The 144,179-nt window shown below is 40.5% G+C and overlaps 5 protein-coding genes and 2 pseudogenes across 7 annotated transcripts in view; 6 read left to right on the top strand and 1 right to left on the bottom strand.

Annotated features, from left to right (window-relative positions):
- Positions 1-22,149: 22,149 nt before the first annotated feature.
- LOC308518905 (disintegrin and metalloproteinase domain-containing protein 20-like) lies at positions 22,150-24,384 on the top strand (the record flags this gene model as incomplete). Its single annotated transcript, XM_081090699.1, has 1 exon — positions 22,150-24,384. The coding sequence occupies one exon, from the start codon at positions 22,150-22,152 to the stop codon at positions 24,382-24,384; it is 2,235 nt and encodes a 744-aa protein (XP_080946825.1).
- Positions 24,385-31,697: 7,313 nt separating this feature from the next.
- Positions 31,698-39,528, bottom strand: LOC308520223 (small ribosomal subunit protein eS7-like; annotated as a pseudogene). The gene is made up of 2 exons: positions 39,478-39,528; positions 31,698-32,254 (listed from the first exon to the last, which is right to left on the bottom strand). The product of its transcript is annotated as a small ribosomal subunit protein eS7-like (transcript).
- An 8,020-nt stretch (positions 39,529-47,548) lies between these two features.
- On the top strand, positions 47,549-49,756 carry LOC308520222 (disintegrin and metalloproteinase domain-containing protein 20-like; the record flags this gene model as incomplete). Its single annotated transcript, XM_081092748.1, has 1 exon — positions 47,549-49,756. The coding sequence occupies one exon, from the start codon at positions 47,549-47,551 to the stop codon at positions 49,754-49,756; it is 2,208 nt and encodes a 735-aa protein (XP_080948874.1).
- Positions 49,757-60,651: 10,895 nt separating this feature from the next.
- Positions 60,652-67,984, top strand: LOC308520221 (poly(rC)-binding protein 2-like; annotated as a pseudogene). The gene is made up of 2 exons: positions 60,652-60,661; positions 67,402-67,984. The product of its transcript is annotated as a poly(rC)-binding protein 2-like (transcript).
- Positions 67,985-88,917: 20,933 nt separating this feature from the next.
- Positions 88,918-91,161, top strand: LOC308520480 (disintegrin and metalloproteinase domain-containing protein 20-like; the record flags this gene model as incomplete). The annotated part of the gene is made up of 1 exon (XM_081093041.1): positions 88,918-91,161. The coding sequence occupies one exon, from the start codon at positions 88,918-88,920 to the stop codon at positions 91,159-91,161; it is 2,244 nt and encodes a 747-aa protein (XP_080949167.1).
- Positions 91,162-118,400: 27,239 nt separating this feature from the next.
- On the top strand, positions 118,401-120,644 carry LOC308519127 (disintegrin and metalloproteinase domain-containing protein 20-like; the record flags this gene model as incomplete). Its single annotated transcript, XM_081091093.1, has 1 exon — positions 118,401-120,644. The coding sequence occupies one exon, from the start codon at positions 118,401-118,403 to the stop codon at positions 120,642-120,644; it is 2,244 nt and encodes a 747-aa protein (XP_080947219.1).
- A 22,672-nt stretch (positions 120,645-143,316) lies between these two features.
- The window catches only part of LOC308518903 (disintegrin and metalloproteinase domain-containing protein 25-like), a gene marked incomplete at both ends in the record, with an annotated part of 2,184 nt that continues 1,321 nt past the window's right edge, over positions 143,317-144,179 (top strand). Inside the window, one exon of the mRNA XM_081090697.1 lies at positions 143,317-144,179. This exon is cut by the window's right edge and continues 1,321 nt beyond it. Within this exon, the coding sequence (XP_080946823.1) occupies positions 143,317-144,179 (863 nt within the window).

The following is a 144,179-nucleotide window of genomic DNA, read 5'->3' as shown; positions in this document are numbered from 1 at the left end:
ATTTTTCTGCTGGTAAGTCACTCAAGAATTTTGTGTAAAGAAAAAAATAGGATTTGTGTGAATTAATATATATAAATATACGCACATAGACAAAAGTCTTTTCCAAGTATTCACATCTTGAGGGATATCTATGACATTTATGATTTCCTAGTCTAGTATTTTTTACTTGGTTGAAAGGTACAAAATTGTGCTTTTTTGGATTGTTACTCAAATTTTGGAAAACTGTGACATAGACTAAAAATAATAGTAAAAGGGGAAGTGGTGATTATGGTACAGAGATTGATCAATGTGACAAAACTGCAGGGATATAAAAAATTTATCAGGGGAGAAAAAGATGGCAGCTGGCAGGACAGAGGTGAGGGAGAGGGTGTGAGTGAGTGAGTAAGGCAGTAAATAGTGTGTGGATGTGTGTGGTGTTTGAGTGAGTGATTGAGTGAGTGACGGACAGTTAAATCCAGCAGGAGTATCAGAGACTGGCAGATCAGGCTCTCCTGGGAAGGAAGTGCCTACCACCACTGCAGGCACTCTCCAGGTTGCAGGGCTCAGGCACGGAGCCCATGCCATCTTGAAAGGGAGAGTGGCCACTTCTAGGAACTCATCAGCACCACCATCCAGACTGGCCTTGGACACTGCCTGCAACCCTGCAGCGACTCTAGCCAAAATCCTGCTGCCCATCCCACAGACCTGCACGCCCTAGGACTTCCACCTCCAAGGGTGCATGGCTCCCGCAGCAGTAAGTGACTTCCCTGGCTGCTGACCTCCAGACACCTCAGTTGCGCCTTCCCAGCATGCAGGTCTCCTGAGCCCACCACCTAACAGGCTGCTCCTGTGTGCCTTCGTGAACCCCTGCTGGGCACACTCTTATCCAAACAAAGACGCATGGCCCCCATCAGTAGACACTGGGATTCACCCCTTCTTGGCTGCCTGCCCACAGACACTGTGGATCACAGAACTGGAGCATGAAGGCCCTTCTTAATGCACTGCCCTGGCAAAGGGCCCCGAGGTGCCTCTGTGAGCCATGGCTGGGCCTGCAAGAGTTCAACCAAGGTCACAAAGCCCTGGCAACAAAAACTGAGTCTTCCCACTCCACAGCTACCAACCTTCAGACACCATAGTCACGTCTTTCCAGCGCACAGTCGTCCTGAGCCCACAGCCCCAAAGATAGCTCTTGGGTACCTGTGTGAGCCCCCGCTGGACACTGGGTGCACTCGTATCCAAACAAGGGCTCAAGGCCCCAGCAATAGAAATTGGGACTTCCCCCTTCCTGGCTGCCTATCCACAGACACTGAGGGTCACCCGACTTCAGCGCGAGGGCTCCTCTTAATGCACTGCTCTGGCAAATGGCCCCTGGGTGCCTCGTGAGCCCCTCCTGGGCACTCATAAATCAAGACCCCAGCAGCAAAAACTGAGTCTTCCCACTTCACAGCTGTCAGCCGCCATTTTCTGATAAAAACACTCAGCAAAGTGGGAATAGAGTCATCATACCTCAATATAATAAAAGCCTTATATGACAAACCTATAGCCAACATCATACTCAATGGGCAAAAACTAAAACCATTTCCCCTAAGAATAGAAACAAGACAAGATGCCCTCTTTCACCACTCCTGTTTAACATAGTACTGCAAGTGCTAGCCATAACAATCAGACAAGAAGAAATAAAAGGATCCAAATTGGAAAAGAAGTAAAATTGTCATTATTCGCAGATAACATGATATTGGACATCGAAAACTCTAAAGACTCCATCAAAAACTATTAGGCTTAAATGAATTCTGCAATGTAGCAGGATACAAAATTAACCCCAGAAATCTATGGATTTTTTTAAACACTAATAATGAACTCACAGAAAGAGAAACTAAAAAAAAACAATCCCAATTACCATTGCAACAAAAAAATTAAGATACCTAGGAATACATTTAACCAAGGAGGTAAAAGACCTGTACTCAGAAAATTAAAGGACCCTAAAACAAGAGATAGAGGAAAATATAAACAAATGAAGAATATACCATGTTCATAGATTGGTAGAATCAATATCATTAAAATGTCCATACTACCAAAAGCAATCTATAGATTCAGTGCAATCCCCATTAAAATACCAATGGCATTTTGGAAGAAAAGGAACAATTCCCTATTTCAAAAAAAAACACACAAAAAAAAAAAACACAACAGTCAGTCTGACCTGATTTCCCATGTACTAAATTTTAGTCTCCTGGCTGTAGAAATGTTACAGAATGTGTCACAGACCATTGACATAATGCCCAAGAATTTTTTTTTATTTGGGCCATTAAATATTGGTCATTAAAAAATTCCCAAAATATCCTAATTCCTAGACTATTACTACTTTTCTTTATGTTAAATGGTGTTCAATTTTTTCAGGAAATTAGTCTCTTTGTGTTTCCTTAGCAAAGGCACAGCTAATGAATACTGTGTCTTTGTGTGTTTTTAATTTGCTGTCTCAATTCTATCCATCCTTTCCATTTGTACTCTGCTTTGTCACACAGGGAATGCAAATATAGAAATTAAATGTCTTTTTTGCCAGTTCTCATTGCTAGTATCTTCAATAGTTGGCAACCAGAAGAAGACTGGAAACCGGGGAAATCTTTTTAATTACTATTCATGCCAGTCATGCCTCATTAACAGCTCTAGTATTTACAACGGTAGTAACTTTCAGTCTTCACATTCTTACTATATATACTACAGGGGTGAGCAAAAGTAGGATTACAGTCCTGAGTACACAAAACAGAGTTTAATTTTTATTAATTATTGTATTATTTTCCATACAAATATATATAAACCTACTTTAGATAAGAACTTACAACTTATTCTGACTGCCTTATTTCACTTAGCATAATACTCTAGGCCCCTCCAGGCTGTCTCAAAGAGTAAGAGATCATTTTTTCCTAAACTGCATAGTATTCCATTGTGGAACTGTACCACAACTTTTTTCCCCACTCATCTACAGATGGGTACTTGGGCTGTTTTCAGATCTTAGCAGTTGAAAATCTTTCTGATTGATGTTTTAGAATTCTTAGAATATATTCTTAGAAATGGAATACCTGGGTCAAATGGCAGTTCAATTTTTAAAATTTTTTTTGAGGGAATTCCATACCGTTTTCCACTGGGGCTGCACCAGTCTGCATTCCCACCAGCAGTGTACAAGTGTTCCCTTTTCTCTATTTTATTAACTCTTTCAATTTCCTATTTTGCCTTTCTCTAATAATTGCAATGCTTGCCATTATATTCCACCTGTTGGATTTATCAGGCCCCCATCCCTTATAAATTTTATGAATCTGGAAGGCTCTAAATGCTTTGAGTACAACCTAAAAAATTATCTAATGGTTAATATTTTCTTGATCCCCAGATGAAACCCCCCAAAATATCAGAAAATAAAGGATATAAATCAGAGCTCAACTATTTTCTCAGGAAACCATATAAACATTGCATGATTTTTCAAATTCTCCCAGACTATTTTTTCCTATATATTGGGCTAATTGACTATAGATAATTGATTCTTACTGTAAACATTACCAAAGATATTTAACACCTTATGTAAACCTTCATCAATATACACCTTAACTAATCAAATAGACTTCTTGTGTTTATTCTATGGAAATACGTTTTGAATACAGTAAGGTGGTCTTTTTAAGTGCTTAGGTAATCCCCTTTGTTGCTCACATTTTATTCATGGCCAAATGCAGTTATTTATCAGCAACAATCTGAGAAAAAATATTTCATCTCTGTGTATTAGAGTTTACTCCTGCCCAAAGTTAATGAATTAAATATGTGATACACAATTTCTTGATTGTCCCAAATACAGGAAACAACAAACTTTAGAAACTCAACAAATCAATGACTAACAGTCTTAAATAAATAAATAGCTTTCAAGTATGTATTGGTCATCAAGACAAAACCCAAATAATAACTAATACATCTTTTATACCTGGGTAAAGATACTTAGTAAACCAGTGCAACCCCTCATTCATTTTCCTCTATGTTTGCATCTTACAACATGATACCTTTGTCAAAACAAAGAAACCAACACTGACACATTGCTATTAAGTAAAATTTAGTCTTTTCTTGCATTTTCCTAGTTTTTAAACAAACATCCTTTTTCTATTCCAAGGTCCAACCTAAGATACCACATTGCATTTACTCAGGTCATATCTCATTAATCATATCTAATATATGACAGTTTTTTTGGTCTCCATTTTTTTATGGCTTTGACAGTTTTGTAGCGTGTTGGTAAGTCATTTTGTAAAATTTTGTTTGTTTCTCATAATTAGACTGGAGTCATGGATTTTTGGAAAGAGTACCACAAAGATGAAGTACCTTTCTAGCACATCGTATCATGGGTCAGGACATCAATATGGCATCACTGGTGATGTTAATATTGGTCCCTTGGTTAGGAGCACCCGCCATATTTCTTTGCTCTAAAGTTACTTTTTTTCCTCTTTTCCATCTTCTGTTATTGGAAGTGAGCCATGAATTTGAGCTTACACTCAAGAGGAGTATTTACATATAGTTTTTAAAATATTTTTGTAAGGAAGAATTTGCCTCTTCTCCCTCATTTTTTGTTCATTGAATCATATATTCATCTCAGTATAGACTCGTGTTCCATGAATTTTTCCCTTCTATCAATGGGACTTTCCCAAGCTTAATTCTCCTTCTCCTTTATTTATTGAATATTAATTGAGAACCAGACATTATCAGTATCTGAAGGATATTATGATTCATATCATTTAATTATTTTCCAAAAGTTTATAACCTAGAAGGTTCGGTTATGTACCATTTACCTTTCTAGGTCCTGAGGATGTAAAGTTACTTTAAAAACACCAGAAAATTACTACTAGATCACTCTCCTTCTACATCTCCTTCTCCTCCACTATCTCCTCTTCTCTCTCTGCTTTTTCTCCTCCTCCTTCTTGACTCTTTTGATACTTCTCTTTTTATTTAACAACTAGAGGCCTGGTGCACGAAATTCATGCCCTTGGGGGGTGGGGGGGTCCTCCAGCCTGGCCTGTGACCTCTAGCAGTCCGGGAGCCCTGGGAGGATGTCCAACTGACAGCTGAGTGGGCCTAAGCCATCAGTCAGATCCTTAGCATTGCCAAGGAGGCGGGAGAGGCTCCTACCACTGCCGCTGTGCTCGCCAACCATGAACCTGGCTTCTGGCTGAGCGGCAGTCCCCCTGTGGGAGCGCACTGACTACCAGGGAGAAGCTCCTATGTTGAGTGACTGCCTCCTGGTGGTCAGCGTGCATCATAGTGACCGGTCATCCCACCATTCGGTCATTTGCATATTAGCCTTTTATTATGTAGGATACGCTGTAGATGAGGCCCCCTAGATGCATAAGAAATGCAAAAAATTCACTGATAACTTATTCTTCAATTGCCCACACTTAAAGTCAAATCCCCCCACCCCCGTGGGGCTTGTGCTGCACCTTGGAAACCACTGGGCTTGACACTTTTCCTCTCTGAGCTTCATTTCTGCATATATACGCATATACCATGGGAATTGTAATCTCTTCTCTGCCTACTTCACTGGTTAGTCATGAGAAGATTCTGAGCTAATAAACCTAGAAATGTTTCATCAAGTAAGTGATGTCTAAAAGGGAAGGGATTGCTCTTTTTAAGCCCATGGTACCCGCACAGGTAGCAGGTGCTGATTAGGGGAGGAGGGCATGATTGTTTCCTGGGACTATAGTTATGGAAGCTTTGCAGAGGGTTCCACAGGCCTCAGAGGGGCGGGCTCTGGCCAGCAGTGCTGTAGGAGTGGTTGTCCCTGGAGGCACTGGTAGGGGGCAGGGAGTTATGGGGGGGCTAGGGGGCAGCGAGGCCAAATGGGGAGTAACTGTCAAACCTTCCTGCTTGGCGCCATTCTTTAAATTGTATGTGGCTGCTTCGCAGCTGTACCTGCTCAGGGCGAGCTCCAATCTCCTGAAGCCGGGTGGGGGCCGGGCCAGGGTGGAGCCAAGCGGGCTAGGAGAGTGGATTTAGGCTTGCCCCCAGCTAGGTTCAGCACGCTTCCACTGCGGAGATGCTGCTGCTATGGGGAGGTAGGGGGGGAGGGTAAGGAAGTATGGAGGGGGTGGGTGAAAGGTTTGACCCTGGAGGGCGGCTCAGGCCTGCCTCCACCCAGGTCTGGAGTTGTAGGGAGGGGAGGCAAGCCCAGCCCCAGTGGAGGGGGCCCAGCAGCAGTGGCCCCAGCCCGGGTGCCTTGGGGTGGTCGTAGGTCTGCTATTGTTGTGGGCGCCCCTGGCGGGGGTGGTGGGGGAAAAGATTGGGAGTCAGAGGTGCAGGCTGCAGTTACCCCCGAGGCTGGATCTTCTCCCCATCCGGTCAGCCTTCTGTCCCCCTGTGGGTGCAAGGGCTGGGGTAGGGTGTCTGTCCCTCCCCCCAGGGGATGCAGGGGCTGGGGTAGGATGTCCGTAGGGGGGGCATTGGAAGAGCTCCCCGGGGCCGCTTCCTCTTCCTTCTTTGCAGTTTCCGCTCCTGTCAGGCGCTATCCTCAGAACCCCAGGATCTTGACTCCAGGCACCTGCCCCCTGCTGCGCTCGCATCAATATGCAAAGTGGTCATTGGGGGGGGGGGGGCACCATAACGGCAATTAGCATATTACCTCTTTATATGTATAGATATGTTGTAGGTTTCTTTTTTATTTCATATAATTCAATATATGTATATATTGTGAATGATCATCACAGTAAGTCTAGTTAACATGTTACTATACATAGCTACAGATTTTTTCTTTACGATGAGAACTTTTGAGATTTACTCTCTTAGCAACGTTCAAGTATGCAATACAATATTAAAAACTATAGTCACCATGCTGTACATTACATCCCTATAACTGAATTATTTTATAACTGGATATTTGTACATTTGACCCCTTCACCCACTCCTCCCAAATATCACTCTAGCAACCACCAATCAGTTCTCTTAATAGATAAGCGCTTTTTTTTTTTTTTAATTTTTCCTTTAGGGAAGATAATTTGAGTGTTAAATGGTATCTCTTTTTGTTTTACTTAGCATAATATCCTCATGGTTCACCTATGCTGTCTTTAATGGCATCATGTAATTGTTTTAAAGAAAATGTGGTTTGCATGTACACAGTAGACTATTATTCAGCCATTAAACACATCAGATTATCATTTTAACATGCATTTGTTTCTGGTAAATAATACATGCATTATTTTCACATGCTTATTTGTAATCTGTGTATCTACTTTGGAAATGTGTCTGTTCACATTGTTGTTTCTTTTTTAATTAAATAGGTTTTCTTTTTATTCTTGATTTTTAATGATCCTTGTATATGTTTGCTATACCTTTTAACAAATATGAGATCTATGTGTTTTCTCAAAATTTAAAATTTGTGCTTTTATTCTCTTAATGTATTTCTTAGAACAATATTTTTATTAATATTTTTAATAGAGTTAAATTATATATGCTTCATGTGTAGATGGTAATTTTGGTGTTATAGCTACTCATCCCTAAATCCATGCCCACCCACCAATTTTTTTCCTGTTTTCACCTAGAAGTATTATTTAACTTTTTAATATTGTTTGAAATGTATGCCTCATATGGAGATAATATTTGCATAATGAAAGATCTCTGTCTAGATCTACTAGTATATGTATGTATTTCACATATGTATTTCAGATAAATAGATAGATGATAGATTATAGATAGATAGATGATAGATATGATAGATAGATAGATAGATAGATAGATAGATAGATAACTTATAAGACATCTAAATGTTTCAAATGTTCTAGTATTATTTTTGGCCTTTCCTTTCATTCTTTTTGTCAGCATCTGTTATTGGGAAGGAAGTTTCCTGCAACTCTCTTAGGGTCCCTGCCTGAGTCTGAAATTAAACTATATAAACAGATTAACAGGATAAAAACATACAAATCTTTTAACTTTTACATTTATATGGGAACTTTGACAAAGGAATGAAGACTCAATGTAGTGATCAGAGTGAACTTTTAGTAAATTTGTGAGGAATTGACAAGATAGGAATTTGAGCTATGTGTAGTAAATGGTAAAGAAGTAACTAGAAAGATAAGGATTGGTTTAACAGGTCACCCCCTCTTAAAAGATCACCTCCAAATTTCCTATCTCTACTGATGAGAATGTCTTCTCTTTTGACCTGGAGTGGACTTTAGGTGAGAGGTTTAACACATATTTTCAGGAAGACAAAGAATTCAGAGTGTCCTTACACCAGCTATACTAGGTGCCTTTCATTAAAAATCATCAATATGCCAAAGTGATATATTTTGAGGTGACATATACTGGTAGCCTTCAAAGTCATGGTGAAAGTCATGATATTATTATATTTCAGTGCATATATTTCTGTTTCTGACGTCTCCATTCTGTTCCACTAATTGATGTGTATTCCTTTACTAAATTACTCTGTCTTTGATGGGGGCAGCTTTATCGTAAGTCTTACTAGTGGGTCCTGTGAATCCCTATTTTTGTTCTTCCTTTTGAGAATTGTGTTGGCTATTTCAGGCTTATTGCTTTCTATATCCACCTACAAAAAAAGTTTGTTGATATCTCTAAAAACTTTACAGGGACTTTGACTGAGATTGCATTAAATCTGTAGATCATGTTGAGAAAATTTGACTTCTTAACAAGATTTGTCTTCTGAATCATGAACATAGAATATGTTTTCATTTATTAAATCTTTGACTTTCATCAGTGTATTTTAGATCACCACATACAGATTCTGCACAAATTTTGTAAAATTTTTACCTAAGTACTTCAATTTTTTCTGTACAATTGAAAACAATATTTTTTAATTTCTTTTGTACAGCGGAGAAAATTGGCTTCTGTATATTGACCCTATTACTGGTGGCCTCCATATATTTGCTGTTTAGTTCCAGGATCTTTTAGTTCCAAAGATATTTTGAGATCATCTATGTAGATATCAGCTCACCTGAAAATTCAGAGTTTGATTTCACTCCTATCTGTCATATTCAATTCAATTTAACTATATTTAATTTTAAAATATTCCATTGATCTGTATTAATGTGTAAGCCAAGACTTTCAATATAATGTTGAAGAGGAATGATAAGATCTTGCCTAGCTCCTGATTTTAAGGGGAAAGGGTTCTATCTTTAACCATTAAGTATGATGATAGCTACAGATTTTTTTCACATATACCTTTTATAGAGTTAAGGAATTTTCCTTTTGTGCTACCTTTTTTAATTTTTTATCACATAGGGATGTTAAATATATGTTAATGTATGTTTTACATGTATTGAAATAATCATAGAATTTTTCTTATTCATCTTTTAATATGATAAATTAAAGTGACTTTTACATATATTAAATCAGTTTTGCATATTGGATTGAATCCCACTTGGTAATTATCTGTTACTAGTGGCTCTATGCACAAAATTTGTGCACATTAAAAGGGAATTAGAGGAAACATTTTAATATTACTACTTGCCTTTTCTCTATAATAGAAGTGTCTGGCTGGCCTGACGCCCATTTGGTGACACCAAGATCCAGCCGGCCCCACCCCTGTCAAGCCCCGCCAGGCGCCAAGGTGGAAGGCATGGCCTCAGGTACCCTGGCCCCAGCACTGGGGCAGGGGGCACAGCCTCAGATCCCCTAGCCCTGGCCTGCACCACACAGTCGCACCCAGACCCGCCATGCCATGAGACCCAAGACCCGCCGCACCGCAGGACCCATCAATGCACCTCCTGGTGACTGGTCGTTTGGTCGTTAGGGATGAAAATGAAGTCATGCATTTAAGCCTGCACATTTATTGTCAATGCCTTATTTGTCTACGTTTTCTAAATTGGAAAATAAATAAGATCTTCAGCCAGATAGCATCATAATGCCAAGTTCTTTATATAATGACACATACCATTCCCTCTGCTCAGTATGCTCCATTTGAATGGATTAAATGTATGTGACTCATAGGAAAGGCACTGCTGCTTGCACTTAATAGAGGAAGCATTAGCTCATTACTTAATGCCATAAAGTGGTTTAAATGTCATATACTGACTGGAAGAACAGAAGGAAAAATAACAAAACAAAACAAAAAAACATTGTTCAGTGCTGTGGATGGCAGAATCCTCTCCTTTTCCCTTTCTTTTTTTCTGCTTTTTCCATGAACCTATTTGCGCTCTGTTTCAAAATCAACACAGAAGACAAAATCGGATGCTATAATCTGCATTGTATAGTGCCATTTGAGTACAAAGAGGTGTTTTTCAATCTTTACTTTTTTTAATTAATGCAGCTCCATCTTGCTTCCAGCGTTCCACGAGCCAGGCCAACATGGCTGTGTGGACACACCTTTGCTTGATGCTGTCAGGTTTCAGGGCTGGGGCAGGGAACATGCCAGGTGTTGCTGAAAACGAATCAGCTCTCCTCTCTACATAGCAGGAGTCTTTTCATTATAAAATGCAAGGCAGCAGCCGTTTTCCATTACCCCCATCCCCAGCCCTCCTCACCTGGGGGCATAGGGAGGGGTTGGAAGGATATTTACTCTCGACTCTTTGATTTCTCTTATTTAATTGAGCCCAGCGACAGCTGCTTCTTCGAGTGCAAGGCCAGCCAGCTCAGGGCTAGCCACACCTGGAAGGCAAGCGACAGAGTTGACCAGGGGCTTTGACCAAGCCTGAGCATGTGGGTCACAGCAACCTTGGCAGGCAGGCTGCTCCCAAAGACTGTAAGCCCCTCCCAGCTCCACACCCCAGCTCTCCCCCTTTCACCCGCAGGTGCCATTGGCATGGTGTGCCCCAAGGCTTGGTGTGCAGATGCCAGGGTTGCAGGTTCAAAATGCTCTGCCTCCTCCTGGCACTTTGAGCCATAAACGCCATCAGGGACCTTTCCACTTGGTCTTGGTCTTTGGTGACTTCTGAGGTTTTCTGGACTCTAGGCCAGGGTCAGCCAGGACATTTGCCTCTGACTGCCATGCCTACAGCCTACCTGGGGTACCCCCAGCCCCGGGAAAGCATGGGGGCATGCCCAGCCTGGGTGAGGGGCTTGGGGGCAGGGGGGAGGTTGGCTAGCTGCCCCACCCTCAATTGGGGTGGGATAGGCTGATCAGGGGTGGGGTCGGGGGAGGGATAGGGCAGCCATCTTTTTATGGCATTAGGGTGTGAGGGTCAATTTGCATATTGCCTCTTTATTATATAGGATAGTTTTACATATGATGGATTTAATTTATGAATATTTTGTTATAATGTTTTGTTATAATATTTTGTTGCAATTTTACATATGATCAATTTAATTTGCTAATATTTTGTTATAATGTTTGCTATAATATTTTGTTTAATGTTATAATGTTTTAATCTATGAGGTATAATGTTTCATAGTTTTTTATCATGTAACATCTATATCTCGTTTTATGGAGAGTCATATTGTTTTCATACGATTTGTTCAGGTGTTCCCTCTTCTTTTATTTTCTGTAAAATATTGTATAGAATCAATATTATATTTTTTCAATGTTTGGGAGAAGTCACTAGTAAAACCATCTCATTTTATTTCTTGGGAAGTATTTAACTACTAATCCAATGTCTTTCATAGATATAAGACTCTTCAGGTTATTTATATATTCTTGAGTTTGGGGCCTTCCATGATATTAGTATCATCTAAGTAATCAAATGTATAGCCATTAAGTTGTTTACAGTGCTTCCTAATAATCTTTTACTGTTAATGGTATCAGTAATGATAAAGCCTCTTTCTTCATGTTGTTAATTTGTGTTACTTTTTTTTCCTGGTGAGCTTGGATGAAGTGCTCTAAAAATGTCACTTAGATCAAGTTGATTGTTATTTCTTTAAGGGTCAACAATAACCTTTTTAATTTTATGTCTGCTCAATTTATTAATTGCTTACATGTAAGGAGAGTGTTGAATTCATCAGCCATAATAGTGGATTTATCTCTTTCTCATTTCAGTTCTATAACTTTTTGCCTCTAGTATTATTTTTAAGTGCATACTGTTCACGATTGTATTCTCTAGGAGAATTGACCTCTGGGTCATTATGTAGTGCCCCTCCTATTCAGACTTTGTTCTAAAGCCACTGTTTTATCTAAAATATGACTACTCTAGCTTTTTTTTTTTATCAGTGTCACCATAGTATCTTTCTTCAAGCCTTTCATTTTAGCTCATCAGAATCTTTATAATTTAAAGTGAATTTTTATAGACAGAATATGCTTGATGTGTGATTATTATCCAGCTGACAATATCTACCTTCATATTGGTACCATTAGATTGCTCATATTTAAGTGATTATTGATGTTATTGGATAATAGGGTACCATATGTGTAATTGTCTTTGATTCATTACATTAGCTCTTTGTTACTTTTCCCACATATTTTTCTACCTCATTTGTTATTAACTGAACATTTTATATGATGCATTTTATTTGGTGTATTCAGTTAAACTTCATTTTTTTGCATTTCTTGTAGTTCAATTAGCTTTTAAAAGATATAGTTAAGTAATCTTACTACACATTCAAGAAACACTATGTTCATGTGTAATGTAGATATCTAAGCTTTCATCTTAGGGAATTAGAGAAAGAATAATAAACTGTGTCCACAGTAAAGAGAAGAAAAAATTAGGAAGAATTGGGGCTGAAATCAGTAAAAGTTAAAAACAAAAATTCAGTAGAGAAACTCAACATAGCCAAAAGCTGGTAGTTTGAAGAGATTTAGAAAAATAATAAGCCAGCTGGACTAACCAACAAAGAAAAGGAGAGGACAGTAATTATTAATAACAGAAGTTAAAGAGGGGACATCATTATACTCCTGTGGACATTAAAAGGATAAGAAAGGGATACAATGAACGATGCAGTGTCAAAAAAATTGATGAGCTAAATGAAATGGATCAATTCTTTGAAAACACAGTCTGCGAAAATTCACACAAGAAGAAATAGACAATATAAATAGGTCTATATTTGTTAAAGAAATTGCCTCAGTAATTAGGAACCTTACACAACAGGAACCACCAGGCTAAGATAGGTTCCCTAGTGAACTCTATCATTATCTGAGAGGAAAAATTATACCAAATTTTTAAATGTTTTATTTTATTGATTTTCATAGAGGGGAAGGGAAAAATAGAGAGAGGGAAATATCCATCAGTTGCCTCCTCCATGTGCCCAGACCAAGGATCAAACCCCATCACCATTTTGTATACTGGATGATGCTCCAACCAACTTAGCCACACCAGCCAGGGCTATACCAATTTTTTATGAGCTCTTTTAGAAGAGAGAAGCAGAGAAACTACCTCCTAATTTATTATAAAATATAAGCATTACCTAATTCAAAACCAAGCAAAGATGTGATCAGAGAAGAAAACCATAGACCAATATCTACCATGAACCTAGTTGCAAAAATCATCAACAAAAGATGAGGAAATTGAATCCAACAACGTATTTTCCAAGAATGATACACCATGACCAAGATGTACGATATATACATCTCGAAGAATTCAAGAGTGGTTCAACATTTGAAAATTAATTACTATGAGCCATCATATCAACAACCAAAAGAAGAAAATTATATGACCAATACAATAGGTTGTGAAACACTTCTGATAAAATCCAACATACATGCATAATAAAAACTATTAGTAAACTAGCAATAGAAGGGCATTTCTGCACCTCAATAAAATTCTTTACAAAAATCTATATCTAACATTATACTTAATGATGAGAAACACAACTTTCACTCTGAGGACAGGACAAGGCAATGATGTCCCCTTTTACCACTGGTTTATTTTAATATATTTCTATCAACTTCAGAGAGAAAGGAAGAGCAGGAGAGAGATTGTAATATCAGTGATGAGAGAAAATTATTAATCAGCTTCCTCCTGCATGCCCCACCTGGAGATTGAGCCTGCAATCCAGGCATGTGCCTCTAACTGGACTTGAACCGTGACCTTCCGGTTCATAGGTCTACCCTGAACCACTAGCCATGTGGACCGGGCTTACCACTGTTTAATAACGTATTATTGTAAGATGTTGCAAGAGCTTGTTAACAATAAAATAAAAAAGTAAATAAAAATTATACATATTAGAAATGAAAAAATAAGGATGCCTCTGTTTACAGATGACTTAATGATTCACAAGAAAACATGAAAGAATCAACAATAGCTCCTGAAACAAATCAGTGGTTATGCCAAGGTTGAATAATATAAAGTTAATGTATAAAAGTTTGTCACTTTTAACAACTGGAATTTAAAATTTTACAAAGCCCTAGTTTGATTGACTCAGTTGATAGAGCATAGGCCTGTGGACTGAAGGGGCCTGGGTTCGGTTCCAGTCGAGGATATGTACCTTGTTTGCAGACTTGTCTCCAGTCCAGGCCCTGGTCTGGGCTCCTGCAGTAGGCAACCAATTGATGCGTTTCTATCACATTGATGTTTCTCTGTCTTTCCTTCTCTCTTCCACTTTCCCTAAAAATTAATGAAAAAATATCCTTGGGTGAGGATTAACAAAGAAACAACAACAAACAAACCATTTATACTAATACCTCAGAAATGAAATTATAATGCATAGATCTAACAACATAGATACCATCTTTTAAGAAAAGGTTAAAGTTGATAAAAGTTGAAACAAGTAATCAATTATTACTTATTATTATGATGATGTTATGATGAAAATTATAACATTATATGATGAAAAGAAAGCCACTTAGTTCCCTAAAGTTGATCAAACAAATACTTTTTCAGCTTAGGACTGGAGCATATAGAAAATGTCTAGGATATGAAATTTTTTATATTAAATATCAACATTTTTCTTAAATTTATCTCTCCTCCTCTGTCCAATAAAAAGATAATCTTGCTATCCAGCCATTAAATTAAGCCAAAGAGATTGTCATGTTTAAACTGTGTCCCCTGTAATTCATATGTTTAAGTCAAATACCAAGTACCTCAGAAAATATTTTTATTTGGGAACAAGGTCATTTTAGACATGGAATTGGGTGGGCCTGAATTTAATATGATGGGTGTCTTATTTAAAGTGCAAAAATTTGGGCAGGGGAAGAGAATCATGCCAAAATTGAATCATGCTGCATAGGACAATGAATTCCTGGGATCCAAAAGAGAAGTCTAGAATAAATCCTTCCCTATTATCTTCAGAGAGAGTAAGGCATTGTGAACACTGATTTTGTAATGCTATCATCTAGAATTGTCAGGCAATACATCTCCATAAAATCACTCATTTTGTGGTGACTTATTATAGCAGCCCTAAAAAAATGAAAGATTAACACAGTCGTAGTTCTAAGTAGACATTTTAACCAGCTGTGAAGAAAGCCAGAGAGAAAGTGAAAAATTCCATAAGGGAAAAAATGCAGATCTGATGTGGACTTACTAAACTGGAGGGAAAATAGAAAGACACTGGCAGGTATCCAGCTGGCAGACATTACCAACTTCTCTGTGTGCCACAGGTAAACTCTCAAGGATAATGAAGAACTAAACTTGCTTCCTTGGTTTACCTCAGCCAACTCACTGAATATGTGTCTGCCCCTATTGGCAATTTTAAACTGCCAGCCTGTCAATTTACCTATTACATGTATTCCCGCTCTACTTTTTACTCACCTCTCTCTTCTTCTAAATTTCTTTTTCACACTGACAGTGGTTTTCTTAACAAATGAAATATATTTCTGTGCAGATATGAAATGTCTCTGTGTTATTTCATTGACCGTAAGAGAAAAGTTTCTGATGATTACTGATGTCTGGATTCCTTGTAAAATATTCTAAATTGGGTTAAACCTTTTCTGGAGCTTGAAGTATTTGACCAGTATGGCTCATTGTTGAGGAAATAATCTGGGATCAAGGCAACAGTTTGATCAACATTACTGAAGGTGTTTATACTCTAGGAAGCACATAGGATGGAGATTAGTCACATTTATTCCTATTGAAGAGTAGCTGGAAGTAAAGTTTGATGGAGATGGTAGAGTCACAATGAGGAGGAACTTTAACCAGTTGCCATGGTCTGTAGCACTGGGAGAGTTTTGCTGCTAGGTAACTACATCTAGAATGTAATCAATCCAGAGATAAAAAGGGGGTTGTCTTTATATTTCTCCTTGTCATGTGAGGTTTCAAAAGAAAATACACACCATCAATGAGTATGGCTATAGCTAGAAAGAACCATGGGATCCATTAATTCTTCTGCTGGTAAGTCACTCAAGATTTTCGTGTAAAGGAAAGAAGCAGTAGGATTTTTGTACTCATGCGCGCGCGCGCGCACACACACACACACACACACACACACACACAGACAGACAAGAGTGTTTACCAAGTATTCACACCTTGGGCGGGACCTATGAGACATAATTTCCTACTCTAATATCTTTTACTTGGTTGAAAGGTACAAAATTGTGCTTAAATAGATTGTTACTCACATTTTAAAAAACTGTGACTTAAGCTATCAATAAGAGTAAGAAGGGAGGTGGTAATTAAGGTACAGAGATTGGTCAATTTGATAAAACTGCGGGGTTATAAAAAAGAATTTATCAATTGTCTTGCACATATATTAGTATGTACCAAAATGCTCAGTCAACAAAAGGCAATGGTGGTACCGGAAGGGAGAATTACCATGGGTTAGTTAGATATTTGTGACTTAAATGTATTTATATATTGTTATATTCTTAAGAAGAAGAACAATTTTAGCACCATGTATAATGGAATAAAATCAAACTAGAATGGTAGCAATTGGAGATGAGAGTGTACTGAAGACAAAATAAAATGTCTTCAAAAATGCAAAGGAAATCAATAATCCCAAAAGGATATAGGAAAGCTCTGGGTGTGTTGAGTAATATATTTTTATGATACACAAACATCTAAATCCCCACAATTTTAGGATTGCAAGGTAATTATCAATTTCAATCTTCATATAGATGTTTTTATGTCATAAGCAAAATACATATATATATATCTTACATGAAAAATGAATATACAAAAATATTTGCCTCAATAATATTAGCACATATTTGTGAAAATGAGAAATCTGGTACAAGCACGATGTCTTTTGGCAATTCTGATTTTTACTTCTTTTCATCAACGAAGTATTAATAAAACCACAATGTGCAGACACTGCCCTAAACATTTGGTAAACATAAATGAGTAATGCAAACCTAAATAAATTAATGGTCTCGAGCACAAATTTTGACAGAGTGGTTGGGACGAAGATGCACATTAGAAAGTTGTCAAATTTCATTCAGTAATTTACATATCCATGCTAGCTTTTATTTATAGTATAAATATCCACCGTCATCATCAGATTATTAAGTATGGAGATTGCTTAAAGTAAGATCAGCAAGAACCCCTGTACAAATTGGAAAAGCACAGGAAAGTAAAGTCTGTTTTCAGAGATCTAAAACACACTGATCAAATCTACTTCACATAGTAGGTAATATAAAAATGAAAAATGCCTAATTAAGGACCTTTCGTCTCCTGGATTATGTACTCATTGCTGCTTTTTAAAAATATCTTCATTTAATATACCTGGACATATTTTCTGGAATCATTTTTTTTCTGTTAACTATAAAGTCTTCCTTTCTATGCTCATACTTTTTCATGGAAAACTCTTTTTTCCTACTTAATTTTACTAAACCTACGTGACCACAATGTGAAGCCCAATTGACCCTTGCAGTTTGGCACAATTAGATGTAAAAAGGAACACAGGAAGGAGTTAGGACAAGTAATTATTTGTTGCATGGATATAGACAGGGGTGAGGAAAGCTACATTAATACTACTAATAAAAAAAAGCAATGATAATAACTAATAACACAGTAAAACCTTGATATAACTGACTAATTCGGCTGAGGGGATGTCTGTTTAAACCAATATCCCATTATATAATAAAGTAAGTATTCTGAATGTGTATGTTAAAAATTTGACAATTTTGTTAGTTTACCTCTTTTTATTTATGTAGACACATTTGTGTAATTAAAATTAAGTATGTATGAAAAGTCTAATTTCACAGAACAGTTTTCTATATGTATCACTGTAATTGTAAATTTGTACTGAATAAGTCTATTAAATGTGTGCATTCACCAGTCACCATGAGTTAACAAATGCACACAGCTGGGGTGTTTACATATGGGCTGGCATGTGTTGAAACTACTGCAGAAGGTCAACCACGTACCAATAGAACCAATTACCGCATGCGATACAGTGTGATCATATGCTCATCCTACACCAAACACTGTTTACTAGCAGTGAAACTTGGATTTAAATATGTAGACCAGGGGTCCTCAAATTTTTTAAACAGGGGGCCAGTTCACTGTCCTTCAGACCATTAGAGGGCCGGACTATAGTTTAAAAAAAAACTATGAACAAATTCCTATGCACACTGCACATATCTTATTTTGAAGTTAAAAATCAAAACGCGAACAAATACAATATTTGTATTTGCATGTGGCTCGCGGGCCGTGGTTTGAGGACCCCTGATGTAGACTATAGTAGTAGATATGTAATTTTTATTTCTTTGGTGAAATTACTACAGTATTTTTTTCTCAACATATGGCCTATTCGCTAAAATTTGTTAAATATAACAGTGAATTAATAACAAAGCCTAACCTATTGATTTAATTATAAGCAAATCATGGTTTGAAACAGTTAAATTTAACACGATGTTAATTTTCACCTACGACATATGGACGAGAAATTTTGTTTGTTAAATTCAAAGTCCATCAAGTCAAGGTCGGCAAATCGAGGGTTTACTATACAACATTTACTATACAGCATTTACCGATGCTGCCATCTTGATGAGAATCCTTGGCTTCAATTCCTTATTTGTAGAATTGGATTTCCTTTCCATCTTAAATAATAAATTATTTGGTCACATTCCTCAAAAGAAAATTTAAAAATACTTCCATATATTATTATTTTTCTTATTGTCCTTAATATACCGGGGTAGACAAAAGTAGGTTTACAGATGTGAGTGCAAAATTCTGAGTTTATTCTTACACAGTTATTAAAGGTTTTACTGTACTCACATTCTCCACAACCACATCAGAAATACAACTAAGAAAAAAATGGGAAACCATAAAAATATTAGAGGAATCCACAGGCAGCAAAATCTCAGACATATGCTGAAACAATTACTTCACCGATACAGCTCCTAGGGCAATGGAAACTAAAGAGAAAATAAACAAATGGGACTACATCAAAATAAAAAGCTTCTGTACAGGAAAAGAAACCATCAACAAAACAAAAGAAAGCCCACTGCATGGGAGAACATAATTGCCAATGTTATCACTGATAAGGGTTTAATCTCCAACATTTACAGGAAACTCATATAACTTAACAAAAGGAAGATAAACAACCAGTCAAAAAATGGGCAACGGACCTAAATAGATACTTTTTGATTGAGGACTTAAAGAAGGCCAAGAGACGTATAAAAACATGCTCAAAGTCACTAATCATCCAAGAGATGCAAATCAAAACAACAATGCAGTACCATCTCACACCTTTCCTAATGGCTATCATCAACAAATCAACAAATGACAAGTGCAGGTGAGGATGTGGAGAAAAAGGAACCCTTGTGCACTGCTGGTGGGAATGCAGACTGGTGCAGCCACTGTGGAGAACAATATGGAGTTTCCTCAACAAACTAAAAATGGAACTCCCATTTGACCCAGTGATCCCACTTCTAGGAATATATCCCAAGAAACTAGAAACACCAATCAGAAAAGATATATGCACCCTTATGTTCATAGCAGCACAATTTACTATAGCTAAGATTTGGAAACAGTCTAAGTGCCCATCAGCAGATGAGTGAATTAAAAAACTGTGGTACATCTACACAATGGAATACTACGCTGTGGTAAAAAAGAAGGAATTCTTACCATTTGCAACAGCATGGATGGAACTGGAGAGCATTATGCTAAATGAAATAAGCCAGTCAGAGAAAGATAAATATCACATGATCTCACTCATTTGTGGAATATAATGAACAACATAAACTGATGAACAAAAACAGATCCAGAGACAGAGAAGCATCTATCAGACCATCAAACCTCAGAGGGATGGGAGGGGAGGGTGGGGGTAAGGGGAAGAGATCAGCCAAAGGACTTATATGCAAGCATATAGGCCTAACCAATAGACACAGACAACAGGGGGATGAGGGCATGAGTGGGTGGGGTGGGGGGGGCAATGGAAGGATAAGGACACATTTGTAATACCTTAATCAATAAAGAAAAATAAGTGGGGGGGGGGAAAAAAACAAAGAAAACACAACAATCATTCTGAACCACACGAAATCTAGCTTAACAGAAGTCCTACAACTAAGGATATAAAAAAGCCACTGACACTGGTTGGAGGGGCAGAGACACTGCAAAGGCTAGTCTCACACCAACATGTGGCAGATAAAACCTCCCTAACTGGGTGAAGGTAATAGAATACAAATCTAGGTAGTGCAGAGAGTTTCCAACAAGATGAACCCAAAGAAACCTACACCAAGATATTTCATAATTAAAATTCAAAAGGTTAAAGACATAGAGAATCTTAAAAGCAGCAAGAAAAAACCAGTTACCTACCTACAAGGGAACTCCCATAGACTGTCAACTGATTTCTCAACAGAAACTTTGCATACCAAAAGGATTAGCAAGAAATATTTAGAATGATGATAAACAAAAACATGAACCAAAATTGCTCAGCCCAGCAAATATATCATTTAGAATTCAAGCACATATAAACAGCTTCCAGGAAAAGAAAAAGTTAAAAGACTTCATGACCACCAGAGTAGTATTACTGAAATGTTAAAGGGTCTTGAAAAAGAAGCAGAAGAAAGAAGGAAGAAGAAGAAGAAGAAGAAGAAGAAGAAGAAGAAGAAGAAGAAGAAGAAGAAGAAGAAGGAGAAGGAGAAGGAGAAGGAGAAGGAGAAGGAGAAGGAGAAGGAGAAGGAGAAGGAGAAGGAGAAGGAGAAGGAGAAGGAGAAGAAGAAGAAGGAGAAGAAGAAGGAGGAGGAGGAGGAGGAGGAGGAGGAGGGGGAGGGGGAGGGGGAGGAGGAGGAGAAAAGAATAAATAAAAAATATGAACGATAAAATATCTATATATACATACCTATCAACAATTGAATCCACCCCCCCCCCAAAAAAAAAAATTCAAAATAAAGGAACAAGCAGAACAGAAACAAACTCATAGATACAGAAAACATGTTGATGAGTATCAGATGGGAGGAGGGGTGGGGAGTTTGGTAAAAAGGTTGGAGAGATTGAGAAGTACAAATTGGTAGTAACAGATTAGTCATGGAGATGTAAACTATAGTATAGGGAGTACAATCAATAATATTCTAATTATGTATGTATTTTTTTAGATGGGTATAAGATTTATCAGGATAATCACTCAGTAATTTATATAAGGTCTAATCATTGGAGGCAATCTGGAAACTAATATGTAATATTGTATGACAACTCTAATTGAAAAATGAGAAATGATTTTTAAAGATAAGAAAAATTGAAAATAAAAATTATATATTAATATTTATATCAAGTCAATAGATACAAATAGAGACTCCATCTCAAACATGATATATGTTCACCTTTACATTAAGACCCTTTGTTTTATATATTTAATGTGAAAATTTTCACAAATGTGTATGTACTAGTAGTTAAACAATAGTATCACTAATCACTAAGTGTAACAGTATCACTAATCAAAAGGTGTCTGTCTATGACCAATTATCATTTTTTTGTACACACACAATCTTACAATCTGCCTTACAATTTCTTTTTTCTTTGAAAATGTTTTTATTTATTTTAAGAGAGATAGGAAGGAAGAGGGAGAGATAGAAACATCCATGAGAGTGAAACATTGATTGGCTGCCTCTAGCATGCCCTCTACTGGGACCATAACCACAACCTGGGCATATTCCCTGACTGAGAATCAAACCCATGACCTCTTGGTGCATAAGACAACAGTCAACCAACTCAGCCTCATAGGCCATGCTGCCATAACGTTTCTAAAGGGCGAATGGGCCCAGTAGTCTGAGTTATTTCTTGAGCTAAACACTATTCCATTTTAACTATACTCTTTCTCTTACTCCTCCATCTTGGCCTGCTCATAACTGCCAACACAGTCTCTACTCTTCTTTCTTTTTTCTTTTAGTGTGTACTCTGATGGTATGAGCCTGCCAGAGAACAGATTCAAAGTCAATGCTGAATACCCAGCTCAGAGGTAACAGTGATGCTTCCTGCCCATCCTATTTTGCTCTCACCAATGGCTGTGTATGGTGGCTCCATAATGGCTGTGAGTGAGGCCCTGGTGTGTGTGAGGAACACTCTCCTGCCACTCTGGCTGGGAGTGATTCTGTTCCCATATGGATGGTCCCAGGCTGTGCTCTCCCAACGCCATGGTGCCCCAGAAGTGGTGATTCCCTTGAGGATAACAGGCACTCGCTTTGGCACGAAGACTAGAGACTGGCTCTCTTACAGAATGCATTTTGGGTGTCAGAATCAGGTCATACACATGAAGGTCAACAGGCATTTTCTGTCCAGACACTTCCGAGTGTTTACCTACTCAGACCAGGGCGCTCTCCTTGAGGACCAGCCTTTTGTTCAGAATGACTGCTACTATCATGGTTACGTGGAGGGGGACCCAGAATCCCTGGTTGCCCTCAGTACCTGTTTGGGAGGTTTACAGGGCATATTACAGACAAATGACATTGTTTATGAAATAGAGCCCAAGAGACTTTCTACCACATTTGAACATTTTATATATAAAGTGGACAGTGAGGAGACACAATTGCCATCCATGAGATGTGGAGTAACAGATGAAGAAATAGCACGACAACTGAAGTTTAAGGAGAGTGCTAATTTCACTTTGATGCAGAGTGGGTATGAAGGCTGGTGGACACACCACCGGCTTCTTGAACTGGCAGTGGTGGTGGACCACTATCGCTATCTTCATCACCAAAGTAACACCACAGCAGTGCAGTATGAAGTACTACTTGTTGCCAATAAAGTAAATAACTTTTTGACTTCATTGGATGTTGATGTGGTTTTAATGGGAATTGAGGTCTGGACAGAAAAAAATCCAATTAAAATAAATAACATAGTAGATCTCCTGGAAGAATTTTGCATTTGGAAGCAAACTAGCTTTAACAGCCGCCTTCCACATGATGTTGCACATCTTTTTGTAAAACATAGCTATGGTATTACTCTTGGCATAGCCTTTATTGGAACAGTATGTAACTCTACATACAATTGTGGAGTGGAAAGTTTAATGTACAATAATTTGTATACGGTGGCATACACTATGATCCATGAGATTGGTCATAATTTCGGTATGCTACATGACGGACCAACTTGTTCATGTGGACATAAAACCTGCGTAATGTTTCCAGGTATATCAGGTACAACAAGATTCAGCAACTGCAGCTATGCTAGCTTCATCAACACCACAGCAAGTGAAAATTGTATGTACATTTCATCTAATACAGGGAACACCTTCACACTTGCACGGTGTGGGAACAGTGTGGTTGAAGAAGGAGAAGAGTGTGACTGTGGCGATTTACATTTGTGTATAAATGATCCCTGCTGTGAGTCAAATTGCATTCTGAAACCTGGGGCTGCTTGTGCTTCTGGCCTTTGTTGCAAAGACTGTCAGATCCTGCCCACAGGCGAAGTTTGTAGACAACAGAAAAATGACTGTGATCTCCCAGAGTGGTGCAATGGGACATCCTACCATTGTCCAGAGGATGTGTACTTGCAGAATGGGATCCCATGCAAGGGCGGTGGCTACTGCTATGAAAAGAGATGCAATAACCGTGAAGAGCAGTGTAGGAACATATTTGGCAAAGAGGCCAAGAGTGCAAATCAGCGTTGCTACACAGAAATGAACACTCAAGGTGACCGTTTTGGGAACTGTGGTCTAATGAACGCTAAATATATAAAATGTGACATCTCAGATACCTTGTGCGGGAGGATTCAGTGTGAAAACGTGACAGAACTTCCCCTTCTGAGAGATCATTCTACTGTGCATTGGACTCAGTTCAATGGCGCCATCTGCTGGGGTACCGACTACCACTTCGGGATGACAGAACCTGACATTGGTGATGTGAAAGATGGGACAGAGTGTGGGGCAGAACATGTCTGCATCACAAGGAAGTGTGTCCATAGGTCACTTCTGGTAAATGATTGCTCACCTGAGACCTGCAATCTGAAAGGAGTCTGCAACAACAGGCAGCACTGCCATTGCAACTCGCAGTGGGAGCCTCCCTTCTGCCTGGAAAGAGGCCATGGAGGTAGTATAGATAGTGGCCCACCCCCTGGGAGAACAGTGAGACAAAAGACCAATTACCTGGGACCACTTTGGTTGATTCGTTTTATTCTTTTATTATGCTTGTTAATTTTGGGTTTTCTGACATGCAGAAGAACAGATAAGAGTGAAGAGCAGAATGTGGCACCTTCACATGAGTAAGAAGATCAAAATGTCAAGACTTTACCTAAGGAAGTAGAGAAAGATATTGCAATATCATCTAAGGAAGAACAGCAAAATGTTCCACTTCATTTTAGAAAGACAAGAAACAATTTACAATTTTTAAAAAGATGCCCAAATTCCTATGTAGTAAATTTTAGTCTCCTGGCTGTAAAAAATGCTACAGCATGTGTTACAAACCATTGACATAATGTCTGAGAATTTTTATTATTTGTAATCATAAAACATTGGTCATTAAACAATTGGCAAAATATCTTAATTCCTAGAATATTACCACTTTTCCTTATTTTATAATTTTAGTGTTTAATTTTTCATGGAACTAGTCTCTGTGTTTCCTGAGCAAAAGTACAGCTAATGGATACTTTGTCTTTGTGTGTTTTTAATTTGCTGTCTCAGTTCTATCTATCCTTTCCATTTGTACTCTGCTTTGTCACACAGGGAATGCACTCATAGAAATTCTTCTTTGCCAGTTCTCTCATTATTAGTTTCTACAACAGTTGACAACTAGAAGGAGACAGGAAACTTGGGAAATTTTCTGATTACTACTCATGCCAGTCATGCCTCATTAACAGGTCTAGTCTTTAAAAGATAGTAACTTTCAGTCTGCACATTATTACTATATATAGTACACAGTTGGGCAAAAGTAGGTTTACATTGTGAGTTCACAAAACAGAGTTTAATTTTTTTAATAACATTAATGATTTCATTATTTTCTATACCAAGGACTATAAACCTATTTTTGCCCACCACTGACAAGAACTTGCAACTTCCTCTGACTGGCTTATTTCACGTAGCATAATACTCTCCAGGACCCTCCAGGCTGTCTCAGAGGGTAAGAGACCCTTCTTTCTTAAACTGCATAGTGTTCCATTGTGTAAATGTACACAGAATTTTTATCCACTCATCTACTTATGGGCACTTCACTTTGGGTTGTTTCCAAATCCTAGCTGTTGTAAATAGATCTTCTATAAACATAAGGGCACATATATTCATTCTGATTGATGTTTCTGAATTCTTAGGATATATTCCTAGAAGTGAAACGGCAGTGCAATTTTTTAAGCTTTTTGAGGGAATTCCATATTGTTTTCCAAAGGGGCTGTACCAGTCTGCATTTCCACCAGCAGTGTACTATTTTTCCCTTTTTCTTTTTTGTTAACTCTTTCAATTTCCTAATTTGCCTTTCTCTAATAATTAAAATGCTTGCTATTTTATTCCAGCTGTTAGATTTATCTGGCCCTCATACATTCAAAAATATTATTAATCTGAAAGGCACTGCATGCTTTGAATACTCCCTGACAAATTACCTAATGGTTAGTATTTTCTGGATCCCAGGTAAACCCCCTAAAATATCAGAAAATAAAGGGATTAATTCTAAAAGTCAGAGCTCAATTATTTTCTCAGGAAATCATACAAACCATTGCACGATGATATTTTTACTTCTCCAGGTCACCATTTTACTACATATTGGACTTCCTCTGCTGGGTTTCACATGGTTGACATATAGGTTTTAGAAGAAATAAGTAAAAGGAGGTCTTCCTGAAAAAGTGTAAATAGAGAGACAGTTGTGCTTCTCATGAAAGGAAGTGAGAGGAAAATTATTCAAGAGAGAGAGAAAGAGAGAGAGAGAGAGAGAGAGAGAGAGAGAGAGAGAGAGAGAGAGAGAAATGTCCAGGCACACTGAATGAAAGTAGAAGTAAGCAGAAACTGATAAAGCAAACAGGACATGGTAGCTCTACTCTTAAATTTTTGAGGAGCCTCCATACTATTTTCCACAGAGTCTGCGCCAATTTGCATTCTCACCAATAGTGCACGAGAGTTCCCGCTTAATCTCAATATTGCTTAACTAAGCATATTTGGCTATGAAAATCCTTTGATCTATAAACCTTTCTGATGTGCTCATTTTTATACTTTCATAGAAATTTTTAAAAATAACACAATGTACCCAAAATGGACATTGTGGAAAAATAAAAAGTTTTTTTACAACAGAATCTGCTCAAATCTCTTCCCTGTGTGTTTTATGGCCAAGTTTTACTGCTCCAACCTATTGCCTTTATTAAATATGAAAATGAAAGGTATTAAAAAACAGATGGAAGAACTAAGAAAATAGTAAAACAGTCCTAGATGGTTTGACTCAGTAGATAGAGCATCAGTCTGTGGACTGAAGGGTCTCAGGTGTGATTCCAGTCAAGAGCACATACCTGAGTTGCAGACTTGATCCCCAGTAGAGTACGTACAGGAGGCAGTCAATCAATGATTATCTCTCATCATTGATGTTTCTATCTCTCCCCTCTGCCTTCCTTGCTGAAATCAATAAAGATATATTTTTTAAAAAGAAAAAGAAAGTAGTAAAACAATAAGAAAAATTCTTTTAGAGAGTGAAAGTGAATCTAAATTAGATGTGTAATTGGAACTGTGGTAAAGAATGCAGAGGAGAATACTTTTCAATATTAAAAGCAAGTGCCTCTTTCAGTTATCAGAATTTGAACCTAACTAATAGCACTGATATTTTGAAGTAAAATAAAGATTGACTTGAGAAAATGTTCTTTATAAAATGTAATTTTTCTAATGATTTTAAGATTATCCTTGCTTATTTAAATAGAGGAAAGTAACCATTATATAGTACTCCAGCAATCCTATTTGCACTAAATTCAAAAATATTAACAGAAGACATTCTTTGTACCATTAATCAGTATGATTACCACCCAGGTGACTTAATAATGTACTTATGTAATGGGAATTCATCAGGAAAATTAGAAGAAAGTGGAAGGTTTAGTAGTTGAAATAACTATCATCACACATGTGACCACTAAGCAAAATGTGAAATGAAAATTCAATAATTTTCTCACTATTTGACTTATGAATATGCTTACCAGAAATCCCAGCTGCCTAACCAATATATTAATCTAATATATTAATCTAAATATTACTCTACAAATTGTGATTTCTTACTTTTTCTTTTTGGCAGTGTCTGTCAAAGGGGTATATGCATTTCCTTTAATAATGTAATATTGCTCCATGATTTAATAACATCCTATCTAATAAAATAGTAATATGCAAATTAACCATCACTCCATCACAAAGCTGGTGGTGCCTATAGCCACAAGATGGCGGCACCCAGTCCTCTCAGCCCTGCCGGAGTCCCCCAGTTCTGGTTGGCAGGGGGGTGGGTGCTGACAGCGGGCAGCGTGAATAGCCTGGCAGAATGCTTGCTTCATTGCCATGGCAACAAGGCAAGCATTTGGTGCCCGGCCGTGGATAGGCCTCTGGACAGGCTGGGGCACTGAACGCTTACATAAGAAGAGAAAGAACCGGCGAGCTGAGCAGAGTCAAGTGGCACCCAACTCCCGGGAAAGGTCAAGTCCCGACAGCCAGGGGGTGGAGGGGGTGAAGGATAGTGTGACAGGAGGGGCCGGTGGCAGAGGCACAGGGGTGAAAGCCAGCTGAGAAAGAGGAAACCCTTTTTCGGAGTTTCTTAGAACAGGGAGGGAAGTCATTTCCCAGCCGCAGATGGGCCTCTGGCCAGGCTGGGATGCTTGCGTTGTTGCCCTGGTGATGTGGCAAGACATCTGTGCCCACTACTAGTGCACGGATTCATGCGCAGGGCTACTAGTCATTAATAATTCTGTATTTTTTTCATGGCATTAATCTTGTAACTTTCATTATTTCTCTTTAATCCTAGAATTCTATAGGAAATATAATAGCTGTGTTTTCAGAGAAGCATAAATAAAACTATTGTAAAAATATTGTAACCCACTTTAATCATATAAGGAGAGTAAAAAAACTACAAAAAATCATACAAACAGAGTATAACACCCAATATCATTTCTGAACCTATACAATACTAAGTGGTAACTAAACTTGTCATGAAAACAAATAGTATAAATGAAAATTGTGGTCTGATTCCCTACTTCTATGCTAGAGCAATCAAGTAGTTATTTTTTATTTATGTGTTTGTTTATTGAAATAAACTTTATTTTAAAATAAATTTAAAGAAATATTACACCCTGGCTGATGTGGCTCAGTTGGTTGGAGCTTCCTCCCATACACCAAAAGGTAGAAGGTTCATGCCAAAACCGGTTTGGCTCAGTGGATAGAGCGTCGGCCTGCGGACTCAAGGGTCCCAGGTTCGATTCCAGTCAAGGGCATGTACCTGGGTTGAGGGTACATCCCCAGTGGGAGATGTGCAGGAGGCAGCTGATCGATGTTTCTCTCTCATCGATGTTTCTAACTATCTCTCTCCCTTCCTCTCTGTAAAAAATCAATAAAATATATTTTAAAAAAGGTAGAAGGTTCAATCCCAGGTGGAGCACATGTAAGAGGCAACACATTGACATTACTCTATTATATCAGCATTTCCCTTTCTCTATCTCCCTCTCTCCATTCCTCTCTCTACAATCAATAAATATAAAGCAGGGTGCCCCCAAAGGTATACACACTTTGAATGCTTATAAAGTCAGTGTTTATTAACATGCAGTTAATTTCCAAAATGTAAAAAAATCTACAAAAATGAATGACTTATTAGCAAAACCTGTTTTTAAATTGATGCCCTTTCTAGTCCAGGCCCTGCTGATGCGGTGAAGCATTGGAATCACAAACATAAAGAATCATTTCATTTGGTATTTGTGGATCCTCAATTCATTGACTATTGCTGGTTTATTACCAAAACCTTTATCTTTTATGTATTCACATAAAAAAGTTTACTGGATACATTTTCTTGGTTCAAAGCTTAGTCTGGCTTCACCCACTATTTCAAATCCATTAAACCTGAAAAGCAGGTGGAGAAACCAAGATGGTGGCATAAGTAAACACTGGAAATTGCTGCCTCACACAACAACTTCAAAAATACAATGAAAAGACAAAACAAACATCATCCAGAACCACGGGAAGGCTGGCTGAGTGGAAATTCTACAAATAGAAGGAAAGAGAAAAGCACATTGAGACTCAGAGGAGGTGAGGAAGTAAAGTGCAGAGGTACGGAGGTGCATGCGGCAAGGGCTGGCAACTGAGGATGCAGCTGTCTTTTTGAATCAGGAGGGAGTCACAAGCCCCTGACTGCTCTGAACTCCAGTTCCAGCAAGTCTCTGGGGACCCAGGACTCATATGGGAGAAACTGGACAGTCTGGCAGCAGGCAGAACTCGGAACTCGAGGGCGGCTTTCCCTCAGAGGTGCTTGAAGTGATTACCAGGACACTGAGACACGGGGCCTCTTAGGGCAAGGCTGAGGATCAGCCATAGCTGTTTGCTCTGCCCTGCTGATTCCCTGAGACCCCGCCACACCCAGGCTGCAGCAGAGGCTTTTGCATATGAATGTCCTGGCCCTTTGCAATCTGAAAATTACTTAACAAACTGAAACTGGGCCAGACAGACCCAGAACTTCCAAGAGAAGGCCCAATGCCCCACAGCAGCTTGCATTGCTCCACAGCTGGGCCTCATCTGGGCACCTCCAAACCCCAAACAAGGAAGGGGAATCTGCAGATCTCTTCGTAGCTCCTGCTGGGTAGCATCAGGCAGAAGCTAATTTAGCACCTCCTTAGACATCCAAGAGCCAGTGTACCCAATGGTTAGAGTGGGACCATCCAGATTACAACTCCTCAGATCCATAAGGGACACACTCGGGGGGAAGACTCAGTGAGCACCAAAGCCCCACTGAAGCAAGTCTTGTCCCAGAAGGGTGTCTTCAGCACAGAAGTTGTCCCACTGCAGACACAGCTGATTCTCACAGCCAATTGACCTGGAGGTCAATTCCTCCCAGTGATACCTACCACAATCAAGGCTTAACTACAGCAAGACTGTGCACATAGCCCACAAAGAGGTACCCCAAGAGTGTCCACCTCAGGTAATTGGGGAAGCTGAGGCACTGGGCCCTATACAGGGAAGCATATAAAATGCAGAGACAAAGAAACAGGTCACAAATGACAGAAATGGAGGAAAGCAAACTACTGGATATAGAGGTCAAAACCACACTTTTAAGGTTTTTCAAGAATTTTCTAGAAACCGCTGATAAATTTAGTGAGACCCTTGAGGATATGAAAAAAGACCAACTAGAAATTAAGCATACACTGACTGAAATAAAGAATAATATACAGAGATCCAACAGCAGACAAGAGGATCCCAAGAATCAACTCAAAGATTTGAAATACTAAGAAACAAAAAATACCCAACTGGAAAAGCAAAAAGAGAAAAGAATCCAAAAATATGAAGATAGTGTAAGGAGCCTCTGGGACAACTTCAAGCTTACCAACATCCGAATTATGAGGGTGCCAGAAGAAGAGAGAGAGCAAGATATTGAAAACCTATTTCAAGAAATAATGACAGAAAACTTCCCCTACCTGGTGAAAGAAATAGACTTACAAGTCCAGGATGCACAGAGAACCCCAAACAAAAGGAATCCAAAGAGGACCACACCAAGACACATCATAATTAAAATGCCAAGAGTAAAAGACAAACAGAGAATCTTAAAAGCAGCAAGAGAAAAAAAGTCAGTTACCTAAAAGGGAGTACCCATACGACTGTCAGCTGATTTCTCAACAGAAACCATGCAGGCCAGAAGAAAGTGGCAAGAAATATTCAAAAGTGATGAATGCCAAGAACCTACAACCAAGATTACTTTACCCAGCAAAGCTATCATTCAGAATTGAAGGTCAGATAAAGAGCTTCACAGATAAGAAAAAGCTAAAGGAGTTCATCACCACCAAACCAGCATTATATGAAATGCTGAAAGGTATTCTTTAAGAAGAGGAAGAAGAAAAAGGTAAAGATAAGAATTATGAACAGCAAATACACATCTATCAACAAGTGAATCTAAAAATCAAATGAATAAAAAGTCTGATGAACAGAGTAAACTGGTGAATATAATAGAACCAGGGGCATGGAAAGGGAGTTGACTGACAATTCTTGGGGGGAAAGGGGTGTGGGGGTGTAGAAAGAGACTGGGCAAAAATCGTACACCTATGGATGAGGACAGTGGGAGGGGTAAGGGCAGAGGGTGGGGTGGGAACTGGGTGGAGGAGAGCTATGGGGGGAAAAAGAGGAACAACTGTAATAATTTGAACAATAAAGATTTAATTTTAAAAAAAAACCTGAAAAGCAGTGAAAATTAAGTGATTTATCAGTTGTTAAAGTGTGTATACATGTTTTGGGGACACCTTGTATATACAATCTAAATATTAAAAAGATAACAGAGTTTCTAGAAACAAAATCTCAGCTCACATTATTATGGTACATTTGTTAAAACTAATAAAACTATACTCATATAGTATTATTAACTAAAGTCTTTTTTTACCTAGAATGATATTTTATTTAGACATTTTTGTTTGCAACTGAAAATCTGTAAGTTTTAAATTAACATCCTTGCCCCTGAGCTTCTCATAGACACCAGGAAAAGTTTCAGCCCTGTGTTCCAGATTGTTCCTCTGGGCTTTAGCCCAGTGAACCTTTATGAGCTGGCCGCCATCCAGTTTCACACAGATTCTCTTGCCCACAATTTCACTTGGTAAAACGAATTTCTCCAGCATGACATCATGCATGGCTATCAGAGTGTGGTTCCTAGGACGGCGTGCTTTTGCTTACTTTTTGTATGACTTTTTGAGTGGGCTTAGGTAGAATTCTCCTCTGAGCAGTAAAGACAGCATGCTTCCCACTGGACATTTTCTCCATCTCTTGTACCAGCCAGACTAGGATTTTCTAGAAAGACTACAATAAGGGAATAAGAGCAGGTTATAATAGCTTTGCAACTGCCACCAATTTCAATATCCTTGGCTGCTGTGATATTCAGCTCACTTTGCAGGGCCTTAAGGTCTGAGTTCATCTCCAGCAGAGCCTGGGAGATGCAGGACTGGAACTCATCCAAGTTCTTTTATTATTATTATTTCTTTATAAGGTATTACAAATGTGTCCTTATCCCCAATTGCCCCCCAACCCCACCCCATCTCATGACCTCACCCCTCTGGTGACTGTATCGATTGGTTAGGCTTATATGCATGCATACAAGTACTTTGGTTGATCTCTCCCCCTTATACCTCCTCACCTACCTTCCCTCTGAGGTTCCATGGTCTCATCAATGCTTCTTTTTCTCTGGATTTGTTTTTGTTCATTAGTTTATGTTGTTCATTATATGCCATAAATTAGTGAGATCATATGATATTTATCCTTCTATGACTGGCTTATTTCACTTACAATAATGTTCTCCAATTCCATCCATGCTGTTGCAAATGGCAAGAATTCCTTCTTTTTTACAGCAGCATAGTATTCCATTTTGTAGATGTGCCACAGATTTTTAATCCACTCATCTTCTGATGGGCACTAAGGCTGTTTCCAAGTCTTAGCTATAGTGAATTGTGCTGCTATGAACATAGGAGTGCATATATCCTTTCTGATTGGTATTTCTAGTTTCTTGGGATATATTCCTAGAAGTGGGATCACTGGGTCAAATGGGAGTTCCATTTTTAGTTTGTTGAGGAAACTCCATACTGTTCTCCACAGTGGCTGCACCAGTCTGCATTCCCACCAGCAGTGCACGAGAGTTCCTTTTTCCCCACATCCTCCCCAACACTTGTCGTTTGTTGATTTGTTGATGATAGCTTTTCTGACAGGTGTAAGATGATACTGCATTGTCGTTTTGACATGCATCTCTCTGATAATTAGTGATTTTCACCATGATTTCATGTCTCTTGGCCTTTCTTGTATCTACTTTTGAAAAGTATCTATTTAGGTCCGTTGCCCATTTTTGATTGGGTTGTTTAGCTTCCTTTGGTTAAGTTATATGAGTTCCCTGTAAATGTTGGAGATTAAACCCTTACCAGTGATAACATTGGCGAATATGTTCTCCATGCAGTTGGCTTTCTTGTGTCCTGTAGTTTTCAGCATGTAGGTCTTTTACCTCCTTCGGTAAGTTTATTCCTAGGCATCTTAATTTTTTTGGTGCGACAGTAAATGGGATTGCTTTTTTAGTCTCTCTTTCTGTAAGTTCACTATTGGTGTATAGAAATGCCATAGATTTCTTGGCATTAATTTTGCATCCTACTACATTGCCTAATTCATTTATTAAGTATAATAATTTTTTGATGGAGTCTTTAGGGTTTTCTATGTACATTATCATGTCATCTGCAAATAAGGACAGTTTTACTTCTTTTCCAATTTGGATGCCTTTTATTTCTTCTTCTTGTCTAATCGAAATGGCTATTACTTCTAGTACTATGTAGAACAGGTGTGGTGTGTGTGGGCATCCCAGTCTTATTCCTGTTCTTAGGAGAAATGGTTTTAGTTTTTGCCCATTGAGTATGATGTTGGCTTGTCATATATGGCTTTTATTATGTTGAGGTATGATCTTTCTATTCCCACCTTTCTGAGAGTTTTTATCAAGAAGGGTGTTCAATTTTGTCAAATGCTTTTTCTGTGTCAATTGATATAACTATGTGATTTTTATCTCTCAGTTTGTTTATGTGATGTATCACATTTATTGATTTGTGAATATTGTACCATCCTTGAATCCCCAGGATCATTCCCACTTGATCATGTTGTATGATCTTTCTGATGTACTGTTAAATCTGATTTGCTAGAATTTTGTAGAAGATGTTGGCATCTATGTTAATGAGGGATATCAGCCTGTAATTCTCTTTCATTGTGTTGTCTTCCTCTGGTTTTAGTGTTAGGATGATGCTGGCTTCATAGAATGAGCTTGGAGGTGTTCCTCTTGAATTTTTTGGAATAGTCTGAGGAGGATAGGTTTTAATTCTTCCTTGAATGTTTGGTAAAACTCCCCTGTGAAGCCATCTTGTCACGGGTTTTTGTTTGCTGGAAGCTTTTTGATGGCTGCTTCAATTTCTTCCATAGTTATTCGCCTATTGAGATTTTTAGATTCTTCCTGATTGAGTTTTGGAAGGTTGTATTTTTCTAGGAATATGTCCATTTCCTCCAGGTTGTCTAGTTTGTTGGAATAGAGTTGTTCATAGTATTTGTTAATGATCCTTGTATTTCTGTGGGGTCTGTTGTTATTTTGCCTCTTTCTTTTCTGATTTTGTTTATTTGGGTCCTCTCTCTTTGCTTCTTAGTGAGCCTGGCTAGAGGTTCATCAATCTTGTTTATCCTTTCAAAGAACCAGCCCTTGGTTTCATTAATCTTTTGTATTGTTTTGGTTTTTTTGTGAGTTTGTTTGTTTGTTTTGGTCTTTATGTCTTTTATTTCTTCTCTGATCTTTATTATCTCCTTCCTTCGGCTCACTTTGGGATTTTCTTGTTGCTCTCTTTTTAATTCTTTAAGTTGTAGAGTTACATGATTTACTACTATTTTTTTCTTGTTTTTAGAGGTAGGCCTGTAGAGCTATAAACTTCCCTCTCAAGACTGCTTTCATTATGTCCCATAGGTTTTGGATTGCTGTGTTTTTATTGTCATTAGTTTTCAGGATGTTTTTAATTTCTCTTTTGATCTCTTTGATAACCCAATCATTGTATAATAGCATGCTATTCAGCTTCAAAGTGTTTTAATTTTTTGGATTGTGTTTATTGTAGTTTATGTCTAATATTATGCCATTGTGGTCTGAGAAGATGCTTGATATGATTTCAATCTTTTTGAATTTGGGAAGACTTTTCTTGTGGCCCAATATGTGGTCTATTTTTGAAAATGTCCCATGTGCACTGGAGAAGAATGTATATTCTTTGACTTTGAGGAAAAATGTCCTGAAGATGTCAATTAAGTCCATCTGATCTAGTGAGTCATTTAAGCTTTCTTTTTCTTTGCTGATTTTTTGTCTAGAGAATTTATCCAGTGATATTAAAGTCCCCTACTATGATTGTATTGTTGTCAATCTCTCCCTTGATATCTTCCAGGAGTTGGTTGTTTTGGGTTTTTTTTTTATGTATTTGGGTACTCCTGTATTGGGTGCATATATGTTTGTCAGGGTTATATCCTCTTGTTGTATTGATCCCTTTAGTATTATGAAATGGCTATCCTTATCTCTTGTTATGGCCATCACTTTGAGGTCTATTTTATCAGATATAAGTATTGCTAACCCAGCTTTTATTTTCATTTCCATTTTCCTAAAAGATATTTTTCCATCCCTTCACTTTCATTCTCTGTGAGTGGGTCTCTTGTAGACAGCATATATATGGGTCATGTTTCTTTATCCATCAGCCATTCAATGTCTTTTGATTGGAGCATTTAATCCATTTATGTTTAAAGTTACTATTGATTGGTACTTGTTTGTAGCCATTTTTATTTTTTGTGCCTGTGTTCCTTCTTAGCTTTTTATTTCTTCTTTTTAAACCAGTCCCTTTAGCTTTTCTTGCATTGCTGGCTTGGTAATGATAAACTCCCCTAGCCTTTTTTTGTCTGTGAAGCTCCTTATTTCTCCTTCAATTTTGAATGAGAGCCTTGCTGGATAGAATATTCTTGGAATCAGTCCCTTGCTTTGCATCACTTTGTAAATTTCCTTCCATTCTTTTCTGGTCTGGTGTATTTCTGTTGAGAAATCATTTGATAATCTAATGGGAGATCCCTTTTAGGTAACTCTCTGTCTCTCTCTTGAAGCCTTTAATATTCTCTCTTTGTCCTGAACGTTTGCCATCATAATTATGATGTGTCTTGGTGTGGGTCTTTTAGGGTTCATCTTGTTTGGGACTCTCTGTGCTTGTGTGACTTTTTTCTTCCCCACATCAGGGAAGTTTTCTGATATTATTTCTTCAAATAGGTTTTTTCTAACCCTAGTTCCTCTTCCTGTTGTTATGGCACCCCTATTACTCATATGTCGCTTCGTTTCATATTGTTCCATAGCTTCCTTAGGCTCTCCTCCTGTCTTTTAATTGTTTTCTCCAATTGCAATTTAATTCAGGTGTGTTCTGCTTCCCTGTCTTCTAATTCACTAATTTGGTCCTCCGCTTCTCCTAGTCTACTGTTGAAACTTTACCTGGTGTTTTTAATTGCAGCTATATCACTCTTCATTTCTTCTTGATTCTTAAATAAGTTGCTGATTTTTTTCTTCCATCCAGTTTATGAACTGTATGACCCTTACTCTGAATTCTTTTTCTGACATATTGCATGCATCTGTTTCACTTAGCTGCTTTTCTGGTGATTCCTCTCTCCTTTTCTTTCCTTTTGGGGTTTCTTTGTCCACCTGTTTTTGGTCTCACTGACTGATCTAGATGTTGAATCAGTCAGGGGCTGCTCCTTGGGTGGCAGAGACTCCTCAGGCTGTGGTTGCTTCTTGGGCAGTTGTAGCAGTAACTGCTCCTCAGTTGGCAGCGTCTCCTCTGGTGGGTGCTTTCACAGCAGCGGTGGCTCCTCTGGCTGGTGAGAGGAGGCTTCTCACACAGCTGCTGCTCTTCAGATGGGGGTGGGATGCTAGTGAGGCTGCTGCTCCTTGCATAGGGGCAGGTTGCTTTCAGGGGTGCTGTTCCTTGTATGGGTGTGGGCTGCTCACACAGCTGCTGCTCCTCGGACAGGTGACGGGCTGCTTGTGTGGCTGCTGCTCCTCAGATGGGAGTGAGCTGCATGTGTGGCTGCTGCTCCTCAGACGGGGGCAGGATGCTCACCCGGCTGCTGATTGTCAGATAGGTGCAGACTGTGTGGCTGCTGTTCCTTGGACTGGTGCCAACTGTGCAGTGCTGCCACTCCTTGGACGTGAGCAGTCAGCTTGTGGCTGCTGCTCCTGGGACCTAGGTGGGCTGCTCATGCGTCTGCTGCTCCTCAAATGGGGGGCAGGCTGCTTGTGGAGCTGCTGCTACTTGGACAGGTGCAGGGTGTGGGCTGCATGCAACTGTTGCTTCTCAGACAGGGGCAGGCTGCACAGTACTTCCGCTCCTCGGTCATGTGCAGGCTGCTCATGTGGCTGTTGCTCCTCTGACAAGTGTGTCCTGCTCGCGTGGTTGCTGCTCCTTGGATGGGGAGTGGGCTGCTCACATGTCTGCTGCTCACGTGGCCACAGTGCCCTAGGCTAAAGTGTTGGGCTGGTGAGAGGAGAGCATAGTCCAGAACTCTCAGGAGCCTGTACCCTGGGTGGCTGGAGACTTGGTTACCATAGGACCACAGCCGAGGTAATAAATCCCTGGCAGGGGATGGCTGTAGAGTCCCAGGTGTTATCTAAGGGCACCCTGGATGGAGGTGAGGCTGGGCTCCCAGTTACAGCAGCACTCCCCTTTAAAAAGGTGAGGCCTCTGAGGAAGAGCCAGCCTCCCAGCACTGTTTGCAATGGCAGCAGAGGATGCCTGGTTAGACAAGCCCAGTTAGCCTGCCCCTGGACATCCTGCAGGATCTAACTGTCACACACACACACACACACACACACACACACACACACACACCACATGACCACACACTCCTCTTTTACTCCCTCACTTACTCACACTTTCTCCCTCACTGCTGCCTTCTGCTTGCCTCAGTAGTTGGGTCTGGGGTGTTATTGACCCATTCATGCATGGAGTTTCTGATCCAGGTGTCTGATTATGTGGCTCGCTTTCTAGCACATTGGCCGGACAAAATAAAATTCACCTTGACAAGACACAACACATAGGGAACAAAACACGAATGTATTCACAACACGGATAACCCCAATACAAGTGACTACATGAGAAAAGAGAATTAGGAGAGAGAAAAGAGAGCACAAATGATACCTAAGAGAGAAAAGAAAAAGGAAGAAAAAGGAGAATATATATACATGCAGAAAAAACATCACAGAACAAACAGGAAACCAAAAAAATTCAAACACCAAACACCCAGCAAAGAATGTGGGGGAAGAATCTGTAGAGGCTGAGAAAGCAAGGTTAAGAATTGGATCATGCCGAAGCCGGTTTGGCTCAGTGGATAGAGCGTCGGCCTGCGGACTGAGGGGTCCCAGGTTCGATTCTGGTCAAGGGCATGTACCTGGGTTGCGGGCACATCCCCAGTGGGAGATGTGCAGGAGGTGGCTGATCGATGTTTCTCTCCCATCGATGTTTCTAACTCTCTATCTCTCTCCCTTCCTCTCTGTAAAAAATCAATAAAATATATTAAAAAAAAAGAATTGGATCAATATGGGGAGATCCTCAGTTCATTATAGAGGAAGTTGAAAGGGGATGAGTGGATAAGAAGAAAATAATAATAAAAAAAAATTACAAAAAATTGATTTAAAAATGGTATAAAAAATAAAAATAGCAAATAAAATAAAATAGAATGATAGGAAAAATAATGTGGAAAAAAATAGAAAATAAAGCAACAAACAACAAAAAAAGAAAAATTTAAAAAGAAGGAAAAAAGATAATAAAATAAAATAAAAAGGAAAAAGTGAAGTGTCATTCCTTTGGCTGGCTTAAGATCCCAGTCTTCTGTACTGTCTGTGGTTTCTCAGTTTCCTGTTGCTGGGACTGAAGGATTTTCTTTAGGCCAGTCCCTGTGGACTCTCAGGGACTATTTAAAATTTTTTTTTTAATTCTTTGTATCATTCAGAGTGTATTCTGGGTGTGGCTACATTGGTTGCCTGGAGCCTTGAGGGAGGGGCTATCTCTTCAGGAGAAAATGGCTGCCCAGGTCCCGGGCTCATGTATGAGTCAGTGTCAGACTTGTTGCCACTTCTCCTGGACCCTCTCCTCTCCCCAGACTCCAGAAGTCTGCGCTTTCTCCTGTACCTAAGCCACAGGTGAGTGTCTGTATCTCAAAGGTCCTATGAACTAGGATCAATGAAGAAAAGCACAAGCCACAGAGAGGGGAAAAACTGCACCTCTGCGAGCTCCTCTCCTCCTGGCACTGGACAGTCTGGTCAGCCCTTCAGGATGCCCCCTCTGGGCTCAGTCTTTTGTGACTGTGGACCCATATCTAGACTCCCCTGCCACCAGCAGTCCTGTGGACCTCCTTTCCACAATCAAACGCTGTGCCTGTCCCAAGGGATGTGGCTGGGTGCCGTTCATTTCCCTCTGACTCTCTGGGCTCAGAGGTCTAACAGATCTCTCCTGCCCAGATCCTTGATTTTATCTTTCTCCAGGGGTCTTCTGCCTTCCCAACTGCAAATTGTCTCACAAGCTGAGTCTCCTTCGGGGTGGATGTTATTTCTTTCAGCTGCTTATTCTATCTTCTCTGGGACAAGACTCAGGACACATCTGTCTATTCCACTACCATTTTGTCCTCCCCTTTGTCCAAGTTCTTGACATCAGGCTTCAAGACCATGGCACTCAAACTGAGCATGGCCTTCTCCTTAATGAGCACAGGCCTGGGGAGAGCAAATTCATGTATATTTACTTTAATTTTATCTGTTTTATTTTCTTATTGCAGCTTTCTATATGGCATACCACATTACAGTTCACTGTCATATCTTCTTAGACTCCTCTTGGCTGTTATTCTTTCTCAAACTTCCCTTATTCTAGATGACCTTGACATTTTGAGGTATACTCATCTGGTATTTCATAGAAAGTCCCTCAATTTTGGTTTTTCTGATTTTTTTTTCATGATTTAAAAAGAGTTAATGGGCTCTAGGGAAGAGGATCACAGATGTAAATTGTCATATTTGTTTATTTGTTTATATTTGTGTTTTGCAAGATTTTTTTAAATTAACAAAACAGATGGAAAACATTGATCTATGGGGCAATTAACTATGGGACTAAAAACATTCTAGTTTCTAAGTTGCAAAATAAATACATATGGAAAACTTTGGCAACAAAATGTAAGATTAATTCTTTTCAATGAGTTCAGATTTCTGGCTTCCAGAACTTTGAGAGAATAAGCTTCTGCTGTTTTAAGCTTGTGCTAATATTTTTGTGGCAGTTGTAGTAAGCCAGAGCTACTCCTCACTCACTTTCCTCTATGTTTGCATCTTACAACATGATATATTTGTCAAAACTAAGGTACCCTCACTGGTACACTACTATTAAGTAAACTCTACTCTTTTCTTGGATTTCCCTACTTTTTATACAAACATCCTTTTTCTAATATAGACCCATTTACCTTGCTAAATCCTGAGGATGTAAAGTTATTTTAGAAACACCCAGAAGATTACTACTAGATGACTTCTCCTTCTCCTCCTTCTCTCTCTTCTCCTCCACCACCTCCTCCTCCTCTTTCTCATTTTCCTCCTTCTTATTTACTCTCTGATACACACATTATTATTTAGCAGTATGTAGTAGGTCTCTTTTTCATTTAATTAGATTCATATTTGTGTCTATTGTGAATGATCATCATCACAATAAGTCTAGTTAACATCTGTTACCATATATAGCTACAAACTTTCCCTGGTAATGATAACTTTTAAGATTTTCTCTCTTAGCAACTTTCAAGAACTCAATACAGTATTACAAACTAGTCACAATGCTATACTTTACAACCCACTAATTTAGTTCCTTAGTAAAAACTGGATATTTTTACTTTTGACCTTCTTCACCCACTTCTCCCAAACATCACTCTAGCAACCACCAATCTGTTCCCTTTATAAATAAGCTATTCTTTTTTTAGATATTGTCTTTAAGGAAGATCATATGAATGACAAACAGCATATGTCTTATTGTTTCACATAGCATAATATCCTCAAGGTCCAGCTATGTTATATTGAATAGCAAGATTTAGTTTTTTTTTTAAAAAAAATGTGGTACATAATAGAATGTTATATAATAGAATGTTATCCAGCCATTATAAAAAATAAAATCATCATTTTAACATGCATTTGTTAGTAACACATGATACGTGCATTTTTTTCACATGATTATTTGCAATCTGTGTATCTTCTATGGAAAGTTGTCTGGTCACACCTTTGTTTCTTTTTTAATTGAGTAGGTTTTATTATTGTTGAGTTTTAAGAATCCTTCTATATGCTTGATATGACTTTGAACAAATAGAAGATGTATGTGTTTTCTCAAGTGTGAAATTCGTGTTTTCATTTTTAATGTATTTCTTATAATAATGCTTCAATTAAAACAAAGTTCAATTATTAATGTTTCATTTACAGATGGTAATTTTGGTGGTGTAGCTAATCATCCCTAAATCCATGCCCACAGATTTTTTCCTGTTTCACTTGGAAGTGTTATAGATAATTATTCATATTATTTCAGATTTATACCCCAGGTGGAGATAACATTTGCATAATACAAGGTCTTTGTCTACATCTACATCTGCATATATATATATATATATATATATATATATATATATATATTTATATATATATATATATATATATATATATATGTATATATATATGTATATATATGTATCCAGATAGGAAGATGGATAGTATATAAGATATCTAAATGTTCCAAATGTTCTAGTACTATTTTTGATCATTTTCTTCATTTTTTTTGTCATCAAATGCTAGAAGAAAGGAAAAGTTTTCTTCAAATTTCTTAGGGAACCTGCCTCAGTCTGAAAATTAAACTGACAAAAACAGATTAACAGGATAAAAGCATGCAAATTTATTAAATTTTTGCATGTATATAGAAACTTTCACAAAGGAATGAAAACAAAGTGATCAGAGTCAATCTTTAGACAACAAATTTGTAAGAAATTGACAAGACAAAGGGATTTACACTAGTAATAGTAAGTGGTGAATAAGTAACTAGAAAGATAAAGTTTAGTTTAACAGGCCACCCCCCCATAAGGAGTCACCCCCAAATTCTCTTTTTCAGTGACAATAATGTTTTCCCTTGGGACCAGGAGGGTACTTTTTATGTGAGAAGTTTATCTCCTTTCAGGGAGACAAAGGAGGGTCAGAGTGTCCTGTACCACCTGTCTCTTAGGTTCATAGCAGCACAACTTACAATAGTTAATATTTCAAAACAGCCCATCAGCAGATGAGTGGATAAAAAAATTGGGGTACATACACAATGGAATATTATGCAGTGGTAAAAAAGAGAAAACTTTTACCATTTACAACAGCAGGGATGGACCTGGAGTGTAATTTGCTAAGCAAGCCAGTCAGGGAAAGATTAGTATCACATGATCTCACTCATATGTAGAATCTAATGAACAAAATAAACTGAAAAACAAAAGAGATAGAGACTTAGAAGCATAGACTAGACTGATGAATTTCAGAGGGAAGGCAAGGGAGCAGGGTGGGGGAGGGAGATGAACTGGGAAACTTACATGCATAAATGCATAGCCCATGGAGAGACAATAATGTGGAGAAGGCTTAGGAGGGATGTTATGGGGTGAGGGAGTCAATGGGGAATAAAAGGGAAGACATTTAAAATCTCTTCAACAATAAATTTAAACTAAAAAAAGTGAAATAGAGTAAAATAAAAAATGGCAATAAATACATACCTATCAACAATTGAATAAAAACAAAATAGTGGAACAAGCAAAACAGAAATGAACTTGTGGATATAGAGAACATTTTGATGTTTGCCACATGGGGGGAAGGTTGTGGGTTTGGTAAAAAATAAAAAAAAAGTGAAGGGATTAAAAAGTAAAAATTGGTAGTACCATAATAGTCATTGGAATATGAAGTAGAGCATAACAATTATAATTTAAAATCTATATATATATAAAAGTCTAACTGTCCGACCGACTGACCAGTGGTACATATGACATGCATGGCAATTTAAAAATGAACATTGACTCGCATGCACAATACATATAAAGCTCTTGCTGGTGCCAGTTGTACATGTGTGTTTTGATCAATTATTGTCGGTAGTGAATTTGGTTGTTTTTGTTAACATTCTGAAGCTGAAAGAAAGCAGAAGCATCAACAGAATATGGATGAAGACACACTATTGGCACAACTGTCCCTGTCTGACACTGGCCTCCACTTAAATTAATTTGAAGACAGTTTCCCATGGTGCCAGCATTTGCGATGACTATTAATAAATCACAAGGACAAACTCTAGACAGAGTAGGGATATTCCTACCTGAACCCGTTTTTGCACATGGTCAGTTATATGTTGCTTTCTCTCAAGTTCAAAGAGCATGTGATGTTAAAGTTAAAGTTGTAAATACTTCATCACAAGGGAAATTAGTCAAGCACTCTGTTTTCACTATTAATGTGGTATACAGGGAGATATTAGAATAAGTTTAATCAATTTATCAGTCATTGGTTTTATCAATGTTTTTATATCATGTTTTTGTTGTTTCTACATCATATTTTTATATCATGTCTTTGTTGTTGTTATACAATGCTGTTATTGTTTGTTTATTAATCAGTTTATATATTATTTTTACATACATTTTACTAATTTTATTTCATTTTCCACACTTCTATTATACAGAAAGGTCAAATAGCGATATTGAAATATTTCTTCTAATTGATTTCCTTTCATTGTGCACGAATCTGTGCATTGGGTCACTAGTATATAATAACTATGTACAGTGGTAAATGGGGATGACATTTATCAGGATAATCACTAAGTAAGTTATATAAAGTTTAATCACTGGGGTGTACTCCTGAAACTAATCCTATATAATAAATAGGTAATATGCAAATTGACCATCATGCCCTCACACAAGATAGCCACCCCCATGTGGTCACAAGATGGCTGCCCCCATGTGGTCAAAAGATGGCCACACCCATGTCAATACAAGATGGCCACCACAAGATGGCCAGCAGAGGAGCAGTTAGGCATCGATCAGGCTGGCAGGAGAGTGGTTAGGGGGTGATCAGTCTGGCAGGCAGAAGCAGTTTGGGGCAATCAGGCAGGCAGGCGAGCGGTTGGGAGCCAGAAGTCCAGGATTGTGAGAGGGATGTCTGACTGCCGGTTTAGGTCCGAGGGGTCCCACACTGAAGACTGTGCAGGCTGGACTGAGGGACACCGCCCCCCCCCCAGTGCATGAATTTCATGCACTGAGCCTCTAGTACAGGAGTGGGCAAACTTTTTGACTCGAGGGCGACAATGGGTTCTTAAACTGGACCCGAGGGCCGGAACAAAAGCATGGATGGAGTGTTTGTGTGAACTAATATAAATTCAAAGTAAACATCATTACATAAAAGGGTACAGTCTTTTTTTCAATAGTTTTATTCATTTCAAACGGGCCGGATCTGCCCCATGGGCCGTACTTTGCCCACGGCTGCTCTAGTATATAGTACTGTGTGCAACCTATAATTGAAAACTAAAAAATAATTTGAAAAATAATAAAAATAAAGTAAAATTGAAAATAAAAACTATATATTAATATTTATGGGGAGAAACCAAGATAGTGGCATAGGTAAACACCGGAAATTGCTGCCTCCCACAACAACTTCAAAAATACAGCAAAAAGACAAAATGGACATCATCCAGAACTACAGGAATGCTGGCTGAGTGGAAATTCTACAACTAGAAGGAAAGAGAAAAGGACATTGAGACTCAGAGGAGCTGCGGAGGTGGAGTGCAGAGGTACAGAAGCGCATGCGGCAAGGGCTGGCAACTGAGGATGGGGCTGTCTTTTTGAATCAGGAGGAAGTCACAAGCCCCCGACTGCTCTGAACTCCGATTCCAGGAAGTCTCTGGGGACCTGGACTTGTGCGGGGAGAGACTGGATTTTCTGGCAGTGGGCAGAACTCGGAACTCGAGGGCAGCTTTCTCTCGGAGGTGCTTGCAGCAATTACCAGGACACTGAGACACAGGGCTCCTTAGGGCAGGGCTGAGGATCAGCCATAGCTGCTTGTTCCACCCTGGTGATCCCCTGAGACCCCGCCCCACCCAAGCTGTGTGCAGAGGCTTTTGCATATGAATGCCCTGGCCCTTTGCAATCTGAAAATTACTTAACAAACTGCAACTGGGCCAGACAGACACAGAACTTCCAAGAGAAGGCCCAACGCCCCACAGCAACTTGCATTGCTTCACAGCTGGGCCTCATCTGGGCACATCCAAACCCCAAACAAGGAAGGGGAATCTTCAGATCTCTCAGTAGCAGCTGCTGGGTAGCATCAGGCAGAGGCTAAATTAGCACCTCCTTAGAGATCCAGGAGCCAGTGTACCCAATGGTTAGAGTGGGACCATCCAGATTACAACTCCTCAGATCCATAAGGGACACACTCAGGGGGCAGACTCAGTGAGCACCAAAGCCCCACTGAAGCAAGTCTAGCCCCAGAAGGGTGTCTTCAGCACAGAGGTTTTCCCACTAGACACAGCTGATTCTCACAGCCAATTGACCTGGAGGTCAATTCCTCCCAGGGATTCCTACAACAATCAAGGCTTAACTACAACAAGACTGTGCACAAAGCTCACAAAGGGGGTGCACTAAGAGTGTCCACCTCAGGTAATTGGGGAGGCTGAGCCACTGGGCCCTATAGGACACCTAGCACACAAAGCCACTCTACCAACACAGGGAAGCATAAAAAATGCGAGACAAAGAAACAGGTCACTAATGACAGAAATGGAGGAAAGCAAACTACTGGATATAGAGTTCAAAACCACACTTTTAATGTTTTTCAAGAACTTTCTAGAAACTGCCGATAAATTTAGTAAGAACCTCAAAAATTCCAGTGAGACCGCCGATAAATGTAGTGAGACCATCAAGAAATCTAGTGAGACCCTCAAGGTTATGAAAAAGGACCAACTAGAAATTAAGCATACACTGACTGAAATAAAGGATATCATACAGAGTTCCAACAACAGACTAGAGGATCACAAGAATCAAGTCAAAGATTTGAAATATGAAGAAGCAAAAAACACCCAACCAGAAAAGCAAAAATAATCCAAAAATATGAAGATAGCGCAAGGATTCTCTGGGACAGGTTCAAGTGAACCAACATCCAAATTATAGGGGTGCCAGAAGAAGAGAGAAAGTATGATATTGAAAACCTATTTCAAGAAATAGTGACAGAAAACTTCCCCTACCTGGTGAAAGAAATAGACTTACAAGTCCAGGAAGCGCAGACAACCCCAAACAAAAGGAATCCAAAGAGGACCACACCAAGACACATCATAATTAAAATGCCAAGAGCAAAAGACAAAGAGAGAATCTTAAAAGCAGCAAGAGAAAAACAGTCAGTTATCTACCAGGGAGTACCTATATGAGTGTCAGCTGATTTCTCAACAGAAACTATTCAGGCCAGAATAAAGTGGCAAGAAATATTCAAAGTGATGAATGCCAAGAACCTACAACCAAGATTACTTTATCCAGCAAAGCTCTCATTCAAAATTGAAGGTGAGATAAACAGCTTCACAGACAAGGAGAAGCTAAAGGAGTTCATCACCACCAAACCAGTATTATATGAAATGCTGAAAGGTATCCTTTAAGAAGAGGAAGAAGAAGAAAAAGGTAAAGATACAAATTATGAACAACAAATACACATCTATCAACAAGTGAATCTGAAAATCAAGTGAATAAATAATCTGATGAACAGAATAAACTGGTGATTATAATAGCATCAGGGGCATAGAAAGGGAGTGGACTGACTATTCTTAGGGGGGAAAGGGGTGTGGGTGATGTGGGAAGAGACTGGACAATAATTGTGCACCTATGGATGCGGACAGTGGGGGGGGTGAGGGCGGAGGGTTTGGGGGGGACTGGGTGGAGGGGAGCTATGGGGAGGGGGGAAGAGGAACAACTGTAATAATCCGAACAATAAAGATTTAATTTAAAAAATATATATATTTATATGAAGTCCAAAGGTGTAAATAGAGACTCCCTCTCAAACATGATATATGTTCACCTTTATATTAAGGCCCGTCATTTTATATATTTATTGTGAAAATATTCTCACATGTTCATGTAGTTAACAGTATCATTAATCATTGTGTGTCATTCATCTAGGTTCAAAAGGTGTCAGTCTATGACCAATCATCTTTATTTTGTACACAAAAGTCTCACACTGCCTTACAATTTCTTTTTTATAATATTTTTTTATTGATTTTTAGAGAGAGAAAAAGGAAGAGGGAGAGAGAGATAGAAACAACTATGAAAGAGAAACATTGATTAGCTACCTCCTGTATGCCCCCTACTGGAGATTAAACCCTCAACCTGGGCATGTTTCTTGACCAGGATTCAAACCAGTGACCTCTTGGTGAATGGGACAACAGTCAACCAACTTTGCCACATGGGCAAGGGTGCCTTAAAATTTCTTAACGGCAAATGAATGCAGTATTCTGAGTCATGTCTTGAGCCAAACACTAATCCATTTTAACTCTTGTCTTTTCCTCCACCACCTTGGCCTTCCCTAACCGCCAACACAGTCTCTATTCTTCTTTTTGTTTTCTCTTCCAGTGTGCTCCTCTGATAACATGAGCCTGCCAGAGAACAGATTCAAAGTCAATGCTGAATACCCAGCTCAGAGGGAACAGTGATGCTTCCTGCCCGTCCTATTTTGCTCTCACCAATGGCTATGTATGGTGGCACCATAATGGCTGTGAGAGAGGCCCTGGTGTGTGTGAGGAACACTCTCCTGCCACTCTGGCTGGGGGTGATTCTGTTCCCATATGGATGGTTCTTGATTGTACACGCCCAACGCCATGGTCCCCCAGAAGTGGTGATTCCCTTGAAGGTAACAGGCACTGACACTGGCACGAAGACTAGAGAATGGCTCTCTTACAGAATGCATTTTGGGGGGCGGGATCAGGTCATAAACATGAAGGTCAACAGGCATTTTCTATCCAGACACTTCCGAGTGGTTACCTACTCAGACCAGGGCATTCTTCTTGAGGACCAGCCTTTTACCCAGAATGACTGCTACTATCATGGTTATGTGGAGGGGGACCCAGAATCCCTGGTTTCGCTCGGTACCTGTTTGGGGGGCTTGCAAGGAATATTACAGACAAATGACATTGTTTATGAAATAGAGCCCGATACACTTTCTACCATATTTGAACATTTCATATATAAAGTGGACAGTGAGGAGACACAATTGCCGCCCATGAGATGTGGAGTAACAGATGAAGAAATAGCACGACAACTGAAGTTCCAAGAGAGTGCTAATTTCACTTTGATGCAGAGTGAGTATGAAGGCTGGTGGACTCACAGGCGGCTTCTTGAACTGGCTGTGGTGGTGGAACACAGTCTCTATCTTCATCACAAACGTAACACCACAGTTGTGCAGTATGAAGTATTACTTGTAGTCAATGCAGTAGATACCTTTTTGAAGTCACTGGATGTTGATGTGGTTTTCATGGGAATTGAAGTCTGGACTGAAAAAAACCCGACTTCATTAGATAACATAGGTGGTGGTCTAAGCGGATTTTGCAATTGGAAGCAAACTAGCTTTAATAAGCGCATTCCTCATGATGTTGCACATCTTTTTGTAAAGCGTGACTATGGTATGGTTTTTGGCCTGGCCAATGTGGGAACAGTATGTGACTATGAATTTAATTGTGGAGTGGAAACTTTAATGGATGATACTTTACATTCTTTTGCATATACTGTGGCACATGAGATTGGTCATAATTTTGGTATGCATCATGATGTACCACCTTGTACATGTGGACATACAAACTGCATCATGGTTCCAGTAAAATCAAGTGGAACTACATTCAGCAACTGCAGCTATGCTAGCTTCATGGACACCCTTGCTATGAAAAATTGTATGTATATTTCATCAAATACAGGGAACGTCTTCCCACTTGCACGGTGTGGAAACAGTGTGGTTGAAGAAGGAGAAGAGTGTGACTGTGGCGCTTTACATTTGTGTATGAAAGATCCGTGCTGTGAGTCAAACTGCACTCTCAGCCCTGGGGCTGCTTGTGCTTTTGGGCTTTGTTGCAGACACTGCCAGATCGCTCGAAGAGGAAAAGTTTGTAGAAAAAAGGAAAATGAATGTGATCTCCCAGAGTGGTGCAATGGGACATCCTACCATTGTCCAGAGGATGTGTATGTGCAGAATGGGATCTCATGCAAGGATGGTGGCTCCTGCTATGAAAAGAGATGCAATAACCGTGAAGAGCAGTGTACGAACATTTTTGGCAAAGAGGCCAAGAGTGCAAATCAGCGTTGCTACACAGAAATGAACACTCAAGGTGACCGTTTTGGGAACTGTGGTTTGATGAATGCTACATATGTAAAATGTGACATCTCAGATACCTTGTGCGGGAGGATTCAGTGTGAAAACGTGACAGAACTTCCCCTTCTGAGAGAACATTCTACTGTGCATTGGACTCAGTTCAATGGCGCCACCTGCTGGGGTACTGACTACCATTTCGGGATGACAGAACCTGACATTGGTGATGTGAAAGATGGGACAGAGTGTGGGACAGAACATGTCTGCATCCAAAGGAAGTGTGTCCATAGGTCACTTCTGGTAAATAGTTGTTCACCTAAGACCTGCAATCTGAAAGGAGTCTGCAACAACAGACAGCACTGCCATTGCAGCTATGAGTGGGACCCTCCCTTCTGCCTGGAAAGAGGTCATGGTGGTAGTATAGATAGTGGCCCACCCCCTTGGAGAAAAAGGAAGAAAATCAGGAAAGAGAACAAGTATGTGCTACTACTCTCCTTGATCCGTTTTATTTGTTTATTAGGCTTGCTAATTTTTGGGGTTCTTGACATTCAGCACAACAGATAAGAACGAAGTGCAGAATGTGCCAACTTCACATGAATAAGAAGAGCAAAATGCCAAAGTTTTAGCCAAAGAAGAAGAGCAAGATGTTCCAATTACATCTAAAGAAAAACAGCAAAATGTTCTACTACTTTTTGGAAGAAAAGGAACAATTCACTATTTCAAAGAAGTTCAGTCTGACCTGATTTCCCGTGTGGTAAATTTTAGTCTCCTGGCTGTAGAAATGTTACAGAATGTGTCACAGACCATTGACATAATACCCAAGAATTTTTATTATTTGGGATCCTAAAATATTGGCCATTAAACAATTCCCAAAATATCCTAATTCCTATAATATTACTCCTTTTTTATTTTAAATAGTATTTTACTTTTCAGGAAATTAACCTCTTTGTTTTTCTCAGAAAAGGTACAGCTAATGGATATTGTTTATTTGTGTGTTTTTAAATTGATTTCTCAATTCTATCCATACTTCCCATTTGTACTCTGCTTTCTCACACACAGAATGCAAATATAGAAATTAAATGTCTTCTTTGCCAGTCCTCATCGCTACTTTCTTCAATAGTTGGCAACTAGAGGGAGACTAAAAACCTGAGAAATCTTTTTTTTTTTTAATTCTTTATCGGTTAAGGTATTACAAATGTGTCCTTATCCCCTCATTAACCCCCCCCCCCCAACTCATGTTCTCATCCCCCTGTTGTCCATGTCCATTGGTTTGGCTTATATGCGTGTAGATAAGTCCTTTGGTTGATCTCTTCCCCTTACCCCCTCCCTCCCTACTTTCCCTCTGGAGAGTGATAGTCTGAACACTGTTTCTCTGTCTTTGGATCTGTCCCTGTTTATCAGTCTATTGTTCTCTATAATCCACAAATGAGTGAGATCATGTGGTATTTATCTTTCTCTGACTGGCTTATTTCACTTAGCATAATGCTCTCCAGTTCCATCCATGCTGTTGCAAAAGGCAAGAGTTCCTTCTTTTTTACCACAGCATAGTGTTCCATTGTGTAGATGTACCACAGTTTTCTAATTCACTCATCTGCTGATGGGCACTTAGGCTGTTACCAGATCTTAGCTTTGGTGAATTGTGCTGCTATGAACATAGGGGTGCATATATCCTTTCTGATTGGTGTTTCTGGTTTCTTGGGATATATTCCAAGAAGTGGGATCACTGGGTCAAATGGGAGTTCCATTTTTAGTTTGTTGAGGAAACTCCATACTGTTCTCCACAGTGGCTGCACCAGTCTGCATTCCCACCAGCAGTGCATAAGGGTTCCTTTTTCTCCACATCCTCTCCAACACCTGTTGTTTGTTGATTTGTTGATGATAGCCATTCTGACAGGTGTGAGATGATACCGCATTGTCATTTTGATTTGCATCTCTCTTATAATTAGTGACTTTGAGCATGTTTTCATATGTCTTTCGGCCTTCTGTACGTCCTCTTTCAAAAAGTGTCTACCTAGATCCCTTGCCCATTCTTTGATTGGATTGTTTATCTTCCTATTGTAAAGTTTCATGAGTTCCCTGTAAATGTTGGAGATTAAACCCTTATCAGTGATATTACTGGAAAATATGTTCTCCCATGTAGTGGGTCTTCTTGTTGTTTTGTTGATGCTTTCCTTTGCTGTGCAAAAGCTTTTTATTTTGATATAGTCCCATTTGTTTATTTTCTCTTTAGTATCCATTGCCCAAGGAGGATTATCAGAGAAGAAATTCCTTCGGCGTATGTTTGCAATTTCTCTGCCTGTGGATTCCTCTAGAATTTTTATGGTTTCCCATTTTATGTTTAAGTCTTTTATCCATTTTGAGTTTATATTTGTGTATGGTGTGAGTTGGTGGTCTAGTTTCATCTTTTTGCATGTATCTGTCCAATTTTCCCAACACTATTTATTAAAGAGACTGTCTTGACTCCATTGTATGCTCTTGCCTCCTTTGTCGAATATTAATTGAGCATAATGGTTTGGGTCGTTTTCTGGGTTTTCTATTCTATTCCATTGATCTATATGTATGTTCTTGTGCTAGTACCAAGATGTTTTAAGAACAGTGGCTTTGTAGTACAGTTTGATATCTGGTATTGAGATCCCACCAACTTTGTTCTTCTCCCTCAGGATTGCTACAGCTATTCGAGTTCTTTTTTTATTCCAGATGAATTTTTGGAACGTTCGTTCTAGATCTGTGAAATATGCCATTGGTAATTTAATGGGGATTGCATTGAATCTATAGATTGATTTGGGTAGTATGGACATTTTGATGATGTTGATCCTACCAATCCATGAACACAGTATGTTCTTCAATCTGTTTATGTCTTCCTCTATCTCTTTTTTCAGTGGCCTGTAGTTTTTCGCGTATAAGTCTTTTATCTCCTTAGTTAAGTTTATTCCTAGGTATTTTAATTGTTTTGGTGCAATGGTAAATGGGATTGCTTCTGTAGTGTCACTTTCTGTAAGTTCACTATTGGTGTAAAGAAACGCCATGGATTTCTTGGCATTAATTTTGTATCCTTCTACATTTCCGAATTCATTTATTAAAACTAATAATTTTTTGATGGAGTCTTTAGGGTTCTCTAAGTACAGTATCATGTCATCTGCAAATGAGGACAGTTTTACTTCTTCTTTTCCAATTTGGATGCCTTTTATTTCTTCTTCTTGTCTAATCACAATGGCTAGTACTTCCAGTACTATGTTGAACAGGAGTGGTGAGAGGGGGTATCCCTGTCTTGTTCCTGTTTTTAGGGGGAATGGTTTTAGTTTTTTCCCATTGATTATGATGTTGGCTGTGGGTTTCTCATATATGGCTTTTATTAGGTTGAGGTATGATCCTTCTATTCCTACCTTGCTGAGAGTTTTTATCAAGAAAGGGTGTTGAATTTTGTCAAAAGCTTTTTCTCCGTCAATTGATATTATTATGTGTTTTTTTTCTCTCAATTTGTTTATGTGATGTATTACGTTTATTGATTTGCGGATATTGTACCATCCTTGCATCCCTGGAATAAATCGTACTTGGTCATGGTGTATGATCTTTCTGATGTACTGGTGGATACGATTTGCTAGAATTTTGTTGAGGATTTTAGCATCGATGTTCATGAGGGATACTGGCCTGTAATTCTCTTTCATTGTGTTGCCTTTACCTGGTTTTGGTATTAGGGTGATGCTGGCTTCATAGAATGAGCTTGGAAGTGTTCCTTCTTCTTGAATTTTTTATAGTAGTCTGAGGAGAATAGGTTTTAGTTCTTCCTTGAATGTTTGGTAAAACTCCCCTGTGAATCCGTCTGGCCCTGGGCTTTTGTTTGCTGGGAGCTTTTTGATTACTGCTTCAATTTCCTTCATAGTTATTGGCCTAGTGAGACTTTTAGCTTCTTCCTGATTAAGTTTTGGAAGGTTGTATCTTTCTAGGAATATGCTCATTTCCTCCAGGTTGTCTAGTTTGTTGGAATAGAGTTGTTCATAGTATTTTCTAAAAATCCTTTGTATTTCTGTGGGGTCTGTTGTTATTTCTCCTCTTTCATTTCTAATTTTGTTTATTTGGGTCCTCTCTCTTTGTTTCTTGGTCAGCCTGCCTAAAGGTTCATCAATCTTGTTTATCCTTTCAAAGAACCAGCTCTTGGTTTTGTTGATCTTTTGTATTTTTTTTTTTTTTTGGTCTCTATGTCATTTTTCTCCACTCTGATCTTTATTATTTCCTTCCTTCTGCTTACACTGGGCTTTTCTTGTTGCTCTCTTTCTAACTAACTCTTTGAGTTGTAGAGTTAGGTAATTTATTCTCATTGTTTCTTGTTTCTTGCAGTAGGCTTGTAGAGCTATGAACTTCCCTCTCAAGACTGCTTTGCTGTGTCCCATAGGTTTTGGATTGTTGTGTTTTCATTGTCGTTTGTTGCCATGATGTTTTTTATTTCTTCTTTGATCTCTCTGGTAACCCAGTCATTGTTTAATAGCATGCTATTTAGTCTCCATGTGTTTGATTTTTTTGGATTGTTTTTATTGTAGTTGATTTCCAGTTTTATGCCACTGTGGTCTGAGAAGATGCTTGATATTATTTGAATCTTCTTGAATTTGAAGATACTTTGCCTGTGACCCAATATATGGTCTATCTTTGAATATGACCCATGTGCACTTGAGAAGAATGTATACTCTGTGGCTTTGGGGTGAAATGTTCTGAAGATGTCAATTAATTCCATCTGATCTAGTGTGTCATTTTGGATTGATGTTTCTAAACTGATATTTTGTTTAGAGGATTTGTCCAATGGTGATAATGGGGTGTTAAATTCCCCTACTATGATTGTGTTGAAGTCATTCTCTCCCTTGATCTCCTCCAGAAGATTTCTTACGTATTTGGGTGCTCTTATATTGGGTGCATATATATTTACCAGAGTTATTTCTTCTTGTTGGATTGCTCCCTTTAGTATTATAAAGTGGCCTTCCTTATCTCTTTTTATGTCCTTAAATTTGAGATCTAATTTGTCAGATATAGGTATTGCTAGCCCGGCTTTTTTTCCACTTCCATTCGCCTGAAAAACCTTTTTCCATCCTTTCACCATCAGTCTGTGTGCGTCTTTTTTTCTGAGGTGGGTTTCCTGTAGACAGCAGATATATGGGTCATCTTTTCTTATCCACTCAGGTACCCTGTGTCTTTTGATTGGGGCATTTAATCCATTTACATTTAAAGTTATTATTGATAGATACTTGTTTGTCGTCATTTTTATTCTTACCCCTGTGTTCCTTCTTCGTTTCCTATTTTTTTCTTTTTACAGCAGACCCTTTACATTTCTTGCATTGCTGGTTTGGTGGTAATAAACTCCCGTAGTCCTTTTTTGTCTGTGAAGCTCCTGATTTGACCCTCAATTTTGATTGATAGCCTCGCTGGGTACAGTATTCTTGGATTCAGACACTTCCTTTGCATGACTTTGTATATTTTATTCCATTCCCTTCTTGCCTGATGTGTTTCTGTTGAGAAATCAGTTGCTAGTTTGATGGGGGATCCTTTGTAGGTAACTTTCTGTCTCTTTCTGGCTCCTTTTAAGATTCTTACTTTGTCATTGGTGTCTGCCAATTTAATTATAATGTGCCTCGGTGTCGGTCTTTTGGGGTTCATTTTGTTTGGGACTCTGTGAGCTTCTTGGATTTGTGTGAGTTTTTTCTTCCCTATATCAGGGAAGTTTTCTGTCATTATTTTTTCGAATAGGTTTTCTATTCCTTGCTCAGTTTCTTCTCCCTCTGGCACCCCTATTATTCAGATGTTGTTTCGTTTCATGTTGTCCCAGAGTTCTCTTGGGCTCCCTTCCTGCTTTTTAACTTTTTTTTCTAGAAGATGCACTGCTTTGGGTATTTTTTCCTACCTTGTCTTCTAGCTCACTGATGTGGTCCTCTGCTTCTTCTAGTCTACTGTTGATGCTTTCTATTGGGCTCTTTATAGCAGTGATGTCATTTTTCATTTCTTCTTGGTTTTTCTTCATTTCCTCTTGGTTCTTACACATATCATTGAATTTGTCTTCCATTCTTTTCATCCACCTTATGGCCATTTCTCTGAGTTCTTTCTCTGACAGGTTGCTTGCCTCCATTTCCTCCATTTCATTTACTTCCTTTTCTGGTAATGCCTGTTTTTCTTTCATACGAGGGCTGGTTCTTTGTTTCAACATGATCTCTCTTCTCCAGATGTTTTGTTATGTAGTTCTCTCTACACTGTGTTGATTTAAAGCTACAAAATACAACACAACAAGGAACAACATACAAGGCACTGAACACAAATGTACTCACGATATTAATAACCCCAAATAAAGGGGACCACCCAAGCAAAGAGAATTAGGGGATAAGGAAGATAGAAGAGAAAAGAAAGAAAAGGAGTGCAAAAATGGAATTGGGAAAAGGGAGAAAAAAAGGAAGAGAGAGAAGAGAGAGAATGAAATAGAAAAGGGGAAGAGACTATTTATATGGGGAGAAAACTCCAATACACCGCCACTAATCCCAACCAATTCCAGCAACAGATCCCTGGAGATTAATGCAAACTAAAAACAACCACTAATATCAAGCGAGGCAAGGAAAAACAGAAGCACAAAAATAACCAGAGAAAAAAAACCAACAGGAAAATATTTTAAAAAAAAGAAAAACAATCTCACAAACAAGCATTAAAAAAACCAATATACTCAACAATCAAGCAAACATAACAAAAAGACAGAGAGAAGAACAAAAAAATTTGGATAGTGAAGAAAGATAAGAGAGGTGTATATGGATTTAGAGCAGGGGGTTGGAAATTAGATATATAAGTAGGGTGAAATTTAGACAGGGGGTAAAAAGAAGAAATAGGGAAAATCTAAAGCAGGAATAGGGTAAGAGAAACAGGACAACAAAAGGGGGAAAGTGAGGAAGAGAGTTTTGGCATAAAGGTAAATTTGGGGTAGAGAAAAATGATGCTAAAGGAACAATGAAAATAGAATTTAGAACACTAATCCCAAAATAAAATAAAGAGAAAATAAAATGACACTAAAACATGGTAAAATGGTAGTAGTAATAATACTAGTTAAAAATAAAAGTGTAGTAATCAAAAAGGTAAAATCAGGTGATGAAAAAAGAAAAAAAATAGTTTCTTAATTAAAAGGTGAAAAAAGAATTAAAAATAAAAATAAAAATGTACAGTAGTGAAGGTGCTTCGGGTCCTCTACTCTTCTTTCTGGGATGCCTTAGTCTTTCCAGGTGTTCAGGAGAGTATTGAATTTCCCTGCGATACACTGTTCCTCTGTGTTGTAAACCACAGTCCTGATTTTAAGGCAGGCCATATTTGTTTCCCAGACTGCCTTTATTTTGTATTTACAGAAGAGTCAGTTCATGGATCAGCTGCTGGGTGGCAGTGTTTCTGGATTGACCTCTGAGGCTATAAGTCCTCTCTATCCAGCAGTTGGGTTTATTTTCCCTATTGCACTTAAAATTGGTTTGGGAGAGTTGACTGTCCTAGAACCTGTTCTTTAGTCATTACTCCCGTTGTTTCCCAGGTTCCACAAAAACAACTTTCCCCTGTAGTCTCTGCGAGTGTCCCCGACTGGGCAATCCCATGTACTGGGTTTAATAATCAAACGCAAAGCTTTAATGGGAAGAGAGAGAACAAGAGCCTGAGAAGTTGCACGAATTCACAACCCCCCACCTTTCAGCTCTGTGTGCAGTCCCTTCCACGCACCCTCTCTTCCCCAGTGCTAAGCAGCCAGCACACTGGCAAAATCCAAGCCTGCTTTTTTGCATCCAGTCCAGCTATGGGCTTATTTTTAGCATTCACTTCTGCCAGCAGCCCTGGGGGAGCCCTTCCACACTTGCGGATCACGCTGGCCTCAACAGCCGCGGACTTTGTGGGGCTCAGATTTCCCCCGCGCGTGCATTCCTCTCTCCAACCTGAATTGAAAACCGCAACTTTAGGGGAAGTCTGACCTTTCCATGGGGAGAAGCAGGGTTCCTCTAAGTTCACGTAGTCGCGCTGCTTGGGGTCCGTTGTTTCCGGGTTAGTAGCCAATCTCTGGATGCCATGGATTCCAGGTCTTTGGCTTTATACAATCCCAATAACAGCCACTCAAGATGGCATGCTCTCTGTGGCTGAGCAGGCACTCCAGGAGAGATTTCAGCCTCAATCTCCAACCGTTCCCTTTCTCCGGGAGTCCTCTGTCTTTCCCGGCTGCAAACTGTCTCCCAGCTTAGTATTTTCTGCTTATTAGGGCTGTATGTTACCCGTTTCAGCTGCTCACCCTTACCTACTCCTGGACAAGGCACAGGTAACTCCGCCATTTCAAGAAATCTTTTTATTACTATTCATGCCAGTCATGACTCATTAACAGCTCTAGTATTTGCAATGGTAGTAACTTTCAGTCTTCACATCATTACTATATATATTACAGGAGTGAGCAAAAGTAGATTACAGTTTTGAGTACACAAAACAGAGTTTAATTTTTATTTATTAATTATTGTATTATTTTCCATACAAATATCTGTAAACCTACTTTAGCCCCTCTTTCAATAAGAATGTACAACTTATTCTGACTGCCTTATTTCTCTTAGCATAATACTCTCTAGGTCCTTCCAGGCATCTCAAAGAGTAAGAACTCAGTCTTTCCTAAACTGCATAGTATTTCATTGTGTAAATGTGCCACAGCTTTTTTATCCACTCATCTACTGATAGGCACTTCGGCTGTTACCAGATCTTAGCGGTTGTAAATCTTTCTGATTGATAATTTGGGATTCTTAGAATATATTCTTACACATGGAATACCTGGGTCAAATGGAAGTTCAATTTTTTAAAATTTTTTGAGGAATTCCATACTGTTTTCCATAGGAGCTGCACCAGTCTGCATTCCCACCAGCAGTGTACAAGTGTTCCCTTTCTCTTTTTTATTAACTCCTCCAATTTCCTATCTTGCCTTTCTCTAATAATTGCAATGCTTGCCATTTTATTCCATCTGTCAGATTTATCAGGCTCCCATACCTTATAAATATTATAATCCGGAAGCCTCTACATGCTTTGAGTACAACCTGAAAAATTATCAAATGGTTAATATTTTCTCAATCCCCAGATGAAACCCCCCAAAATATCAGAAAATAAAAGATATAAATCAGAGCGCAGCTATTTTCTCAGGAAACCATATAAACATTGCATGATTTTTCAAATTCTCCCAGGTCACTTTTTTCCTATATATTGGACTAATTGAATAGAGATAATTTATTCTTACTATAAGCATTACCAAAGATTTTTAATTCCTTATGTAAACCTTCATCAATACACACCTTAAATAATCAAATAGACTTACTGGGTTTATCATATAAAAATGTGTTTTGAATAGAGTAAGGTGGTCTTTTTAAGTACTTAAGTAATTCCCTTGGTTGCTCACATTTTAATCATGGCCAAATGCAGTTATTTATCAGCAACAATCTAAAAAACCAGATTTCACCTTTGTATATTTGAGTTTTACTCCTGCCCAAAGTTAATAAACTAAAATGTTTGATATACAATTTCTTGATTGTCCCAAATACATGAAACAACAAAAATTACAAACTCAACAAATCGATAACTAACATAGTCTTAAGTAAATAAATAGTTTTCAAGTATTTATTGGTCATCAAGACAAAACCCAAACAATAACTAGTACATCTTTTATACCTGGGTAAAGACTTGTAATTAAGATAAAATAAAGAATCAATTATGAAAAGAAAACCAAATAGCAAAATTAAGTTAGCTAAATTAATCCTTAGTATATTCCTCTAATTAAGAGTAGAAAAGAAAAGAATAGAAAATTGGGTAGGACCAAATTTTTCTCCTAATGCATATGATAGTCTCATATATTTATGCCTCCTACTCTTCTAATATATAGATAAATGAATGTTACTGCAGAACCATTAAATTAAGCCAAAGAAATTCAAAACCTCATGGTCAAATTTTCTTCTATGGGATCTATTTGTAAGCAAAGCAGTGGAAAAATGGTAAAATCGAATGAGGGGAAATGAGAAAGTCCATATCAGGAACAAAGTACAGACCTGTATTTACTAAAATGGAAGGGTAATGGCAAGTTACTGGAAGACAATGCCAGACAAAATCTCCTATATTCCACAGCTAAACTCTCAAGATCACTAAATAACTAAATTTGAATTTATGTTTATTCCAGCTAACCCGCTAAATGTCCAGATTAGCATTTTCATCTGCTAGCTAGTAAAATTAATAATTAATTTGATTCCCACACTCTGTTTTATGAACCTCTCTCTTCTTCTAAATTGTATATTTGTCTTTTCTTGATGACAATTTAATACTGTTCTCCCTTTGAGATGAAGTAGCTTTGTACACAGATATTTAATGTCTCTGAGATATTATTTGATACTAGAGACCCCGTGCATGAAATTCATGCACAGACGGGGTGGTACCTCAGACCAGTCGGCACTCTCTAACAATTCAAAACCCCTTAGGGGATGTCTGACTGCTGGACATCCCTCTCGAAATCTGGGACCATTGACTCCTAACAGCTCTCCTACCTGCCTGCCTAGTCATTCCTAAACCCTCTGCCTGCCTGATCACCCCTAACTGCTCACCTATCTGCCTGATTGCCCCTAACCATTCACCTGCCTGCCTGATGCCCCTAAATGCTTGCCAACCTGCCTGATTGCTCCTAAGCACTCACCTGCCTGCCTGATGGCCCATAACTGCTTATCTGCCTGCCTGATTGCCCCTAACCAACTCTGCCTCGGCCCCTGCACTTAGGACTCAGGCTTTCCTCCTCGAGCTGGCTACAGGCAACGGGGACCTGAGCTTCCCTCCCTCTGGCTAGCTGCAGGAAACCTGGACCCGGGCTTCCCTCCCTCTGCCTGTCCACAAGCACCCAGGACCTGGGGCAGTGATGCCTGGGACAGCTGCAGGCACCCAGGCACCGCCCAGGCCCTGTCATTTCCACGAAGGACATCTGGAATGATGTCTGGAAGACATCTGGTCTATCCAATCTAATTAGCATATTATCCTTTTATTAGTATAGATTCAAAAGAGATTTCTAAATGATCAGTGATGTCTGGTTTCTTTTGGGAAGGTTTTATAGTGAAGGCAATTTTTCCCTTGGATCTTCAAGTGTTCAATGACATGATTCAATGTTAAGAAAATAATCTGGAAACAGGAGGATGATATGGGTGAAAGTCCTGGAACTGTTTCAACTGTGAGTAGAGATCACATAGGATGAGGGTAAGAAAGGTTGTTGGACTTTTTCACATATTAAAGAGAAATTGGAAATAAGCTCGGATGGATGTGGTGAAGCCCCAGTGTTGAGGAACCATAGACAGTTGTATGGTGTGTATAACTGAGAAAGTATTTTTGCTAACTAGCTAAATCTAAAACCTCATTAAATGAGAGACAAGGGGGAAGGGATTTATATTTCTTTTGCCACATGACGTCTCAAAACCTTGTTCATAATGGCAGGTGGTAAACATTATAAGTAGGTTCGTCCATATTTAGAAAGGATCATGAAAACCACTAACTTTCTTCTAATAAGCCATATAAGAAGGTGAGCTATGAAGTAGAGAAGTACCCTTTATTTGTGCATGCATGAACATACACACCCGTGCACACAAACACATACACACACACACTCACCACACCAAGATCTTTTCTTGAAAATGTTCATATCTTGATGAGGATCCACTTTCTTTAATATACCCCATTCTGAGAGAGAAACCAAGATGGCGGCATAGGTAAACACCAGAAATTGCTGCTTCGCACAACCACTTCAAAAATACAACTAAAAGAAAAAAAGGGCATCATCCAAAACCACAGGAAGGCTGACTGAGTGGAAATTCTATAACTAGAAGGAAAGAGAAAAGCACCCTGAGATTAAGAGGAGGTGCGGAAATAAAGTGCAGAGGTACGGAGCACGCACGGAAAGGACTAGCAACCGAGGACGCAGTTGTGTTTTTCAATTGAGAGGAAGACACAGCTCCCGACGGCTTGGAACTCCAGTTCCAGGCAAGTCTCTGAGGGCCCAGACACATACGGGGAGAAACTGGACTGTCTCAAGGGCAGCTTTCTCTCAGAGGTGTTTGCAGCGATTACCATGGGACAATGAGACCCAGGGCCTCTTAGGGAAGTGCTGAGGATCAGCCATAGCTGTTTGCTCCACCCTGTTGATTCCCTGAGACCTCACCCCACCCAAGCTGTGCACAGAGGCTTTTGCATATGAATCGCCTGGCCTTTTGCAATCTAAAAGTACCTAAAAAATTGCAGCTGGACCAGACAGACCCAGAATAGCCAAAAGAAGGCCCAAGGCCCCACACCAGCTTGCATTGCTTCACAGCTGGGCCTCATCTGGGCACCTCCAAACACCAAAAAAGAAGAAGAATCTTCATATCTCTCCGTAGCTCCTGTTGGGTAGCCTCAGGCAGAGGCTAAATTAGCACCTCCTTAGAGATCCAAGAGCCAGTGTACCCAGTGGTCAGAGAGGGACCATCAAGATTACAGCTCCTCAGATCTATAAGGGACACACTCAGGAGGGAGACTCAGTGAGCACCAAAACCCCACTGAAGCAAGTCTTGCCCCATAAGGGTGTCTCCAGCACAGAAGTTCTCACACCGTAGACACAGCTGATTCTCACAGCCAATTGGCCTGGAGGTCAATTCCTCCCAGTGAAACCTACAACAATCAAGGCTTACCTACAACAAGGCTGTGCACAACGCCTACAAAGGGCTGCACCAAGAGTGTCCACCTCAGGTAATTGGGGAAGCTGAGCCACTGGGCCCTATAGGAAACCTAGCACACAAAGCCATTCTGTCAACACAGGGAAACAGCAAAAATGTGGAGACAGAGAAACATGTCACAAATGACAGAAATTGAGGAAAGCAAACTCCTGGATATAGAGTTCAAAACCACACTTTTAAGGTTTTATAAGAATTTTCTAGAAATTTCTAGATAAATTTAGTGAGACCCTCAATAAATCTAGTGAGACCCTTGAGGATATGAAAAAGGATCAACTAGAAATTAAGCATACGCTGACTGAAATAAAGAATATTGTACAGAGATCCAACATCAGACTAGAGGATCACAAGACTCAAGTCAAAGATTTGAAATGTGAAGAAGCAAAAAACACCCAACCGGAAAAGCAAAATGAAAAAATAATCCAAAAAAAATTAAGATAGTGTAAGGAACTGCTGGGAAAACTTCAAGCGTACCAACATCCGAACTATGAGGGTGCCAGAAGAAGAGAGAGAGCAAGATATTGAAAACCTATTTCAAGAAATAATGACAGAAAACTTCCCCTACCTGGTGAAAGAAATAGACTTACAAGTCCACATAGTGCAGAGAACCCCAAACAAAAGGAATCCAAAGAGGACCACACCAAGACACATCATAATTAAAATGCCAAGAGTAAAAGACAAAGAGAGAATCTTAAAAGCAGCAAGAGAAAAAATGTCAGTTACCTAAAAGGGAGTTCCCATAGGACTGTCAGCTGATTTCTCAATAGAAACTGTGCAGACCAGAAGGGAGTGGCAAGAAATATTCAAAGTATGAATAACAAGACCCTGGAGGATATGAAAAAAGACCAACTAGAAATTAAGCATACACTGACTGAAATAAAGAATAATATACAGAGATCCAACAGCAGACAAGAGGATCCCAAGAATCAACTTAAAGATTTGAAATGCAAAGAAACAAAAAATACCCAACCAGAAAAGCAAAAAGCAAAAAGAATCTGAAAATATGAAGATAGTGTAAGGAGCCTCTGGGACAACTTCAAGCATACCAACATCCGAATGATAGGGGTGCCAGAAGAAGAGAGAGGGCAAGACATTGAAAATCTATTTGAAGAAATAATGACAGAAAGCTTCCCCTATCTGGTGAAAGAAATAGACTTACAAGTCCAGGAAGCACAGACAACCCCAAACAAAAGGAATCCAAAGGGCACCACACCAAGACACATCATAATTAAAATGCCAAGAGCAAAAGACAAACAGAGAATCGTAAAAGCATCAAGAGAAAAAAAGTCAGTTACCTACAAGGGAGTACCCATACGACTGTCAGCTGATTTCTCAACAGAAACTATGCTGGCCAGGAGAGAGTGGCAAGAAATATTCAAAGTGATGAATAGCAAGAACCTACAACCAAGATTACTTCATCCAGCAAAGCTATCATTCAGAATTGAAGGTCAGATAAAGAGCTTCATAGATAAGAAAAAGCTAAAGGAGTTCATCACCACCAAACCAGCATTATATGAAATGCTGAAAGGTATTCTTTAAGAAGAGGAAGAAGAAAAAGGTAAAGATAAAAATTATGAACAGCAAATACATATCTATCAACAAGTGAATCTAAAAATCAAGTGAATAAAAAATCTGATGAACAGAATGTACTGGTGAATATAAAAGAACCAGGGGCATGGAAAGGGAGTGGATTGACAATTCTTGGGGCAAAAGGGGTGTGGGAGTGCAGGAAAAGACTGGACAAAAATCATACACCTGTGGATGAGGACAGTGGGAGGGGTAAGTGTAGAGGATGGGGTGGGAACTGGGTGGAGGAGAGCTATGGGGGGTAAAAAAAGGAACAACTGTAATAATCTGAACAATGAAGATTTAATTAAAATAAATAAATAAATAAATAAATAAATGGAAGAACTAAGGAAAAATAGTAAAACAATAAGAAAAGTTCTTTCAGAGAGTGAAAGTAAATCTAAATTTAGACATATAGTTGGAACTGCGATAGAAAGTGCAGAGGGGGGAACTTGTGGATATTCAAAAGCAAATGCCTCTTTCAGTTATCAGGATTTGAACCTAATTAATAGCACTGATATTTTGAAGTAAAATAAAGATTGACTTGGGGAAGTAGTTATTTATAAAATGTAATTTTTCTCATGATTTTAAGATCATCTTTGTTTTATTTAAATAGAGGAAACTAACCATCATATAGTACTCTGGCAATTAATAAAACTTATTTGTTCTAAATTCAATAATATTAACAGAAGATATTAATAGCACTGATATTTACCACAAATCAGTACAATTACCACACAGTGACTTAGTACTGTACTTATATAATGGAAATTTCATCAGGAAAATTAGAAGGAAACAGAAGCTTTAGTATATAACTATCATCAAGTGTGTGACCACTAAGCAAAATGTGAAATGAAAATTCAATAATTTCCACACTATTTGTCTTATGAATATGCTTACCTCAAATCATAGCTGCCTAATCAATATATTAATCTAAACTTTTTCATTGGTTTATTATACTAATAATATTATTTAAAAACTTTTAAATTCTTATTTTCCTTTTTTATTGTCTAAAGTTTTACATATGTCTCCTTTTTACTCAATTGACTCCCCTCCCCCCTGCCATTCCCACCCGGGGTAAGCCCCCATCACCCCTGTGTCTGTGTCCATTGGTTATGCTGATATACATGCATACAAGTCCTTGGGTTGTTCTCTAATCCCCCCCTCCCCTACCATTTGTCTCTGGATCTATTCTTGTTCAGTCATGCCCTATTAACAGCTCCAGTCTTCACAAAGACAGTAGCTTTAAGTCTGCACATTGTTACTATAGACAGCAGGGGTGGGCAAAAGTAGGTTTACAATTGTTAGTAATGGAGTTTATTTTTACTATTATTATTGTACTAGAGGCCTGGTGAACAAAAATTTGTGCACTGGCCGGGGGGGGGGGGGGGGGTGTCCCTCAGCCCTACTTGTGCCCTTTCAGTCTGGGACCCCTCGGGAGATAACTACCTGCTGGCTTAGGCCTGCTCCCAGGTGGCAGAGGGCAGGCCCAATCCCTAGGTGCAGCCCCTGGTCCGGCTCAGAGCAGGGCCGATTGAGGAGTTGGGGCACCGCCCCCTGTCATGCACAGAGCAGGGCAGATCGGGAGGTTGGGATGCCACCCCCAGTCACGTTCAGGGTAGGGCCGATTGGGGGGTTGGGGCACCGCCCCCTGTCACACTCAAGGCAGGGTCGATGGGGAGGTTGCAGTGCCACCCCCTGTCATGCACAAAGCAGGACCAGTCAGGGGGTTGGGGAGCTCCCCCTTGTCATGCACAGAGTAGGGCTGATAGGGGAGTTGGGGCACTGCCCCCTGTCACACACAGAGAAGGGCGGATCAGGAGGTTGGGGTGCCACCCACTGTCACCCACAGAGCAGGGCTGATCAGGGGGTTGGAGCACTCCCCCCTGTCACACTCAGGGCAGGGCCGATGGGGAGGTTGTGGCTCCACCCCGTCACACACAGAGCAGGGCCCATGGGGGGGTTGGGGCGCCACACCCTGTCACACAGAGCAGGGCCGATCAGGGGGTTGGGGAGCTCCCCCGTATCAGGCATACAGCAGGGGTGATCAGGGGGTTGGGGCGCCTTCCCCTGTCATGAACAGAGCAGGGCAGATAGGGAGGTTGTGGCCCCGCCCCCTGTCACACACAGAGCCGCAGGGTGATCAGGAGGTTTGGGCGCTGCCCCCTGTCATGCTGCTCCAGGGGCCAGGAGGCCTCACGGCTCCACTGATCCCAGTGCTGGGAGGCCTCCCAGCTCTACTGATCCCGGTGCTGGGAGGCATATTACCCTTTTACTATATAGGATAGAAGCCTGGTGCACAGGCTGGTTTGCCCTGAAGGGTGTCCCGGATCAGGGTCGGGGTCCCACTTGGGTGCCTGGCCAGCCTGGATGAGGGGATAATGGCTGTTTGCAGCTGGTCACACCCCCTTCAGCGTGGGGGTCCCCACTGGGGTGCCTGGCCAGTCTGGGTGAGGGGCTGAGGGCCGTTTTCAGGCTGGCAGGTGACTGAAGCTCCCAACCTCTCCTTTTTTCTTTTTTTCTTTTATTCTGGGATTTATTTACCTTCTATGGCTGTCACTGGAGCTGAGAGCCGGCTTTAGCTCTGAGGCCAGCTCCAGCTTGAGACCTCAGCTGCTGAAAGCAGGTATCTGGGTTTTTTTTTAGCTTCTATCATTGCAACATTTTTTCTAAGAGAGCAGCTTAGAGGACGGCAAGGCAGGCAGGGAACCTTGGCTTCCTCCATCACTGGAGCAAGCAAGCTTCCTGTTCGCTTCAGCTTCCTGGCTGCTGGCTGCCATCTTGGTTGGCAGTTAATTTGCATTTCGCCCTGATTAGCCAATGGGCAGTGTGTCGGAGGTACGGTTAATTACCATGTTTATCTATTATTAGGTAGGATTAGTTTCCATTCCAATGACTATAAACCTACTTTTGCCCCATCTCTATATATAATATTATAATTACAATTTCATACATGTACATATATGAAACAGCACTGTCAGGCTCAGAGATACTCTCTCAGATGCCAAGCATGCTACCCTAAGGATTTAGAGTGTCAGAACTTTGAGTCCTTCACCAACTCCTGTAGGTTTTAGTGCCAGGTTGGCTAACCTTCTCAGCTTAAAGTCTTAGATCCAGTGGTCTTATTCCAATGGCTAAGGTTCCAACAATCCCATCTCTTCCCTTTAATCCCCAGTCCTAGGAGCAATAGCTATATCTTCTTGCTAATAACTCATGGTTCTCTCAGTGGTGTGGTTTCATTTATGGCAGAACTCAATTGGTACAGCCTTAGCCTAGTATAATGGAAAACACAGAAAGGAATCTGACACCAGAAGCTTTTAATTTTAATTTTAATTTATTTTTTACATCTCTGCCCTGTAACATCTTCTGAACATAATTTACTCTTGGACAGAATTACTTCAAAATCTGGAAATACAGAAATACACTTGCCACTCAACTCCTTTGTACTTTTCTTAATAAAATTTTGTTGTTTCAAAAAAATACAATTCTCTGTAGGACATATAAATCTTCACAAGCATGTTTTCTCTGGTAGGAAAAGAAAATAAAAACTAGAAAATCCAAATTGATTTCAAAATATATTTCAAAAAAATCCAAATTATATTTCAAAAATCCACTATATTTTTAAGGCATCAAAGAGCTGAGTGTGCAATGTGTAAATGAACTAAAAATATGAAAAAGGGCCCAGACCAGCAGAGGCAGCAGCTGGAGCAGCCAGCCGCAGCCTGTGCCCTCTCCTGTCTGCCCATGTCTATTGTTCTGACCCCTAGCATCCCGCCCTTCCCCTTCCCTCCTTTCCCTTTTCCCCTCAGTCGCCTGGCACCTGCAGTTTTGAGCTTTCAATCTCCCACCTACAGTGACCACAGACTTGACCACTCAAAGTCCAGCTCCCCAGAATACTGCTCAACATAGACACCAGTGTGATTGAAAGTGGATTCAACATCACTCTCACCATCCATCTACTTATGCATGGAAAGGAAGTTGGCAGTATCATTGGAAAGAAAGGAGAATCAGTTAAGAAGATGTGCAAGGAGAGTGGTGCACTCATCAACATCTCAGAAGGGAATTGTCCTGAGAGAATTATCACTTTGGCCAGCCATCTTCAAAACCTTTGCTATAATCATTGACAAACTGGAAGAGGACATCAGCAGCTCTATGACTAATAGCACAGCTGCCAGTAGACCCCCACCACCCTGAAGCTGGTGGTCCCTGCTAGTCAGTGTGGCTCTCTCATTGGAAAAGGAGGTTGCAAGATCAAGAAAATACCCGAGAGTACAGGGGCTCAAGTCCAGGTAGCAGGGGATATGCTCTCCAACTCAACTGAGCAGGCCATCACTACTGCTAGCAATCTGCAATCCATCATTGAGTGTGTGAAACAGATCTGCATGATCATATTGGAGTCCCCTCCCACGCTCCAAAGGACATGACCATCCCATACTGGCCTAAGCCAACCAGTTCTCCAGTCATCTTTGCAGGCGGTCAAGCCAAGCTATAAACCCATAAATAGCCCTATCCCCTTGTGGACAGGGCAAAAGCTCAGCTTGGCCTTGCTCCTGACACCAGCAAGATTATTGTAGGGACCAGAGAGGAATCAACCTGTCTGTTCCCCTGGAAGTTAGGCCATAGAATTCATTCTGACTGTAGATCTTGAAACAACCCTGTAACTTACCTCCAAACCATCCTAGTCATGGTCTAGTAGCCCTGCCTTTCCAGAGATCTTCTAGGAATCATGCTTGTCCATGTTCTCAGAGGATGGGCTGCAGACCTCAGCTTAACTGTGAATCTGGAAGAAACCCTATAACCTGGATCTTGCTCCCCAGGGAACAACTGAGAGGCATGTCTGTCTATGCACCTGGAAAAAGAAAGAATCCTTGAACTTTTCATATACAAGCTATTTAATATTAGCCAGTTAGTAGAACAAAAAAGAAAAAAAATGAAAGCATATAGGACCTTTGTAATAAAAGGTACATATTATGGGAGACTCAAAAGAAGAGAGAGAGAAAGGAGTAGAAAGTTTATTTAGAGGAATAATGGCTGAAGCTTCCCAAACCTAGGGAGGGATATTAACATTCAGTTTCAAAGAGCTTGGAACAGCTAAAAACAAGATCATTCCAAAGATTACCCTGAGACTCATTATAATCAAATTGTCAAAAATCAGAAACAAGGGGAGAATTTTGAAAGAAGCAAAAAATAAGGGATTCATCACATACAAGGGAAATCCCATGGTCATTTGCAGATTTCTCGGCAGAAATCTTGCAGGCCAGGAGGGAGTGGGATGATATGTTAAAAGTGCTGAATGAAAAAACTGCCAAAGAAGAATAATCTACCTGGGAAAAATTGCTCAGAAATGGAGGATCGATAACAATAATCCAAAACAAACAAACAAACAAAAAAGACAGTTTATCACTACAAGAACTGCCTTACAAATAATGGTAAAGTTGAAACAAAAGGATGCTAAGTAAAACAGAAAACATATGAAAGTATAGTATTCACCAGCAATGGTAAATATGTGGTGAAATTCAGAATAGGTTAATATTGTAATGGTGAACTATGAATCAGTTTTAACTATTATAAAAGTTAAAAATCCAAAGTATAAAAATAATTATAGCTACAATATTTATTTTATTTTTTTCTACCTGGAGAATATTTTGGCTATTCTCAAAGAGAAAAAAAAAAAACAGCTAATTTTATGGGCAAAATACTACAGGGTGCATGCAAAATAATTGTGTCAAATAGAAACATCAAGGTTTACCTCATTCTCCAGATATCTAAGAGAATTTTTACAAAGAGCTGATGACATTTTAAATTCAAACCTATCCAAGTTTCAAAACAGCTAAATCAGCCTTGATCTAAAGTTCTATTATTATCTGTAATGAAAAAAATACAAGCAACACTTGAAAAATTGCTATAAATGCTTGCTACATGAAATTGTTACAAAAGACTCAAGTTCTTGGTTTTATTTCTGCCATGACATATCCCACTTTGGTACGTTCTTACCTTGTCACATACTCTCAGAAAATTAGAGTATTGTTCATAGTTATATACTCAGGGGATAAGGTTTCATTTCTAAATGAGAAATACAGTCCTAGCCAGTTTGGCTCAGTGTATAGAGCGTCAGCCTGCACATCAAAGGGTGCCAGGTTTGTTTCTGGTCAAGGGCACCTAACTGGATTGCAGGCCCCTCCCAGGCCTGGCCCTGTGTCAGAGCACTGGCAGAGCCCTGCACAAGCACTGGTGCTCTGAGCTGTTCTGGGTGCCTGTGAGTCTATGTATTCTTCAAAATTCTCCTATCCAACTACACCAAGGCGAGTTCCTGCTTGAACCCTGTCCACTGTACTAACTGTTGGGAACTTAGTCCAAGTTCCTCCTTTATCCTCTGCTCACTAGTAACAGATGTGGGGTCTGAGCCCCTCTGCCTGGGGCTGGACCTCCTAGGACGCCGGGTCTTACACAGAGAAGCAATGAGAGGTTGTGGGTACAGAAGAATGAGTCTTTATTGCTGAAGCCAGTGACCTTATAGCCATCAGACAAGAACAATTCTCACAGCAAAGTCCATACAGGCAGGCAGCCAGACACCGGCTGGTGAACATATATCTTTCCCATAAAGCAGCATCAGTCTCTGTACCCACAGCTATTAACTGAGCAGCCTCATGCTGCCTCCTAGACTCACCGCCTCACATCGTCGTGCTATCTGAGCTCTCTGGCTCCACAGCTTCTCCTGTCTCTCCTGCCCAGCTGCTCTCTCTAGCAGACTTTCACAAAATCCATCCTAGCTGCAATCAATCCATATTCCAGCAGACTTCTCACTCCATCCTCTGCTGACTAGACTGGTCAGTAGCCTACTTTTATACCATTTAGACAAAGAAGGCTTCTTGGCAATAGTCACATCAGCCATATTGCCTACTGAAGGGCACAGTATACCATGTGTCCTTGCACCCGCTTATGGTATCGTGGCCTGATTAGGATTCCCAGGCTCAGAGTCCTTGAACATTCCATTTAGACTCATGCCCAGAGTGGCCTTTGACCATTCTGGTGTATTGATCACACGGCCTCTGTGCTCCCACCGGCCTTGACCATCCGGGGGCCTGTCATCATTCTGACACCCTGGTCGGGGCTCGTGCAGGAGGCAATCAATCCATGTATTTCTCTCACATCGATGTTTCTCTCTGTTTTTCCATCTCTCTCATGTATTCTCCCTAAAAATATCAGCAGATAAGGATAAAAAATAAAAAAGGGACAAAGATGAATAGTACTCTATATTATATGTAACTATGACAGTGAATGAATATATTGAAGGAGACACCAGAAAAAATGTCAAGTGCAGAAGAACTTGGCCTAAAATTACTATTTCAGATGTTCTTATTAATGAATAATGTTTTAAACTCCAGGACATCCTATGTAGTAAAAGCCTAATATGCTAAGTGTCCAACCATTCATTCGACCATTCAACTGTTCCACCAGTGACTATGATGCACACTGACCACCAGGGGGAAGACACTCTGACCAGTAGGTTAGCTTGCTGCTGGGGTCAGGGAGATTGGGACTGGGCGAGACAGACCAGACACACCCTGGAGCTCTCCCATGGTCCATCCCCTGCCGGCCAAACTCCCGTGGCCCCTCCCCCATGAGCTGGCCCCCATTGGCTACGATCTGGACTGGGCAAGATGGCCCCCATTAACCTCAATCACTGGCCAGGCCAAGAGACCCCACCAATGCACGAATTCATGCACTGGGCCTCTAGTAGACTAATAAAGTCGCTGTCCTCATAAGATTGTGCTTCTGATTATAAAACTGAACATCCAATCCTACTAGAGATTTGATGAGAGATACACACTAAAATATTTCCATAACTGGATGATTTTGAGAAGTAAACAGTTTCCTCCAAAAACTCTACAAATCAAAAAAAGATGATGCCTGATATAGATTACTTGCTCTCAAGATCTTTGAGTAAAGATACATGATCTTGAAAATAAATATTCACTTGAGTTGGATTTAATGTATATTTTCTTCTCTACCTTATTTTCTTTTATTTCATTCCCATAATTTTTGGATCACTTTCCATTTTTTCTTATTTTTTAATTTATTTATTTTTATTGTTGAGAGTATTACAGGTGTCCCCCACTTTTCCCCAGGGGCCCCCTCCACTCTGTTCCTGCCCCACCCCAGAATTTCACCACACTATTGTCTGTGTCCATGGGCTATGCATATATGCATATAAGTTCCCCAGTTCATCACTACCCACTTCATACCCCAGCCTTCACTCTGAAATTTGTCAGTCTGTGTGTCTGCATCTATTTTGTTCATCAGTTTATTTTGTTCATTAGATTCCACATATTTGTGAGATCATGTGATACTTGTCTTTCTCTGACTGACAAATTTCCCTTAGCTTATTACTCTCCAGGTCCATCCACACTGTTTCAAATGGTAAAAGTTCTTCCTTTTTTCAGCTGCATAGGATTCCATTGTGTGATATAACACAGGTTTTTTTATCCACTCGCCTGCTGATGGGCACTTGGGCTGTTTCCAAATCTTAACTGTGAACATCTGGTGCATATATCCCTTCTGATTGGTGTTTCTAATTCTTTAGGATATATTCCTAGAAGTGGGATCACTGGGTCAAATGTGAGTTCCATTTTTTTTTTTTTTTTGAGGAAACTTTATACTGTGTTTCACAGTGGCTGTACCAGTATCCATTCTGACCAGCAGTGTACTAGGTAGGGTTCCCTGGTCTCCACATCCATGCCAAAATTGTCCTCTGTTGATTTGTTGATGATAGTCATTCTGACAGGTTTGAAATGATACCTCATTGTTGTTTTAAGTGGAATCTCTTGAATTATTAGTGACTTTAAGCATTTTTTTATATGTCTCTTGGCCATCTGTAAGTCCACTTTGGATAAGTGTCCATTTAGGTCATGACTTCCATATATATTTTGGAAATTAACCCCTTATCAGATGTATCATTGGCAATTATGTTCTGCCATGCAGTGGATTCCCTTTTCACTTTGATGATGGTTTCTTTGGCTGGGCAGAAGCATTTTATTTTGATGCAGTCCTATTTGTTTATTTTCTCCTTAATTTCCTTTGTTTTAGGAGATGTAGCCAAAAACATCTTGCTAGCAGAGATGACTGAGATTTTGCTACCTATGGTTTCTTCTAAGGTTTTTATGGTTTCATGACTTACATTTAAGTCCTTTAGCCATTTTGAGTTTATTCTTTTGTTTGGTGTAAATGGGTGGTCTAGTTCCATTTTTTTATATGTACCTGTCCAATTTTCCCAACACCATTTATTGAAGAGACTGTCTTGACTCCATTGTATGCTCTTGCCTCCTTTGTCAAATATTAATTGAGCATAATGGCTTGGGTTGATTTCTGGGTTCTCTGTTCTGTTCTCTTGATCTATATGCCTGTTCTTGGGTCAATACCAGGTTGTTTTAAGTATAGTGGCTTTGTAGTATAACTTGATATCTGGTATTGTGATTCTTCCAACTTTTTTCTTCTTTCTCAAGATTGCTGAGCCTATTCGAGGTCTTTTTTGTTTCCATATAAATTTTTGAAGAGTTTATTCTAGGTCTGTGTGTTGGTATTATAAAACAGAATGCATTGGATATATAGATTGCTTTGAGTAGTATGGACATTTTAATGTTTACACTACCAACCCATGAACATGGTATATTCTTTCACTTGTTTATATCTTCCTCTATCTCTATTTTCAACATCCTGTAGTTTTCAGAATACAGGTCTTTTACGTCCTTGCTTAAATTTATTCCAAAGTATCTTAAATTTTTGTTGCAATGGTAAATGGCATTGTTTTTTTTAGTTTCTCTTTCTGAGAGTTCATTATCGGTGTGTTGTTCCCAGATTTCAAGATTCCCAAGAACCCACAGGGAGCCAGCGAGTCCGATGCAAAAGCAAAGAGTCATTTATTTCAAACCTAGGTTTGGCTGCCCTGCCCCACCCCCCCTTACTGGCACAGCAGCACGTGGCAGAGAGAGCGAAAACTCTGTGTGGAGAGAGGTTTTATAGGGGGTTGGGGTAAGGGGAGGAGAAAGGACTGTGGGCCCTGCCGATTGGCCAGGCACAAGTCGGTGTCTCATTACACAGGATGTGGTCATAGTGATGGCATGCACTTCCTGACTATCATTGGCCAGTCCAGAGAAATCCTGGGGGTGGCCAGCAGCGGCTTGGCTTCCGGGAAGAAGCCTTGCTGAGCACATGGCCAAGGTAAGATGGAGGGCATAGCCCTTACCCTGGGGCAAGGTGGAGGGCGTAGTCCTCACCCTTTCAGGTGCATAAACATTCCATGAATTTCTGAGTGTTAATTTTGTATATTGCGATGTTGCTGAATTCATTTATTAAATCTAGTAGTTTTTGATGGAGTCTTTTGCCAGGGTCCAGCCCCAGTGGTCCAGGGGTTCCCAAAGGTGTGGACAGAGTCGGTGAAGAATGAGGGACATGGAGACAGCATTCAGATGATCAGCATAGTCAGGTTCTCTCTGTATTCTCCTGTTACATCTGTATTTATACCATTTGATCCTATAAGCATGCCTCTATAGTCACATCACGATATGTTTTGGGTCCTCCCTTGACCTTCTACAGTTCCTTGTTTCATGTCCATAGTTTCTTATCTGACCTTGGCCAAAAATCCCATCTTCATCTAGTTCTGTTGACTTTAATCCTATCCATTCTATTCCAAAGGTTAGGGCTAGTTTGTTATCTCCATTTCAAGGTCACTATACTGTTCTGTTAAGCTACAAGGAAGTAACTGAAGGAGATTATCCTAAGTAATGATTATGTAGCTTAAGCGTGATTGTTCATAGTTAAGATAATTAACTACCCACCTGGCACTTAGTTAAGGGGTTTTACTGATTTATTCCCTTCCTTAGTCCTGTTAATCCCTAACTCCAGGAAAAAAATCCCCACCTGGGGAAACAACATTTCTCTGGGAGGTGGCCCTTGCTAGAACACATAGCACTAAGAAGGGGAGCAAACATATTAAGAACAGTATGCCAGGTCCCTTAAAATATATGCTGTGCAGATGTTTCTTCCTTGCAGCGACTATGTCAAGCAACAAGGATGGACCGGCCTCCAGCAGTCTTTAGGGATTTCTATGTAAAATATCATGTCATCTGTGGAAAATGACAGTTTTACTTCCTCCTTTCCAATTTGGATACTTTTTATTTCTTCTTCTTGTCTGATCACTATAGCTAAGTCATACAGTACTATGTGGAACAAGAGTGGTAAAAGTGGACATCTCTGTCTTGTTCCTGTTCTTAGGAGAAATGGTTTTAGTTTCTGGCCATTGAGTATGATGTTGCCTGTAGGTTTGTAATGTACATGGCTTTTATAATATTGAGGTATGATCCCTCTATTCCTACTTTGTTAAGAGTTTTTATCGAAAATGACTGTTGGGTTTTGTTGAATGCTATTTCTGGATCTACTGATATGATCATTTAATTTTTGTCTTGCAATCAGTTTATGTGTTGTATCACAATTATTGATTTGCAAATATTGTGCCAGCCTTACGTTCTCAGAATACAACCCACAAGGCCAGTGGTTCTTAACCTTCCTAATGCCATGACCCTTTATTACAATTCCTCATGTTGTGGTGACCCCCAATTTCATTGTTAAAAATTGAACAAAATTAAAGCATAGCGATTAATCACAAAAACAATATGTAATTATATATGTGTTTTCCATGGTCTTGGGCAACCCCTGTGAAAGGGTCGTTCGACCGCCAATGCGGTCAGGACCCACAGGTTGAGAACCGCTGCACTAGGTCATGATGTATGGTCTTTTTAATGTACTGCTGGATCTGATTTGCTAACATTTTGTTAAAAATTTTAGCATCTATGTTCATCAGGATGTTGGCCTGTAATTCTCTTTCTTTGGAGTGTCTTTATCTGTTTTTGGAATTAGAGTAATGCTAGCCTCATAGAAAGAGCTTGGAAGTGTTCCTTCCTCTTGATTTTTTGGAATAGTTTGAGAAGGATAGATGTTATTTCTTCTTTGAATATTTGGTAAAATCTGAGTACCTCAGAACATGTTCTAATTTGGGAATAATCTCATTGTAGACAAAAGGCATAATTAAGATTAGGTAATACTGGAATTTGGGGAGGGTGGCTAATTCAATATTTAAAGTGGCAAATTTAGGCAAGGGAAAAGAATCGTGTCCAAACTGAACCATGCTGCACAGGGCCAGGAACAACTGGGAGTCAAAAGAGAAGCCCAGAATAAATCCTTCCTTAGTATCTTCAGAGATTATGACATTTTGGACACTGATTTTGGAATTCTATCCTCTAGAAGATTCAGGCAATCCATCTCTATGAAGTCACTCATCTTGTGGTGCTTTATTATAGTAGCCCTGGGAAAACACAAGGGAGAATTTAACACAGCCGCAGTTTTCAGTAGAGTCTTTAAAAATTAGTTGTGATTAAAGCCAGAGAAAAAGTGAAAAATTCCATGACAGAATAAATGAACATTTGTAATGGACTTACTAAACTGGAGGGAAAATAGAAAGACACTGACAGGTATCCAGCGGGCAGACATTACCAACCACCCTGTCCCACAGGTAGGATACTGAATATGGGTCTGCCCATGTTGGCGATTTTAAACTGCCAGCTAGTCAATTTACCTATTAAATGTATTCCCACTCTACTTTTTACTCACCTCTCTCCTAAATATGCTTTTCATACTGACAGTGGTATTCTTCACAAATGAGACATATTTATTGCAGATATGAAATGTCTCTGTTAATTCATTGACATTAAAGATAAAGTTAATGATGATTAATGATGTCTGGAATCCTTGTAAAATATTCAAAATTGGGTTAAACCTTTTTCGGGAACTTGATATACTTGAACAACAGAGTAGTTCATTGTTCTGGGTTGCTTCCATATCTTGGCTATTGTAAATAACGCTGCAATGGACATTGGAGTGCATATATTTTTTTAAATTAGTGTTTTGGGTTTCTTCAGAAATATACCCCGAAATGAAATCATAGGGGCATAAGTCAGTTCCATTTTCAGTTTTGTTGAGGAGTATCCATACTGTTTTCCATAGTGGCTGTACCAGTCTGTATTCCTACCAACAGAGCATGAGGGCTCCTTTTTCTCCACATCGTTGCCAACAGTGGGTTGTCTTTTCATTTTGTTGATGGTTTCCTTTGTGGTGCAAAAGCTGTTTAGTTTGATATACTCCCATTTGTTTATTTTTTTCTTTTGCTTCCCTTGCCTGAGGAGGGAAAAAATAGTGCTAACAAGTGTTTAAGATCTTAACTACCTAGGAGCTCTTCTAGGAGTTCATGGTTTCAAGTCTTATAATAGTTTTTAATCCATGTTGAATTTATTCTGACATGTGGTGTAAGATGGTGGTCTAGTTTTTGGTTGTGTTTTTTTTTTTTTTTTTTTTGCATGTATATGTCCAATTAAAAATGTTTAATGAATTTAAAAAAAAAAGAATAGTTCATTGTTGAGGAAATAATCTGAGACAAAGGCAACAGTGTAATCAACATTAGTGAAGCTAAAATGTTTATACTGTAGGAAGCATATAGAATGGGACAAGTCACATTTATTCCTATTGAAAAATAGTTAAAATGAAAGTTTAATGGAGATGGTGGAGTCACAATGAGGAGGAACTTTAAGCAGTTGCCATGGTCTGTAGAACTGGGAAAGTCTTGCTGCTAGGTAACTACATCCAGAATATATCAATCCAGAGACAAAAAGGAGGTGATCTCAAATGAAAATACAAACTATCAATGGGTATGGCTATAGCTAGAAAGCACCATGGAACCATTAAAATTTCTGCTGGTAAGTAACTCAAGAATTTCATGTAAAGGAAAGAAGCAGATAGATTTGTGTATGCATGAATATAAACACACACACACACACACACACACACACACAAGAATCTTTACCAAGTATTCACCTCTTTAGGGGTTTCTATGACACTTATGATTTCCTATTCAAGTACCTTTTACTTGGTTAAAAGGTACAAAATGGTGCTTTAATTGAGAGTTACTCATATTTTCTAAAACTGTGACTTAACACATTGTGCACCAGTATTTATTGCTAGCTTTACCCAGTGGCCAGATAAGTTTCTATTGAACAAATACAGAAAATGTGTTACAAAGTATCATACTTTAAAAAGATATTAGCTTGTAAGAACATGTAATCAATAACTTCAAAATGCAATGGGTATTTAATTTTAAGGCATGTCTTTAACATTTAGGTAAAACACTGTAATATGAAAAGATGAGAATGCTCGTGATCTGCCTGCAATGTGTTAAGCTATCAATAAGAGTGAGAAGGGAGGTGTTAATTAAGGTACAGAGATTGGTCAATTTGACAAAACTGTGGGGATATAAAAAAGAATTTTTCAATGTCTTTTTCATATTGTATTATGTACCATAATGTCCAGTCAACAATAGGCAATGTTGGTACTTGAATGGTAGCATAGGTTATATGGTTATTACTTATATGTGTTTATATCTTACTAGAGGCCCAGTGCATGAAATTCATGCATGGGGGAGGGGTTGTCGCTCAGCCCTTACTGCACCCTCTCCAATCCAGGATCCCTGGGGGGATGTCTGATTGCCAGTTTAGACCTGATCCTTGCAGAATCAGGCCTAAACCGGCAATCAAACATCCCTCTCACAATCCAGGACCACTGACCCCTAACCGCTCACCTGCCTGCCTGCCTGATCACCTCTAACCCCTCTGCCTGCCTACCTGATTGCCCCCAATCACCTCTGCCTGCCTGATCACCCTACTCACCTCTGCCTGTCTTACTGATCACCCCTTACTGTTCCCTGCCTGCCTAATCACCCCTAACCACCTCTGCCTGCCTGCCTAATGGCCCCTAAATGATCCTCTGCTGGCCTGTTTGCCCCTAACTGCTCCCCTGCCAGCCTGATCGCCCCTAACTGTGCCCCTGTTGGCCTGATTGCACTTAACCACCTCTGCCTCGGCCCCACACCTGGGACCCAGGTTTCCCTCCTTCTGGACGGCCTCAGGCACCTGAGACCCGGGTCAGCTTCACCCAGGCACAAATTTGTCAAGGAAGACATCCAGAAGGTCATCTGGAAGACATTCAATCTAATTAGCACAGTACCCTTTTATTAGTATAGATTATATTCTTAAGAACAACATTTTTAGCACGATGTAAAATGTAACAAAATCAAACTAGAAGGGCAGCAATTGGAGATGGGAGTGCATTGAAGATAAAATAAAATACCTTCAGAAATGCCAAGGAAATCAAAAGGATGGAGAAAAGCTTTGTAGGGGTAATATTTTCTCATGAAACAATAACATCTGAATCCCCACAGTTTTAGGATGGCAAGGTAATTCTCAACTTCAGCCTTCATATAAGTGTATTTATATCATAAGCAAAAATACACATCTTATATGAGAAATACAAACTATTTGCCTCAAAATTGCAAATATTTGTGCAAATGAGAAATCTGGTACAAGCCTTTCTGACAATACTGATTTATTACTTTCTTCCATGAATAAAAAAAAACATGCATAATGTGCTGACACTGTACTACACTTTGGGAAAACATAATTGAATGAAAAATGCCTGATTAAGGAACTTTCATCTCCTGGATTATGTATTCATTTATTATATCATCATTTAACTTACCTTGACATCTTTACTCTGAAATCAATTTTCCAATTATGTATAAAGTCTTCCTTTCTATGTTCACACTTTTTCATGGAAAACTATTTTTCCCCACTTAATTCTACTGAACCTACATGTTAGAAATTTGAAGGCCAATTGCTACTTTGACCCTTGCAATTTGGCACAATTAGATGTAAAACGGAACACAGGAAGGAGTTAGGACAAGAAACAATTTGAGGTATGGATATAGACAGTAGTAGGCAAAAGCAGTGATAATAAATAAAGCAGTGATAATAACTAATACACAGTAAAACGTATGTAACTACTAATTTGGTTGAGGGGGTGTCTACTAAGGCCAAAATTCCACTACATAACAAAGTTAATATTCTAAATGTTTATGTAAAAAATTTGACAATTTTATTAGTTTACTTCTTTTTGCTTATATAGACACATTTGTGTAATTAAAATTAAGTATGTATGAAAAGTTTAATTTCACAGAAAAGTTTTCTTTATGCATTATTTTAATTGTAAATTTATACTGAATAGGTCTAATAAATGCATGCATTCATCAGTCACCATGAGTTAACAAATGCACACAACTGGGGTATGGCTTAGTGCATGCTGGAACATTGGCTGGCGTGCATTAAAACTCCTGCAGAAAGTCAGCCACATGCCAATAAAACCAAGTACCTCATGTAATATAGTGAAATCATTTGCTAATCATTCACCAAACACTGTTTACTACCAGTGACTCCTGGGTTTCAATATGTAGACTATCTACTTATATAAAAACCATGGGTGGTGTTCATCACATACAGATGAACAGCGACCGAGCAGAAGGAAGTCAGTCCTACAGGGGTTGTCTTGGCAATGGCTGCGCCCTCCCCCAAGCTGTTTCCTGTAAGGGTAGAGTTTGAGGCAGGAACCCCCCCTGGGAGTGTGGAGGCAGATCTTTCTAAAGTGTGATGTGCAAGCATGGGGTGAACCTGAGTGGGGTGGCTGAAAGGCTTAGAAAAAACAGACAAGAGAATGAAAGCCGGGTCTCTGTGGGACACTGTTTCTCTGAGAGACAGCCACCATGCCCACAGCCATGCCTTTAGTTTATAGCAGATCTACCAGGCAAAGTAAGGGCGTGACCAAGATGTTTGCAAACATTCTCCTGGGTTTCAATCCTACTCAACTACATGCACCTGAACTCTATCAAGCCCACATTACTCAGGCACTTGGGGCCACGTGTTCGGACCATAGGTTCAAGCTTACAACTACAGCTGTTGGCTATAATTGTGCTGGGAAGGTCCTGCCCTCCAAGCTGGGACTTGCACGTGGCAATGAGAGGACTATGCCCTCTCATCAGTCCAAGGCTTGAACCTGTCCAAAACACTGTAGCAGCTCCCCACAATAAAGTTTTAATTCTGTTTCCTTGTTACTAATGTTGTGGCCCCACCCCACAACAAAGAAACAAAGGAAAATTTCCCCATTGAATTTCTGAATAGTATTACTCCTTCGGGAATGCCTTGTCATGAATTAAAATTGAAAGTGAGTGCAATCATCATACTATTGAGAAATCTCAATAGTAAATGGGGTCTTTGTAATGGTACCAGATTTATTATCAAATGATTATGACCTAACATTATCGAAGCTGAAGTATTAACAGGATCTGCAGAGAGAGAAGCTGTTCTGATTCCAAGAATTAATTTGTCCCCATCTGACACTGGCCTCCCATTTAAATTGATTCGACGACGGTTTCCTGTGATGCCAGCATTTGTGATGACTATTAATAAATCACAAGGACAAACTCTAGACAGAGTAGGCATATTCCTACCTGAACCCGTTTTTGCACATGGTCAGTTATATGTTGCTTTCTCTCGAGTTTGAAGAGCATGTGATGTTACAGTTAAAGTTCTAAGTACTTCATCACAAGGAAAATTAGTCAAGCACTCTGAAAGTGTTTTCACTCTTAATGTGGTATACAGGGAGATATTAGAATAAGTTTAATCACTTTATCAGTTATTGTTTGCATCACTGTTGTTTTCATATCATGTTTTTGTTGTCTTCATATCATGCTTCTGTTGTTTTTATATCATGCCTCTGTTGTTATATCATTTTGTTACTGTTTATTTATTAATAAATTTATATATGATTTTCATATACATTTTACTAATTTCCTTTAATCTCTCACAGTTTTATTACAGAGAAAGAGCAAATAGCAATATTAAAGTATCCCTGCTAATTAGTTCTCTTTTTTAAAAGAATATATTTTATTGATTTTTTATAGAGAGTTAGAAACATCAATGAGAGAGAAACATCAATCAGCTGCCTCCTGCACACTCCCCACTGGGGATGTGCCTGCAACCAAGGTACATACCCTTGACCGGAATCGAGCCTGGGACCCTTGAGTCTGCAGGCCGATGCTCTACTGAGCCAAACTGGGTAGGGCAATTAATTCCGTTTTAATGTGCACGAATTTCATGCATCAGGATACTAGTAGTTTTGGATATGTAATATTCATTTCTTTTCTTGAAATTACTATAGTGTTTTTTCCCAATATAAGACCTAGTCAATAAAATTGTTAAAAATAACAGTGAATTAGTAACAAACCTTAACCTATTAAGTATAAGCAAATTTTGGTTTAAAGCATTTAAAAATTAACACGGTACTAATGTTCACATATGACATATGAACCAGAAATTTTCTCTATTAAATCTGAAATCTATAAAATCAAGGTCTGCAAAATTGAGGGTTTACTGTACTGCATTTATCTACTCTGTCATCTGATGGGAAACCTTGGTTTTAATTGCTTATTGGTACAATTAGATTTCCTTATTATTTTAAATAATAAGTTATTTGGTCACATTCCTCAAGAAAAAATTTTAAAACACTTCCATTGTATTATTATTTTTCTTATTGTCTTTAATATACAGGGGGGCAAAAATCGGTTTACAGTTGTTATTGCAAAACACAGAGTTTATTCTCATGTAGGTATATCAAGATTTAATTGTACTCTCATTCGCCCACATCCACATCATAATACAACTAAACAAAAGAACACCAATCATTCCAAAACACATGAAATAGAGCTTAACAGAAATCCTACAACTAAGGTTATAAAGAAAAAGCCACTGAGACACATAGGAGAGAAAGAGACACTGAACAGGCTGGTTGAAAAGACTGGTCCCACATGCACATGTGGCAGATAAAACTTCCCTAACCTCTTAAAGGAAATAAAATACATATCCAGGAAGCACAGCACAGAATCCACAACAAGATGAACCCAAAGAAGCTCGCTACATAATAAAATAGCAAGTGGTAAAACATGGAGAATCTTAAAAGAAGCAAAATAAAAGCAGTTAGTTACCTACAAGGGAACTCCCATAAGACTGTCAGAAGATTTATTAAGAAAAACTTTGCATGACAAGTGGATTGGCAAGAAATATTTAAACTTATGAAAAGCAAGAACAACATCATTTAGATTTGAAGGATATATAAACAGATTTCAGTAAAAGAAAAAGCTAAAAGAGTTTATTACCACCAAACCAGTGTTACATGAAATATTAAAGAACAAGAAGAAAAAATATATATATGAACAAAAAATGGCAATAAAGACCAAGTGAGCAGCACCTGGCCCATCTTGTCCCCACTCTACCAGCAGAGCAGCACCCATGCTGGCCTGCTGAATATACACATGTAACTGTACCTGGCCTGGCCTGCCACCCTGACCAAGTGGAGCAGCAGCTGGTATGGACTGCCAACCTCACCAGTGGAGTAGCACTTGGCCTGGCCCACTTCCCACCCAGAAATGCAGCAGTTCCCAACCCACCACACTCCCTACACAAGCGGAGCACCAGGCCCACTTTATCACCTTAACATGTAATTTGCCAAAACACAGGGACCTGCTGCCCCAATTCAATTCACCCAAACCGGTGCCTCTAAACAACTGAACCCAACTCCTTGAAGTGGTGTGCCTGGCCTTACCACCATGACCCAAAGCCACCAAACACATGGAACTGTCACTGTGACACTCTATGCCTGTCCCAAAGTAACTGGACCTGCCACAACAACTTGATCCACCTAACCTGGTTTCATAAGATCAGACCCACAGCTGGACTTGGTGCAACCAGTTACTTCGGGACACCTGAGCCCACTTCTGTGACCCTGCCTGCCTCACCCCATGGCCCAGACTACCAGACTGTTAAAATAGGAAGACAGCCCTAACCGGTTTGGCTCAGTGGATAGAGCATCGGCCTGCGGACTGAAAGGTCCCAGGTTCGATTCCGGTCAAGGGCATGTACCTTGGTTGTGGGCACATCCCCAGTAGGGGTTGTGCAGTAGGCAGCTGATAGATGTGTCTCTCTCATCGATGTTTCTAATCTCTATCCCTCTCCCTTCCTCTCTGTAAAATATCAATAAAATATATTAAAAATAAATAAATAAAAATAAATAGGGAGACAAAGAAATGACCACCAAATGAGAGAACAGGAGGAATCACCAGAAAATAACTAAATGAAATGGAGGCAAGCAATACATTCGATAAAGAATTCAAAGTAATGGGTACAAGGGTGCTCAAACAATTGAATGATAACTTAAAGCAATTTAATGAAAATTATAAGAAACTTAATAAGAAGTACACCAGCATGAAAAATGAGATTGTAACAATAAATAAGAATCAAGTGGAAATGAAGAATGGCATAAATGGCATAAATGAAATAAAGAATAACATGAAAGAATTCAATAGCAAAGTGAAGAAGCTGAGAAACAAATCAGTGAATTAGAGGACAAAGTGGGAAAAAACACCCATTCAGACCAACAATTGAAAAAAAACTTAAAAAGCAGGAGGAAAGTTTAAGGGAGTTTTGGCCAACATGAAACAAAAGAACATCCACTTATTGAGGGGGCAAGAAGGGGGAAAATCTGAGCAAGGAATAGAGAACCTTTTTGAAAAAATAATGACAGAAAACTTCCCTGACCTGAAGAAAAAAGTCACACAAGTCAGGGAAACACAGAAAGTCACAATAAAGATGCATCCAAAAGACTCACAACAAGACACATCATAATTAAAATGGCAAATGTTAAAAACCAAGAATCTTTTTTTTTATATCTTTATTGTTGATAGTATTACAGATATCCCTACCACTTTTCCCCCATTTTCCTCCTCCACCTGTATTCCGCCCTACCCCAGGCATTCACCATCCTATTGTCTGTGTCCATGGGTAATGAATATAAGTTATTTGGTGAATCTCTTCCTGCTCACCCTCCCCACACTCCTCTGAGACTCATCAGTCTGTTCCATGTTTCTATTCCATTTTATTCATCAGTTTATTTTGGTCATTAGATTCATTGTTTGTTTTGATTTTTTGATTCAATGATTTATAGATATGTACTTATTGCCATTTATTGTTCATATTTTTTATCTTTATACTTCTTCTCAAAAAATACCCTTTAACATTTCTTGTAATACTAATTTGGTGGTGATGTACTCCTCTAGCTTTTTCTTGTCTGTGAAGGTCTTTATCTGATCTTAAATTCTAAATGATAACTTTTATGGGTAGAGTAATCTTGGTTCTGGGTCCTTGCTTTCCATCACTTTGAATATATTTTGCCATTCCCTTCTGGCCTGCAAAGTCTCTGTTGAGAAATCAGTTGACAGTCGTATGGGAACTCCCTTATAGGTAACAAGTTGCTTTTCTGCTACTGCTTTTAGGATTCTCTCTTTGTCTTTAAACTTTTGCATTTTACTTACAATATGTCATATAGTGGGCTTCTATAGGTTCATCTTATTTGGGAGTATCTGTGCTTCCTAGACTTGTATGTCTATTTCTTTAACCAGTGGGGGACATTTTCTGTCATTATGTTTTTCTTTAAATAGGTTTTAAATTTGTCCTCATTCCGACACTCCATGATGAGAATGCTGGTATTCTTGAAGTTGTCCCAAAGGCTCCTTACACTATCTTCATATTTTCTGGATTCTTTTTTCTTTTTGCTCTTCTGATTGGATGGTTGTTGTTTTTTGCTTCCTCATTATTTAAATCACTGATTTGATTTTCAAAATCCTCTATACTACTGTTGATTCCCTGTAAATTATCCTTCATTTCAGTTAGTGTATCTTTCATTTCTTACAGGTCCTTTTTCATGTCTTTGATGTTCTCATTGATTTCCTTGAAATTCTCACCATGTCCCTTGACATTCTCACTAAGATCCTTGAAGCTCTCATTAAGTTCCTTGAGCATTCTTATGACCATTGTTTTGAACTCTGTATCTAGTAGTTTGCTGCTTTATATTTTATTTAGTTCTTTTCCTGGAGATTTCTTCCCTTCTTTCATTTGTGACATGTTTGTTTCTTTCCACTTTCTGGCTGTTTCTATGTATTCTGTAGAGCTGCTATGTCTCCTTAAATTGGTAGACTGGTATTGTACAGTAGCTGTCCTATAGGACTCAGTGACTCAGCCTCTCTAGTTACCTAATCTGGGAATTCTAGGTACACCCCTGTGGGATCACTTTGCTGAGCCTTGTTTTCTAATGGTGTCAATGGGTGGAATTGGCCCCCAGGCCAACTAGCTGTGAGGACTGGGTACAACTACAGTACAAGACTTGCTTTGCAGGAAACACGCCTATGGAGCAGAACTTGCTTCAGTGGAGATTTGATGCTCAACAGTCCACCCCTTTGTCACTCATGGATATGGAAGGGTTGTAATCTGGTATGGTATGAAGCTCTCCACAAGGTGCACTGGCACTGGAGCTTCCCTTAAGTTGAAAAGTCAGCCATAGCCTGTGACCTGCCTAGGGTTACCCAGCACAAGCTACAGAATGATTTGGAGATGGCTATTGCTTGTGTTGGCCCAGAAGGTCCCCAGAAGAGGCCATGCTGTGAACCTTGGCAAGCTGCTGCTTGTGATAGGCATCAAGCCACTTGTCAAGAGGTATGGGTAAGTCTGATTCCAGCTGCCATTTATGTGAGAGCTTTAAGGAAAATTTGAAATCTGAGCCAAACATGCCATTCATATGGAAAAGCCACCGCAAACAACTTGGGTGGGGCATAATCTCAGTGAATCACCAGTTTTGTGCAAGCAGTATGGGCCAAGATGATGGAGACTCAGGTATTGTGCCTGGGGGTTGGGGGGGGGGACCCCAGCACTTTTTTCTAGGACAAAGCTGCCCCCAAGTTCTTGCCCTAATGGTATAAAAGTAAGTTTCTCCTTGTATGTCCCTGGATCATATCAATTTCCTGAACCAACACTGGGCCTCAGAGAGAAGTATCCAAGTAAGTTCATGTGTGGCATCTTTCAGAAGAACTGCCTGTGACTCAAGCAGCTCCATGTCACTCAGCCACAATTCCCACTGGTTTTTACAGCCTGAAATTATGGGGACTTCTCTTCCAGGCTCTAAAACCATGCACTGGGGACCTTTTGTGTGGCTGGCACCCATGCTCCACACAGGAGGTTTCCTCAGCCAAGATAACACTCCCAATTGAAAACCCAGGACATGTGGGTGTCAAACTAGCCCATTCCGTTCTTCCTACCCTCTACCAGTCTCAATGTGCTTTCTTACATTAACTCTCTAGTTATAGGACCTCCATTCAGAAAGATATCAGGAGATTCTGAATGATGCTTCTTCGGTATCGTAGTTGTAATTTTGATGTGGTGCAGTACCAGCATTTACTCCATCTTGGTTCCTGAATTCTTCCAACACAGAAGGAATCTTAAAGACTGTAAGAGAGACAGAAAGTTACCTACCAAGGGAGCTCCCAGGATACTGTGAGCAGATTTCTCAGTAGAAAGACTTCAGCCCAGAGAGGGTGGCATGAAGTATACAGAGGAATAAATCCAAGACTACTAAACCCAGTAAGGCTATATCACTCAATGTTGAAGGTGAAATTAGAAGCTTTGCAGTAAAAAGAAAAACACACACACAACACTAAAAGTATTAATTGCCACCAAAACAGCAATGCAAGGTATGCTAAAGGGAGTGTTGTAACAAGAAGAAATGGAGAGAGGGGGAGGAACACAGACATAAAGAATAACAATTGCAACAAATATGTACCTATCAATAATAACCTTAAATGCAAATGTCTTAAATGCTCCAATCTGAAGACATAGGCTAGCTAAATGGAAAAGATGAAAAGGTGCTCAGCAAAATATCAGAAATCTCAAGTAGAAAAATTTTCATTGATACAATGCCTAAGGCAGGGGTGGAAAACATGTGGCTCAAGGGCAGTATAAGGCTTGTGAAATCATTTGGTCTGGCCCTACCAAGGCAACCACTGACAGGACTCAAAATTCAATAAATCTAGGAGCTTTTTCATAGCAACATAAATTTATTATAAGTGAATTATATTAAGCGAATGAGGTAATATATATCTAAGTGTCCCTTGGCAGAAAAAAAGGCTCCCCAAAACTGTCTTAGGGCAAAGGAAACAAAGGAAAAAAATATACAAATGGTACTACATCAAAATAAATGATCTGTACTGCAGCAGATGAGTGGATTAGAAAACGATGGTACATCTACACAATGGAATACTATGCTGCTATAAAAAAGAAGAAATTCCTACCATTTGCAGCAGCATGGATGGAACTGGAGAGCATTATGCTAAGTGAAATACTTCAAGCAGTGAAAAAAAAATACCAGATGATCTCACTCATCGATTTAAAGGCACAAGACACTGGGGGTTGTGGTAAGGGCATGTGCCACGGGGTAGGGAAGTCAATGGGGGAAAATGGAGACATATGTACTATTATATGTAATATTTTAAACAAGAAAATAAAATTTTAAAAAATAAGAAAATTATGGAAGAAGCAGAACAGAAACAAACTCATAGATACAGAGAATATTTTCAGGGTTGCCAGTTGGGAGGACTGGGAACTTTGGTAAAAATTGGTGAAGGGATTAAGAAGTACAAGTGGTAGTAACAGAATAGTTATAGGAATATGAAGTACAGCAGAGCAATTACAGTTAATAATATTCTAACAACTATGCAGGTATTTTATTAGATAGGTCTGAGATTCATTGGGATAATTATTTAGTAAGTTATATAAGTTCTATTCACTAGGTGTACTCCTAACAACAATATATAATATTGTATGTCAAGTGTAACTGAAAAATTAAAAAGAATATTTTAAAAAATAACAAAAAAATTGAAAAGAAAGTCTATATATTAATATTTATATCAAGTCAATAAGTATAAATAGGGACTCCTTCTCAAACATGATATATGTTAACCTTTCCAATGAGTCCATTTATTTTATAAATTTATTGTGAAAATCTTCACTCATGTTCATGTAGTTAACAACAGTATCCTTAAAACCTATGTACCATTCATCTAGGTTCAAGAGGTGTCAGTCTATGACCAATCATCATGTTTTTATACAGTCATACACTGCCTTGCAGTTCTTCTTTAAATATGTTTTTATTGATCTTTAGAGACAGAGGAAAAGAAAAGGAGAGAAAGACAGAAATAACAATGAGAGAAATATTGATCAGCTACCTCATGCACACCCCTACTGAGGATTGAACCCACAACCCAGACATTGAACCAGTTGTCCTCTTGGTGTATGGGATGACAGTCAACCAACTTAGCCACATGATCCAGGTTGCCATAAAATTTCTTAAGGGCAAATGCATGCAGTATTCTGAGTCATGTCTTTAGCCAAACACCAATCCATATTAACTCTTATGTTTCTCTTCCTCCTCCACATTGGCCTTCCTCCAACCCTGTCTTTACTCTTTATTTTCTCTTCCAGTGTGCTACTCTGCTGGTATGAGCCTGCCAGAGAACAGACTCAAAGTCAAGGGTGAATACCCAGCTCAGAGGGAACAGTGATGCTTCCTGCCCATCCTATTTTGCTCTCACCAATGGCTGTGTGTGGGGGCTCCATAATGACTGTGAGTGAGGCCCTGGTGTGTGTGAGGAACATTCTCCTGCCACTCTGGCTGGGGGTGATTCTGTTCCCATATGGATGGTTCCAGGTTGTGCTCTCCCAACGCCATGGTGCCCCAGAAGTGGTGATTCCCTTGAAGGTAACAGGCACTGGCATTGGCATGAAGATTGGAGACTGTCTCTCTTACAGAATGTATTTTGGGGGCCAGAGGCACATTGTCCACATGAAGGTCAACAAGCATTTTCTATCCAGACACTTCCGAGTGGTTACCTACTCGGACCAGGGCGCTCTTCTTGAGGAACGGACTTTTATCCAGAATGACTGCTACTATCATGGTTATGTGGAGGGGGACCCAGAATCCGTGGTTGCTATCAGTACCTGTTTGGGCGGATTACAAGGCATATTACAGACAAATGACATTGTTTATGAAATAGAGCCCAAGAGACTTTCTACCACATTTGAACATCTCTTATATAGGATAAAGAGTGAAGAGACACAGTTGCCACCCATGAAATGTGGATTAACAGATGAAGAAATAGCAAGACAACTGAACTTTCCAGAGAGTGCTAATTTCACTTTGATGCAGAGTGGGTATGAAGGCTGGTGGACTCATAGGCGGCTTCTTGAACTGGCAGTGGTGGTCGACCACAATCGCTATCTTCATCACCAAAGTAACACCACAGCTGTGCAGTATGAAGTATTACTTGTAGTCAATGCAGTAGATAACTTTTTGCGTTCACTGGATGTTGATGTGGTTTTAATGGGAATTGAGGTCTGGACTGAAAAAAACCCAGTTCCAATAGATACCATAGAGGATCTCCTGAAGGAATTTTGCAAATGGAAGAAGACTAGCTTGAATGACCGCATTCCCAATGATGTTGCACATCTTTTTGTAAAACATAGCTATGGTACTACTGCTGGATTAGCCTATATAAAAACCATATGTAAAAGCCATGCTAGTTGTGGAGTTGATAGTTTCATGAATGATAACGTGTATTTTTTTGCATACATTGTGTCACATGAGATTGGTCATAATTTGGGTATGGATCATGATGGACCAACTTGTACATGTGGACATAAAACCTGCATAATGTATGAAGGTAATGAAAGTGCAACTAGATTCAGCAACTGCAGCTATGCTGACTTCATGAACATGATGGGCACCATAGCAAGGAAAAATTGTTTGTACATTTCATCAAATACAGGAAACATCTTCACACTTGCACGGTGTGGGAACAGTGTGGTTGAAGAAGGAGAAGAGTGTGACTGTGGTGCTTTACATTTGTGTATGAAAGATCCGTGCTGTGAGTCCAACTGCACTCTTAGCGCTGGGGCTGCTTGTGCTTCTGGGCTTTGTTGCAAAGACTGTCAGATCCTGCCAACAAGCGAAGTTTGTAGACAAGAGGAAAATGACTGTGATCTCCCAGAGTGGTGCAATGGGACATCTTACCATTGTCCAGAGGATGTGTACTTGCAGGATGGGATCCCATGCAAGGGCGGTGGCTACTGCTATGAAAAGAGATGCAATAACCGTGAAGAGCAGTGTAGGAACATATTTGGCAAAGAGGCCAAGAGTGCAAATCAGAGTTGCTACACCGCAATGAACACTCAAGGTGACCGTTTCGGGAACTGTGGTTTCAAGTACTCTAGATATGTAAAATGTGACATCTCAGATACTTTGTGCGGGAGGATTCAGTGTGACAATGTGACAGAACTTCCCCTTCTGAGAAATCATTCTACTGTGCATTGGACTCAGTTGAATGGCACCACCTGCTGGGGTACTGACTACCACTTCGGGATGACAGAACCTGACATTGGTGATGTGAAAGATGGGACAGAGTGTGGGGCAGAACATGTCTGCATCACAAGGAAGTGTGTTCATAGGTCACTTCTGGTAAATTATTGCTCACCTGAGATGTGCAATATGAAAGGAGTCTGCAACAACAGACAGCACTGCCATTGCAACTATGAGTCGGATCCTCCCAACTGCATAAAAGAAGGCAGTGGAGGTAGTATAGATAGTGGGCCACCCCCACGGAAAACAATTAGGCAAAAAATCAATTACTTGCAACTACTTTGGTTGATTCCTTTTATCCTTTTATTATGCTTGTTAGTTTTGTGTTTTCTGACACGAAGAGGAACAAATAAGAGTGAAGAGCAGAATGTGTCACCTTCAGCTGAGTAAGAAGAACAAAATATCAAGATTTTACTTAAGGAAAAAGAGCAAAATGTTGCAATTCCATCTTAGGAAGAACAGCGAAATGTTCTACTGCATTTTAGAAAGAAAAGCAACAATTTACAATTTCAAAAAAGAAACCAAATCATATCCAATTTCCCATGTACTAAGTTTTATTCTCCTGGCTGTAGAAATGTTACAGAATGTGCCACAGACCATTGACCTAATCGCTGCAAATTTTTATTATTTCAGATCATAAAACACTGGCCATTAAACAATTATTAAAGTATCCTAATTCCTAGAATATTGATGTTTTACATTATTTTAAATAGTGTTAGTGTTCAATTGTTCATGCTACTAATCTCTTTGTGTTTCCTGAGCAAAGGTACAGCCAATGGATAATGTGTATTTGTGTGTTTTTTATTGTGTCTCAATCCTTACCATCCTTGCCACTCATACTCTTTGTCACACAGAAAGTGCAAACATACAAATTAAATGTCTTCCTTGTCAATCCTCTCATGATTAGTTTCTGTAATAGTTGGCAACTGGAGGGAGCCTGGAAACCTGGAAAAATGTTTGATAACTACTCATGCCAGTCTTGCCTCATTAGCTGCTCTAACCTTTACAAGGATAGTAACTTTCAGTCTGCACATTATTACTACATATAATACAGGAGTGTACAAAAGTAGGATTACAGTTTTCAGTCCGCAGAAGTTTATTTATTATCATTTATTTATTACTGGAGATCTAGTGTATGTATTTGCGCACAGGTAGGGACAGGCTGGCCATCATGGCCAATCAGGGCCATCTTGCCCAGCCCCTACGGGGACGATCAGGGCGGCTGTGGGGGGGGGGGGGCGGGAGGGACTGTATGAGGCTGGTGGCTGGTGGAGGGGAAGGGGACAATTGGGGCCAGTGGCCAGAAGCGAGGGATCATGGGAGATTGGCTGTGGGAGCACACTGACCACACTGCTCCCCTGCTAGCCTAATTGCCCCCAACTGCCCTCCCCTCTGGCCTGATCACCCCTAAGGCTTTTATTAGTATAGACTAGAGGTCCGTTGTAGGAAGATTCCTGCAAGAATAGGGCTTCCTCAGGCCTATTCCTGCAAGAATAGAGCTTCCGGAGACCAGAGCGAAGCAGAAAAGGGAGTGGAGCTTGCCTCGCTCCCTCATTTCACCAATTCGCCCTCAGCTCCCTCCCTTCTCTGCTGCTTCGCTGCCTCCCTTCTCTGCCACTTCGCTCCCTTCCGTGTCCACTGCCTCAGCTCTGCTCCCATCTCTGCTACCTCCAATCCATTACCTTCTCTGCTGCTTGGTTCCCTTCTACAGTGCTTGGCTTCCTTCTACACTGTCTTTAGTCTTCACTGGGTGCCTGTGTATGCAAATTAACTTCCATCTTTGTTGGGTTAATTTCCATACTTTTCTGATTGGCTGGTGGGAGGAGCGAAGGTATGGTCAATTAGCATCTTCATCTTTTATTAGTGTAGATATGACCCTTCACAGAAAATTTCAATAATCATGCTTTACAATAAGGGCTTGATGATTGAATCACTGGGGCCAGACACCAAGATTTCCTTTCTTTGAACAGCAGAGGGAATAATTATCTTGTCTTTAAGTTGCCCTGAACATCAAATGAGATCATGACTTAGAAAAGCATAAAGGCACCATATAAAGACAACTGTCTTTTTCATGTGCTGAAAAGACAATAAAGTGGTAAAATGAAAAACACTGTTTTTATTCTCCCCCTTCCTTCCTTTACAGCCTCTACTTAAGCTTTGATATTTATAAAGATTTCACTCCTATTTTCATTTCTTTACATTCAATATTATTTTGTATTAGTTTCAGGGTTTATATTAGTTACAGAATAGTGGTTAGACAATCACATACTTTACAAAGTGTTCCCTGATATTTCCAGTACCCACCTGGTATCATACTTTCATTACAACACTATTGACTATTGACTATATTCCCTAGTTATGTAACAGTAGTTTAGAGGTTCCTTCCAATCTTTCTTTTCTGTTGCTCGTCCTTCCTTTTCTTTCTCACTTCTTCCCTCATTTTCTTTATATAGTATCTCCATTGGCCCTCCAAGCTCAGCAAAGACACTGGGACACAATCCATTTTACAGACCAGGAAACTGAGGCCAATTCCAGTTGGCTGCGGAACTGGACTCAGAGTGCAGGGAGCCCTCACAGCCATGCTCTCTGCCCTTCCTAAGGGGCAGCCACGGGGCAAACAGAATAAACCTCCCATCAGGCCTCTGGGCCTCTTTCTCAAGCACCTCTTCATCGCCCCCCTCCACATTCTTTCTTCTCCCCCACCCCCACCCCCATTCTTTACTGTCCCCCCGCCCCTTCTCCAGAGCAGGCAGTAGGAGTTGCCACCTCTGAAGTGCAAAGGCGGCCCAGGTCAGGTGCGGTTAGCACTGGGAGCTTCTCTGAATCATGTCAGTCAGTCGGGCACCCAGCAATAGGCACCTCTCCACTGAGGTGACATCGCCTCTCAACCCTAGCCTCAGGGCTGCCATCTGCGCCCCTCCACCCTAGCATCCTGCCATGCCCTTTGTTCCCCGCCAGGCTGACCTGCATCCTGGGGCCATTGCAGAACCTCGCTCTCTGCTCTCCACAAGAGATGCAGATCCCTGCCCGCCAGCCGAGCCCCATCCGGCACACCCACCTCTCCAGGTTTTTGCCTTTGATCTGTGGCATTGGTGACAGCACACTCCTAGCAAGCCTGGTACCCAGAGGGGCACTGGGGCAGTTCTTTGCCCAGAACATTAGACATTGCAGTCGCATTTGCAGATGGCACCCAGAGCCTGCTGGGGAAGGCAGCGCCTGTGTGGGGTGTCCTCACAGAGGGAAGGTGCAGAGCCGCTGTGCACCTCTTGGGCCACCCGCCTCCTGCCTGGCCACTTCACCAAAGCTGAAACGCTTGCCCAGGAGCCGCCCATCAGGCAGCCCCGCAGTCGGGCCTCGCGCCTCTGCTAGGTCTCCACCCTCACCTGGGTCACCTCCTTTCCTCCACATGCGGCCTTCATCCATCCCTCTCTCCTGCAGTGCTTGAGCTCCAGGCCCCAAAGAAAAGGACCAAGGCCAAGAAGGACAAAGCCCAAAGGAAGTGAGTCTTGAACCCCCTCATCCCATTCTCTGGATTTCCTCCCACACCTCCTCTGTGTCACATCTTGAACGGGTGCCCTGCGGCCCAGCCACATGGCCTCCGGGCCGCCAGGTCGAGTCAGTCTCCGTGAAGCTGTGGATCTGTGGCCAGAGGCCTGGCCTGGTCTCAGCAACCCCATGCCTGCTGGAGAGGGCTGCTGGAGGAGGACAGGAGCCCGTAAGTCATTAGATCCCCAACTCCAGAGGAGGCACCACAGGCTCATATCCCAGCCCCAGGCCCAGCTTTCCCCGCCCACCCCCCTCTCCAGCAGTGGTGACCTTACAGACTACTGGCCTAATTTGCATATCCCTCTCTTGTTATATAGGATTGATATTCAGAGTGGCTTTCCATACAGCTAGTATTTTGTCAGAAGATGTGCTTAATCCCCTGGAGACAGTGAGACTTCAGTCTTTTGTTGATAAGTAATGATTATGGCTTGGGAATATTTCAAGTCAGCCAAATAAGACACTTTCATTGTTATTGAGTGGGTGTATCCTAGCACATGTGAATAGACTTCTAACACACAATGATGATTAAGACCCAGGAGCAATCTTGTTGGTTCTTTCTTTCCCTGGTCTCTTGTGAAATTTCTAGTGGTCCTCCATTCACCTTGTTGCTATTAGGTTCAGGAGTTGACAGCCAACTCTTAAATGTTGAAAACTCTCCACTATTTTCAACAATACCTTGTTTGACTTCTCCATTCTGTGTAACAGTATGGTCAGTCTGCTCAGACAGAGCTCTTTCTATGATGGGAATCTTTCCAAACAGAATATCTGTACCACTGCAAGAGCTGTAGGGGGTAGACAGTATATTTTATCACAGCAGCATGCCCACTCTACAGGTTGATGTAAGAGAAAGTTGATAGATCATGGTCCTCTTAGCTTGCCCTTCCTGGCACAGAAAAATTGCTCAACAAGCAGGGTGGTTTAAGCAAAACTAGGGACTCAATATTCTTGACCCATTGTACCTGAGGCATAACTCTTACCTTTTCAGTGACAGCTGCTCCTATGTAATGTATAATTCCTAAAACAGGATCTAGGGAAGCAATACATAAGTTTGAGGTTGCACACTTGTTGGATGAACCAGGGTGCTAGTCTAGAAACTTACATGAATCCCCTTTTCTTGAACATATCAATCCAGAACACAGAAAGCAACACTGACCTAGGAAATGAGATTAAGTTATAAATCGAGTGCCACACTTCCTACTTTTACCAATTTTAGAAGATATAATTGGACAACTGTGTCTCTTATATAGCCTTAGATTAATTTCCAAAGATATTAATTTTTAAATTTTTTACCAACTAATTGGTTGTTTCTAAGAAGAGAGTCTGCTAACTCCACACACAATCAATCTAGAACTCACCTGACAGTTTGAAGAAGTAAAAAATACTATCAACATCCAGTCATATTATAAAGTTATGGCTATTAAGATAGTAGAGAATGACCAGTGACATAGAATAGAGAGGTCAAATGGGCTTTCAGTAGCTTCTGTTGGTCAACTAATATCCACATGAAAATGATGTATCTTTAACTCTATCTCACACTATACATGAAGGCCAATTCCAGATTGATTTTAGTTTTCAGTGTCACAGGTATATCAAAAAACTATCAGATGAAAACATAAAAAAGTTAATTAATGACCATGGAGTAGGCAAGTTTACTTGACTGAAAACAAAATCTTAATGCAAAAAACATTATTTGCTAAATAGAACTTTAAAAATAAGGGTGTCTACTCCTCAAAAATATCATTAAAAAGTAAAAGTCTCTTGAATAGTTGGAGACTATATTTGCAAAATGCATATGTACAAAAAAGTTGTATGCAGAATATTTGTAATACTCCCTCAACACCGTGTTGTTAGAGAAAGGCAGCGTTCATTAAATTAGGAAATTGGCCAAAGAATTCAGTCCCTTCTCAAAGAGGACAGCCAGTAAACATATGAAAGGGTGACCACATTTTTAGTCTTCAAAAAACACATTTTAAAACTGTGACTTCGTAACACCAGAATGACTAAAGTAAAAGTCGTGACTGAATATATCTATATGTATGCAAAGTTATGGACAGTTAAAACTTGAATACAATACATTGGTGTTGGGTGTGTAAACTGGTCGAAACACATTGGAAAACTGTTTGTACTGTTTCCTATGCCTGAGCATATCATATACTCTGAGCAATTGCAATCTGAATTATAAGCTAGATAGAAATGTTACCAAATTTTCATTGAATGACAAGTACTAAAATGTGTATATTAATACTAATCATAATGCCCCCAAACTAAATATCAATAATTGTTCATCATCAGTAGTCTGGTGAAATAACTTGTGGTAAACTGACATTCTGGAATGAGATGGAATGCTCTAAAAATACATGTCACAACATGGATGAGTTTACACACAAACTACTGAGTGAAATAAATGAGCTAGAGCATAGTACATATAGGATAATCCCATTTACAAGAAGCACAGGACAGGTGAAACTAATCCAGGCTGTTAAAACTCAAGATAAGACTTATTCTTAGAGGGCACACAAAGTATGCATGTAATATTTAAGTACAAATTTTTTAAATAAATAACATAAAATACAGAAATCTTGATTAGTGTAAACATGTAAGTTTTGAAAATAAGACCTTCTGAAAGCATTTCCTGGGTGCTGTCTGGCTTTGCATAACTGCTTAACCCTTTTTCCTTATTTTGGTTTAGAAAAAAGTAATGCAGTCTGGCTTCTCAAATATATGGTTCAAGCCAAAATACATTGTTAATTACAGTAGCTGGAGCTTTTGTTTGTTTTTCTCAGAGTATTTTTATTTTTTCAAGAGTTTAAAGAATATATTTGAACCACATAAACAACCCAAAAGGTATTACAGAAGAAAAAGTAATGTAACAATTTATGTAAGTACCTAAAATATGATAAGCATGCTCTTACATCTAAAACAAAAAAAGGTAACATTGGTACTATATATATATATTTGACAAGTGTGCATTAAAGAATTCTCTAATATAAAACATTTAAAATGTGGAGGATACTTTTTCAAGATACAGAAACAATTGTTAAGATAGACATACTCACAATTCTTATAAAAACATGCTGACGGAAGGTAAAATTCACCTGAGCACTCACTTCTCAGATGTGCAAAAGCTATGAAGTTGTTAATCACTGGATATTGGCTCCCAATTTGCATGGTTTAAGTTTCAGCACTGATTGGCATGAATTATGAATTACACAATTAATTACTGCTATTTTCAGTATTTTAGCCAAGGTTCCATACAGAATGCATCTATTTAATATGAATACTTAAAACAGCAACATTATCTATAATAATAAAGGTGTAATATGATAATTAGACCAGATGTCCTTCCTGATGTCCTTCCAGACGACCTTCCAGATGAAGCCTCAGGGGGCCCAGGCAGAGGTTGACCACTGCCGTGGATAGAGGCCGAGGCCAAGGCAGAATTGGCCACAGCCGCAAAAGCAAGGATCGAGGCAGCCACCACAGCAGCGTGGGCCAAGCCCCTTGCATGAATTTTATGCATCACACCTCTAGTCCTATCATCATCATCCTCCTGTCTAATAATAGAGAAACATGGTAATTAACCGTAACTTCGCTACCCTTCCCATTGGCTAATCCGGGTGATTTACAAATTAACTGCCAGCTAAGATGGCGGTTAACCGCCAACAAAGATGGCGGTTAATTTGTATATGTAGGCACAAGGCTGGGAGGTGAAAGGGAAAGGACAGAAGAAGCCCCCTGCCACTGACGGTGATCAGAAACCCAAGGGGAAGCTAAGAGCTGGGGGGCAGGGCAAAGGCGGCCTTGGGGGCTGCCTTTTCCCTGCTCCCCAGTCGTGATTGGAGAACCGGGTGCCTTTGCCACCCCGGCCAGTGATAGCAGGAAGCAGGGGTGGAGCCGGCAATGGGAGCTGGGCCGGGGTGGAGCCGGCAGTCCGGGGAGCTAGGGGTCCCTTGCCCAGGCCTAAAGCCTTGGCCAAAGACGTTAGGCCTGGGCAGGGGTGGAGCCTGCAATCACAGGGAGCTGGGGGTCCCCTTCACAGGCCTAAAGCCTCGGTCAGAGGCATTAGGTCTAGGCAGGGGCAGAGTGGGAGATCGTGGGAAGCTGGGGGTCCACTGCCCAGGCCTAACACCTCTGCCAGAGGCATTAGGCCTAGGCAGGAGCTGAGCCTGCAACCTCAGGGAGCTGGGGGTCCCCTGCCCAGGCCTAATGCCTTGGCCAGAGGCATTAGGTCTAGGCATGGGCGGAGTCAGTGATCGTGAGCAGCTGGGGGTCCCCTGCCCAGGCCTAATGCCTTGGCCACAGGTGTTAGGCCTGGGCAGGGGCGGAGCCTGCAATCGCGGGGAGCTGGGGGTCTCCTGCCCAGGACTAATGCCTCCACCAGAGGCCTTAGGTCTGGGTAGGGGCAGTGCCAGAGATCGTGGGTAGCAGTGGTGGAGCCGGGGATGGTGGGAGCTGGGGGTCCCCTGCCCAGGCCTGACACCTCTGCCGAAGACCTCAGGCCTGGGCAAGGGGCTGATCCTGCGACCGGAGGGTGATGAGGGTCGAATCCTCTGGCCGAGGCATCAGGCCTGGGTGGGGGTGGGGAGCCAGCAATCGGAGAGGGGTGGGGGTCCCTTGCCCAGGCCTGACGCCTGGGTCAGAGGCATCAGGCCTGGGCGGGGGGTTGAGCAGGCGATCAGAGGGAGATGGGGGTCCCCTGTCCAAGCCTGACACCTCTGGTGGAGGCGTCAGGCCTGGGCAAGGGGCCAATCCGGGGATTGGAGGGTGATGGGGGTCGATGCCTCTGTCTGAGGCATCAGGCCTGGGCGAGGGCGGAGCCAGTGATCGCGGGGAGAGGGGTGTCCCCTGCCCAGGCCTGAATCCTGGGCCAGAGGAATCAGGCCTGGGCCAGGGGCAGAGCTGGCAATCGGAGGGGTCTGGGGGTCCCCTGCCCAGGCCTGATGCCTGGGCCAGAGGCATCAGGCCTGGGCGGGGGGAAGAGCCAGTGATTGGGGAGAAATGAGGGTCCCCTGCCCAGGCCTGACACCTCTGACAGAGGTGCCAGGCCTGGGCAAGGGGCCAATCCTGTGATTGGAGGGTGATGGGAGTCAACGCCTTTGGCTGAGGTGTCAGGCCTGGGTGGGGTGTGGAGCCGTCAATCAGAGGGGTGTGCGGGTCCCCTGCTCAGGCCTGATACCTCGGCCAGAGGCGTCAGGCCTGGGCGGGGGGTGGAGCCAGCTATGGGAGGGAGATAGGGGTCCCCTGCCCAGGCCTTACACCTCTGGCGGAGGCATCAGGCCTGGGCAAGGGGCCAATCTGGCGATTGGAGGGTGATGGGGGTCGACGCCTCTGGCCAAGGTGTCAGGCCTGGCAAGGGTGGAGCCTGTGATCAGGGGAGATGGGGTTCCCCTGCCCAGGCCTGAAACCTGGGCCAGAGGCATCAAGCCTGGGGCGGGGGTGGGTGGGGTGCCAAGGCACCGATTGGTGTGAACTACAGAGGAAGCACCTTTTCTGACCGTTCATTGGTTAAGCTCCCTGTATGCCATTGGTAATATTCTTAGTAACTTGGGTAATAAGAATCCAAAACAGTGATCTAGGGTTTTTCACCACACTCCTGGTGAAAAAAACGATGGTCCGCTGCTGGAGGGCTAAGAAATGTCATATCCTGCCCTAGCCACTTTGGCTCAGTGGATAATGCCTTGGCCTGCCGATGGCAGGGTCTGGGTTCAATTCTGACCAAGGGCATGTACCTAGGTTGCAGGCTCCTCCCTGGCCAGGGCCCAGGTCAGGGCTCATGCAGGCGGCAACCAATCAAAGTGTTCCTCTCACTTTGATGTTTCTCTCTGTCTTTCCCTTTCTCTTTCACATTCTCTAAAAATCAATGGAAACATATCCTCAGGTGAGGATAAAAAAATAATAAAGAAATTATTATTATATAAAAGACACATCTTGAAAATGCCTAAAGAAAGTTGTCATTTTTTCATGGTGACGGGACTGGAGTCCGTGTTGATGAGAAAACCTTGCTGGCTGCAGTGACTGGCAGGGGCTGCAGCAGCGGGGTTATGGGGCTGGTTCCTTCCCCTGATCAGTCTGGTCACCTCCCACAAAGGGAGACCAGACTGCGGCTTAGACCCGCTCCCCAAGGGGAGCAGGGAGCGGGCCTAAGCCATCAATAGGACATCCCCTGAGGGCTCCCAGTATGTGAGAGGGGGCAGGCTGGGCTGAGGGACACTCCCCCCCCCAGTGCACAAATTTCGTGCACCGGGCCCCTAGTCCTATATAATAAAAGGGTAATATGAAAATTGACCCTAACAGCAGAACGACTGGGAATGACTGGTCAGTATGACACACACTGACCACCAGGGGGCAGACACTCAATGCAGGAGCTGCCCCCCGGTGGTCAGTGCACTCTCACAGGGCAAGATCTGCTCAGCCACAAGCCAGGCTGACGGCTGCCAGCACAGTGTTGGTGGCAGGAGCTTCTCCCCCCTCCTCAGCAGCGTTAAGGATATCTGACTGCAGCTTAGGTCTGCTCCCCGCTGGCAGGTGGACATCCCCCAAGGGCTCCCGGGCTGCCAGCTTAGGCCCGATCCCCTGGGGAGCAGGCCTAAGCCAGCAAGTGAACATCCCCCGAGGGGTCCCAGACTACAAGAGGTACAGGCCAGGCTGAAGGACCCCCCCCAAGTGCACAAATTTTTGTGCACCATGCCTCTAGTAATAATAAAAGGGTAATATGCAAATTGACCCTAACAGCAGAACAACCAGAACAACCACTTCACCCATCACTATGAATTGCACTGACCACCTCTTGGTCCCTTCCCCAGCTGGCAGGCTCTCATCCCCCAATGGAGAATGGGAAATGAGAGGTGGGTGGCAGGAAACAAAGCCTCTGTCCCGCCAGTAGCCCCCCACACACAGGGCAATCGGAGGCAAGGGCAGGGCTGGCAAGCAGGTGGTAGGGCCATGTCTTGGTCCCCCCAATCATCCAATGGTAAATGGGGGAACAGAGGTGGGTGGCGGGGGATGTGGTGGTGCCAGTCCAAGGCCCCCCACACCCTGTCACCCCATACACAGAAGTCAACCAACGGCAGAAGCAGGGCTGGCAAGTGGGTGGGAATGGCTGACCTCTCAGTCCCTTCCCCAAACCCGCAGGCTCTGATCACCCATGGCATACCAGTTTCCATTAGTGGAAAGAAGATAACAATAGAACAGCCTGGAAACAGCAAGTCTTTTTCCTTATTGATTCTTTATTGTTGGGCTCCTGAGAAATAATGGCCAGGTTCCCTGTTGTGTCTGTCCCTCAGAGCCCCATCTCTCTTCCTCTGCTCAGCCCTGATGATCATTGGGTGTCCCAGAGCAAGAGGGAGAGAAAAGCCAGACTTAGCAACACCACCCACCTGAGGGTTGGGGTAGCAGAGGGACGTGGTGACGATATACAGACTTTGGAGTCACACAGACTCTGCCAGTTAGACCTGTGTAACCTCTCTGAGCCTCGGTTTCTTCATCTATAAAATGGGTATGATAATAGTACCAGCCTCAATGGAATGTTACAGGGTGTGCTTAAGATTATGCATGTAAGGCTCTCAGCCTGGTGCTTGACAGGTACTAAGCACTCACTGTTGTCACTGTGATCATCTGACCGCTGCCCTCACTGGCTTATGAACCCCATAAATGGCAATGTAGGCAGGTGTGGAAATTGCCTGTTTGGTGTCCTGGGGGCCCCTGGGAGAACTCAGATTCCGGATTCCGGATTCCCAGGCAAGATGGCTCTGCAATATGAAACCCCAGAGGGTCAGAAGCCCAGGTGGGTCCCAGCATATGCTCACTGGGTCTCTGGGGCAATACCCGCTGCCTTCCCTCTCTACCCAGCACTGTCCTGTCCTTCCTCAGTTGTCACTCATGCCAGGATTCCTGCGTCATCTGTGTGCACATCTGTTACCCAGCAGCCCCCACTCCGGTGCCTCCCACTTCTGCCCTGGACTTGGGCAAATCACTACCCACTCTGCCTTTGTTTTCTCATCGGAAAGCTGGGAATAATAGTGCCGCCTCCTGGGGTTGTGGATCAGGCCAGGTCACCAGGTGAAGCACTTAGAAGCGTGCTGGGGCCTGTGTTAAGTGGCCACTCAGTGTCAGCTGTTCTGTTATTACTGATGAAAGGGGAATCTCCTAGGAGTAGGGGTTCTACTAGGTGCCACTGTCCTGTGAAAACCCTGAATGAGAATCTTCAGCTCTTTCAGAAACTATGAGTCATTAGCATAAGAAACCGCCTGTGAAGGACCTTTTGACTCCTATAAGCATTAACAACAAAGAGTAAAAAGCCTGAGGCCCTGGCCTGAAGGTCTGTCCTGTATAGCAATAGGTTGCTGGTCAGGTTCCCTATCAGGACACATGCCCCGATTGTGGGCTTAATGTTTCTTTCTCTCTTTCTTCCTCTCTCTCTCTCTCTCTCAAATAAATGAAAACAGATTTTAAAAAATAAAGTTAGAAGTGAAGCCATTTTAGTCCCATGGCTGCAAACTCTAGAAGAAAATATAACTCAACAAGAATAAGAGACTTTTTTTAAAAAAAGAAATTATAGCAATAAAAATAACATACAATTCCAACGAGGAAGAAAACGGGAAAATAAAGGAATCCATGTGGCTATAGGGGAAATTGCTTATGAACCTAGATTTTAAAAGTCAAACTGGGAAAAATGTATTTACAGCAAATATTTGATAAATACTTAGTATCTTTAACATATAAGAGCTCACACAAATCCTATATAATAAAAGCCTAATAAACAAATCAACCTAACAGCAGAACAACCAGAGGAACAACTGGTCTGTAGGATGCACACTGACCACCAAGGGGCAGATGCTCAATGCAGGAGCTTTTACAGTTTTGAGTATGCAAAACAGAGTTTACTTTTTTATTTATTAATTATTGTATTATTTTCCATACAAATATCTGTAAACCTACTTTAGCCCCCCTTTGATAAGAACTTACAACTTATTCTGACTGCCTTAAGAGATCATTCTTTCCTAAACTGCATAGTATTCCATTGTGTAAATGTACCACAGCTTTTTTATCCGCTCATCTACTGATAGGCACTTGGGCTGTTTCCAGATCTTAGGGGTTCTAAATCTTTCTGATTGATAATTCGGGATCCTTGGAATATATTCTTATAAATGGAATACCTAGGTCAAATGGCAGTTCAATTTTTTAGAAATTTTTGAGGGAATCCCGTGCTGTTTTCCATAGGGGCTGCACCAGTCTGCATTCCCACCAGCAGTATACAAGTGTTCCCCTTTCTCTTTTTTATTAACTCCTCCAATTTCCTGTCTTGCCTTTCTCTAATAATTGCAATGCTTTCCATTTTATTCCATCTGTCAGATTTATCAGGCCCCCATACCTTATAAAATATTATTAACCTGGAAGTCTCTACATGCTTTGAGTACAACCTGAAAAAAATATCTAATGGTTAATATTTTCTCGATCCCCAGATAAAACCTCCCAAATATCAGAAAATAAAGGATATAAATCAGGGCTCAACTATTTTCTCCGGAAACCATATAAATATTGCATTATTTTTCAACTTCTCCCAGATTATTTTTTCCTATATATTGGACTAATTGAATATAGAGAATTGGTTCTTACTATAAACATTACCAAAGATTTTTAACACTTTATGTAAACCTTCATCACTACATACCTTAAATAATCAAATAGACTTACTGTGTTTATCATATGAAAATATGTTTTGAATATAGTCAGGAGGTCTTTTAAAGTACTTAGGTAATCCCCTTGGTTGCTCACTTTTATTCATAGCCAAATGCAGTTATTAATCTGCAACAATCTAAGAAACCAGATTTCACCTCTGAGTATTAGAGTGTTACTCCTGCCCAAAGTTAATAAACTAAAATATGCGGTATACAATTTCTTCATTGTCCCAAATACATGGAACAACAAAAACTAGGAACTCAGCAAATCGGTGACTAACATAGACTTAAATAAATACATAGTTTTCAAGTATGTATTGGTCATCAAGAAAAAACCCAAACAATAACTAATACATCTTTTATACCTGGTTAAAGACGTGTAAGCAAGATGAAATAAAGAATCAATTATGAAAAGAAAACTACATGGCGAAATTAAGTTAGCTAAACTAATCCCTAGTATATTCTTCTAATTAAGAGTAGAAAAGAAAAGAATAGAAAACTGGGAATTACCAAATTTTTCTCATAATGCATGTAATAGTCTCATAGATGTATGCCTCCTACTCATCTAATATGTAGGTAAATGAATGTTAACGCAGAAACATTAAATTAAGCCAAAGAAATTCAAAACTTCATGGTCAAATTTTGTTCTATAGGATCTATTTGTAAACAAAGCTGTGGAAAAATGAGAAAATCTAATGAGGGGAAATGAGAAAACGGAAGGTTAATGGCAAATTACTGGAAGACAATGCCAGATAAAATTTCCTGTGTTCCACAGCTAAATTCTCAAGGACACTAAATAACTAAATTTGTTGCTATGGTTTATCCCAGCTAATCTGCTAAATATCCAGCTTAACATTTTCATCTTATAGCTAGTCAAATTAATAATTAATTTTATTCCCACACCCTGTTTTCTGAACCTCTCTCTTCCTCTAAATTTTATGTTTGTCTTTTCTTGCTAACAATTTAATACTGTTCTCCCTTTGAGATGAAGTAGCTTTGTATGCAGATACTTAATGTCTCTGAGATATTATTTGACTTGAGGTCTGGTGCAAGAAATTCATGCATGGGGGCGGGAGAGAGGTGGTCCCCTCAGCCCAGCCTGCACCCTCTCCAATCCTGTCTCTTCTGCCCAGCTGCTCTCTCTAGCAGACCTCTTCACACACTCCATCTTAACTGCTCTCTCTCCATACTCCAGCAGACTTCTCACTCCATCCTCTGCTGACTAGACTGGTCAGTAGCCTACTTTTATACCATTTGAACAAAGAATAGAAAACTGGGAATTACCAAATTTTTCTCATAATGCATGTAATAGTCTCATAGATTTATGCCTCCTACTCATCTAATATGTAGGTAAATGAATGTTAACGCAGAAACATTAAATTAAGCCAAAGAAATTCAAAACTTCATGGTCAAATTTTGTTCTATAGGATCTATTTGTAAACAAAGCTGTGGAAAAATGAGAAAAGCTAATGAGGGGAAATGAGAAAACGGACTATTGCTTCTTGGCAATAGTCACATCAGCCATATTGCCTACTGAAGGGCACAGTATACCATGTGTCCTTGCACCCGCTTATGGTATCGTGGCCTGATTAGGATTCCCAGGCTCAGAGTCCTTGAACATTCCATTTAGACTCATGCCCAGAGTGGCCTTTGACCATTCTGGTGTATTGATCACACGGCCTCTGTGCTCCCACCGGCCTTGACTACCTGGGAACCTGGCATGGTTCTGACACCCCAGTTGGAGTTTTTGAAGGAGGCAACCAATCGATGTGTTTCTCTCACATCGATGTTTCTCTCTGTTTTTCCCTCTCTTATATTCTCCCTAAAAATATCAGCAGATAAGGATAAAAAATAAAAAAGGGAGAAAAGATGGATATAACTCTATTATATGTTGCTATGACAGTGAATGAATATATTGAAAGAGACACCAGAAAAATGTCAAGCGCAGAAGAACTCGGCCTAAAATTACTATTTCAGATGTTCTTAATAATGAATAATGTTTTAAACTCTAGGACATCCTATATAATAAAAGCATAATATGCTAAGTGTCCAACTATTCATTCGACCAACTGTTCCACCAGTCGCTATGATGCACACTGACCACCAGGGGGAAGACGCTATGACCAGTAGGTTAGCTTGCTGCTGGGGTCAAGGAGATTAAGACTGGGCAAGACAGATCAGACGCGCCCTAGAGCCCTCCCGCAGTCCCTCTCTGGCCAGCCAACCTCCCGTGGTCCCTCCCCAACCCGCTGGCCCCCATTGGCCATGATTTGCACTGGGCAAGATGGCCCCCATCAACCCTTATCACCAGCCAGGCCTAGGGGCCCCACCAATGCAAGAATTCATGCACCAGGCCTCTAGTAGACTAATAAAGTCACTGTTCCTCATAAGATTGTGCTTCTGATTATAAAACTGAACATCCAATCCTACTAGAGATTTGATGAGAGATACACACTAAAATATTTCCATAACTAGTGACTTTGAGAAGTAAACAGTTTCCTCCAAAAACTCTACAAATCAAAAAAAGATGATGCCTAGTATAGATTGCTTGCTCTCAAGATCTTTGAGTAAATATATATGATCTTGAAAATGGACATCCATTTGAGTTAGATTTAATATATATTTTCTTCTCTAGCTTATTTTCTTTTATTTCATTCCCATAATTTTTGGATCACTTTCCATTTTTTCTCATTTTTTAATTTATTTATTTTTATTGTTGAGGATATTACAGGTGTCCCTCACTTTTTCCCAGTGCCCCCCTCCACCCTGTTCCTGCCCCACCCCAGACCTTCACCACAGTATTGTCGGTGTCCATGGGCTATGCATATATGCATATAAGTTCCCCAATTCATCACTACCCACTTCCTACAACCAACTTCACTCAGAAATTTGTCAGTCTGCTCCATCCTTCTTTGTCTCTGCATCTATTTTGTTCATCAGTGTATTTTGTTCATTAGATTCCACATATTAGTGAGATCATGTGACGCTTGTCTTTCTCTGACTTGCTTATTTCCCTTAGCTTAATATTCTCCAGGTCCATCCACATTGTTTCAAATGGTAAAAGTTCTTTCTTTTTTCAGCTGCATAGTATTCCATTGTGTAGATATAACACAGGTGTTTTTAATCCACTCACCTGCTGATGGGCACTTAGGCTGTTTCCAAATCTTAGCTATGAACATCAGGTACATATGACCCTTCTAACTGGTGTTTCTGATTTTCTGGACATATTCCTAGAAGTGGGATCACTGGGTCTAATGTGAGTTCCATATTTTATTTTTTTGAGGAAACTTCATACTGTTTTCACAGTGGCTGTTCCAGTATCCATTCTGACCAGCAGTGTACTAGGAAGGGTTCCCTGGTCTCCATATCCATGCCAAAATTGTCCTCTGTTGATTTCTTTGTCCCCTGCTGGCCTCTCCTTTCCTCTCTGTAAAAAAAAAAAATACATTTAGAAAAAAGAAAAGAAAAGAAAGAGCTTAGAAGTATTCCTTCCTCTTGAATTTTTTGGAATTGTTTGAGAGGATAGATGTTATTTCTTCTTTGAATGTTTGGTAAACTCTGAGTACCTCAGAATATATTCTAATTTGGGAATAAGCTCATTGCAGACAAAAGACATAATTAGTTAAGATTAGATAATACTGGAATTGGGGAGGGGGGACTATTTCAATATATAAAGTGGAAAATTTAGGCAAGGGAAAAGAATCGTGTCCAAACTGAACCATGCTGCACAGGGCCAGGAACAACTGGGAGTCAAAAGAGAAGCCCAGAATAAATCCTTCCCTAGTATCTTCAGAGATTATGACATTTTGGACACTGATTTTGGAATTCTATCCTCTAGAAGATTCAGGCAATCCATCTCTATGAAACCACTCATCTTGTGGTGCTTTATTATAGTAGCCCTGGGAAAACACAAGGGAGAATTTAACACAGCCGCAGTTTTCAGTAGATTCTTTAGAAACTAGTTGTGAATAAAGCCAGAGGAAAAGTGAAAAATTCCATGACAGAATAAATGAACATTTGTAACGGACTTACTAAACTGGAGGGAAAATAGAAAGACACTGACAGGTATCCAGCAGGCAAACATTACCAACCACCCTGTCCCAGAGGTAGGATACTGAATATGGGTCTGCCCATGTTGGCGATTTTAAACTGCCAGCTAGTCAATTTACCTATTAAATGTATTCCACTCTACTTTTTACTCACCTCTCTCCTAAATATGCTTTTCATACTGACAGTGGTATTCTTCACAAATGAGACATATTTATTGCAGTTATGAAATGTCTCTGTTAATTCATTGACATTATAGATAAAGTTACTGATGATTACTCATGTTAGGATTCTAATGCTGATGTAAAATATTCTAAATTGTGTTAAACTTTTTTCAGGAACTTGATATACTTGAAGAATAGTATATTTCATTGTTGAGGAAATGATATGAGACAAAGACAACAGTATAATCAATATTATTAAAGCTAAAATGTTTATACTGTAGGAAGCATAGGGAATGGAGACAAGTCACATTTATTCCTGTTGAAAAGTAGTTAAAATGAAAGTTTAATGGAGATGGTGGAGTCACAATGAGAAGGAACTTTAAGCAGTTGCCATGGTCTGTAGAACTGGGAAAGTCTTGCTGCTAGGTAACTACATCCAGAATATATCAATCCAAAGACAAAATGGGGTGATCTCAAATGAAAATACAAACTATCAAAGAGTATGGCTATAGCTAGAAAGCACCATGGAACCATTAAAGTTTCTGCTGGTAAGTAACTCAAGAATTTCATGTAAAGGAAAGAAGCAGTTAGATTTGTGTATGCATGAATATAAACACACACACACACACACACACACACAAAGACAAGAATCTTTACCAAATATTCACCCCTTGAGGGGTATCTTTGACACTTATGATTTCCTATTCCGGTATCTTTTACTTGGTTGAAAGGTACAAACTTGTGATTTAATTGATAGTTACTCATAATTTGGAAAACTGTGACTTAACACATTGTGCACCAGTATTTATTGCTAGCTTTACCCAGTGGCCAGATAAGTTTCTATTGAACAAATACAGAAAATGTTTTATAAAGTATCATACTTTAAAAGATATTAGCTTGTAAGAACATGTAATCAATAACTTCAAAATGCAATGGGTATTTAATTTTAAGGCATGTCTTTAACATTTAGGTAAAACACTGTGTAATATGAAAAGATGAGAGTGCTCGTGATCCACCTGCAATGTGTTCAGCTATCAATAAGAGTGAGAAGGGAGGTGTTAATTAAGGTACAGAGGTTGGTCAATTTGACAAAACTGTGGGGATATAAAAACGAATTTTTCAATGTATTTTACATATTGTAATATGTACCATAATGTTCAGTCAACAGTAGGCAATGTTGGTACTTGAATGGTAGCATAGGTTATATGGATATTACTTATATGTGTTTATATCTTACTAGAGGCCCAGTGCATGAAATTCATGCATGGGGAGTGGGGGGTTGTCCCTCAGCCCTTGCTGCACCCTCTCCAATCCAGGATCCCTGGGGGGATGTCCGATTGCCAGTTTAGACCTGATCCTTGCAGAATCAGGCCTAAACCGGCAATCAAACATCCCTCTCACAATCCAGGACGACTGACTCCTAACCACTCCCCAGACTGCCTGGCTGCCTGCCTGATTACCCCTAACCCCTCTGCCTGCCTGCCTGATTGCTCCTAATCACCTCTGCCTGCCTGATCACCCCTATTCAGCTCTGCCTGCCTGCCTAATGGCCCCTAAATGATCCCCTGCTGGCCTCTTTCCCTCTAACTGTGCCCCTGCTGGCCTGATTGCCCCTAACCTCCTCTGCCTTGGCCCCCACACCCGGGACCCAGGCTTCCCTCCTTCTGGCCGGCCTCAGGCACCTGAGACCCTGGTCGGCTTTGCCCAGGCTCGAATTTGTCAAGAAGGACATCCAGAAGGTCACCTGGAAGACATTCAGTCTAATTAGCACATTACCCCTTTATTAGTATAGATTATATTCTTAGGAAGAACATTTTTAGCATGATGTAAAATGTAACAAAATCAAACTAGAAGGGCAGCAATTGGAGATGGGAGTGCACCGAAGATAAAATAAAATACCTTCAGAAATGCCAAGGAAATCAAAAGGATGGAGAAAAGCTTTGTAGGGGTAATATTTTCTCATGAAACAATAACATCTGAATCCCCACAGTTTTAGGATGGCAAGGTAATTCTCAACTTCAGCCTTCATATAAGTGTATTTATATCATAAGCAAAAGTACATATCTTATATGAGAAATACAAACTATTTGCCTCAAAATTGCAAATATTTGTGCAAATGAGAAATCTGGTACAAGCCTTTCTGATAATACTGATTTATTACTTTCTTCCATGAATAAAATAAAAAAACATGCATAATGTGCTGACACTGTACTACATTTGGGAAAACATAATTGAATGAAAAATGCCTGATTAAGGAACATTCATCTCCTGGATTATGTATTCATTTATTATGTCGTCATTTAAGTTACCTTGACATCTTTGTTCTGAAATCAATTTTCCCATTATTTATAAAGTCTTCCTTTCTATGTTCACACTTTTTCATGGAAAACTATTTTTTCCCACTTAATTCCACTGAACCTACATGTTAGAAATTTGAAGGCCAATTGATACCTGACCCTTGCAATTTGGCACAATTAGATGTAAAATGGAACACAGGAAGGAGTTAGGACTAGAAACAATTTGTGGTATGGACATAGACAGGAGTAGGCAAAAGTACATTAATACTAATAATAAATAAAGCAATGATAATGACTAATATAAAGTAAAACTTATATAAGTACTAATTTGGCTGCTAAGGCCAAAATTCCACTACATAATGAAGTAAATATTCTGAATGTGTATGTTAAAAATTTGACAACTTTATTAGTTTACTTCTCTTTGCTTATATAGACACATTTGTGTAATTTAAGTATGTATGGAAAGTTCAATTTCACAGAAAAGTTTTCTTTATGCATTATTTTAATTGTAAATTTATACTGAATAGGTCTAATAAATACGTGCATTCATCAGTCACCATGAGTTAACAAATGCACACAACTGGGGTATGGCTTAGTGCATTTTGGAACATTGGCTGGTGTGTATTAAAACTCCTGCAGAAAGTCAGCCACATGCCAATAGGACCAAGTACCCCATGTAATATAGTTGAATCATGTGCTAACCATTCACCAAACACTGTTTATTACCAGTGACTCCTGATTTTAAATATGTAGACTATAGTTGTAGATATGTAATATTCAGTTCTTTTAATGAAATTACTATAGTGTTTTTCCCCAATATATGGCCTATTCACTAAAATTGTTAAAAATAAAAGTGAATTAGTAACACACCTTAACCTATTAAGTATAAGCAAATTCTGGTTTAGAGCATTCAAAAATTAACATGGTATTAATGATCACATATGACATATGAACCAGAAATTTTCTCTGTTATATCTGAAATCTATAAAATCAAGGTCTGCAAAATCGAGGGTTTACTGTACCGCATTTACCTACTCTGTCATCTTGATGGGAAGCCTTGGTTTTAATTGCTTATTTGTACAATTGGATTTTCTTTCTATTTTAAATAATAAGTTATTTGGTCACATTCCTCAAGAAAAAATTTTTTAAAACACTTCCATTGTATTATTATTTTTCTTATTGTCTTTAATATACGGGGGGGGGGGGGGCAAAAGTCGGATTACAGTTGTGAGTGCAAAACACAGAGTTTATTCTCATGTAGGTATATCAAGATTTAATTGTACTCTCATTCGCCCACATCCACATCATAATACAACTAAACAAAAGAACACCAATCATTCCAAACCACCTGAAATCTAGCTTAACAAAAATCCTACAATTAAGGATATAAAGAAGAAGCCACTGAGACTGGTAGGAGAGAAAGAGACACTGAACAGGCTGGTCAAACACACTGTTCCCACATGCACATGTGGCAGATAAAACTTCCCTGACCTCTGAATGGAATAGGATACATATCCAAGAAGCACAAAGTCCCTAACAAGATGAACCCAAAGAAGCCCGCTACATAATTAAATAGCAAGTGGTTAAAGACAGAGAATCTTAAAAGAAGCAAAATAAAAGCAGTTAGTTATCTACATGGGAGCTCCCATAAGACTGTCAGAAGATTTCTCAACAAAAACTTTGCATGACAAGTGGATTGGCAAGAAATATTTAAACTTATGAAAAGCAAGAACAACATCATTTAGATCTGAAGGATATATAAACAGCTTCCAGGAAAAGAAAAAAATTAAAAGATTTCATTGCCACCAAACCAGTGTTACATGAAATGTTAAATAACAAAAAGAAAAAAATATATATATGAACAAAAGATGGCAATAAAGACCAAGTGAGAAGCACCCGGCCCATCTTGTCCCCACTCTACCAGCAGAGCAGCACCCATCCTGCCTGCTAAATATACACGTGGAACCGTACCTGGCCTGGCCTGCCACACTGACCAAGTGGAGCAGCCGCTGGTCTGGCCTACCACCCTCACCAGTGGAGTAGCACTTGGCCTGGCCCACTTCCCACCCAGAAGTGCAGCAGTTCCTATCCCACCACACTCCCTACACAAGCAGAGAACAAGGCCCACTCCATCACCTTAACATGTAATTTGCCAAAACACAGGGACCTGCTGCCCAAATTCAATACACCCAACACAGTGCTCTAAACAACTGGCCCCACCTCCTTGAAGTGGTGTGTGTGGCCTTACCACCGTGACCCAAAGCCACCAAACACATGGACCTGTCACTGTGACATACTATGCTTGACCCAGAGTAACTGGACCTGCCACAACAACTTGACCCACCTAACCTGGTTTCATAAGATCAGACCCACAGCTGGACTTGGTGCAACCAGTTACTTCGGGACACCTGAGCCCACTTCTGTGACCCTGCCTGCCTCACCCCATGGCCCAGACTACCAGACTGTTAAAATAGGGAGACAAAGAAACAACCACCAAATGAAAGAGGAGAAATCACCAGAAAATAACTAAATGAAATGGAGGCAAGCAATACATTAGATAAAGAATTCAAAGTAATGGGTATAGGGGTGCTCAAACAATTGAATGATAACTTTAAGAAACTTAATGAAAATTATAAGAAACTTAATAAGAAGTACACCAACATGAAAGATGAGATTGTAACAATAAATAAGAATCAAGTTGAAATGAAGAATGGCATAAATGAAATAAAGAATAACCTGAAAGAATTCAATAGCAAAGTGAAGAAGCTGAGAAACAAATCAGTGAATTAGAGGACAAAGTGGGAAAAAACACCCATTCAGACCAACAATTGAAAAAAAGTTTAAAAGCAGGAGGAGAGTTTAAGGGAGTTTTGGCCAACATGAAACAAAAGAACACCCGCTTATTGGGGGTACCAGAAGGAGGAGAATCTGAGCGAGGAATAGAGAACCTTTTTGAAAAAATAATGACAGAAAACTTCCCTGACCTGGTGAAGAAAAAAGTCACACAAGTCAGGGAAACACAGAAAGTCCCAATAAAGATGCATCCAAAAGGCCCACAACAAGACACATCATAATTAAAATGGCAAATGTTAAAAACCAAGAATCTTTTTTTTCATATCTTTATTGTTGATAGTATTACAGATATCACTCCCATTTTTTCCCCCATTTCCCTCCTCCACCTGTATCTGCCCTGCCTCAGGCATTCACCATCCTATTGTCTGTGTCCATGGGTAATGAATATAAGTTATTTGGTGAATCTCTTCCTGCTCACCCTCCCCACATTCCTCTGAGATTCATCAGTCAGTTCCATGTTTCTATGCCTCTGGTTTCATTTTATTCACCTGTTTATTTTGGCCATTAGTTTCCTTGTTTCTTTATTTTAATTTTTAGCTTCAATGATTGATAGATATGTATTTATTGCCATTTATTGTTCATATTTTTTATCTTTATACTTCTTCTTAAAAAGACCCTTTAACATTTCTTGTAATACTGGGTTTTTTGGTGATGTACTCCTCTAGCTTTTTCTTGTCTGTGAAGGTCTTTATCTGATCTTAAATTCTAAATGATAGCTCTTATGGGTAGAATAATCTTGGTTCTGGGTCCTTGCTTTTCATCACTTTGAATATATTTTGCCATTCCCTTCTGGCCTGCAAAGTTTCTGTTGAGAAATCAGTTGACAGTCGTATGGGAACTCCCTTATAGGTAACAAGTTGCTTTTCTGCTACTGCTTTTAGGATTCTCTCTTTGTCTTTAAACTTTTGCATTTTAATTACGATATGTCATATAGTGGGCTTCTTTGGGTTCATCTTACTTGGGACTCTCTGTGGTTCCTGGACGTGAATGTCTATTTCTTTAACCAGTGGGGGACATTTTCTGTCATTATGTTTTTCTTTAAATAGGTTTTAAATTTGTTCTCATTTCGACATCCCATGATGAGGATGTTGATATTCTTGAAGTTGTCCCAAAGGCTCCTTACACTATCGTCATATTTTCTGGATTCTTTTTCCTCTTTGCTCTTCTGATTGGATGGGGTTTTTTTTTGCTTCCTCATATTCTAAATCACTGATTTGATTTTCAGAATCCTTTATTCTACTGTTGAATCCCTGTAAATTATCCTTCATTTCAGTTAGTTTATCCTTCATTTCTTACAGGTCCTTTTTCATGTCTTTGATGTTCTCATTGATTTCCTTGAAATTCTCACTATCTTCCTTGACATTCTCACCAAGATCCTTGAAGCTCTTATTAAGTTCCTTGAGCATCTTTATAACCATTGTTTTGAACTCTGTATATAGTAGTTTGCTTCCTTCTATTTTATTTAGTTCTTTTCCTGGAGATTTCTTCCCTTCTTTCATTTGTGACATGTTTATTTGTTTCCACATATTGGCTGTTTCTGTGTATTCTGTGGAACTGCTATGTCTCCTGAAATTGGTAGATTGGTATTGTATAGTCCTGTCCTATAGAACCCAGTGACTCAGAATCCCTTATAAAGCCTCTCCTAAACTGGGAATTCTAGGTACACCCCTGTGTGATCTCTTTGCACTGTCATTTTAGTTGAGCCTTGATTTCTAATGGTGTCACTGGGAGGAATTGACCCCCAGGCCAACTAGCTGTGAGGACTAGCTACAACTACAGTACAAGAGTTGCTTTGCAGGAAACACCCCTATGGAGCAGAACTTGCTTCAGTGGAGATTTGATGCTCAACAGTCCACCCCTTTGTCACTCATGGATATGGAAGGGTTGTAATCTGGTATGGTATGAAGCTCTCCACAAGGTGCACTGGCACTGGAGCTTCCCTTAAGTTGAAAAGTCAGCCATAGCCTGTGACCTGCCTAGGGTTACCCAGCACAAGCTACAGAATGATTTGGAGATGGCTATTGCTTGTGTTTGCCCAGAAGGTCCCCAGGAGAGGCCATGCTGTGAACCTTGGCAAGCTGCTGCTTGTGATAGGCATCAAGCCACTTGTCAAGAGGTATGGGTAAGTCTGATTCCAGCTGCCATTTATGTGAGAGCTTTAAGGAAAATTTGAAATCTGAGCCAAACATGCCATTCATATGGAAAAGCCACTGCAAACAACTTGGGTGGGGCATAATCTCAGTGAATCACCAGTTTTGTGCAAGCAGTATGGGCCAAGATGATGGAGACTCAGGTATTGTGCCTGGGGGGATGGGGGGAGGGGAGACCTCAGCACTTTTTTCTAGGACAAAGCTGCCCCCAATTTCTTGCCCTAATGGTATAAAAGTAAGTTTCTCCTTGTATGTCCCTGGATCATATCAAGTTCCTGCACCAAAACTGGAGCTCAGGGAGAGGGATCCAAGTAAGTTCATGCGTGGGTTCTTTCAGAGGAACTGCCTGGGACTCCAGCAGCTCCATGTCACTCAGCCACAATTCCCACTGGTTTTTACAGCCTGAAATTATGGGGACTTCTCTTCCAGGCTCTCAAACCATGGACTGGGGGCCTGGTGTGTGGCTGGGACCCATGCTCAACACAGGACGTTTCTTTAGCCAAGATAACACTCCCAATTAAAAACACACAACTCATGGGTATCAAACTAGCCCATTCCATTCTTCCACTCCTCTACCACTCTCAATGTGCTTTCTTCTTTAACTCTCTAGTTGTAGGACTGCCATTAGAAAGATATCAGGAGATTCTGAATGATGGTGGTTCTGTATCTTAGTTGTAATTTTGATGTGGTGCAGTACCAGTGTTTACTCCATCTTGGTTCCTGAATTCTTCCAACACAGAAGGAATCTTAAAGACTGTAAGAGAGACAGAAAGTTACCTACCAAGGGAGCTCCCAGGATACTGTGAGCAGATTTCTCAGTAGAAAGACTTCAGCCCAGAGAGGGTGGCATGAAGTATACAGAGGAATAAATCCAAGACTACTAAACCCAGTAAGGCTATATCACTCAATGTTGAAGGTGAAATTAGAAGCTTTGCAGTAAAAAAAACACACACTCACCCACAACACTAAAAGTATTAATTGCCACCAAAACAGCAATGCAAGGTATGCTAAAGGGAGTGTTGTAACAAGAAGAAATGGAGAGAGAGGGAGGAACACAGACATAAAGAATAACAATTGCAACAAATATGTACCTATCAATAATAACCTTAAATGCAAATGTCTTAAATGTTGCAATCTGAAGACATAGGCTAGCTGAATGGAAAAGATGAAAAGGTGCTCAGCAAAATATCAGACCTCTTACCTAGAAAAATTTTCATTGATACAATGCCTAAGGCAGGGGTGGAAAACATGTGGCTCACAGGCAGTATAAGGCTTGTGAAATCATTTGGTCTGGCCCTACCAAGGCAACCACTGACAGGACTCAAAATTCAATAAATCTAGGAGCTTTTTCATAGCAACATAAATTTATTATATGTGAATTATATTAAGCAAATGAGGTTATATATATCCAGTGTCCTTTGGCAGAATAAAGGTTACCCAAATCTGGCTTAGGGCAAGAGAAACAAAGGAAAAAATAAACAAATGGTATTACATCAAGATAAAAGATCTGCACTGCAGCAGGTGAGTGGATTAAAGAACTATGGTACATCTACACAATGGAATACTATGCTGCTATAAAAAAGAAGGAATTCTTACCATTTGCAGCAGCATGGATGGAACTGGAGAACATTATGCTAAGTGAAATAATCCAGGCAGTGAAAGAAAAATACCACATGATCTCACTCATCGATTTAAAGGCACAAGACACTGGGGGGGTGGGGGGGTGGGGGGGGGGTAAGGGCACGTGCCGGGGGGTAGGAGAAGTCAATGGGAAAAACAGAGGCATATGTCCCACTATTTGAATATTTTAAACAAGAAAATAAAATTTTAAAAAAAGAAGAAAATTAAGGAAGAAGCAGAACAGAAACAAACTCATACATACAGAGAATATTTTCATGGTTGCCAGGTGGGAGGAGGATGGGGAACTTTAGTAAAAAAATGGTGAAGGGAATAAGAAGTACAATTGGTAGTAACAGACAGTTATGGAAATGTGAAGTACAGCAGGGTGATTACAGTTAATAATATTCTAATAACTATGCAGGTATTTTATTAGATAAGTCAGTGATTCATGGGGATAACCACTTAGTAAGTTATATAAGGTCTATTCACTAGGTATACTCCTAACAACAATATATAATATTGTATGTCAACTGTAATTGAAAAATAAAAAAGAATATTTTAAAAAATAATAAAATAAAAAATTGAAAAGAAAGTCTATATATTAATATTTATATCAAGCCAATAAATATAAATAGGGATTCCTTCTCAAACATGATATATGCTCACCTTTCCAATAAGTCCATTTGTTTTATATATTTATTGTGAAAATCTTCACTCATGTTCATGTAGTTAACAACAGTATCCTTAAAACCTATGTACCATTCATCTAGGTTCAAAAGGTGTCAGTCTATGACCAATCATCATGTTTATATACGGTCACACACTGCCTTGCATTACTCCTTCTTTAAAATGTTTTCATTGATCTTTAGAGAAAGAGGAAGGGAAAATGAGAGAGAGAAAGAAATAACAATGAGAGAAATATTGATCAGCTACCTCATGCACACCCCTACTGAGGATTGAACCCACAACCCAGACATTGAACCAGTTGTCCTCTTGGTGTATGGGATGACAGTCAACCAACTTAGCCACATGATCCAGGTTGCCATAAAATTTCTTAAGGGCAAATGCATGCAGTATTCTGAGTCATGTCTTTAGCCAAACACTAATCCATATTAACTCTTATGTTTCTCTTCCTCCTCCACATTGGCCTTCCCATAACCTCCAACCCTGTCTTTCCTTTTTATTTTCTCTTCCAGTGTGCTACTCTGATGGTATGAGCCTGCCAGAGAACAGATTCAAAGTCAAGGGTGAATACCCAGCTCAGAGGGAACAGTGATGCTTCCTGCCCGTCCTATTTTTCTCTCACCAATGGCTGTGTGTGGTGGCTCCATAATGGCAGTGAGTGAGGCCCTGCTGTGTGTGAGGAACACTCTCCTGCCACTCTGGCTGGGGGTGATTCTGTTCCCATATGGATGGTTCCAGGTTGTGCTCTCCCAACGCCATGGTGCTCCAGAAGTGGTGATTCCCTTGAAGATAACAGGCACTGGCATTGGCATGAAGATTGGAAACTGGCTCTCTTACAAAATGCATTTTGGGGGCCAGAGACACATTGTCCACATGAAGGTCAACAGGCATTTTCTATCCAGACACTTCCGAGTGGTTACCTACTCAGACCAGGGCGCTCTTCTTGAGGAACGGCCTTTTATCCAGAATGACTGCTACTATCATGGTTATGTGGACGGGGACCCAGAATCCCTGGTTGCTATCAGTACCTGTTTGGGAGGTTTACAGGGCATATTACAGACAAATGACATTGTTTATGAAATAGAGCCTAAGAGACGTTCTACCACATTTGAACATCTCTTATATAGAATAAAGAGTGAAGAGACACAATTGCCATCCATGAAATGTGGATTAACAGATGAAGAAATAGCAAGACAACTGAACTTTCCAGAGAGTGCTAATTTCACTTTGATGCAGAGTGGGTATGAAGGCTGGTGGACTCATAGGCGGCTTCTTGAACTGGCAGTGGTGGTCGACCACAATCGCTATCTTCATCACCAAAGTAACACCACAGCTGTGCAGTATGAAGTATTACTTGTAGTCAATGCAATAGATAACTTTTTGAGTTCACTGGATGTTGATGTGGTTTTAATGGGAATTGAGGTCTGGACTGAAAAAAATCCAGTTCCAATGGATACCATAATGGTTCTCCTGGAGGGATTTTGCATATGGAAGAGAACTGGCTTCAGTGATCGCATTCCCCATGATGTTGCACATCTTTTTGTAAAGCGTGATTTTGGTATTAGCGTTGGCTTAGCCTATCTTAAAACCGTATGTAAAAGCCATGCTAGTTGTGGAGTTGATAGTTTCATGAGCGATGACGTGTATGATTTGGCATACATAGTGTCACATGAGATTGGTCATAATTTGGGTATGGATCATGATGGACCAACTTGTACATGTGGACATAAAACCTGCATAATGTTTCCAGAAAAAGACAGTGCAACTAGATTCAGCAACTGCAGCTATGCTGACTTCATGGACATGATGGACACCATAGCAAGGAAAAATTGTTTGTACATTTCATCAAATACAGGAAACATCTTCACACTTGCACGGTGTGGGAACAGTGTGGTTGAAGAAGGAGAAGAGTGTGACTGTGGTGCTTTAAATTTGTGTATGAAAGATCCGTGCTGTGAGTCCAACTGCACTCTCAGGGCTGGGGCTGCTTGTGCTTCTGGGCTTTGTTGCAAAGACTGTCAGATCCTGCCAACAGGCGAAGTTTGTAGACAAGAGGAAAATGACTGTGATCTCCCAGAGTGGTGCAATGGGACATCCTACCATTGTCCAGAGGATGTGTACTTGCAGAATGGGATCCCATGCAAGGGCGGTGGCTACTGCTATGAAAAAAGATGCAATAACCGTGAAGAGCAGTGTAGGAATATTTTTGGAAAAATGGCCAAGAGTGCCAATCAGCGTTGCTACACAGAAATTAACACTCAAGGTGACCGTTTTGGGAACTGTGGTTTCAAGCAGTCTAGATATGTAAAATGTGACATCTCAGATACCTTGTGTGGGAGGATTCAGTGTGAAAACGTGACAGAACTTCCGCTTCTGAGAAATCATTCTACTGTGCATTGGACTCACTTCAATGGCGCCACCTGCTGGGGTACCGACTACCACTTCGGGATGACCATACCTGACATTGGTGATGTGAAAGATGGGACAGAGTGTGGGGCAGAACATGTCTGCATCACAAGGAAGTGTGTCCATAGGTCACTTCTGGTAAATTATTGCTCACCTGAGACCTGCAATATGAAAGGAGTCTGCAACAACAGGCAGCACTGCCATTGCAACTATGACTGGGATCCTCCTTTTTGCCTGAAAGAAGGCAGTGGAGGTAGTATAGATAGTGGGCCTCCCCCACGGAAAACAATCAGGCAAAAAATCAATTACCTGCAACTACTTTGGTTGATTCCTTTTATCCTTTTATTATGCTTGTTAGTTTTGTGTTTTCTGACACGAAGAAGAAAAGATAAGAGTGAAGAGCAGAATGTGTCACTTTCAGCTGAGTAAGAAGAACATAATGTCAAGACTTTACCTAGGGGAAAAGAGCAAGGCATTGCAATTCCATCTAAAGAAGAACAACGAAACGTTCTACTGCATTTTAAAAAGAAAAGCAACAATTTACAATTTCAAAAAAGAAACCAAATCATATCCAATTTCCCATGTACTAAGTTTTATTCTCCTGGCTGTAGAAACGTTACAGAATGTGCCACAGACCATTGACCTAATCACTCCAAATTTTTATTATGTCAGATCTTAAAACACTGGCCATTAAACAATTATTAAAGTATCCTAATTCCTAGAATATTGATGTTTTACATTATTTTAAATAGTGTTAGTGTTCAATTGTTCATGCTACTAATCTCTTTGTGTTTCCTGAGCAAAGGTACAGCCAATGGATAATGTGTATTTGTGTGTTTTTTATTGTGTCTCAATCCTTACAATCCTTGCCTCTCGTATTCTTTGTCACACAGAAAATGCAAACATACAAGTTAAATGTCTTCCTTGCCAGTCCTCTCATGATTAGTTTTGGCAATAATTGGCAACTGGAGGGAGCCTGGAAACCTGGGAAAATGTTTGGTAACTACTCATGCCAGTCTTGCTTCATTAGCTGCTCTCACCTTCACAAGGATAGTAACTTTCAGTCTGCACATTATTACTACATACAATACAGGAGTGGACAAAAGTAGGATTACAGTTTTCAGTCCGCAAAAGTTTATTTATTATCATTTATTAATTACTAGAGACCCAGTGCCCTAATTTGTGTACAGGTGGGGTCCCTTGGCCAAGCCAGCAATCAGGGCCGATAAGGGCCATCTTGCCCAGTTCCTATGGGGGTGATCAAGGCCGGCTGGTAAGAAGGCAGAAGGGCCTGGGGAGGTTGGTGGCTGGTGCAGGGGATAGGATGATTGGGGCCAGTGGCCAGGGAAGAGGGATCAAGGGAGATTGGCCTGCCAGCCCTGTTCAGGGCCATCAGGGCCGATTGGGGAGAGGGACCACGGGAGGTTGGGTGGTCATGGGAGTTTGGCTGTGGGAGCACGCTGACGCTGACCACGCTGCTCCCCTGCCGGCCTAATTGCCCCCAACTGCCCTCCCCTGCTGGCCTGAATGCCCCTAAGGCTTTTATTAGTATAGACATAACCCTTCACAGAAAATTTCACTAACTCTGCATTACAATATGGGCTTGATGACTGAATCATTGGGGCCAGACACCAAGATTTCCTTTCTTTGAATAGGGATGGGAGTAATTATCTTGTCTTTAAGTTGCTCTGAACATCAAATGAGATAATGACTTAGAAAAGTATAAAAGCACTATATAAAGACAATTGTCTTTTTCATGTACTGAAAAGACAATAAAGTGGTAAAATGAAAAAACACTATTTTTCTTCTCCCCCTTCCTTCCTTTACAGCCTCTACTTAAGCTTTGATATTTATAAAGATTTCACTCCTATTTTCATTTCTTTACATCCAATATTATTTTGTATTAGTTTCATGTTTTATATTAGTTACAGAATAGTGGTTAGACAATCATATATTTTACAAAGTGTTCCCTGATATTCCCAGTACCCGCCTGGCATCATACTTTCATTACAACACTATTGGCTATTGACTATATTCCCTTTTTAAGTGACAATAGGTTTACAGGTTCCTTCCAATCTTTCCTTTCTGTTGCTTGTCCTTCCTTTCTTCCTTTTCTTTCTCACTTTTCCTTCATTTTCTTGATATAGTATCTCCATTGGCCCTCCAAGCTCAGCCAAGGCACTGGGACACGCTTAATCCATTTTACAGACCAGGAAACTGAGGCCAATTCCAGTTGGCTGCGGAACTGGACTCAGAGTGCAGGGAGCCCTCACAGCCATGCTCTCTGCCCTTCCTAAGGGGCAGCCACGGGGCAAACAGGATAAACATCCCATCAGGCTTCTGAGCCTCGTTCTCAAACACCTCTTCATCGCTCCCCCCTCCACATTCTTTCCTCTCCCCCACCCCACCCCCATTCTTTACTGCCCTCTCCCCAGACCCCCTTCTCTAGAGCAGGTAGTAAAAATCGCCACCTCTGAAGTGCAAAGGCCGCCCAGGCCAGTGCCAGAAGCTTCTCTAAATTATGTCAGTCAGTGGGGCACCCAACAGGGCGGCACCCCTCCACTGAGGTGGCATCGCCCCTCAACCCCCGCCTCAGGGCTGCCATCTGAGCCCTCTGCCTGGCATCTTGCCATGCCCCTTGTTCCCCGGGCTGACCTGCATCCTGGGGCCACTGCAGAACCTGGCTCTCTGCTCTCTGCAGGAGATGCAGATCCCTGCCCACTGGTGGCTGGATCCCCCTCTGGTATACCCGCCTCGCCAGGTTTTTGCCTTTGATCTGTGGCATTGGTGACAGCACACTCCTAGCAAGCCTGGTACCCAGAGGGGGACAGGGACAGTTCTTTGTCCAGAACGTTAGAGGTTGCAGTAACATTTGCAGATGGTGCCCAGAGCCTGCTGATGAAGGCAGCGCTTGTGTGGAGTGTCCTCATAGACTCGCAGTGATGGGGAACCTTTTGAGCTCGGTGTGTCAGCATTTTGAAAAACCCTAACTTAACTCTGGTGCCATGTCACATATACAAAATTTTTGATATTTGCAGCCATAGTAAAACAAAGACTTATATTTGTGATATTTATTTTATATATTTAAATGCCATTTAACAAGGAAAAATCAACCAAACAAATGAGTTCGCGTGTCACCTCTGACACACGTGTCACCTCTGGCACACGTGTTATAGGTTCGCCATCACTGTGCGGGACAGTGGGGTGCTGCTCTGCACCTCTTGGGCCGCCCGCCTCCTGCCTGGCCACTTCACCAAAGCTGGGGCGCTCACCCGGGAGCCGCCCCTCATGCAGCCCCGCAGTCAGGCCTCGCGCCTCTGCTAGGTCTACACCCTCACCTGGGTCACCTCTTTTCCTCCACATGTGGCCTTCATCCATCCCTCTCTCCTGCAGTGCTTGCGCTCCAGGCCCCAAAGAAAAGGACCAAGGCCAAGAAGGACAAAGCCCAAAGGAAGTGAGTCTTGGACACCCACATCCCATTCTCTGGATTTCCTCCCGCACCTCCTCTGTGTCACATCTTGAACGGGTGCCCTGCGGCCCAGCCACATGGCCTCCGGGCGGCCAGGTAGAGTCAGTCTCCGTGAAGCTGTGGATCTGTGGCCAGAGGCCTGGCCTGGTCTCAGCAACCCCACGCCTGCTGCAGAGTCCTGTTGGAGGAGGACCGGAGCCCGTAAGTCATTAGCTCCCCAACTCCAGAGGAGGCACCACAGGCTCATGTCCCAGCCCCAGGCCCAGGTCTCCCCAACCACCGCCCCTCCAGCGGTGGTGACCTTACAGACTACTGGCCTAATTTGCATATCCCTCTCTTGTTATATAGGATTGATATTCAGAGTGGCTTTCCATACAGCTAGTATTTTGTCAGAAGATGTGCTTAATCCCCTGGAGACAGTGAGACTTCAGTCTTTTGTTGATAAGTAATGATTATGGCTTGGGAATATTTCAAGTCAGCCAAATAAGACACTTTCATTGTTATTGAGTGGGTGTATCCTAGCACATGTGAATAGACTTCTAACACACAATGATGATTAAGACCCAGGAGCAATCTTGTTGGTTCTTTCTTTCGCTGGTCTCTTGTGAAATTTCTAGTGGTCTTCCATTCACCTTGTTGCTATTAGGTTCAGGAGTAGACAGCCAACTCTTAAATGTTGAAAACTCTCCACTATTTTCAACAATACCTTGTTTGACTTCTCCATTCTGTGTAACAGTATGGTCAGTCTGCTCAGACAGAGCTCTTTCTATGATGTGAATCTCTCCAAACAGAGTATCTGTAACCACTGCATAAGAGCTGTAGGGGGTAGACAGTATATCTTATCACAGCAGCATGCCCACTCTACAGGTTGATGTAAGAGAAAGTTGATAGATCATGGTACTCTTAGCTTGCCCTTCCTGGCACAAAACAATTGCTCAACAAGCAAGGTGGTTTAAGCAAACTGGAAACTCAATATTCTAGACCCATTGTACCTGAGGCATAACTCTCACCTTTTGAGTGACAGCTGCTCCTATGTAATGTATAATTCCCAAAACAGGATCTAGGGAAGCAATACATAAGTTTGAGGTTGCACACTTGTTGGATGAACCAGGGTGCTAGGCTGGAAACTTAAATGAACCCCCTTTTCTTGAACATATCCATTAACAATACAGAAATCAACACTAACCTAGGGAATGAGATTAAGACATAAATTGAGTGCCACACTTTCTACTTTTACCAATTTTAGAAGATATAATTGGACAACTGTTTCTCTTATATAGCCTTAGATCAGTTTCCAAAGATATTAATTTTTAAATTTTTTACCAATTGATTGTTTCTAAGGAGAGTGTCTGCTAGCTCCACACACAATCAATCTAGAACTCACCTGACAGTTTGAAGAAGTAAAAAATACTATCAACATCCAGTCATATTATAAAGTTATGGCTATTAAGATAGTAGAGAATGACCAATGACATAGAATACAGAGGTCAAATGGGCTTTCAGTAGCTTCTGTTGGTCAACTAATATCCACATGAAAATGATGTATCTTTAACTCTTTCTCACACTGTACATGAAGGCCAATTCCAGATTGATTTTAGTTTTCAGTGTCACAGGTATATCAAAAAACTATCAAATGAAAACATAAAAAAGTTCATTAATGACCATGGAGTAGGCAAGTTTACTTGACTGGAAACAAAATCTGAACGTGAAAACATTATTTGCTAAATAGAACTTTAAAAATAAGGGTGTCTACTCCTCAAAAATATCATTAAAAAATAAAAGTCTCTTGAATATTTGGAGACTATATTTGCAAAATGCATATATACAAAAAAGTTGTATGCAGAATATTTGTAATACTCCCTCAACACCGTGTTGTTAGAGAAAGGCAGCGTTCATTAAATTAGTAAATTGGCCAAAGAATTCAGTCCCTTCTCAAAAGAGGACAGTCAGTAAACATATGAAAGGGTGACCCCCTTCCACCCTGTTCCTGCCCCACCCCAGACCTTCACCACACTATTGTCTGTGTCATGGGCTATGCATATATGCATATAAGTTCCCCAGTTCTTCACTACCCACTTCCTCTCCCCACCTTCACTCTGAAATTTGTCAGTCTGTTTATCCTTCTTTGTCTCTGCATCTATTTTGTTCATTGGTGTATTTTGTTCATTAGACTCCACATATTAGTGAGATCATGTTATACTTGTCTTTCTCTGACTGGCTTATTTCCCTTAGCTTAATATTCTCCAGGTCCATCCACACTGTTTCAAATGGTAAGAGTTCTTTCTTTTTTCAGCTGCATAGTATTCCATTGTGTAGATATAACACAGGTTTTTTTAATCCACTCACCTGCTGATGTGTTTCTGGGCCAGCCTGACAGGTTGAGCAGGGCTGAGGTAGGGAGGTGGGAATTGAGAAAATAAAGAAAGACAGGAAAGCAGGATCGGGAGGACTGCAGCTCATTCGAGGAACTACAGCAAGTTTATTAGCCACACAATTCTATTTATACACAAGACACTGAATAGGAGTTCTGTCAAGAGGAATGTATTCTTTGTTCCTCTTAATCTCTAAGGGAGAGACACAGCAGAAGGACAAATTCTCAGTACAGCAAATCTCAGTAAATAGTTACAGACTTATTGGTAAGCCATGAAAGGCTGTTCTCATTCTACAAAAGTTGCTCTCATTCTACTGATAACCGCCATCCAAACAAGTCTGGGAAAACTGTGTGGGTAAGGATCCCAGCCTTGCTAGCCCCTTCAGGTGTAAGGACCTTGTCAGCTTACACCCGATCCCCCTTCTTACACCACAGATCCCCCTTCTTTCTTTTTTAGGCGAAGTTCATGTAGTCCTATTTGTAAGGATCGGATGCTGGATCTGATGGTTCTGAAGCAGACTGGAAGTAAACAGAGAATAATGAGAGCAAGGATAACAATTAATAGGGGCCAAATAAAAGACTGTAATCCATGAAAGGACATAAGGCTTTGAATTTCATTAAAAATATTCTGTGCTACTTCGCTAGGAGGCAACAGAGCAGAACCTGCATCATTAATAGCTTGAATCTCTCCATGTAATCTATTGATATCTAAAGTAAAGTTAGTCTGATCCCAAACTCCTAACAGGTGGTTTCAAACTCGATCCCAATGCCACATAGTACTATTATATATCTTAGGGGTGACACAAATTCAATTAAATTCAGTATAACTAGAAACAAAGTCTCAGTAGTTCATTGTGCTCTTTGGCGAATGACTATGACCTCGGCCTTCGTTGTCAGCTTCTTTAACTGTCCCTAAGTTGGTGGAAATGTCCTCCAAGTTGTCCATGATCTCCGTGGCGGCGGTGGCGACACAGGCACAAGTGGACCGACTCATAGCCTCTTGAATGGTGGAGTGAGTTCTTGTTCCACTTCGTTCTCTATCTCTGGATTGTTTTTCCTCTTCTCTTCATGGCTGGAGCATTCCTGATAATTCCTCTCTTTTGCAGGAATCCACATGATCTTGGAGTTGTTTTCTGAAAATATGCAAACGTATTCTCGACCAAAGGTTAATAAAGGAAACTTTACTTGGGGTCCACTTTATTTTTGCTCAAATGAATTTCCTTTGGCTTATTTTGACACCACTATGTTTTTCATGGGTGTCTTGCTGTTAGCATAACAAATAAAAAAATTTTTCTAGATGTAAATTAGTTACAGGATATTTTTCTTTACATGGTATTTTTCCACTATCCCCCCTTTTTTGATTTAATTAGTAGGAGGCTTTTTGGAAAATTAATAATGTAGTCTAGACAACTTTAAATTTAATTCTTTTGTATAAAAATATGACTGCTTTAGGTTTACTGCATGTTAAGCAATTTTTCTATGAAATGAAAATTTTGGTTAATACTTCCTGAGCTAATATTAATTACTTTGAAAACTTGACTACTATTTTACTGTTAAATTTAATACTCTAACAACAATTTTAGTTTACACTGTAAATACTAGTGGGAAGAATTATTTTGCATCCTTGAGAAGGCCATACCAACCATCTTCTCAGACCACAATGGCACAATATTAGAAATAAACTACAATAAAAAAAAAACCAAAATACTCAAACACTTGGAAGCTGAATAGTATGTTATTAAATATTGATTGGGTTACCAATGAGATCAAAGAAGAAATTAAAAACATCCTGGAAATTAATGACAATGAAAACACAACAATCCAAAACCTAAGGGACACAATGAAAGCAGCCCTGAGAGGGAAGTTTATAGCTCTACAGCCTATCTCAAAAAAAAAAAATGGTAATAAATCATCTAACTCTACATCTCAAAGAATTAGAAAGCGAGCAATAAGAAAACCCCATAGTGAGCAGAGGGAAGGAGATAATAAAGATTAGAGCAGAAATAAATGACTTAGAGACCAAAAAAACAATACAGAAAATCAATGAAACCAAGAGCTGGTTCTCTGAAAGGATAAACAAGATTGACGAACCTCTAGCCAGTCTCACCAAGAATCAAAGAGAGAGGACCCAAATAAACAAAATCAGAAATGATAGAGGCAAAATAACAACAGATCCCACAGAAATACAAATGATTGTTAAAAAATACTATGGAAAACTCTACTCCAACAAGCTAGACAACCTGGAGGAAATTGACAAATTCCTAGAAAAATACAACATTCCAAAACTCAATCAGGAAGAATCTAAAAATCTCAATAGGCCAATAACTATGGAAGAAATTGAAGCAGTCATCAAAAACCTTCCAGCAAACAAAAGCCCAGGACCAGATGGCTTCACAGGGGAGTTTTACCAAACATTCAAGGAAGAACTAAAACCTATCCTCCTCAGACTGCTACAAAAAATGGAAGAGGATGGAACGCTCCCAACCTCATTCTATGAAGCCAGCATCACCCTAATACCAAAACCAGGTAAAGACAACACAATGAAAGAGAATTACAGGCCAATATCCCTCATGAACATAGATGCCAAAATCCTCAACAAAATCTTAGCAAATCGGATCCAGCAGTACATCAGAAAGATCATACACCATGACCAAGTAGGATTTATCCCAGGGATGCAAGGATGTTACAATATCCGAAAATCAGTAAACATGATACATCACATAAACAAATTGAAAGAAAAAAACTACATAGTCATATCAATTGACGCAGAAAAAGCATTTGACAAAATCCAACACCCATTTTTGATAAAAACTCTCAGCAAAGTGGGAATAGAAGGATCATACCTCAACATAATAAAAGCCATATACGACAAGCCCACAGCCAGCATCATACTCAACGGACAAAAACTAACACCATTTCCCCTAAGAACAGGAACAAGACAGGGATGCCCACTCTCACCACTCCTGTTTGACATAGTACTGGAAGTATTAGCCCATGCAATTCGGCAAGAAGAAGAAATAAAAGGCATCCAAATTGGAAAAGAGGAAGTAAAACTGTCCTTATTTGCAGACGACATGATATACATACAAAACCCTAGAGACTCCATCAAAAAACTACTAGACTTAATACATGAATTAGGCAATGTAGCAGGATACAAAATTAACCCCAAGAAATTTATGGCATTTCTATACACAAATAGTGAACTTTCAGAAAGAGAGACTGAAAAAACAATCCCATTTACCATCGCACCAAAAAAATTAAAATGCTTAGGAATAAACTGAACTAAAGAGGTAAAAGACCTCTACTCAGAAAACTACAGGACATTGAAAAAAGATATAGTGGAAGACATAAACAAATGGAAGAACATACCCTGTTCATGGATTGGTTGAATCAACATCATTAAAATGTCCATACTACCCAAAGTAATCTATAAATTCAATGCACTTCCCATTAAAATACCAACGGCATATTTCACAGATCTAGAACGAACTCTCCAAAAATTCATCTGGAATAAAAAAAGACCCAGAATTGCTGCAGCGATCCTGAGAAAGAACAAAGTAGGTGGAATCTCAATACCAGATATCAAGCTGTATTACAAAGCCACTGTTCTCAAAACTGCCTGGTACTGGCACAAGAACAGACATATAGATCAATGGAATAGAATAGAGAGCCCAGAAATCGGCCCGAACCAATATGCTCAATTAATATTTGACAAAAGAGGCAAGAACATACAATGGAGTCAAGATAGTCTCTTCAATAAATGGTATTGGGAAAATTGGACAGATACATGCAAGAAAATGAAACTAGACCACCAACTTACACCATACGCAAAAATAAACTCAAAATGGATAAAGGAATTAAATATACAACAGGAAACCATACAAATTCTAGAAGAATCCAAAGGCAACAAAATCTCAGACATATGCCGAAGCAATTTCTTCACTGATACATCTCCTAGGGCACTTGAAAGTAAAGAGAAAATGAACAAATGGGACTACATTAAAATAAAAAGCTTCTGCACTGCAAAAGAAACCATCAACAAAACAACGAGAAAGCCCACTGCATGGGAAAACATACTTGCCAATGTCATATCTGATAAGGGCCTAATCTCCAAAATTCATAGGGAACTCACACAACTTAACAAAAGGAAGATAAACAATCCAATCAAAAAATGGGCAAAGGACCTAAATAGACACCTTTCAAAAGAGGACATTCAGAAAGCCAAGTAACATATGAAAACCTGCTCCAAGTCACTAATCATCCAAGAGATGCAAATCAAAACGACAATGAGGTACCATCTCACACCTGTCAGAATGGCTATCATCAACAAATCAACAAACGACAAGTGCTGGAGTGGATGTGGAGAAAAAGGAACACTTGTGCACTGCTGGTGGGAATGCAGACTGGTGCAGCCACTATGGAAGACAGTATGGAGTTTCCTCAAAAAACTAAAAATGGAACTCCCATTTGACCCTGTGATCCCACTTCTAGGAATATATCCCAAGAAACCAGAAACACCAATCAGAAAGGATATATGCACCCATATGTTCAAAGCAGCACAATTCACCATAGCTAAGATGTGGAAACAGCCTAAGTTCCCATCAGTAGATGAATGGATTAGAAAACTGTGGTACATATACACGATGGAATACTATGTTGCTGTAAAAAAGAAGGAACTCTTACCATTTGCAACGGCATGGATCGAACTGGAGAGCATTATGCTAAGTGAAATAAGCCAGTCAGTGAAGGAACAATACCACATGATCTCACTCATTCATGGATAATAAAGACCATTATAAACTTATGAACAAAAATAGATATAGAGCCAGAGCTGCCTCAAACAGATTGTCAAACTGCAGCGAGAATTCTGGGGAGGGGGGGGCAAGGGGGGTAAGAGATCAACCGGAGGACTTAAATGCATGCATATAAGCATAACCAATGGACATAAGACACTGGGGGGTATGGGAGGCCAGAGGATTGTCAAGGGCAGGGAAAAAAAGGAGACATATGTAATACCTTTTGTAATACTTTAAGCAATAAAACAAAAAAATATGAAAAAAAAATAAAATAAAAACAGGCAAAAAAAATTAAAAAAATCCTTTAAGAAGAGAGAATAAACTTTTGAAAACATTTCAGGGCTCATGAAATGTCTCAAAGTTATTCCTTGGTTATAGTTTTGAAATCTAACTTGAAATACCATCAAATATATATATATATGTGTATATATGACTTAAAGATTATATACTTTTTATAATTATTAAGAGATATCAATTAAATTAAAACTGATCTTTGTATATAAAAATTTCGGTTGTGATTACAGAATTTATTCTCCTTTTTTAATTAGACCAATGAGTAACATATTTTGAATTCCAAATTTTTCAGAGAAAGTACAAGATTTTCTTAAAAATAAATGTCTATACTTTAGGCATTTAGTTACCACAATTATAATTTTTCCCAATTTAATTTAACTAGAACTTTAAACTCTTAGCTGGCAAGTTAAATATTTAGCATTTCTTTAGATTAATAAGAGCAAGTTCTTCCTTCCTTATGTAATTTTAAGTATATTGTATCAGTCTAATTTAGCTTTGGAAGAGTTAAAGAGAAGAAAACAGGACAGAGAATAATTTGTGCTTAGTAGTAGCTTGCGGCCTTGAGTCCAGTATAGTTCAGATAAGTAAAAATTTACAAAGAACTCTCTCTCCCTGCTCTCCCTGCCAATGGCCCCATTTTTTTCTTTCTGTATTAACTATTTGGATATTGGGGATATTGTTGCAGATCCGGTGGCATTTGCTGCAGCTGTATTGGAAATGCAAGGAAATCATCATTTCTTCTCCATGTGGGAGGAACAATCTCATCCCCAGGTTCTAAATCTAATAATATTTTGTTTATTTTAGTAGGCAATGGCAGCACCCAGGGCAGACAGAATGTCTCATCTCTATGGATCCAAGGTCCAGCCCGGCACTTCCAGGGGTTGCTCAGAATAGCTCTTGAATTCGTTCTGCTCCCTGGGGCAGGCTGGGTGCTGTGCAGCCAGCTAGCCTTGAGACGGCACAGGGACAGGAAGGTAAATAGACAATGCCCCTGTTTTGTGCCATTACACTGCTTCTCTTTTTTTCCTGGCTCAAGAGACAGTTGATTATGGTCATGCCTGGAATCTAAACAATCCCGTATCAAATTCCATATGGAAAATGCATCAACCGGGGTCTTACTTGGCCCAAGGGCTTTATAATGATTGTGCATTTGTTCCCCAACTTTCTGCCACGTTTCTAAGTTAACAGTTCCTTCCTCAGGAAACCAAGGGCAGACCTCCTGAATGAATTTTTAAAACTTTTCCACTTGATTGTCATTAACCTTAGTTCCTTTACTGTTGAGCATAGACTTTAACATTTGGCCATAAAGGGCATTTTCTCTAGATTCTAACTGTCCCATGCTTTTCTCCCGACTATCAAAAAATTGCTCCTCCCTTACCTTAATGAGTGCACTCTTTATCCAGAGGAGTTCCTCACCGTCTGCTTCCCAAGTCCTCAGGTCCCTGGTCTTGGGCACCAGTTTGTCAGGGCCAGCCTGACAGGTTGAGCCAGACTGAGGTAGGGAGGTGGGAATTGAGAAAATAAAGAAAGACAGGAAAGCAGGATCGGGAGTACTGCAGCTCATTCGAGGAACTACAGCAAGTTTATTAGCCACACAATTCTATTTATACACAAGACACTGAATAGGAGTTCTGTCAAGAGGAATGTATTCTTTGTTCCTCTTAATCTCTAAGGGAGAGACACAGCAGAAGGACATATTCTCAGTACAGCAAATCTCAGTAAATAGTTACAGACTTATTGGTAAGCCATGAAAGGCTGTTCTCATTCTACAAAGGTTGCTCTCATTCTACTGATAACCGCCATCCAAACAAGTCTGGGAAAACTGTGTGGGTAAGGATCCCAGCCTTGCTAGCCCCTTCAGGTGTAAGGACCTTGTCAGCTTACACCCGGTCCCCAACAGATGGGCACTTAGGCTATTTCCAAATCTTAGCTATGAATATCAGGTGCATATAACCCTTCTGACTGGTGTTTCTGATTTTTTTAGGATATATTCCTAGAAGTGGAATCACTGGGTCAAATGTGAGTTCCAGATTTTATTTTTTTGAGGAAACTTCATACTGTTTTCACAGTGGCTGTACCAGTATCCATTCTAACCAGCAGTGCACTAGGTAGGGTTCCCTGTTCTCCACATCCATGCCAAAATTGTCCTCTGTTGATTTCTTGATGATAGTCATTCTGATAGGTGTGAGATTATACCTCACTGTTGTTTTAAGTTGAATCTCTTGTATTATTAGTGACTTTAAGCATTTTTTCATATGTCTCTTGGCCATCTGTATGTCCACTATGGAGAAGTGTATATTTAGGTCCTTTGCCCATTTTTAGTTGGATTCTGTCTCTTCCTTTTGTTACGTTGTATGACTTACATATATATTTTGGAAATTAGCTCCTTATCAGATGTATCATTGGCAAATATGTTCTACCATGCAGTGGGATCTCTTCATTTTGTTGATGGTTTATTTTGTTGGATTTTGTTGAATGCTTTTTCTGGATCTACTAATATGATCATGTAATTTTTGTCTTGCAATCAGTTTATGTGTTGTATCACAATTATTGATTTGAAAATATTGTGTCAGTCTTACGTTCTCATAATACATCCCATTAGGTCATGATGTATGGTCATTTTAATACATTGCTGGATCTGATTTGCTAACATTTTGTTAAAGATTTTAGCATCTATATTCATCAGGCATGTTGGCCTGTAATTCTCTTTCTTTGGAGTGTCTTTATCTGTTTTTGAAATTAGAGTAATGCTAGCCTCATAGAAAGAGCTTGGAAGTGTTCCTTCCTCTTGATTTTTTGGAATAGTTTGAGAAGGATAGATGTTATTTCTTCTTTGAATATTTGGTAAAATCTGAGTACCTCAGAACATGTTCTAATTTGGGAATAATCTCATTGTAGACAAAAGGCATAATTAAGATTAGGTAATACTGGAATTTGGGGAGGGTGGCTAATTCAATATTTAAAGTGGCAAATTTAGGCAAGGGAAAAGAATCGTGTCCAAACTGAACCATGCTGCACAGGGCCAGGAACAACTGGGAGTCAAAAGAGAAGCCCAGAATAAATCCTTCCTTAGTATCTTCAGAAATTATGACATTTTGGACACTGATTTTGGAATTCTATCCTCTAGAGTTTTAAGGCAATCAATCTCTATGAAATCACTCATCTTGTGGTGCTTTATTATAGTAGCCCTGGGAAAACACAAGGGAGAATTTAACACAGCCGCAGTTTTCAGTAGAGTCTTTAAAAATTAGTTGTGATTAAAGCCAGAGAAAAAGTGAAAAATTCCATGACAGAATAAATGAACATTTGTAATGGACTTACTAAACTGGAGGGAAAATAGAAAGACACTGACAGGTATCCAGCGGGCAGACATTACCAACCACCCTGTCCCACAGGTAGGATATTGAATATGAGTCTGCCCATGTTGGCGATTTTAAACTGCCAGCTAGTCAATTTACGTATTAAATTTATTCCCACTCTACTTTTTACTCATCTCTCTCTTCTTCAAATATCTTTGTCCTCCTGACAGTGGTTTTCTTCACAAATGAGACATATTTATGTGCAGATATGAAATGTCTCTGTTATTTCATTGACATTATAGAGAAAAGTTACTGATAATTACTGATGTTTGAATTCTAATTTTGATGTAAAATATTCTATATTGTGTTAAAACTTTTTCAGGAACTTGACATACTTGAACAACAGTATGGTTCCTTGTTGAGGAAATAATCTGAGACCAAGGCAAAAGTGTAATCAACATTATTGAAGCAAAAATGTTTGTATTGTAGGAAGCACATAGGATGGCGGAAAGTCACACTTATTCCTATTGAAAAGTAATTAAAATTAAAGTTTAATGGAGCTGATGGAGTCACAATGATGAGGAACTTTAAGTAGTTGCCATGGTCAGTAGAACTGGGAAAGTCTTGCTGCTAGGTAACTACAACTAGAATGTAATCAATCCAGGGACAAAAAGGGGGTCATCTCAAATGAAAAAAAAAAAACTATCAATGAGTACGGTTATAGTTAGAAAGGATCATGGAACCATTAAATTTTCTGCTGGTAAGTAAATCAAGAATTTCATGTAAAGGAAAGAAGCAGTTAGATTTGTGTATGCATGAATATAAACACACACACACACACACAAGAATCTTTACCAAGTATTCACCTCTTGAGGGGTATCTATGACACTTATGATTTCCTATTCCAGTATCTTTTACTTGGTTGAATGGTACAAAATGGTGCTTTAATTGAGAGTTACTCATATTTTAGGAAACTGTGACTTAACACATTGTGCACCAGTGGTTTTATTGCTAGCTTTACCCAGTGGCCACATAAGTTTCTATTGCACGAGTACAGAGAACGTTTTAGAAAGTATCATACTTTAAAAAGATATTAGCTTGTAAGAACATGTAATAAATAACTTCAAAATGCAATGGGTATTTAATTTTAAGGTATACATTTAATAGTTATCTAAAACACTGTATAATATGAAAACATAGGAATGCTTGTGATCCGTCCTTAATGTGTTAAGCTATCAATAAGAATCAGAAGGGAGGTGTTAATTAAGGTACGGAGATTGGTCAATTTGACAAAACTGTGGGGATATAAAAAAGAATTTTTCAATGTCTTTTACATATTGTATTATGTACCATAATGTTCAGTCAACAATAGGCAATGGTGGTACTTGAATAGTAACATGGGTTATATGGATATTACTTATATGTGTTTATATCTTACTAGAGGCCCAGTGCATGAAATTCGTGCATGGCGGGGGAGTCCCTCAGCCCCGGCTGCACCATCTCCAATCCAGGATCCCTTGGGGATGTCCAATTGCCTGTTCACCACTGACCCCTCTGCCTGCCTGCCTGCCTGATCACCCCTGATCACCTCTGCCTGTGTGATCTCCCCTGACCACCTCTGTCTGCCTGCCTGATCACACCTAAATACTCCCGTGCTTGCCTGAGCTCCCCTAACTGCTCCCCTGCCAGCCTGATCGTCCCTAACTGCCTCTCCTTGGCCCCTGCATCTGTGACCCAGGTTTCCCTCCTCCGGGTGGCCACAGGCACCCAGGACCCAGGTTTCCCTCCCTCTGGCCAGCCACAGGCACTTGGGACCTGGATCGGCTTTGCCCAGGCCAGACTTTGTCAAGAAGGATGTCTGGAAGGTCATCTGGAAGATATCCGGTCTAATTAGTATATTGCCCTTTTATTATTATAGATTATACTCTTAAGAAAAATGTAACAAAATCAAACTAGAAAGGTAGCAGTTAGAGATGGGAGTGTACTGAAGACAAAATAAAATACCGACAGAAATGCCAAAGAAATCAAAAGGATGGAGGAAAGCTTTGTGGGGGGTAATATTTTCTCATGAAACACTAACATCTGAATCCCCACAGTTTTAGGAGTGCAAGGTAAGTCTCAACTTCAACCTTCATATAAGTGTATTTATAACACAAGCAAATATATATATATATATATCATATGAAAAATACAAACTATTTGCCACAAAAATGCAAATACTTGTGAAAATGAGAAATCTGAAATCTGGTACAAGCCTTTCTGACAATACTGATTTATTAGTTTCTTCCATGAAAAAAAAAGAAAATACTTACTGTGCAGACACTGCACTTACACATTTGGGAAACATAATTGAATAATGCAGGCCTAAATAAATTAAGGGTCTTGAGCACAAATTTGGACAGAGTGGTTGGGGCAAAGGTACATATTAGAAAATTTTCAAATTGCATTCAATAATTTACATACCCATGGCAGTTTTTAATTATAGCATGAATGTAGACCATCGTCATCAATAAGTACTGAGAGCACTTAAAGTAAGAACATCAAGAACACCCGTACAAATTGAAAAAGCACATGAAAGCGAATTCTGCCATGAGAGATCTGAAACACACTGATCAAATCTACTTCACGTAGTAGGTAATATAAAAATTAAAAATGCCTAATTAAGGAACTTTCATCTCCTGGATTATGTACTAATTTATGATATCGTCATTTAATGTACCTTGACATCTTTACTCTGTAATCATTTTTCCTGTTTTATACAGTATAACTAGAGGCCCGGTGCACAAAAATTTGTGCACTCGGGGGGGGGGAGGGGGGGGTCCCTCAGCCCGGCCTGTGCCCTCTCGCAGTCTAGGACCCCTCAGGAGATAACGACCTGCTGGCTTAGGCCTGCTCCCAGGTGGCAGAGGGCAGGCCCAATCCCTAGGTGCAGCCCCTGGTCGGGCTCGGAGCAGTGCCAATTGGGGAGTTGAGGCGCCACCCCTGTCATGCACAGAGCAGGGCAGATTGGGAGGTTGTGATGCCACCCTCAGTCACGCTCAGGGTAGGGCCAATTGGGGGGTTGGGGCACCATCCCCTGTCACACTCAAGGCAGGGTCGATGGGGAGGTTGCGGCGTCACCCTCTGTCACACACAGAGCAGAGCCCATCAGGGGGTTGGGGTGCCGCCACTCTCACACTCAGGGCAGGGCCGATGGGGAGGTTATGGCTCTACCCCATCACACACAGAGCAGGGCCCATGGGGGGGGCGGGGGGGTTGGGGAGCTCCCCCCTATCAGGCACAGAGCAGGGCTGCTCAGGGGGTTGGGGCCCCACCCCCTGTCACACACAGAGCTGCAGGGCGATCAGGGGGTTTGGGCGCTGCCCCCTGTCATGCTGATCCCGGTGCCGGGAGGCATATTACCCTTTTACTATATAGGGTAGAGGCCTGGTGCATGGGTGGGGTCGGCTGGTTTGCCCTGAAGGGTGTCCTGGATCAGGGTGAGGGTCCCCACTTGGGGTGGGAGGCTTGACCAGCCTTAAAACAGCCATCAGCCCCTCACTCAGGCTAGCCAGGCACCCCAGTAGGGACCCCCATCCTGAAGGGGGTGTGACCAGCCTTCAAACACCCATCAGACCCTCACCCAGGCTGTCCAGGCACCCCAGTAAGACCCCCACCCTGATCCGGGACACACTTCAGGGCAAATCAGCTGGCTCCCACCCATGCACCAGGCCTCTATCCCATATAAGAAAAGGGTAATATGCAAATTGACTCTAACAGCAGAACGACTGGGAATTACTGGTCACTATGACACACACTAACCACAAGGGGCCAGACGCTCAATGCAGGAGCTGCTCCCTGGTGGTCAGTGTGCTCTCACAAGGGTAGCTCTGTTCAGCCACTAGCCAGGCTGACAGCTGCCTGTACAGCGGTGGTGGTGGGAGCCTCTCCTTCCTCCTCAGCAGTGCTAAGGATGTCCGACTGCAGCTTAGGCCTGCTCCCCGCTGGCAAGTGGACATCCCCCAAGGGCTCCCAGGCTGCCAGAGGGATGTCTGACTGCCAGCTTAGGTCCAATCCCCGGGGAGTGGGCCTAAGCCAGCAGGTGGTCATCCCCCAAGGGGTCCCAGACTGCAAGAGGGCACAGGCCGGGCTGAGGGACCCCTCGAGTGCACAAATAATAATCTTAAATGTAAATGTCTTAAATGCTCCAATTTGTAGACATAGGCTAGCAGCTAGCAGTGATGGTGAACCTTTTGAGCTCGACATGTCAGCATTTTGAAAAACCCTAACTTAACTCTGGTGCCGTGTCACATATAGAAATTTTTTGATATTTGCAATCATAGTAAAACAAAGATTTATATTTTTGATATTTATTTTATATAGTTAAATGCCATTTAACAAAGAAAAATCAACTAAAAAAATGAGTTTGCATGTCACCTCTGACACGCGTGTCATAGGTTCGCCATCACTGGTAGCTGAATGGAAAAGACGAAAAGGTGGTAGGCAAAATATCAGACATCTCACATAGCAGATACAATGCCTAAGGCAGTGGTGAGGAACATGTGGCCCACAGGCAGTATAAGGCTTGTGAAATCATTTGGTCTGGCCCTACCATGCAGCACTGGCAGGACTCATAATTCAATAAATCTAGGAGCTTTTTCATAGCAACATAAATTTATTATAAGTGAATTATATTAAGTGAATGAGGTTATATATATCCAAGTGGCTCTTGGCAGAAAAAAGGTTCCCCAAATCTGGCTTAGGACAAGAGAAACAACGGAAAAAAATAAACAAATGGGACTACATCAAAATAAAACTCTGCCCAACAAAAGAAACTAGCATCAAGGTGAAAAGGGAATCCACTGTATGGGAGAACATATTTGCCAATGATACATTTGATAAGGGGTTAATTTCCAAAATATATAAAGTATTCATACAGCTCAACAAGAGAAAGACAAACAATCCAGTTAAAATATGGGCAGAGGTCCTATTTAGGCAGTTCTCCAAAGAGGACATGCAAATGGCAAAGAGGCATACAAAAAAATGCTTAACATCACTATAATCATCAGAGAGATGCAAATTAAAATAACAATGAAATATCACCTCACACCTGCCTGAATGGCTTCCAACAATAAATCAACAAACAACAAATGCTGATGAGGATGCGGAGAAAAAGGATCCTTAGTACACTGCTGGTGAGAATGCAAACTAGTACGGCCACTATGGAAAACAGTGTGGAGTTTCCTCAAAAAGCTAAAAATGGAACTGCCACTTGACCCAATGATCCCACTGATAGGAATATATCCTAAGAACCCTGAAACGCCAATCAGAAAGAATATATGCACTCGTATGTTCATAGCAGTGTTACTTACAATAGGTAAGATCAGGAAACAACCGAAATGCCCATCAGTAGATGAGTGGATTTAAAAAACAACTATGGTGCATGTCCAGGGCTGGGGAACCTTTTTTCTACCAGGGGCCATTTGGATAATTATAACATCATATGGGCAGACCATACAAAATTAAAAATTATCCTGCAATATTTGGACAAACATTTAATTAACTCATCCCTAATGCCTTGGCAGCACCAGACCAAATGATTTAGTGGGCCTTCGGCAATCTGTAGGTCAGACATTCTGCACCGCTAATTTACATCATGGAATACTATGCAGCTGTATAAAAAGGAGGAATCTCTTATCCTTTAAGACAACATGGAGGGACCTAGAGAGTCTTATGCTTAGTGATATAAGTCACTCAGAGAAAGACAAGTATCACATGATCTCACTTATCTATGAAATCTAATGAACAACATAGAATGGCAAACAAAATATATCCAGAGACATGGATGCATGCAACAGACTGAGAACCCTCAGAGGGAAGGGAGAGGGGTGAAGGAAGAGATCAACCAAAGAACTTATAGGCATGGATGAATAACCCATGGACACAGACAACAGTGGACTGAAGGCCTGGGGAGGGGACAAAAGTGGGGAGGAGGGGAGGTCAATGGGAATGAAGGGAAAATCTGTAATACTTTCAAAACTGAAGATAAATTTTAAAATCAATGATTAAAGGAATCTTTCATGCACTTTGAAGATCTTATAATTGTATTTGTCAATTATAGCTTAATGAAGCTGAAAAACTAAAATAAAATTTAAAATGGCAATAAATACATACCTATCAACAACTGAATTTTTTAAAAAAAGAAAATTAAGGAACAAGCAGAACAGAAACAAACTCATACATACAGAGAATATTTTCATGGCTGCCAGGTGGGAGGAGGATTGGGGGGGGATGGTAAAAAATGGTGAAGGAATTAAGAAGTACAATTGGTAGTAACAGAATAGTTATGGGAATGTGAATTACAGCAGAGGGATTACAGTTAATAATATTCTAACAACTATGCAGGTATTATTAGATAGGTCTGAGATTAATTTGGATAATTACTTAGTAAGTTATATAAGGTCTATTCACTAGGTGTACTCCTAACAACAATATATAATATTGTATGTCAACTGTAATTGAAAAATAAAAAAGAATATTTTAAAAAATAATAAAAATAAAAAATGAAAAGAAAATCTATATATTAATATTTATATCAGGTCAATAAATATAAATAGGGACTCCTTCTCAAACATGACATATGTTCACCTTTCCAATAAGTCCTTTTGTTTTATATATTTATGGTGAAAATGTTCATTCATATTCATGTAGTTAAACAACAGTATCATTAAAACCTATGTACCATTCATCTAGGTTCAAAAGGTGTATACTCTTTGTAATACTTCAAGCAATATATATATATATATATATATACTAGAGGCCCAGTGCACAAAAATTTGTGCACTGGGGGGGAAGGGGGGTCCCTCTCGCAGTCTGGGACCCCTCAGGAGATAACGACCTGCTGGCTTAGGCCTGCTCCCAGGTGGCAGAGGGCAGGCCCAATCCCTAAGTGCAGCCCCAGGTCGGGCTCAGAGCAAGGCCGATTGGGGAGTTGGGGCGCCGCCCCCTGTCATGCACAGAGCAGGGCAATCAGGAGGTTGTGATGCCACCCTCAGTCACGCTCAGGGTAGGGCCGATTGGGGGGTTGGGGCACTGTCCCCTGTCACTCACAGAGAAGGGCCTATCAGGGGGTTGGGGCGCTGCCCCCTGTCACGCACAGAGCAGGGCCCATCAGGGGGTTGAGGTGCCACCCTCTATCACCCACAGGGCAGGGCCTATCAGGGGGTTGGGGTGCCGCCACTCTCACACTCAGGGCAGGGCCGATGGGGAGGTTATGGCTCTACCCCGTCACACACAGAGCAGGGCCCATGGGGGTGGTGGTGGGGGGGGGTTGGGGCACCACACCCTGTCACATACAGAGCCACAGGGCAATCAGGGGGTTGGGGTTCCCCCCTATCAGGCACAGAGCAGGGCTGATCAGGGGGTCAGGGCGCCTTCTCCTGTCACGAACAGAGCAGGGCTGATAGGGAGGTAGTGGCCCCGCCCCCTGTCACACACAGAGCTGCAGGGCGATCAGGGGGTTTGGGCACTGCCCCCTGTCACGCTGATCCCAGTGCTGGGAGGCCTCGCGGCTCCGCTGATCCCAGTGCTGGGAAGCATATTACCCTTTTACTATATAGGGTAGAGGCCTGGTGCATGGGTGGGTGCCGGCTGGTTTGCCCTGAAGGGTGTCCTGGATCAGGGTGGGGGTCCCCACTGGCGTGCCTGGCCAGCCTGGGTGAGGGGATGATGGCTGTTTGCAGCTAGTCACACATCCTTCAGGGTGGGGATCCCCACTGGGGTGCCTGGCCAGCCTGGGTGATGGGATGATGGCTGTTTGCAGCTCATAACACACCCTTCAGGGTGGGGGTCCCCACTGGGGTGCCTGGCCAGACTGGGTGAGGGGCTGAGAACTGTTTTCAGGCTGGGGGTGACTGAAGCTCCCAACTGCTCCTTTTTTTCTTTTTTTATTCTGGGCCAGCTTTAGCTTTGAGGCTTGGCTCCAGCTCTTAGGCCTCCGCTGCTGAAAGTAGATTTCTGGCCTTTGCTTACAATGTTGCGATCCTGCTGGCTGAAGCCCGGCGGCAGACTAAAGCAGATTTCTGGGGTTTTGTTTAGCTTCTATATTTGTTACATAGTTGCTTAGAGTTGCAGCTCAGAGGCCTGCAGCGGCAGGAGGGGAACGTTGGAGTCCTCCGACACTGAAGCAAGCAAGCCTCATGTTAGTTTCAAGCTGCCTGGCTGCCGGCCGCCATCTTGGCTGGCAGTTAATTTGCATATCTTGCTGATTAGCCAATGGGAAGGGTAGTGGCCATACACCAATTACCATGTTTCTCTTTTATTAGATAGGAGATATATATATATATATATATATATATATATATATATATATATGTCAGTCTATGACCAATCATCATGTTTTTATACAGTCATACAATGCCTTGCAATTCTTCTTCTTTAAATATGTTTTTATTGATCTTTAAAGACGGAGGAAGGGAAAAGGGGAGGGAGAAAGAAATAACATTGAGAGAAATATTGATCAGCTACCTCATGCACACCCCTACTGAGGACTGAACCCACAACCCAGACATTGAACCAGTTGTCCTCTTGGTGTATGGGATGACACTCAACCAACTTAGCCACATGATCCAGGTTGCCTTAAAATTTCTTAAGGGCAAATGCATGCAGTATTCTGAGTCATGTCTTGAGCCAAACACTAATCCATATTAACTCTTATGTTTCTCTTCCTCCTCCACATTGGCCTTCCTCCAACCCTGTCTTTACTCTTTATTTTCTCTTCTAGTGTGCTACTCTGCTGGTATGAGCCTGCCAGAGAACAGATTCAAAGTCAAGGGTGAATACCCAGCTCAGAGGGAACAGTGATGCTTCCTCCCGTCCTATTTTTCTCTCACCAATGGCTGTGTATGGTGGCTCCATAATGGCTGTGAGTGAGGCCCTGGTGTGTGTGAGGAACATTCTCCTGCCACTCTGGCTGGGGGTGATTCTGTTCCCATATGGATGGTTCCAGGTTGTGCACTCCCAACGCAATGGTGCCCCAGAAGTGGTGATTCCCTTGAAGGTAACAGGCACTAGCATTGGCATGAAGATAGGAGACTGGCTCTCTTACAGAATGCGTTTGGGGGGCCAGAGACACATTGTCCACATGAAGGTCAACAGGCATTTTCTATCCAGACACTTCCGAGTGGTTACCTACTCGGACCAGGGCGCTCTCCTTGAGGACCAGCCTTTTGTAAAGAATGACTGCTACTATCATGGTTATGTGGAGGGGGACCCAGAATCCGTGGTTGCTATCAGTACCTGTTTGGGAGGTTTACAGGGCATATTACAGACAAATGACATTGTTTATGAAATAGAGCCCAAGAGACTTTCTACCACATTTGAACATCTCTTATATAGGATAAAGAGTGAAGAGACACAGTTGCCACCCATGAAGTGTGGATTAACAGATGAAGAAATAGCAAGACAACTGAACTTTCCAGAGAGTGCTAATTTCACTTTGATGCAGAGTGGGTATGAAGGCTGGTGGACTCATAGGCGGCTTCTTGAACTGGCAGTGGTGGTGGAGCACAATCGCTATCTTCATCACCGAAGTAACACCACAGCTGTGCAGTATGAAGTATTACTTGTTGTCAATGGAGTAGATAACTTTTTGCGTTCACTAGATATTAATGTGGTTTTAATGGGACTTGAGGTCTGGACTGAAAAAAACCCAGTTCCAATAGATACCATAGATGGTCTCCTGAACGAATTTTGCAT

This window comes from Myotis nattereri (genome assembly GCF_964212035.1).
Source record: "Myotis nattereri genome assembly, chromosome: 5".
Classification (NCBI taxonomy): domain Eukaryota; kingdom Metazoa; phylum Chordata; class Mammalia; order Chiroptera; family Vespertilionidae; genus Myotis; species Myotis nattereri.
This window is presented reverse-complemented; position numbering and strand designations above follow the sequence as displayed.